General features: G+C 44.8%; 2 protein-coding genes across 3 annotated transcripts in view; one reads left to right on the plus strand and one right to left on the minus strand.

Annotated features, from left to right (window-relative positions):
- Nucleotides 1–23,567, plus strand: part of LOC119954407 (leucine-rich repeat-containing protein 46-like) — a 25,596-nt gene extending 2,029 nt beyond the window's left edge. The window contains exons 2-8 of the mRNA XM_038779604.1: nt 705–804; nt 3,308–3,416; nt 6,412–6,458; nt 11,537–11,646; nt 13,900–13,969; nt 17,980–18,185; nt 22,436–23,567. Coding sequence (XP_038635532.1) covers nt 705–804; nt 3,308–3,416; nt 6,412–6,458; nt 11,537–11,646; nt 13,900–13,969; nt 17,980–18,185; nt 22,436–22,668 — 875 coding nt within the window. The 3' untranslated portion in view covers nt 22,669–23,567. The remainder of the gene's footprint in view (nt 1–704; nt 805–3,307; nt 3,417–6,411; nt 6,459–11,536; nt 11,647–13,899; nt 13,970–17,979; nt 18,186–22,435) is intronic.
- A 27,347-nt stretch (nt 23,568–50,914) lies between these two features.
- On the minus strand, nt 50,915–120,417 carry wipf2b (WAS/WASL interacting protein family, member 2b). Of its 2 annotated transcripts, none has more exons than XM_038778598.1 (8): nt 120,132–120,417; nt 87,285–87,417; nt 86,856–86,988; nt 86,285–86,425; nt 78,412–79,068; nt 61,439–61,642; nt 58,914–59,015; nt 50,915–54,820 (listed from the first exon to the last, which is right to left on the minus strand). In XM_038778598.1, exons 2-8 carry the CDS (start codon nt 87,348–87,350, stop codon nt 54,780–54,782), a joined length of 1,344 nt encoding a protein of 447 aa, XP_038634526.1. In that variant the 5' UTR covers nt 87,351–87,417; nt 120,132–120,417; the 3' UTR covers nt 50,915–54,779. The 2 variants fall into 2 exon arrangements, with proteins under 2 accessions (XP_038634526.1, XP_038634525.1); XM_038778597.1 differs by having other exon boundaries at nt 58,867–59,015.
- Nucleotides 120,418–121,896: the final 1,479 nt, after the last annotated feature.

Raw genomic sequence — 121,896 nt, forward strand, 5'->3', positions numbered from 1 at the left:
GCTGTCAAGTGATCTAATCTGAATAAACCACTTGTCCCAGTGTTTATTCTTCATGTTGCAAAGGTACCAATTGTGTCTGGGCATCACTGCCTGTCTCTTTCAACTGAAAATGCATCATTATATTTTCCGCTCAGGAGTTGAAGGTATGGAGCTTGCAGTAGTGGGTGATTTGACTGAGGAACCTGGTTTGAGAAGAAACAGGCCTCCTGCTTCACCACTCACAGGTCAAATAATTACGGAGCCACCTGGGTTAAGCTGATGAGATGATTATTCAATAATAATCTTTGTCACAAGTAGACTTATATTAACACTGCAATGAAGTTACTAGGAAAGTCCCCTCATCACCACACTCCAACACCCTACACAGAGGGAGAATTCAGAATGTCCAAATTACCTAACAGCGTGTTTTTCGGGACCTGTGGGAGGAAACCGGAGCACCCGGAAGAAACCCACGCAGAATCCTCATAGACAGTGACACAAGCCGGGAATCGAACCTGGGACCCTGGCACTGTGAAGCAACAATGCTAATCACTGTGCTACCATGCCGGCCTCTATCTAGTGAGGGACTGTATCAGCTTGAACTTCATTCAAACCTTTGACCAGAGAGTTGCCAGTTTTTCTTTCCAATCCTGTTACATTTGGTATTATTAGTATAGTGGAATGTGTTGACTGTATTGACGAGGATGTGTTCATGGTATTTTCAGACAGCCTATGTGAATCAAAGAAGTTGGTGTACATTTCCAGTTCACTGATTGCCAAGCGAAATTTGCAACTCTCTGCAGATAAACAGACACCAGGCGACACGTGAGTAGCTGCAGCTCAGCAGTGGGAGTCCATAATAAACATCACTATCTGGATGGTTATACAGTTGCAGCAATGATGCACTCTAGGGCTTCCCTAATTAGTTGGTGTTAACAATCTCTCCTGTTGTGGCAGCGTTTCTATGGAGATCAGAAGATCCCTGCTCTGTCCTGTGATTGATTTTTCAATTCCTGACTGCTGTCCTGCAAACCCTTGTTAGCCACTGTGTGTGGCTAATCGTGAGGCCATTGATGATGCTCTATGTGTTAGAATAGTGTGCTAAATCTCACGCTAGGCTCACAGAATAGTGGGGTGCTGGAGGGCAGCCAGAACCTGTGGAATCAAATCCCAGCAAGGGGAATAATTTAAAATGTGGTGTTCTGCATTAAGCTTTCTATGTCTGTAAGCTATTTCAAGAGGGTGGGCAACTTTATAATGCTGTGATGTTTTCTGCACATATATAAAGTGGTTTAATTCTGATGGTTTATTGACAGCCTCCCCGGCGAGGTGCCGGAATGTGGCGACTAGGGGCTTTTCACAGTAACTTCATTGAAGCCTACTCGTGACAATAAGTGATTTTCATTTCATATGGTGATTTTTTTTAATACGCAAGATTTACAAGATGGGTGAGCTGTGAATTGAATGTGTAGGGTGCTGCGGTGGCACATTACTTTGGTGAACCTTTGTGCTGTGCCACACAATGCACAGGAGTACAAGAATTTCCCAGTTGACTTGGTTGCCAGAGGGATGTACTGAGCTGAGACTGGATGCTTCCACAGTATCAGTGAAATAGGGCAGCACAGTAGCATTGTGGATAGCACAATTGCTTCACAGCTCCAGGGTCCCAGGTTCGATTCCGGCTTGGGTCACTGTCTGTGCGGAGTCTGCACATCCTCCCCGTGTGTGCTTGGGTTTCCTCCGGGTGCTCCGGTTTCCTCCCACAGTCCAAAGGTGTGCAGGTTAGGTGGATTGGCCATGATAAATTGCCCTTAGTGTCCAAAATTGCCCTTATGTTGGGTGGGGTTACTGGGTTATGTGGATAGGGTGTTGACCTTGGGTAGGGTGCTCGTTCCAAGAGCCGGTGCGGACACAATGGGCTGAATGGCCTCCTTCTGCAGTGTAAATTCTATGATAAATCCCCCTGGGTTTCACTGTCGTATCTTCTGATGGCTGTAGGACGAATGCATGGCAGCAGAAAGTAATCTGTTATTTTCCGGATAGATGTCCATCATATCTTGGGACTATAATCAAGGCTGACACTCCCAGTACAGTACTGAGGGAGTGCTGCAGCATCAGAGGTGCTGCCTCTCAAATGTAACGTCAAACCAAGCCTCCATGTGGCACGGTGGTGCAGTGGTTAGCACTGCTACCAACGGCACTGAGGACCCGGGTTCGATCCCGGCTCTGGGTCATTATCTGCTTGGAGTTTGCACATTCTCCCCATATCTGCGTGGGTTTCACCCCCATGTGCTGGGTAGGTGAATTGGCCACTCTAAATTGCCCCTTAATTGGAAAAAAATAATAATTGGTTACTCAAAATTTATTTTGAAAAGAAAACAAAAACAAGGCACCAGTGTCCTCTGGGGTGGGCATAAAAGATCTTATGGGAGTATTTGAAGAAGAACAAGTGAGTGCTTCCTGTGACCTAACCAATCAATGTCAGTGAACAAGTGTCTAGTCATTATCACATTGCTGTGTGTGGGGTCTTGCTGTCACATTTCCTATATTACAACTTCAGAAGTATTTTGTTGGCTATGAAGTGCTTTAGGAGGTCTTGAGCTTGTGAAAGGTGTTGTATAAATGCAAGTTCTTTGCTGAGATGTAGGTGACCGTGTTCATGCACACAGATACAAAATAAATACTTTTAGAAAGTAATGTCACGGTGTTTTACAAATGCAGGCTTGAAGGAATTACTGAATCGGCATCCAATACACCTTGGGCACATAATTCAGGCTGATAATCCCAGTGCAGTACTGAGGCAGTGCTACAGTGAGTGAGGTTAGATCCTAATAATTCACATGGAGTTCAGATATAAGGCCCTCTGTCACAATACTTGCAGTTCCCTTAGCCTGATGTACAAGATAGCTTGTCCACTTTATTATATACAATCTATGATACATTGGCTTGTCTCCCAGTTGAGGGCACGATATTTGCAGAATGAAAAAAAACACATTTCTTTGCTGTGCCTCACTTTCAGTTCCTTCCCATACCCTAGTTTTGTTTCTTCAATTTCTAAATATTTCAAAATTACAATTTATTTTGTTAAAATAGGCACAAGCCTCCACCTAGTGGTTGCATTTAATACAACCTTCACAGATTCTCTAGAAGAAAGGAAAGAAAAATGGTCTCAGGTATAGAAAGGGTTGAAACCTTTTCCTGTGGCTTTGCTGGGTCCTGAATTGTGCGATTTATTCAACAATCTGACTCATTGACGCCTTATATTGGATCCTCTTTGGTAAAAATGAAACTCCTGTTGTTGACAAATTATTCCACGTTTTGCGTACAGAGCAGAAGCTGTGGCAAAGCTGTCGACTGTTCGATTGGACAGGGAGAATATTGGCGTCCTTGGAAATTTTGAGTGCGTGAAAAATGTCTACAGTCTTTATCTTCAGCAGGTAATTACCTACCTGTCTCCCACAGATGGTTTTGCTAAAATGGTAAACCCACCACATTGTAATGTTAAACATTATGGATTATAAAATTCCTAGTTTGCAAATAGTTTGTGAATTAATTTCAGGTAAAGTAGTGGTAGAATCAGAGTGGCACAGTGGTTAGCACTGCTGCCTCACGCTGCCAGGGACCCAGGCTCCATCCCGGCCCCGGGCAACTGTCCGTGTGGTCAAAAAGATGTGCAGGATAAGTGAATTGGCCAAGCTAAATTGCCCATTAATTGGAAAAAAAATTGGATACTCTAAATTTATTTTTAAAAAGAAAAAATGGGGGGGGGGGTGGAAAGTAGTGGTAGAACTATGCAATTGGCCTTAAGATCCTTGAAATAAAAGGCAAGAAAATCTCTTTTTGCTATTCTGCTGCTAGAAAATACCTTTCTGTATATCAGGTGACAAGGGATATACCCTGGCAACACTCTCTACCTGGAATTGGACACGAGTGGGACTAATTGGACTGCTGTTTGAAAGCGCTAGCAGAGATATGATGGATAGAATGGCCTCCTGTGCTGTAAGATTCTCTGAGGAGAAGCCATAATTCAACTTACTGAAAAACAACCAGTCCCTTTGGAACTGGACCTTGTTGTGAATCAAGAGCAGAGGGAAAAACTAAACATAAAGAGTGTTATTGGTATCTTTAACCTTTTAAACAATGAACATTTAATGGGGATTATTAAGACCATCAATGTGGAATGATTAAATTATCATGAGTAGAAAAACAGCTAGTTACTGAAGTACAAGTTAAAAGGGGAAATGTAGTGCTGGTGTGATTATGAAATGCAAGTTCAGGGGGAGATGAGGATGTTGTGGTAATGTCACTGAACTAGTAATCCAGAGATCCAGGCTGGGGACCTGGGTTAAAATTCCATCATCTTTTTAAAAATAGATTTAGAGTACTCAATTCTTTTTTTGTTCCAATTAAAGGGCAATTTAGCGTGGCCAATCAACCTACCTGCACAACTTTGGGTTGAGGGGATGAGGCCCACACAGTCACGGGGAGAATGTGCAAATTCCACACGGACAGTGACCCAGGGCCGGGATCAAACCTGGGTCCTCAGCGCCCTCATGCAGCAGTGCTAACCACTGCGCCACCGTGCTGCTCCTAAATCCCTCCATGGTTATTCAAAACATTCAATTGTTAAAATCTGGGAATTAAAGGGCAGAACGGTGGCGCAGTGTTTATCATTGTTGCCTCACGGGACCGAGGTCGCAGATTCGATCCCGGCTCTGGGTCACTGTCCATGTGGAGTTTGCACATTCTCCCCGTGTTTGCATGGATTTCGCCAACACAACCCAAAAACAATGTGCAGGGTAGGTCGATTGGCAACGCTAAATTGCCCCTTAATTGGAAAAAATTAATTGGATACTCTAAATTTAAGAAAAAAATGTTTTAAATCTGAGAATTAAAGTTGTTCTCAGTAATGGTGACCATGAAACTGTCATTGATTTTTATGACAATCTATCTGGGTCACTAATGTCCTTTAAGGAAATAAATCCTTACCTACATGTGACCCCCAGATCCACATGATGTGGTTAATTCTTCACTCTCCTCTGAAATGGCCTAATAAGCCAATCAGTTCAGGGGCAATTAGGGATGGGTAACAAATCTACTTACCACTGATGCCCACACCCAGTGAAAGATTTTTTAAAAACCTAAGCCTCCAGAAGATCCCAGTGTTGTTATTTTAATAAAACGAGTTTCATAAATGTTGCTGTATGTTCTATTCAGACATTTTGTTGCCCTATAACAATTCTATTTCTTAGGACAGATAACAAACAAATTCCTGTGACAAATTTAAAAAGAATCTCTTGGAAATTCCTCTCTGATTTCCTGACATAATCATGTAAGATTTGGAGAGCCCAGCTGATTGTGTGGCATCCATTGAGGATGAATATTTAGCAACATGTGTGCAACGTAAACATAGTAAGAAGCCTTACAACACCAGGTTAAAGTCCAACAAGTTTGTTTTGAATCACTAGCTTTTGGAGTGCAGGTCCTTTCAGGTGAATGAAGGAGCTGCACTCCGAAAGCTAGTGATTCAAAACAAACCTGTTGGACTTCAATCTGGGTTAGGTGGATTGGCCATGCTAAATTGCCCTTAGTGTCTTAATAAATAAGGTTAATTGGGGGGGTGGGGTTACTGGTATAGGGTGGATACGTTGGCTTGACTAGGGTGATCATTGCTCGGCACAACATCGAGGGCCGAAGGGCCTGTTCTGTGCTGTACTGTTCTATGTCTATGTCTATGGTGCTGTAAGACTTCTTCCTATACCCACCCCAGTCCAACGCCGGCATCTCCACATCATGGCTAACATAAACATAAGCATGGTTTTTTTCAGCCAAATGGCTTGTTCTTAGACTGTACATTCTTCATAATTAACATCCGTATCAATGCACCCTGTCAGTGAGAAAACAAAATAAAGCTACATTTTTCTCCCTAAGTCATACAAATGGGGAACAATCTATAAACTGATTGATAAAATACAAGCGTTAGGAAGTAAACACACCTGTGTTGTCTCACTGAGTTGTTTGTTCCTTTTAATGGACAGACAGAGAAGCCCTTAGAGTAGGTAGGAACTTTTATAAATAATTTTTCTTGATTGGAAAAAAGGTTCCAGAGGTTATTTAGATGTCAGTGATTATGACAGTACTTTATCCTGAAGTCCCCTGTAATTCACTTTTCCTCACAGTCATATCAAATAACACCAAGTTACAGGTAGATGTATTTGAAACCTGAAATGAAAACAAGCTACTGGCCAATCTTCATCAGAAACAGAAAGTTAGGTCAATGCTTTGGGTGGGACGCCTCATCGCATCTTGGTGGATTTTAGACCAGTTCAACAACACCAATAAAGTGATCATTCTACTCCAGAACATGAACAGTGAACCTCTTGATAGGAGTTTACAATATTCACTGTTTACATTTCTTCCTTTCAATCACAGAATCAGATAAAGAAAATAGAAAATTTAGAATTGCTTCACAATTTAAGGTGAGTGCTATTTTACACAACAACTAAGTTGATTGTTAAGATATGTTGGGTGGGATTTACCGAGAAACCTGCCTCTTGTTTTTCGGCAGCGGAGGAGACTCGTCAGTGGCATTTTCTGTTCCCTCCATTGTCAATGGGATCCTCGTTGACTGTACCCCTCGTCGCCGGGAAACCCGTGCGCCGTAGGTGGGACAGGAATATCCTGCCAGCGTGAATAACAGGTTAATTCCGGCTGTTGTCTCTAGTAAAGTAGTTTGGGGTTTGGGTCTCCCGAACCTGATGTATTATTATCACTATCTCATCACTAGTAGGAGAGGTGCATAATTTATGTTCCTTCAGTACAAGGGTTTATAGTCAGACTAGAAACAGCCAAGGAGCTTCAAATATTGGTGGGAATTGTTTATGGGCCACCAAACAGAAGTGGTAATGTAGAGCACGGTATAAATCAGGAAATTAGATGTGCGTAAAACAAGGATAACACCGTAATCATGGGGACTTAAATTTGCATATAGATTGGGTAAATCTAATTAACATTAATGTTATGGAGGGCACATTCTTGGAATGTATACAAGATGTTTCCTAGAGCAGTATGTTGAGGAGCCAACTAGAGAATGGGTTATTAGATTGAGCATTGTGTAATGAGAAAGGGCTAATTAATAATCTTGTTATAAAGAAGCCTTAGGGAAGAGTGATCATAATATGTGGAATTTTACATTCAGTTTGAAAGTGATGTAGTTCAATCCTAAACTAAGTCTTAAATCTAAACAAAGGAAACTACAAAGTTATGAGGGACAAATCAGCTGTGGTAGATTGGGAAACTACATTAAAGGGTATGATGGTACGCAGCCAATGGCTAACATTTAACTAATTAATATATGGTTTACAACAAATATATATTCCTTTAAGGCTCAAAAGCCCAACAGGAAAAGTGATCTGACCATGCCTAACAAGAGAAGTTAAAGATTGTATTAGATCAAATGGAGAGGCTTTTAAGTTGCCAAAAAATGTAGTAAGCCTGAGGATTGTGAGCATTCTACAATTCAGCAAAGGAGGACCAAGAAACTGATGAAGAAAGGGAATGAAAGTAAACTAGCTGGAAACATAAAAATGACTATAAAAGCTTCTAGAGTATAAAATGAACGCGTTGCCGCGATTTCTGTTTATTTTCCAATGCATGCCGATTTTCCTGCCAAAGGCATTTTTCAGAGAGATTGAAGGAATGATTACCTCGTTCATATGGGGAGGGAAGATGGCCAGAGTTAGAAAGGTGCTGCTACAGCAGGGGGTTTGGGTCTCCCGAACCTGATGTATTATTACTGGTTGGTGAATGTGGAGAAGGTGCGGAGCTGGGTCAGAGGGGTTGATTCCCAGTGGGTCAGAATGGAGGAGAGTTTGTATAGGAGGTCGGGATTGAAGGCGCTAGCAACAGCGCCACTACCGATGGCCCCTTTGAAATACTCAGTGAGTCTGGTAATAATAGCTTCATTGAGAATTTGGAGGCAGTTTCGCCAACACTTTGGGTTGGGGGCAGGGTCAAGGAAAATGCCGATTCGGGGGAATCACAGATTTGAGCCAGGGAAGTTGGACGGAAATTTTCAGAAATGGGAGGAGAAGGGGATTAAGACACTAAATTATTTGTTTCTTGGGGGTCGGTTTGCAGAATTGAAGGAGCTAGAAGCGAAGTATGGGCACGAGCATGGGGAAATGTTTAGATACATGCAGGTTGAGATTTTGCCAGGAAGGAGGTACAGAACTTCCCGGTGGAGCCGGCCTGGAGGAGGTGCTGACGACAGGGAACTGGAGAAACAGGTAGTGTCACGGTTTACAGGGCTATTTTGGAAGAGGAGAAGGCACCACTGGAAGAGAACAAAGCAAAGTGGGAGGAAGAGTTGGGAGAGGGTATGGAGGAGGGGTTCTGGTATGAAGTGCTCTGGAGAGTGAACGCTTCCACCTTGTGTGCGAGGTAGGGGCTGATACAGCTGAAGTGGTATATAGAGCACACCTCACAAGGGTGAGGATGAGCCGGCTCTTTGAGGAGGTAGAAGATGTGTGTGAACATTGCAGGGGGGCCCCGCAAATCACGTTCATATGTTTTGGTCCTGTCCAGAGCTGGAGGATTACTGGAAGGAGATTTTTGGGGTCATCTCTAAAGTGGTGCATGTGAAACTGGATCGGGAGGCTATGTTTGGGGTGTCGGACCAGCCAGGATTGGAAACGGGTGTGGAGGCAGATGTTGTAGCCTTCACCTCGTTGATCGCCTGAAGGCGGATCCTGTTGGGATAGAGATCACCCTCTCCACCCTGTTCCCTGGCGTGGCGGTGGGACATGTTGGAATTCTTGACTCTAGAGAAGGTTAAGTTTGAACTGAGGGGAAGGATGGAGGGGTTCTACAATTCATGGGCGTTATTCATTATGCACTTTCTTGAATCGGATAACATTGAACATTAGTGGGGATGAGGGTTAGGGGTTAGGAGGGTCGCGGGGAGGGAGACTGAACATTAGTGGGGATGGGAGTTAGGTGTTAGGAGGGTCGCGGGGAGGGAGACTGTATGTGTTAATGGTGACTATGGGTGACTCCTGATTCCCTTTTGTTTATGTTAACATGCAGGCAGTTGTTTGGGGGTTGGTGGGAGGATGGTGTTGTTGTTGATATGGGGATTGATATTATATTCATTACTGCTTATTGTTTATTGTTGGTGGGTGCAAAGTTGGGAAAAGTGAAAAAGGAGGAGAATAAAAATGTTTTTTTTAAATAAAGCTTCTGTAGTATATAAAAAGAAAAAGGTTAGAAAAGGTGAATGTGCGGAGACTTTATAATTGGGAATAAGGAAATGGCAGAGAAAGTAAACAAATACTTTTTGGGGGGTTCTTCTTTTGGGGTCAGAAAAGGTTGAGGGGGTCAGAGAATCGAGTAGTAGACTCAAAATGGCTTTTACGCCGGCAAGATCTCCCCTCGATTGTCCCCGTCCTCAGCCAATGACATAATGGGTGTTCCAACTTTAAAATAGGTGTGGTGATAAGTGGTGTGGATGAATCAGAGTCTACAGAGGGATATAGACAGGTTAAGTGAGTGGGTAAAAATTTGGCAGATGGAATATAATTTAGAAAAATGTGGAAAAAACATAGAAAAATACAGCACAGAACAGGCCCTTCGGCCCACGATGTTGTGCTGAACTTTTGTCCTAGATTAAGAACAAATTAATCTACACTCCATCATTCTACCGTAATCCATGTACCTATCCAATAGCCGCTTGGAGGTCCCTAATGTTTCCGACTCAACTACTTCCACAGGCAGTGCATTCCATGCAGATATGCACTTTGATAGGAAGAATAAAGGAGTTGAGTATTATAATAGAAAGATTGCAGGAAGCTTCAGCACAGTGGGATTTGGGGGTTCTGGTCTATAAATCACAAAGCTAGCAGGTAATAGGGAAGTCAACTGGAATGTTGGCCTTTATTTCAAAATAAATGGAATATAAAAATAAGGAAGTCTTGCTAAAACTATACAAGGCACTAGTTAGAGCACATCTGGAACACTGTGAACATTTTGGTCCCTTTATTTAAGGAAAGATACACTGACATTAGATTAGGTTATAATTGCCAACTAGGTTGATCCCGGTATGGAAGGATTTTCTTATGAGGAGAGGTTGAGTAGGTTGGGCCTGTACTCATTGGCGTTTAGAAGAACGAGAAGGGACCTTATTGAGACACATAGGAATCTTATAGAATTATTAGAGCTAGTCTCGCTCTAATGTGCAGATTCCCAAGGTACCTGAGGCTCTGGGATTCATCCCCTTCACCTCGGAGACCTCGGGCAAGTGCTGTTTGGCACTGGTCATCACAAACGGGGACCGGATGGACTGGCGCTCGTGGGAGTCTCTTAGGGCATCGGAGGCCCCCAGCTGCATGCCCTTTGGGCAGAGTGGTTCCCTAGTACTGCTGGTGCGACCTGGGCACCGTGGCAGTGCCACCGGTGTGCCAACCTGACACAGCCAAGGTGTCCAAGTGGCATTTCCACCTGGCATGGGCACTGCCAGGGTACCTGGCTGGCAGTGCCAAGCAGGAATATTTGTGCATGCGATCGGGCCAGGGGATGCCTTGCATGGGTGTTGGGGTGACCAGGGACCCTCCCATTGTGCGTTCGGGCTAGAGGGGTTGGGGGTCACTTCGGGAGCCTCGGAGATTGGGGCGCCACTTAAAAATGGCGTCCCGATCTTTAGCTACACTGGGGAGCTCCGGCGATCAGAGCCCCCCAGTGTATAAAACGTGTGCGGCCTTTGACCTGCATTCCCCACTGAGGCTCCTTATACAATGTGACAGTCATGTGTTTCCCGGGGCTGCGAGCGCTGGGAAACAGGAGGCTAAACGTGCTTGCTATGGGACTTTGTTCCCAATTAGTTGAATTGCGCCCGTAATGGTGGCCGTCATTGCAAGAGTGTTTGAGTACTGAAATATTTTGCTGCAGTCGTGCCTTGGTGAGACCGCACCTGCTGTATTGTGTACAGTTTTGGTCTCCTTATCTAAGGAATGATGTACTTGCCATAGAGGGAGTGCAAAAAAGCTTAACTGACTGATTCCTGTGATGGCAGGAAAGATTGAGGAGACGGGGCCTGTATTCTCTGAAGTTTGGAAGAATGAAATGTGTTTTCATTGGAACATACAAAATTCTTACAGAGCTCAGCAGGGTGGATGCAGGAAGGATGTTTCCCCTGGCTAAGAGAAGCTACAATCAGGGGACATAGTCTCAGAATAAGAGGTAGGCCATTTAGGATTGAGATGAATAGGAATTTCTTCACTCAGGAGATGATAAAGCCTTTGAATTCTCTACTGCAGGCTGTGGAGGCTCAGACATTGAGCATGTCCAAGACAGAGATTGATAAATTTCTAAATATTAAAGACATAAAGGGTTATGAGGATAGTGAGGGAAAATGGAGTTGAGGTAGGAAGTCAGACATAATTTAGTTGAATGGTGGAGCAGGCTTGAAGGGCCACAAGGCCTACTTCAGCTACTATTTCTTAGGTTCCAAGGATTTGAAAGGACAAACAAAATATAAAATCTCTCTAATTCTCTGTCACAGATTTTTGATGCTCGCTGCCAACAGAATCAAGGAAGTGGAAAACCTTACATCTTTGAAGAAACTAGGATTCTTAGATCTTTCAAATAATCAAATTGAACAACTTGCACCAGGTTGGTTTGCTCTAGGCATAATTTTACAGTTAAAGTAGATATTCTTGTGTGACTGGGATGCAACCAACATTTAATCCTTTGCCATTTCACTCCTGGAAGCAATTTGAATATTGGTCAGATCAATGGCATGCAGGTGGTCCTGTCGCTGATGGCTGTGGGCAATAACAAAATGGGTTGAAGCAGACTCGGCTTAGTTCAAAGTGAGACATAGTCCAGAAAAGGAAATCATCTATAATTCAGGACAAAATTATTATCAAAATTTCAGTGCGGGGAACAGAATCTTCTGGTGGTGCTGAGTCATGTTGTTCTGAGGGTGAAGGGACATTATTGCAGCAGGAGAGCTGGAGACTCTGACGTTCGATCTACCAGCTTGGGAGTATCATATTCACCATCACTGACTCCTCTCACCTTGTCAAGCACAAAATAAATCAACAAAATAAAGGTCTAAAAATATATATATTTTCTAATTAAATAAAATCACATAGCTCTCTCAGTTCATGTCTTAAGTGATGCAGATTTAGTCGGTCTCAACACTATTATAAAGAAACAGTGTGGAAGGTTTAGCACAAGGAGAAAGTCTACATTAGCAACACATTAAGTGCACATTATAGTACATGAATTATTTGAAAACTGATATTAATTATGAATGAGCCGTTCATCCATAAGTAAAGATTTGTACCCATCTCAAGTACAGATTTCAGGCTTTGGTACCTTGGTGTTTGTCTGCATTCCGGCAACATGATTGCATTGGGATTGTGCCACAAATAAAGGCTTTGGGAGCAATAAAAGAATGAATTAGCAATATTACAGCAATCCATAGAATGATATCAAATAAGGAAAGCAGGGGGTTGGGGTGTATTCATTAATCTGCATACTTGACACACAGTGCTAAAAATTCATGACAATAATGAATTATGGGCAAATTAACCCAGGCCAGTCTCCCTGCCAAACCTCCAGCGCTTATCGGTACATTCTCAAGCTGACCTAAAACACTATGTTATAGGTCCTGTGTTACAAACCAGGAGCTTTTCACAAGATGATGAGGTAAATGCGACTGACTGCTCATTCTGACCATTGCTCCAGACAAATCTACAATTCTCATTTCTGAATTCAACAGCTTCAGATGATTGTAGGACCTTTGTCTGCACTGCCCTATCTGTGCGTCCAACCCATGTGTTGATCACGCTTTGTCTAAAAAGCTTTGTGTAATCAGTTTTAAACTTGCCTTTTACTAGTTTGAACTTGTGACCCCATGTGCTACTGAGTGTGACTTTTATTACTATTGCAAATTTGTCTTCTATTCCGTGTGATATGTTCCAGGGTTTTCAGTCCAACAATTGTTTTTCCAAGAATAAATTTAGATTCCTTGTGCCCCAGAGCTGTCAAAACTGATTTGTATCACACTGCTGCAAACTTAATGCAGCATGCTTTGGAACTGGCTACAGCAGGGCTAAGAGATGAGTTCAAACCAGGATATGTCCCCTGCACATCATTCACATCCTCCTGGCCAAAGCCGATAGAATCAATTGCACAGAAGCAGTCCACTCAGCTCATGATGCATGTGCCAGCTCTTTGAAAGAGCAATGCAATTAACCTAGGAATTATACTGAAAGATGGGTGAGAAAGGACAAGTAGGCCCATAGTATCCAGTAAACACAGACATAGTTCATCCATCACCAGTTATTTTCAGGCAGAATTAAAAACTGCAGGGCGGCACGGTGACGGAGTGGTTAGCATTGCAGCCTATGGCACCGAGGTCCCAGGTTCGATCTCGGCTCTGGGTCACTGTCCGTGTGGAGTTTGCCCATTCTCCCCATGTCTGCAAAGATGTGCAGGTTAGGTGGATTGGCCACGCTAAATTGCCCCTTAATTGGAAAAAAAAATAATTGGATACTCTAAATTTATATTTTTTAAAAAACAAAAAATTGCAGCCACATCAGAAAAAACTATGGGAACTTCCTCTCCAATTTCCAGAAGCAGTTGAGTAAATTCTGGAAGACATGCGGTTGCTTGTGACTTGTCACGATGACAACTATCTGGGACGTGTTGAGGAAATGTGTGACCAAGAATCACATGAACAGGAACATAGTAGGAATAGACCATACAGCCCTTGAGCCTGCTTTAGGCAAGAACTATCCAACATACACAATATTTTAAATTTATAAAGATCTCCATGGCAGATGCACAGATGTTCATGTCTGATTGAGTTGCTTATCCCCTTATTCACAGTTATTTCTGTCTTTTTATACTAAGGTGAATTTCCAAAGTGTCTCATCATTCTGAATATGACAGGCAATAGCTGTACAAAACAGGAAGGATATAGGTGAGACAAGATCACTGATATCTTGCTTTAATAAGTTACATGCCAGATCTTGGTGAGAAGTGGGGGCAAACTGGAAGAGTAAAATGTCACGTGAGAGTACCTTTAATAAATGGGTGTTTAAGAAATGTACCTTTAAGAAATGGGTGTTTATCAGTGATGTCAGAGTATGGGTGGAGCTGGGCTGTCTGTCAGCTTTTTACTTTCATTTTAGGCTGTTTGCTGCAGGGTGTGTTTTAGTTTCGTTTTCAGTGTTGGCGCTGAAGTCAGACAGAGCAGGTGTACTGCTGTTCTCTCTGCCATGAAAAGACTATCTCTTGATCATTTGGTGAATTCAGAATTATAAATGTTCTCAGTAGTGAATGCAAACCTAATGTGCCTCTGTAAAACGATATTTATTTTGTCTTCCGGATGTTGTTTGGGAAGTTATTAAGGATTACTTAGTGTTGTATTCTTTGGGGGTTGTATTTGAATTAATGGTTGCGAAGATGTTCACTGTATGTTTTAAAAAGGTTAACTTGAGTTCATAGAATAAACATTGTTTTGCTTTAAAAAATACTTTTCCATTTCTGCTATACCACACCTGTAGAGTGGGCCATGTGCTCCCCATACCACAATCTATTAAAAGTTGTAGGTCAGGTGAACTCCATGATACACTTTGGGGTTCTCTAAACCCTGGCACATAACAAAAAGGTTTGACCAACAGTTGGTATGTACTCTTCACACTGTCGCATTAGCAATAGTTGATTGAAAGGAACAATGGTACAAAATGTTTATATAATTTGTTGACTAACTGCATAAGCAAAAAGAAGATTCTCAGTTTAATTTTAACATAACTTATTTGGCAGGTAAAGGTAAGGGGCGCGATTCTCCGACCCCCACGCCGGGTGGGAGAATCGCGGGAGTGCCGGGGGATTCACGCCATGCCGTCCTGGCACCCGCACGTGGCCACTCATTTCACGTGCCACCCTCTTTTATTTTGTATTGAAGTCAGCTAGAAATCTAGAGGGGTGTAAAACAGACATTGCCCTGCCAAATACATCACTCTGCCAATGTTCTGCCAAATGAAGGCCTGCCAAATGAAAACCCACCTTCTGAACCTTGCCTCTCACCTGCGGTGCGGTGATCAACAGGTTAAATCACCACGAGTCAGCAGTCCCCCTCATCTGGGATTATGCAACTTTATCTTGGGCGCGATTCTCTCAAAGGGAGACAAAGTGCCGACGCCGGAGTGAAAGCCGGAGTGTTTCACTCCGGCGTCAGAGGCTGCTCCTCGCCTCCTATTCTCCCACACCCAGGGGGCTAGGAGCTGCGGCTCGTCAATCTCGCGCGCCGGGCCTTGATGCCCGCAGGTGCCCCGCAAGATATGTTGCATTGATCTCGTGGGGCGGCGGAAGGAAAAGAGTGCGTCTTTCTGAGATGCCGGCCCGACGATCAGTGGGCACCGATCGTGGGCCAGACCTCTCCTGAGCACCCCGTGCTAATTTAGTGTGGCTAATTCACCTACCCTGCGCATCTTTGGGTTGTGGGGGTGAGACCCACGCAGACATGGGGAAAATGTGCAAACTCCACACAGACAGTAACCCGGGGCCAGGATTGAACCTGGGTCCTCAGTGCTGTGAGGCAGCAGAGCTAACCACTGCGCCACCCTATACTATAATATTGATAAACAAACTGACGGAACAGATGGTGAGCATGCTTGATCCATAAGACTATAAGATGTAGGAGCAGGCTCTGAATACTTCCTGCTGCAGAGAGGAACAAGGCAGGGCTGTCCCCTGTCCCCACTCTTGTTCGCGCTAGTGATCAAACCCCTGGCAATAGCCCTGCAGGACACGAAAAGCTGGGCGGGAATCCGGAGAGGAGACACAGCGCACAGAGTCTCACTCTATGCAGTTGACCTGCTCCTCTTTGTCTCGAAGCCACAGGAGGGACTGAAGGCAATACTGCAAATACTGAAAGAGTTTGGAACCTTCTCAGGCTACAAACTTAACCTGGGCAAAAGCGAGGCATTCCCAGTGAACCCAAACAGGGGAGGGAGAGAGCTGGAGTGCTCCCGTTCAAAACAGCTTTGAACAAATTCCACTACCTGGAGATCCAGATAGCCAGAGACAGGACACAGATCCACAAGTGGAACCTGACCAGCCTGGTGGAGGACGTAAGAAGAGACCTTCAAAGGTGGGGCTCACTCCCACTCTCCCTGGCGGGGAGAGTGCAGACGATCACGGTGAACGTACTGCCAAGGTTCCTCTTCCTGTTTAGATCCATTCCGATCTTCATCCCCAAGGCCTTTTCCAAAACGTAGACAGTCTAATCATGGCGTTTGTGTGGGGAGGTGTATGAACCCGAGAATTCCCAAACAGACACTGCAAAAAAGGAAAATCAAAGGGGGTTTGGCTTTACCAAACCTACAATACTACCACTGGGCAGCAACTGCAGAAAGAGTGAGGGGATGGGTACAAGAACCCGACACAGATTGGGTACAAATGGAGGAGGCATCCTGTAAAAGAACAACCCTCTGCGCCCTGGCCACAGCAGCACTCCCATCCTCCTCAACAAGGTACACAACGAGCCTAGTGGTAGCGGCCATGCTGAGAACGTGGACCCAGCTGAGACAACACTTTGGGATAACCAAAATGTCCCCCATGGCTCCCATATGCGGCAATCACAGATTCCCCCAGCCATGCTGGATACCACCGTCAAAAGATGGAGGCAGGTCGGGGGCACATTGACGGTTGGGGACTTCTACGTAGGGCACAGACTGGTGACGCTAGACGAACTGACGAGAAAGTGGAGGCTAGCAAAAGAACAGGAAATGAGACACCTCCAAATAAAACACTTCCTCCGCAAAGAGACGGTAGGGTACCCTGGGGTCCCAGAAACCACACTGCTAGAGGACCTGATAGGCACAAGCAACGAGAAGGGGGGGCTATGTGGGAAAATATACAGACAGCTACTGGACAGAGCCCGGACTCCACTGGACGAGACCAGGCAAAAATGGGAGGATGAACTGGGGACAGAGGTAGGATAGGGGTCTCTGGAGCGAAGCACTGAGCAGGGTGAGCTCCACCTCCTCCTGCGCAAGGCTAAGCCTAATGCAGCTCAAAGTGGTGCACAGAGCGCACCTGACCAGAACCCGAATGAGGAGGTTCTTCCCGGAGATGGAGGACAAATGTGAATGGTTCCAGAGGGGCCTGGCCAACCACACCCACATGTTTTGGGCTTGCCCTAAGCTTGTTGGGTTCTGGACGAAATGCACAGTTAAACGAAGGACAAACTAAACCTCTCTGTATAATGAAGGAAATTAGGACGGGCAAGAAAAAATATGATGTGCATACATACAACTGTTTATAAATATGGGAAATTCCAATAAAAAGATTTATAGAAAAAAAGATAAAAGATATAGGAGCAGAATTAGGCCATTGAGTCTGCTCCACCATTCAATCATGGCCGATGTGTTTCTCATTCCCAATCTCCTGTCTTCTCCCATAACCCCGGATCCTCTTATTAATCATGAATCTACCTATCTCTGTCTTAAAGACACTTGGTGACTTGGCCTCTGCAGCCTTCTCTGACAATGAGTTCCACAGATTCACCTCCCTCTGGCTGAAGAAATTCCTCCGGACCTGTTTTAAAAGATCGTCCCTTCAGTCTGAGGCTGTGCCCTTGGGTTCTAATTTCTCCTATTGGTGAAAATATCCTCTCCACGTCTACTCTATCTAGGCCTCTCTGTATTCTGTAAGTTTCAATTAGATCCCCCCTCATCCTTCTAAACTCCATCGAGTACAGACCCAGAGCCCTCAATCACTCCTCATATGACAAGTCCTTCATTCCTGTGAACCCCCTCTGCACCCTCTCTAAGGCCAGCACTTCCTCCCTTAGATACGGGGCCCAAAACTGCTCACAATACTCTAAATGGGGTCCACACTAAAATTACGTTCACTTTTGCTGATGGGGACTATGTAATGAGACACTTGTTCCATCTCCAGTTCATGGTTGCCTGTATTTTACAGGGAGAGGGTGATGGAGGCTCTCCCTGCCCTTCAGCAGCTTGATGGTAGCTCTGTCCAAAGGACGAAGGAACCACATGGAGCTGGTGAAGAAGATCAAGACACCAGTGATTCTGAAAGTGAGGAGGATACAGAAGAACAATATGACAGTCAGACTGAGAAGGCGGATTCACTGCCTGAGGTCTCGGCTTCACTGGGAAAAGTGAAAGGTATTTTACAGAGTATGATTTTTGGGTTTGTATATGTGATTCAATCCAAACTAATTGAGGTATTGTAGAAAGGATATTCATGTCAGCACTGAAAACAGAAGAACAGTCATTCAATTCTGCATGAGCAAATCACCATCCTTACCCCTAAATCCTGGCTGGCAGAATCACTGACACTTCCCACTTACCCTGTTCTCACTGAAAGATTCAGGTGCCATTTCCCTTCACCCAACCCACCACTTGTTGTACTCGCTTGTGTAAGGATAGAGTGCAATGATAGAAACATGAAGTGATTCTGCAACAACAGTCCAATCAACAAGAGGTGCATTTACTGTGCGAGGCTTAGTCTCATCCAATTTAAGGTGCTGCACCGGGCCCACATGTCCGGGACTAGGATGAGTAGGTTCTTTGGGTGTGAGGATAGGTGCACCAGATGTTCGGGGAGTCCAGCGAACCACGGCCACATGTTCTGGGCATGCCCAGCACTGGAAGAATTCTGGAAGGAGGTGGCGGGGACGGTGTCGAGTGTGGTTGGATCCAGGGTCAAACCAGGGTGGGGACTCGCGATTTTTGGAGTTGTGGTAGAGCCGGGAGTGCAGGAGGCAAAAGAGGCCGGTGTCCTGGCCTTTGCGTCCCTAGTAGCCCGTCGAAGGATTCTGCTACAGTGGAAGGATGCAAGGCCCCCAAGTGTGGAGACCTGGATCAGTGACATGGCGGGATTTATAAAACTGGAAAGGGTCAAATTTGCCCTGAGAGGATCAATACAAGGGTTCTATAAACGATGGCAGCCTTTTCTGGACTTCCTGGTGCAAAGATAGGTATCTTGGTCAATAGCAGCAGCAACCCGGGGGGGGGGTTCCTTATTGTAGTTTCTATTCTGTAACTTTATATTGTGTTAATTTGCGTTGTTGTTAAAATGCTGTGTTGTGCATGGGGGTGGGGTGAATGTTTATGATTGTTAATATTATTGTTATGTTTGGTGTTTGGTATTTTACTATGGTGCGTTATTGTATAAATTCAAAATTTTTCAATAAAAACTATTTAAAAAAAAAAGAGATGCATTTACTGTCTTGAAATTACACTGTAGAACCATAGAATCCCTACAGCAGAAGGAGGCCATTTGGCCCATCGAGTCTGCATGACCCTCTGAAAGAACACCCTACCTAGGCCCCTGCCCTATCCCCACAACCTCATAACCTACACATCTTTGGACACTGAGGGGTAATTTTAGCATGGCCCATTCACCTAAGCTCCGTATCTTTGGACTATGGAAGGATACCGGAGCACCCAGAGGAAACTCCCGTAGACACGGGGAGAAAGCGTAAACTCCACACAGGCATTCACCCAAGGCCAGAATTGAACCTAGGTCCCTGGTTAGTTATTTTGTAAGGTATAGTTTAACTTTGTGGTGTGGTTCCAGTCGTTGACCCTTGCCTTCCTGGAGGTGAGCACATGTGGATCCCAGTTTTGGGCAAGATTCAATTTGGTGCAAAGATCACGGCCAGGAATCTCCGTCTGGGAGACTATGTTCTCCTGCCGGAGCTGAATAGCACTCTTTTTACAAACCCCCAACCGCACGGCAACCCCTCACCCATGGATTGTTTAGGTGTCCTCCTTCCAAATATGGGGGTGACCCAACCAGCCCCCTGGGACCCCTGTAATAGCGGACCCCCCCCCCCCCCCCCCCCGGCGCCCGTCGCCAATCCCTTATTGCCCCAGCGCTCGATTCTCCGTCCCATTGGGGAAAGCATTCTGGGTATCCATTGGTCAGCACACTAGCCACTGACTACCCACTCATGTTTTAGAAATCAATCCATTTGTTGTCCTCAAGAGAAATTAAATGAATCAAAGCACTGGCTGCCTCCTGCCTGAGCTGTGAATAATTGCACAATATTCTGACACATTCCAGTATCTGGATATTTGCCATACTTTTCATTTCATTGTTGATTTTGGCTCTGTGCTGAAACAGAAATTCACAAATAACAGTGTTATTGATTTTACTGATATCATTCAAAGGCAAGTTGATAAAAAATGCTGCTTTTCAGGCAGTGTCTGCTTACAGCTGATTTGTTGCCGCAGTGTAAACGGCAAAACTTTAGCTATAATGGTGTATCGTCCTTCATTAATAAAATATCCTTTATTTAAGTTTGGAAATCAAACCACACTTTTTTTTCCCCTTATTTTTGTTGGATAATAGGTTTACTCCCCCCATTATTTCAATGGAGTACAACTTGAGCATGTTTTACTTTGCTTTTATTTTTAACACATTTTTGTTTTTCGCCCAACTCCCTGGCCAGTCCTCCCCATAAGCAACCACCAGGAGGCACCAGAAACCATCAGGTGTGACTCCTCCACTCTGCGCCCCATTTCTGTTCAGGTTGGGAAATGAGCAGAGCAGCATTCAAACCTGTCTATGGTTCTGTTCCCACTGCATGGTTCCCAGCTTGAACCTGTTAACTTTCACTGCTGCTTCACGCTTCAAAGCTACCGTTTGGCCCCCTTGCTTTTTTTCGCTCAGCCATCATATTTGCTGAAGCTCACAGCCAAGTGGTGGGCAGATCCGACTTAGAACTCTATCCATTTCACTCTGCAGCAGCCACTAAAATGCATTACCAGGAAATTACAGTGCCTCTCATTGTTTCCCCATCCTCACTAATGAAAAAGGAGCAACAGCCTTTGCTTGGCACTTTCCCACATCACAACCAATGACTTTGAAAATCTAGCACTGTGGTGCATACCCACATTGACCTGTACATAGGTCAGCCAGGTAATGCTGCAATGCAATGCCACTTAAATATTGACAAAAAAATTCATGTAACTAAAAAAATGTAAACGCATGACATTATATTTTTCATTTAAAATTGGAACAAAATGTAATCTTAAAATGTTACCTTCATGGCAGAAAATGTTCCTTAACTCAATTAAAATTCCAGTTTTGTGTGTCAGATTTCATTAAAGTATTAAGGAATGATTTTAAAAAGGTGTTTGAATTATTAAGGATGGGGCAGAGTAAACAGAACCAGTCTACTTCCAGTGGTTGAAGAGTCTGTGAACAAGAGGACATCGATAGAAGATTTGAAAACAGCTTGAGGACAGAGCGCAAGAACATTCTTTATATTGTGAGGCTATAGAATGTACTACCGAAGTGAGTGATTGAATCAGAGAGCCTGTCAACATTTTAAGAGTTAACGTGGATAGGTAGTTAAGGGAAAGGGGGAAGAAGGGATTCTGAGTGAGTTTAGCCTTACTGCTCATGTGGAAAATAAGTACCAACACTGATTGGTTGGGATGAATATCCTTCTCCATGTTGTAATTTCTATGTAATTTTTGATAAATTGTGGGCTGCTGCTGCTGCTTAATAGAAGACAGTATCTAAAGGCTGATAACAGCTGAATATTAAACAGAGGTAATAACAATCAGCTTTGACAAGATTACAAATTGAAACAGATGTGTCACCTGAGCAAGTCCAAAATGCAAGCAAATCAAATGAAGGCCAAAAATATCAACCGGCAGATAGGGCTAGTTTAGCACTTTCCTGTGAGCATATAATGCCTTTTATGATCGCATTTACTTTTGCAAAAGATTTATTTCAGCTGTGGTTCTAAAATGCTAGGTGAAAAATAGGCCCTGTGCTCTGGCTTTAAATCACCCCAGCATCTGCACACCGCAGACTTCAGAAGATAATTGATATTTATTGTAGGTGCAGGACGGATACAAAGTTTAGTAAAAGGCCTCATCGTGCTGCACTCAAGAAAATGAGGCTTTTGCCAGATACTTCTGCACAACACACTCTGACCTAGAAATTGCTGACAGCAATGTTACCGGAAAGGCACTTAATGTGTCAATTTGAAATTCCTCTGTCTGGGACTTTAATGCAGATTTTAACTTTTGTGCTTCCACTACAATGATGAACAAAGGATTGCCACATGGAAGTGTTAAGCATTCATTTGCTGATGATCCTAACAGTAATTTCAACACTGCCTTTTCTGGAACAGCTTATAGAAACAGCAAGGGTGTGACAGGTTTTATTGAAGAAAGATTAATATTGTTCAATACTTATCAGAGTTGGTTGTGTATCAGTAGCAAGGAAATCATACCAGTCTCTGCTGCACAAAATAATGAAATGTTGTATCTTTGGTGTGTATCTTGTCTGGAATATAAATTACCTTGGATTAAGTGCGCACTATGACTGTTTAAATAATTATAACCAGCCGCTGCTCTACTCACCGGACTCATTAATTTTGGTTTCACAGAATGCTTTGCTGAGATTCACAAAGCAATGGTTTATCGATCACAACAGCGAAGGAAGGAAACTGAAACTGACCATAAGTCAAGGATGAATGAACTGGAGAAGATTCGTAACCAGATAACTGAAAGAATGTATGAGCCGGTAAGAACGAAAAAGGATTGCAGTTACCAAGAAAGTGATCCGAAAGTTGGTTCGAGTGAAGGGGGAACGAGGGAAATGAAGATCAAGGAGCCATAGTTGAAGCTTTTGGCTGATTCCCCAGGGGAACAGATGCAGGGCTAGCTGGCAAATTACTTTCAAAGCAATCTGCCGACATCAGATGTTCCCATTCCATTCAGTTTTAGGCCAAAGAATGCTGACTGTTTTATTTACAAGACTCCATCAAGGACTAAGGAGTTGAGCCATTTTCCCATTGAAGAGATAATAGATCACATTTGGTTTTGTATAATAGAAAACCTTCCCTCACTAAGGCACTTTCTTCATTGACTTTATTTTGCAAACGTACCGACCAATGCGTAACGTAACCATACTGACGAGGAGGCCATACCAACGACGAGTTTCCAGGTTCATTCTCTAGTCTGTGCTGTTTCTTTGCTGTGTTGTAATTCTAATTGGATGTGTCATGTAGCACTGAGCTGTATGAATCAGGAAAGTTACAGGTTGGTTCTGTGGTCTGGTCTAAGCTGAATCAGTCTGGGCCAAGGCAGTGGTATTACAGTCCAGAGACAGGCATTCGAGCTCAACATGCCCATGCTGGTGGTTATGCCCTACATTTGCGTCCTCCTCTCCTCTTTCACAATAGCCCATCAGCATTAAATGTTTGTTCATTTCTCCTTCATGCTTTTGGAATCCCCCTTAAGAGCATCTATGCTGGTTGCTTAAGGTAGACTACATACATAATTTATAGGGGCTATATTACATTATGACCTTTTGCCATGACATGAAGTTAAACTGATGTTAGGGGATCTATTGCCTATTAGAATGGCTGCCTGGCCTTGCCATAGTGTAGTTGTAAGACTAAAAGTCGGCTTGGGTCACTGTCTGTGCGGAGTCTGCACATCCTCCCCGTGTGTGCGTGGGTTTCCTCCGGGTGCTCCGGTTTCCTCCCACAGTCCAAAGATGTGCAGGTTAGGTGGATTGGCCATGATAAGTTGCCCTTAGTGTCCAAAATTGCCCTTAGTGTTGGGTGGGGTTACTGGGTTATTGGGATAGGGTGGAGGTGTTGAACTTGGGTAGGGTGCTCTTTCCAAGAGCCGGTGCAGACTCGATGGGCCGAATGGCCTCCTTCTGCACTGTAAATTCTATGATCTATGAAAGAGAGATTTTCATTTTGAACCTGTAAAATGCTTATCTTAATGAGTTTTGAAAGATGCAAAGCATAAAGCGAACAGTCACATAAAATTTCAAATAAGGGTCACATGGTGCATTCTGGAGCTTTTGAAGTTGTGTGCACTGGGAACTTAATTGAACTCACCCAATATGTCATTCCTTGCGTGTTAGCCTAGACAGAGAAGCTCAGCAGGCTGTTTTACTGTCATCGTTATTTTGTCAGCAGACTATGTCCACGTGCACACATATGCTTTCCAGTAGAGTTTGCTGTACAGCATTCAGGAATATTGACTCCAGCTGATTTTTCCATTGCTTAAGCCAGGGACATTGAGCCAACTGGTGTATAGCATTACAGTAGTCAAATCGGGAAACTTCCTGGCCTGCTTAAGTCATTACCAAACATTGGAGCGGGAACCCATTTAAAAATAACTATTTAGAAACATATTTTATCATGAAGAAACTGCCTTCAGTCACTTATTTTCATAAAGCTAAAATATTTGTGATAACCAAATGAAATTCTGCTGTCCATACTGTTATATGTTTCTTTCACCAATTACCCCAATCCTCAATAATATCTCTTCACTTCCCATCCCGCAAAATGCCAACTTCAAACTCCTCATCCACATGTTCCTCCATGGCCTTTGCTCCTGCCCTACAGTAATGTTCATGTTGCATATCTTTTCAACCCGGGCTCCGGGAATACATAAAAGGCTGACTGATGGACAGAAGCAGTAGATCCTCCTCTAGGGGGGGGGGGGGGGGGGGGGGGGGGGGGATTCTTTTTGTGTTTTTTTGTCGGGAATGGAAGCGACTCTTGTCAAAGAAGACCGAAGGTCCAATAGACGTGTTTAAGATAATGATTTAATCTGGTGGAGTAATCCAGAACAAGGGAACCTAATTCTAAAAACTCAGGAGGTCCAAGAAGGTAAATCCAACAGAATTTTCATTTGACAACAGAAGCAAAGGCCGCACCGTGGCTTACAGTTCCACAGTCCCGATCGGGACAAATGTTTTCGACGGTCCCAGTCCAGCCCGGCTTTTATGAGACGATTTCTATGAGCCCCAGCTGATGAGCCTCCGCCCACTAGCGGGGTAGTTATTATTCCATGAGTCCCACAGGGAGATCAGTAGGGGTGTCCCCATGGGTCTCGTGAGGGTTATCATGAAAATTAGAGTTAGACCACTCGAGCAAAGTCAGAAAACACAAATCTAATAGACAGCTGTAACTCTCTCTTAACATGATTCTTGCTCAGTTGGAGCTTTCAGAACTGAAATGGATAGAGTTTTATAAGACAGGGATATCCAGGGATATGGAGCAAAAATAAGAAAATAGAGTTGAGTTACAAATCAGCCATGATCTAATTGGAGGAACAGACTCGATGGGCTGAATTACTCCCCTGCCAGGCTTCAGATAACAAACAGTAAATGTAAATCCCTTCCTGGCAACTTGAAAATATTCATTCATTTTTTTATATATCTCCCATCAGTAAAACTACAATGAAGCTGTTGGATTTATAAAAGCTCACTCGGCTCACTAATGTCCTTTAGAGATGGAAATCTGCCATATTTGCCCGGTCTGGCCTTTGAGTGACTTCAGTTGCACATCACCATTTTGACCCTTTACTGCCCTCGGAAGTGGCCACTCGGTTGCATCAAACCGCGACAAAGAACGCTCGCAGCTAACAGCATTGCGCAAGCATGAATTGTAGCTGTTTAAGAAAAAGGTCCATCATCATCTGCCCTTAGTAACTAGGGATGGACAATAAAGCCAACCTTGCCAGAACACCCCGCATCCAAAGAATTAATAAGGGTATGAAAATATTTCATTAAAACATCCACCACCTAAAACAAATCCAGGAATTTATGGTGAAAATCAGTCAAATACAATCTTATTGATTCCAACATATAAATAATACAAAACGGCTTGGGTTAAATCATTAAAGCTCCAAGCTGCTCAACACTATAGTCTAAAAATCCCACAATTCACCATATAATACATAACATGATAAAATAACCACAGGTAGGTGCTCTTTGTGGTAAAATAATTTGTAACAAAATAAATGATCACACAATTCATGCTGATTTTCTTTTAACTAGTTTAGTTTCAATAAATATATATTTTTTTCATTTTAGAGTATCCAATTATTTTTTTTCCAACTAAGGGGCTATTTAACGTGGCCAATCCACCTACCCTGCGCATTTTTTTGGGTTATGGGGGTGAGACCCACGCAGAAAAAGGGGGAAGGTGCAAACTCCACACGGACAGTGACCCGGGGTTGGGATCAGACCGAGGTCCTCAGTGCTGTGAGGCAGCAGTGCTAACCACTGCACCACTGTGCAGCCTCAGCTTTAATAAATGTTTGAAGCGGTTTATTAGCGGTCAGTGACATGCATCATTATTAATGTGCAAATTACCCAGCGAGATCATGGGATTAAGAGATACACAGAGTGTGAATCTCCAGATCTTGCTGGTCAATTTATGCCACTCTACTATTTGCTTTGCACAAGCAACATCTCACCCTTAGTCTCCCCATTATTTCTGAGAACTGGCAGTAGTGCATTACATGATCACTGTTAATGCCTGCTAGGCAACATTTCTAGCCCAGAAAGGGAATAATTGAAATTGTGGTGACCCAGAGCTGGAGAGGACGTACCAGTTACCGAAGGGAAATGGTTTTAGGTATCTGCAGAATAGGGACTTTACAAGGAAGGAGGTCCGTTGTTTCCAATGATGCCGCCCCTGGTGTTGCAGGATAAGCTTCTGTACGAGGATGAAAAAGGAGAGGACAGGATATGGAGTGAAGAGAGAGAGTGTTCCCATGGAGGAGGTTAGGCAAAAGTGGAAGGACGAGTTGGGTGGGCGTAGGGACTGGAGTATGGAGTGAAGCTCTGCGGAGAGCGAATATGTCCTTGTCATGTGCAACTTGCAGCCTTATACAATATAAGGTGGTGCACAGGGCCCACATGACATTGTCCAGGGTGAATCGGTTCTTTCCAGAATGGAGGATATGAGTGTGCAGGGTGGCCAGTGAATCATGTGCATATGTTATAAACGGGGGTTCTTTTTTTTAATTGGTTTGGGGGAGTGGAGTGAAAATCTGGCAAAGGAGGGGGTGGCAGTGGGGTGAGTGGGGCTGTTTGTTAAGGGAGGTGCAGGGGGGAGCAGTCTGTTTCCTGTTGGCTTTTGTACTTTTTGGTTATGTATATATTGAAAATACCGTCAATAAAATGTTTTTTAAAAAGAAGTTCTGGTGGCCCGTTACTTCAGTTACAGAATTATTAGAAATTTTAAAAATGTCAAATGTAATTTTTTTCCTAATTTTCCTTTCAGTTTTTTCTCTTAATTCAATCTTTCTTTCTCTCATTTAATATATTCTGAAGAAGTCTCACATTGGACTCAAAACATTAACTCTGGGTGCGATTTCCCAACCGCTTCGCATCCGGCGCCAATCTGGCATGCCGGGTGAATCGTGGGAGAGGCCCAAATCGAGATTCGTGCCGGGTGCAAAGTATTTTGCAATTGCTCCGATGGCTCAAGCCTGCTCCAATAGCGAGATCCGGATCTCACCCAGAAATGGTGAGAAGCTCATTCATTTCAATCTCAGTGAGTTTGAAATTGAATGCAGCAGTCTCCGGTGGGGGGGGGGGGGGGGGGGGGTTGGAGGGGTCCAGGGCGTTGGTTGCCCATGGGCTGGTGGTGGGAGGGGCTTTGCATCTGTCAGACCTTCAAACGATCTTTAAATATTGTGAAGACACATAACAGGGGCAACCGCAGCTGCAGCCTGTCTATCCTGTCAAACACCCCCCGAACAGAGCCACGCAGCAGCGTGTCTGTCCTACCAAACCCCCACAGGACAGAGCCACGCTGCAGCCTGTCTGTCCTACCAAACTCCCCCAGTAGAGAGCCACACTGCAGCCTCTCTGTCCTACCAAACTCCCCCAGGACAGAGCCACACTGCAGCCTCTCTGTCCTACCAAACCCCCCCCCGGGACAGAGCTATACTGCAGCCTGTCTGTCCTACCAAACTCCCCCAGGACAGAGCCACGCTGCAGCCTCTCTGTCCTACCAAACTCCCCCAGTAGAGAGCCACACTGCAGCCTCTCTGTCCTACCAAACTCCCCCAGGACAGAGCCACACTGCAGCCTGTCTGTCCTACCAAACTCCCCCAGAACAGAGCTATACTGCAGCCTCTCTGTCCAACCAAACTCCCCCGGGACAGAGCTTTACTGCAGTCTCTCTGTCCTACCAAACTCCCCCAGTACAGAGCCACACTGCAGCCTGTCTGTCCTGTCAAAGTCCCCCAGAACAGAGCCACGCTGCAGCCTCTCTGTCCTACCAAACTCCCCCAGAACAGAGCCACACTGCAGCCTGTCTGTCCTGCCAAACTCTCCCACAGAGCCACACTGCAGCCTGTCTGTCCTGTCAAAGTCCCCCAGAACAGAGCCACGCTGCAGCCTCTCTGTCCTGTCAAACTCCCCCAGAACAGAGCCACGCTGCAGCCTGTCTGTCCTGCCAAAGTCCCCCAGAACAGAGCCACGCTGCAGCCTCTCTGTCCTGTCAAACTCCCCCAGAACAGAGCCACGCTGCAGCCTGTCTGTCCTGCCAAACTCCCCCAGTACAGAGCCACGCTGCAGCCTGTCTGCCCTGCCAAACTCTCCCACAGAGCCACGCTGCAGCCTGTCTGTCCTACCAAACTCCCCCAGTACAGAGCCACGCTGCAGCCTGTCTGCCCTGCCAAACTCTCCCACAGAGCCCTGCTGCAGCTTCTCTCATGAAAATCAATTTCACCCCTTTGACTGTGACCAGCCTCTCGCTTCACAGCTGAAGGCTATTTCAAAGGAAGGATTTTCCTTGCTAAATTGTCCCAATATTTAGAAGCCTATATCCCTAAAATCCCTTATTTGCCACACCGCCTCTAGCCTGTGTTGGCCTTTTTGCCTTCTTTAGCATGGTACGCGCCTCGCCTGCAACAAGCACAGCGAGGGCTGCCTCCGAGACATCGACTTTGTTCTCCTGAACCCTCACCTGCCTCCTGTCTGAGAAGACGATTCGTGGACTGAATGTCCTGCAACCTTTGATGTCTGAACAGTGTGCCTGTACTCTGGACATGTCAGCACCATACAGGCAGCTGCCGACAATCAAACACTAAAGAGCAGGGCTTTATCACTGAGGACCCTCTCGAGGCCAAAGGGTAAGTGTGTGGATTAGCGGAGGGCAGCTGAACAAGACCTCCCTAATGTTGCTAGCAGAGGTCTGAGGTCTAGGGGTTCCTGATCTGGCCTGGAGTGAGTATGCAGAGTGAGGTTTGATAGCACAACTGGTTCGCTTGATGGCACTCTGAGAGAAAGTGGTGAAAATATCATGGTTAGGGAACAGGATGCTTGGGAGATGCAAGGGTGCCAGGATGGATGACCAAACTGGTTGTCTGTCTCTTATCCTTCTCCGATTCCTTCCAGATACAAGAATGTTTGCTGAGGTCGATCCCACGGGAGCTGTCCTGACTGTGCTTGTCGCAGCCGAGGTTGGAAAATGCCAGAGGGCAGCAGGGCTAATGTAGCCTAGAAGTGGTGTAAGGAATAGAAACTTTTATGAATATTGGCTTCTAAATATTGGGACAATTTAGGGTTAAAAGCCTGGGGTTATAGTGTGTTTGACTGCAGTGGTCATGGCTTTTAAAAGGATTTTATTTTGCTTCTCGGAAACATCAGGTGAAATTGACCAGATGAATGTAGCTTGACTGGAGAAGTCCCTGGGGAGTTAATGTGCTTTTGCAACCTGCAGAGATAGGGGAGATGAGGTAATTTCAGCTTGGGGAGATGAGGTAATTGCTGTGTGTAGTCTAGGAATGCTGGGAGGTAGTTTGTTTTGGAGATGCAGCTGAATTCTGATGTGCCTGACTTTGAGTCCACACTTCTCTCACTGGACAGTTATAAAAGAGTAATAATCTGTAAAGCAGAACAGGATTGTCCATGGACAATGAAGAAGCTGAAACACACCAAGTGAACCAATCCTTTGAAGACATTCAGCCGGAGCCTGAAGGGATTCCCACAGGAGCCAAATCTGTTTTATAAAGCAACGCTTACTCAAGGCCATGGTAAATTCTAAGATGAATTGAAGGCTGTATTTCATTTGTTGTTTAAAGGAAAATTGAGTAATAGTGTTAAGGGGTAATTGTAACCTGTTCTTTTCGGGTGTGAAGTTAAAAAGTTTAATGCTGTATTCATAATAAAGCTTTGTTTTAGAAATACAAATGCCCTATTTTTTCATGCAATCATTCCTGGAGTGAATCATTCTTTCTGCATAGTCTTACAAATAAACACATAATTGAGGTTTCAGTCCTGTATCCTAGCCATTGTTGGGGTCTGGTCTGGAATGTAATAGCGACACCGCAAGTGCAGGGGGCCATCATCGCACACCCTGAAGATCTGGCTGTCCATCAAGCTGAGGAGGGGGACAGAAGGCAAGGCCAGTGAGGTGCCATGATGTACAAGAGTCATTGGTCCTTCCCTTCCATGAGCTGACAGGCAGTATATGCCACAGAAGACTGTGTCTCAACAGAGAAAGATAGTGCGGCATTTGGGCCGCGTCCTCGTGGACATGGTACCCCATGGTGGAGGACACCTGCTCCCGGTGGCCGGGAAGATCACTGCAGCAATAAATCTCTATGCCACCGTGTCATTCCAGGGCTGTAGCGGGGACCCGTGCAGCATATCGTAATTTTCAGCCCAAGTGCATCCGCGAGGTGATGATGCTCTGTATGCCCGGACATCCGACCATATCACCTTTGACTTGGACCAGGCCCACCAAGATGCCTGGGCAACATGATTCGCTGCCATCACTGGGATGCCCCAGGTCCAGGGGGACATCGATGACACACATATCGCCCTACGAGCACCAGGCATCAGGGAGTGCACATATCCACTCCTTGAATGTTCAGAGCGTGTGTGGCCAGCACCTGAGGATCGTATATGTACGCTACCCTGGGAACGTGCATCACAGTTACATCCTGGGCCGCTCGGAGATCCCCGGTGTGTTTGTCAAGATGATGGGTTGGCTCGTGGGGGACAAGGGATACCCACTGACATCAATGGCATGATTCAACGAACAAAAGTTTTAAAAGTCCACTTTTGGGCAGTGCCCAGAATCACTCCGCTATTCAGCAGTACTTCATTGTTTTTTTTTACCTCGGGAAGTTTTTCCTGCCAATGTCCGCATCGTTATCGGCTCACTCTTACGGCAAGTCACGGCAAAAATATTTTTCAAGCTGAAGGGTACAGCATAAAGTCAATCTAATGGCCCACTCCATGAGAAGCCCTATTCCAGCTAGTTGCAGCAATACATCACGGAATAATATGCTTCCTCTTAGACTAATTTAACAACAGTATCTGGGGACCCACTGAGCAATTATAGAGAAGGGCGATCATTCTTAAACAGTGCAGACCTTATGCTAACTGTAATTACTATTATATTTACATTTCACAAAATGCTCAGAACTATTAGGTTGTCTTTTTTTTCCCAAATAGTTCACTCAGATTTTTGAATTATTGATGGAATTCCTTACCAGTAAAAATACTTATTTCTGCATGTGGAAGAAAAGTGGTAATGAGTCGGTAATCTGTTTTAGTGGTGTTGCCCAGGAGGACGACCCTGCCTTTCTTCAGATGATGCTGTGAGATCCTTTATGTGTATCTCAGAAGCCAACAGGGCCTCAAATTAACATCCTATCCTCAAGACAACATCTTCAGGTATGTGAATGAACAAAAGGAAAACTCAAGTTACATAGGCCTGGTTATATTACAATCATTTGGACACGTAAAACCTGGTATTAAATGGGGTGCAGATAGAAAACAATAGGAGCGAGTCGGTGTTTAAGCCAGGGGACCTGTAATGGGACAAAATAGACACAGGTAGGGTGGACTCGCCGTGATGCAAACTGCTGTTCAAGTTCAGAGACAGGTGACTGGAATTCTGAAGCTATCTGAAGTTTGGAATATCGGAGTACCGCTCATTAAAATGTTTTCCTGAGCATGAAGATCCAGGTGTGCAGAATCGGTTATGAGGCAAGGGGCAAGTTGGAAGTCACAATAAGATTTGCAAGCGGCAGAGAAACAGACATCAGCCCAGGCAAGTGAATCCCAGGAACAGACCGTATCTCAAGCTGAAAAACCAGTAGGACCAGTAGCGCAATCAAAGGCTTAGCAAGGAGCACCATTGTTGGGGGGGGGGGGGGGGGGGGGGGGGCTGCAAGCTAATCAAAGTTACTTCAAAATATAAGCAACGTAGCAGCAGATCAGAGATTACAAATAAGGTTCACACTGTAGTCTGGCAAAGAAGCGATGTCTTGATGTCCAGAGAAACCCAGGAATGCCAAATATGAGAAAAGATCCAGCTTTCTTTACGAGGCCTGGCCGGGCAATGGCAGTTGGCAGTTTAAACTAGTTAAGCCAGCTGTAAGAGTTGGCAACTTAAACAGTGGAAGTGATATGGTTGGGTTAAAGGACAAAGCATGACAATGGGTGGTCAAGGATGGAGGTGACCAGTGAGGAGCTCTTTGGACTTGTTTTCCCAGGAGCCATGGAGATCTGAACACCAGTATATATTATATTGCAAAATAATTGGTACCTTCAATTAATTATTTTCTTTATTCACAAATGTATTTATCAGTAGATGATTTTGCTGTTAGTGCAGAAAAATACTTTATGGGGAAACTGTGCACACAAGGGCAACAAAGCTTGCAGCTTCCCACTGACAATCCTTTTTTAAATTCATTTATGGGATGTGGGCTTTGCTGGTTGAGCCAGCATTTATTGCCCATCCCTAGTTGCCCTTCAGAAGGCAGGCCAGCAGCACGGTTCAATTCCCGTACCAGCCTCGCCGAACAGGTGCTGGAATGTGGCGACTAGGGGCTTTTCACAGTAACTTCATTGAAGTCTACTCGTGACAATAAGTGATTTTCATTTCATTTCATTTCTATTTCATGGGCCAGGGGTTAGAGAACGCCAAAGTGTATCATGGAGTTCACCTGACCTATAACTTTTAATAGATTGTGGTATGGGGAGCACACGGCCCACTCTACAGGTGTGGTACAGAGAAATGGAAACGTTTTTTTTTAAAGCAAAGCAATGTTTATTCAATGAACTCAAGTAAACCTTTTTAGAACATACAGTGAACATCTTAGCAACCATTAATTCAAATACAACCCCCAAAGAATACAACACGAAGTAATCCTTAAGCTGTCCTTTTAACATCCATATGACTTAAAAAATAACTTTTAACAGAAGCACATCTGGTTCAAGTCACTACTTGAGAGCAGTTATTAGTTTTAAATCACCAAAGGATAGATTTACAGTTTTTAGATTACAGAGACTCATACACCTTCTGGCTGTGACTTTTCATGGCAGAGAGAACAGCAGTACATCTGTTTTGTCTGGCTTCAGCTCCAACACTGAAAACAAAACTAAAACGCACCCTGCAGCAAACAGTCTAAAACAAAAGTAAAAAGCTGACAGCTCCACCCACTCTCTGACATCGCTGCAGTAATAAACACCCATTTCTTAAAGGTACTCTCACTACAGATATTTATATACACACACATTTATAAATACCCATTTCTTAAAGATACTCTCACATGACAACAGTGAAGGAACGGCGATATATTTCCAAGTCAGCAAGTAGCCACATTATTAATCTGGTGTCTTTAAAACAGCTCACACTGTTTCCACAGTGATTGTTTTTTTGACTATTTTCCATATTTATTCTGCTACAGGGACATCCATTTCTAAACATGGTGCCAATAAATCTCACCTTACAGTGGTGTTGTTCTGATGCAACTAAATACGTGTAGCTTTCTATATTGCCATCTCTGCTTTAACTCATTTTTTTTCAGCTGACGAAAGATATGTAATCTCGTCACAAATATACAATGCAGAGAGTGATCTGGAATAATCAGGCAGTCATTGCATCATTTGTTTTTTTTCATTCATGAGATGTGGACATCGCTGGCAAGGCCATCCATAATGCCATGAGAAGGTGATGGTATACTGTCTTCTTCAGCTCCTGTCATCTGTGTAGTGAAGGAGGAAGGGAGTTCCAGGATTTTGATCCAGCAATGATTAATGACATATTTCCAAGCCAGGACAAAGAATAATGACATATTTCCAAGCCAGGATGGCGTGTGACTTGGAGAAGAACTTGGTGATGGTGGGGGTGTTTCTGTGCATCTGCTTCCAGGTGGTAGAGGTTGCATGTTTGGAAGGTTCTGTTGAAGAACCCTTGACACGTTGCTGCAGTGCCACTTATAGATGGCACACTCTGCTGCCACTGTGGCGCCAGTGGTGAAGGGAAAGAATGTTTAGTGTAGTCAATGGGATGCCAATCAAGCCTTTGTCCTAAATGGTGTTGAGGTTCTTAGTTGTTGGAACTGCACCGATCCAGGATTGATCACAACCCTGGTGACTAGACTCTCCGTTTGGGGGACCTTGGGTGGGATTCACCTTAGGCTGATGCTGAAATCGCGAAACGCGATTGGGCGGCGAATAGCCTCCGATTCCAAAATCACGATAGTTGCGGGTTTGACGCTAAATCAGGATCCTCTGGCACCCCAAATATGGCGTAAATGCGTCGCTCACCGCACAGCATTTAAGCACCTTTGGCATATCATTAGTGGGCTTGACCCTCTATTCTCCGGGGCCTCCGCCATTCCCCGTGGCCGATGGGCCGAGTTCATGACCGCACGCTTCACTTGTGGCCCCAGCGATCGAGAACCCAGCGTGATGGCTGCGGAATGTGTCCAGCGCAACCACAGGCGGCCAGGAGCCTTGCTGCTGGCCAGGGGTGCTTCCGCGAGTACTGGGGGGCTGGTGGGGGGGTGACCAGGGGAGCAGTATTTGGCAGGCCGGACCCGCCCACGGCCGGCGCCATGGTTTATGATGAAACCGCTGCAGGTGATCGCCGTGCGCATGCGCGGCCACGGATCTGGCCATTCTGCAGCTGGCTTTGTCGTGGAAGCCGGGAGTTTTACTTGGCATAGCTGCAGCCCCCTCACCAATCCTGCGACCAGCGAGGGGCTAGCAGCCAATTTTTCCGTCGTTAAATGCCACAGCTCCCACGCCGGCATTTAACCTCCAAATCGGTGAATCCAGCCTTATGTTCTCCCACCAGAGCTGAATTTTACTAGTTTTATGATCCCCTTGCAGTTTTAAAGCGGGATGCAATTCAGTGTTCCACTTATGCAAATTTATGCATGGCGTGGAATACGAGGATTCCCAGGGAACCCCGCATCCCCGCACTGCAAACCGGCCCAGACTCCCCTCCCACTGCAAATCGATCCCTACCCCACCCCTCACTGTAAATCGGCACCAACCCCGGCCCATCGTACGGCAACCCGCCCACGCCCGGATTTCCGGTGTACCCCACTACTCCCAAATACGGGGGTGACCTGACCAGCCCCCCCAGGCACTCCAGTAATATGGGGCCATCCTAGGGCCCCTGTAGTAGAGGACAACCCACAGTGACCTTTGTAATAGGGGGACCCCCACAGGGATTCCTATTAAATGGGGGGGGGGTGGTCTCCGTTTCAGGGATCCCCTATTTCAGGGGCCCATGTCTAGGGGGTCTCCTTGTTACAGGGCTCCCTGTCTGGTCACCCCCGTGGTTTGGCAGGGGGCATTCAGGCAATTTAGGGATTGGGGGCTGCTGTGCAGTGCGGGGGTGGGAGGATTTGGTGCTGATTTGCGGTACAGGGGAGGGATAGCCTCGGGTCCTTCTTGTCTGGTTCACAATTGCTGAGACCACATGTGAACCTTGCCCACGTGATTCCCGGCCATGGGGACCCACGGGGGTGACCAGACAGGAGAATAACGGGGGGGGGGGGGGGGGGGCGGGGGGGGGCACTGTGCAGCCGCAATGGACAATCTAACTGGGGTGGGTGGGGGGGGGGGGGGGGGGGGGGGATGGAGGGGGGATCTTTCAGGCATAAAGACCTAATAATTAGGGCAGCATGGTAGCACAGTGGTTAGCACAGTGGTTAGCACAGTTGCTTCACAGCTCCAGTGTCTCAGGTTCGATTCCCCGCTGGGTCACTGCCTGTCCGAAGTCTACACGTTCTCCCCGTGTCTTCATGGGTTTCCTCCGGGTGCTCCGGTTTCCTCCCACAGTCCAAAGATGTGCAGGTTAGGTAGATTGGCTATGCTAAATTACCCTTAGTGTCGAAATAGGTTAGGTGGGGTTACGGAGATGGGGTGAGAGTGTGAGATTAGGTGGGGTGCTCTTTCCAAGGGCTGGTGCAGACTTAATGGGCCGAAAGGCCTCCTTCTGCACTATAAATTCTATGATTATTTTAAATATATCTAAATGGGACCATGGCAGATATCTATGGCGGGGGTGGGGACAGTGGGAATGAGAAATCCCACTGTCCTTAACTGTGTTTTTGGGACTCCTGTGGGATTTCCTGCTTTAGGGGCAGCACGGTAGCATGCCCTAATTATTAGGGGCAGCACGGCAGCATGGTGGTTAGCATAAATGCTTCACAGCTCCAGGGTCCCAGGTTCGATTCCCGGCTGGGTCACTGTCTGTGCGGAGTCTGCACGTCCTCCCAGTGTGTGCGTGGGTTTCCTCCGGGTGCTCCGGTTTCCTCCCACAGTCCAAAGATGTGTGGGTTAGGTGGATTGGCCATGATAAATTGCCCGTGGTGCCCTAAAAAAAAGTAAGGTTAAGGGGGGGTTGTTGGGTTACGGGTATAGGGTGGATACGTGGGTTTGAGTAGGGTGATCATTGTTCGGCACAACATCGAGGGCCGAAGGGCCTGTTCTGTGCTGTGCTGTACTGTTCTATGTTCTATGTTCTGACACCGTCCCCCGGAAACAGGAGCTCAAAACCTTCTTATATAATATATAATTCTTATCAGTTAAAAAGTGAACTCCATTTCAGCTGAAGAAGCTTAAAACGCCAATACCTTGGTTTAAACAAGCTTCAAAAGAACATGGCATCCATGAAAAAGAAAAATGAAATAAACAAAAGACAGTTAAAGTTCTGAGCAAGAAATTACTAAAAATTGTAAAAAAAAGAAAAAAACATTAAGTGGTATTAAAATAATAATAATGATAAATATGATAATAAAAGAGTATTCACAGGTAATAAAGAGAGAGAAAATTTCTATATTAGAATATTGAAATATTTGTGGATTGTCTCATACGAAAACAGCAAATAAAGTTTCAAAACATATAATAGAGAACTGAAATGTTATACAACACAAACTAATTTGAATGGAAGCTTTTTCGGTAATACTTCGATCATTTTAATTACTGTACAATAAAGTAAAGGTACCTATCAAATACCATTTGAGCTCACCTCAAGATAATTAGAATAAAGTTAGTGAGACCCTTGTGCTTCATGCCTGCTGCAAAGAGATTTTACATTTGGCACTAATTTAGTCAGCTTCAGTCTCAAATCTTCTCGTTTAGTGATATCCAGTCGATTTCTTTTCTTCAGTAGCAAATAATTTACAGCACTAAAACCACATTCAGCTAAATATGAAGATGGGAACGGTAACAACAGTTTTCTTGCAAACCTGGTTGAATTTGGGTATTTAGTTTCTGTCTCATCACAAAGCTATGCCATCGCTCCTTTTATGTTGAATAAAGTTTTAACTGACTCATCATTTTGTATTTCCGAGAGTTCTTCTTGGTACTGCATTGAAACATCAGATAGAATCTATTGCCCCCCTCAATTGCCCCCCTTAAAAATCAAATTGCCCCCCTGTGGGGCGTACGCCCCACGTTGGGAACCACTGGTTTAGTCAGAGTGTTGTTCACATATATTACGGAGGTGTGATCAAGTCAAGTAGCTTTGCCCTCTCTTAGTAATGCTTCATTGTGTCGACCACTGGTCAACGCTAGAAGTCTACACAAACACATGTAGAGAAACCCCCTTCTCTTGTGGATCAAAGCGATGACTCTGAATGTGTTTGGTCACTTCTTTGCCAAGCTGAGCAATCCATTGCTCACATTGTGTTGCATCCGGACTACGGGACTGAAACCAAAATAGCTTCTCTTCCTTCTCAGTCTAGGGCACAGAATTCTCTGAATTTTCCAGAAGGTAACCAACGAAAATAGGAAGTTCTGTCCCATAATTTCACTGCTGCTGCGTCCATGTTAATACCTGGGATTTTCAGAAAGGTCAAAGTAGGAGCTCATTTGACGTGTTTGTCTTGCAGAGAAGCAGACAGAGTTGTGTCAAAATCGTATAAAGTTCAGTAATAGTTGAATGTTCTCAAAACTATGGCCTCACCCCAGGGTTTGTTTCTTCTGAGGTGTAGCAAGGCATGTCAGACATTCCTATGACATTCCTCTGTGCTGCATTTACAAATTCCGTTTGGAATGGCCAGAGAACTATCCATCACCAAGTCTGTATAGCCTCCTCAAATCTTGATCTGTAATGATGTCTGGAGTTACGTGGCAGAGCTCCCCTGCACTTTCCATGTTTTTTTGTTCTCCTCAGTGGGTAGTGCACACTGCCAGGTAATAAATCCACCGGTCCCTTGCCCTTTTCTGGCTGATGAATGTTGTGGCTGGCCAGATTATATTGGCGTGCATTCCCTTCACATTCCAACAGTGATTGTACATCAAGAAAAAGGAACTTAATTTGTTTTACGCCTGAGGCTGTGGAAGGTGCTTCAGAATACGAGATTCATACCATTCAGAATCTGATACCCTTGACTTTCTGGCCAAGCTGATCAGCTAATTCAATATGAACGCTGCTCCCAGTTGAATTTTCCTATTCTGGAATCCGAGTCTGTGTAGGAGGAATTCCGTTAACTCGTCGGTGTCATAATATCCACTCATGTATATCATGAGATGCAGACAGGCAGTGATTGACGCACAGGATAACCAATGAACACACACGACACAGAACAACCAATCACCAGCATTATGGCTCTCCCTCTCTCACAGGACACGGCTGGGGAGATAGTCGCAGTGCACAGGCCAATGAACATCATCACCATGTGATAGAGAGCTAGTCTGGTCAAGACAGTAGGAGGTTATCAGTTAGGCTAATAGAGTGTCAACCCACAGCAGATTATGTACAGCAATCAACAGGTTCAATAAAACAGTGTTGGACCATCTCCTGTGTTGGAAGCCTGTTTCTCGTTTTACTGCATCCAGTTGCAGTCGATGTTAGACCAACACAGATAACACATCATGGTACCAGAGAGCTATTAACTCTATGGAACCTACCTTGAGTGAATCTGCAACGACCAGCACGCAGCGATCCAGCGGCATGGAAAAGATCCAACCTCCTCCGCAACACCAAATCTCCAGCAACCTCGGCGCCAACTGGAAAGTCTTCAAACAGAAGTTCCTCCTGTATATCGAGGCCTCCGATCTCAAGACCGCATCGGATGCCCGAAAGATCACGCTGTTCCTGTCGACTACGGGGGATCACACCATCCACATCTATAACTCGCTCACGTTTGCCAATGGCGAAGAAAAGACGAAGTTCAAGACGATTCTGCTGAAATTCGACAACCACTGCGAATGAGAGCTTTGAACGGTACATCTTCCAACAGAGGCTTCAGGGTAAGGATGAACCTTTTCAGTCCTTGACCCATCTCCGCATCCTTGCAGTCATGTAATTATGACTTAACGGCTGATTCCATGATCCGGGATCAGATCGTTTTCGGGGTCCAGTCCGACTCCCTGCAGGAGCAGCTCCTCAAAATCAAACAGTTGACCCTCTCCATCGCCATCGAAACGTGCGTTGTCCATGAGCATTCCAGGAATCGTTACTCCCGCATCGGGGCGGCAGAAAATGCTAAATTAGTTTCCCACAAGGCAGAAAGGGTGCAGGCCATCGCAAGAATGCAAGGCCTGAGCATCGAGGAGAGTGACTGTTTTGCGCGCTTTCCCGGGTCCCTACGCATGCGCGCTACGACCGGGTGGATGACGAGGCCAAAGACCTCGATGCGCATGTGCGAACGCCGGCCGACCGCACTGCATGCGCGATGGTGCACGGAACGCGCTGATGTCAGCGTCATGAAGTGTCCAAATTGTGGATCCGCCAATTTAAAGCGGCAATGTCCAGCCAAAGGAAGGCGATGTCTACACGGTGGAAAGCCTGGGCATTATGTGGCCTTATGCAGGTCCGCTCCACCGATCGACAGCCAGTGATCCCAGCTGCAGCGCAGACCTGTCCGATGCGTACAAGGCATGTAGAATTTGGATCCCGATAGCCCAACGGACCCCGATGCTGACTGCCTCGAGTCTCCATACTGGGTGGGCATAAGCACCACGCGCGAGCTGGCCTCCACCGTGCCTGCAAACCGCCTTTCAATCCTCACTGTGGATCCTGACGATGAGTGGTGTGCTGTAGTCACAGTTAACCAGCCTCGCATCCAATTTAAATTGGACACTGGCGCATCTGCAAACCTCATATCACAGTCGGACCTCGACAGCATCCGAGACCAACCTAGCATTCTTCCACCAGCCTGCCAGTTCCTTGACTACAATGGCAATGCCATAGCTGCCAGTGGATCGTGTCACCTAGGTGTATCTCACAAGGCAATCAAAGTGATGTTACGATTCGAGATCGTCCGGCCTGACAAGGCATCCCAGCTCGGTGCTCGTGCATGCAAACTCCTAAATCTGGTCCAGCGCGTCCATGCCATGTCCTCGACACCGGCGACTGCCTCGCCCAATGTAAATCTCCAGGCTGAGATAGAAAACATTCTCACGCAATACCACAACGTGTTTGATGGAATGGGCACGCTCCCATATCGTTACAAGGTATTGCTCAAACCGAATGCCATCCCAGTCATCCGGCTTCTCTCAAGGATCGTCTGAAAACGCAGCTACGAGAGCTCCAAGACCAGGGTATCATCTCAAAGGTCACAGAACCAACAGACTGCGTCAGCTCCATGGTCTACGTCAAGAAGCCCTCTGGTGAACTCCGCATTTGCATTGATCCCAAAAACCTGAATTCAACATCATGCGCGAGCACTACCCGATCCCAAAGCGTGAAGAGTTAACCTGTGAGATGGCTCATGCCAAATTCTTTATCAAGCTGGACGCCTCCCGTGGGTTCTGGCAGATAGAGATGGACGAGTCCAGTAGGAAGCTGTGCACGTTTAACACTCCGGCAGATATTGCTACAACCACATGCCTTTTGGTATCATAGCCTCCGAAGTATTTCATCGCATAATGGAGCAAATGATGGTGGGCATCGAGGGGGTGCAAGTCTATGTGGACGATGTGATCATGGACCCCCGAGGATCACATCGCTCGCCTCAAACAAGCTTTCCAGAGGATACATGAAAATGGCCTCCAGCTCAACAGGGCCAAATGCTCATTTGGTAGGTCCGCTATCAAGTTTCTGGGTGACCACATTTCACAGCAGGGTGTGCAACCTGATGCTGACAAGGTGCTGGCAATCAATGCCATGAAGACCCCAGAGGACAAAGAGGCGGTCCTCCGTTTCCTCGGGATGCTGAATTTTCTCGGGAAATTCATTCCCAACATGGCATCCCACACCACAGCCCTCCGGCATCTCGTAAAAAAGTCGACAGTGTTCCAGTGGCTTCCCGCACATCAAGCGGAGTGGCTTGAGCTGAAGGCGAAGCTCACCACAGCCCCAGTACTGGCATTCTTTGACCTAACCAAGGATACCAAAATATCCACAGACGCAAGCCAGGACGGCATTGGGGCAGTGCTCCTCCAGCGAGACGACTCCTCATCCTGGGCTCCAGTGGCATACGCCTCCAGCGCCATGACTCTGACCGAACAATGGTATGCCCAGATCGAAAAGGAATGCTTGCATCTCCTGACAAGAATAGTCAAGTTTCATGACTACGTTATACGGCCTGCCAAAGTTCATGGTGGAAACAGACCACAGGCCTTTCGTCCACATAATCCAAAAGGATTGAAATGACATGGCACCTCGGCTGCAGCGAATTCTTCTTTGGCTCCGTCGATATGACTGCGAACTCGTTCACACACTGGGCAAGGAGCTAATCGCACGGATGCCCTACCCCGATCCGTCACCATGCCACGTGAACAGGGTGACTTCATTTGCCACATTGAAGCACAGGTGCAGCTGTGTGCCAGCAACCTCCCAGCCACTGATGAATGAGTTATACAATTACGCGAAGAAACTGCCAAATATCCCCTACTGCAGCGCGTGATGAAGCACCTCGCCCATGGCTGGTAAAAGGGGCAGTGCCCCCAGTTCTTCAACGTTAAGGACGAGCTGATGGTTGTTGAGGGGATCCTTCTTAAACTAGATAGAATAGTCATTCCCAAAGCATGCAAAACATGGTGCTCAGGCAGATCCATGAGGGTCACCTGGGGGTTGAGAAATGTCGATGCAGAGCTCGGCAGGCGGTTTACTGGCTTGGCATCAGCCAGGACATTGCCAACACAGTCCTCAACTGCACAACATGCCAGAAGTTGCAACCAGCTCAGTCCAAGGAAACGCTGCAACAGCACGAGATTGTGACCTCTCCATGATCCAAGGTGAGGATAAACCTCTTTCGCGCCAATGGGTGTGATTACGTGCTCCTGGTCGACTACTTCTCCAGATACCCGGAAGTGGTGAAACTGTCGGACCTCACGTCCAAGTCCGTCATCAAAGCCCGCAAAGAGACGTTTGCCAGGCATGGGATACCACTCACGGTAATGAGTGACAACGGTCCATGTTTCAACAGCCAAGAGTGGTCCGACTTTGCACGATCCTACCACTTTAGTCACATCACATCCAGTCCCCATTACCCGCAATCAAACGGGAAGGCCGAGAAAGGGGTCCACATTGTCAAGCGGTTGCTGTGCAAGGCTGCAGACTCAGCCTTGGATTTCAACCTGGCACTATTGGCATACAGGGCAACCCCTCTGTTGACTGGTTCGTCTCCGGCACAGTTTCTCATGAACCGTAAGCTGAGGACGACTGTTCCAGCCATCCATGTTCCAGACCTTGACCACCTCACGGTGCTGCAGAAGGTGCAGCGATCCAGGGACCAGCAAACGATCACGTATGATGCTTATGCCACGGATCTGCCTGCGCTGGCTCCAGACGATGTTGTTTGCATTCAGCTGCCTGAGGGAGGTTGGTCAGCTCCAGCTGTTGTCGTCAGACAGGCTGCTCCCAGATCTTTCGTTGTCCAAATGGCTCAATTTTACGGCGCAACAGGAGGGAGCTGCTTAAAGTTCTCTGCCCATCAGCCGACAGCACTTCTCCGCATGTCATCATACCTACTCCGGACATCTTGCACCACGAGGTCACCGATCTGGCAGCGATCCCGTTCACAAGGCCACCGAGATAGCAGCCATCTCACCTGTCCAGGTGCCAGCGTCCTCCCCTCCACCTCTGCGGCGATCGATAAGAATTTGTCGCCCACCACAAAGACTGAATCTATAGACTTAAATCTTGTCAATTTTGTTCAGTTTGCTCTGTATCTGCACGATAGACACCTTCCCATGTACATATGTTCATTCATTCCCCACTTGCACATAATTATGCATGCATATACAGCCACGTTCCAAATTTTATTTTAAAAGGGGGAGATGTCAGCACAAATAACACATCAGTCGGGATGTGCTATTGGGCAAACTTCAAAGCAGCAAGGCAATTTATTTTGCCATTTCTCAAAAAAGAGATTGGAAGGCAGGTCCATTGCAATGTGGATTTATTTGTACAAGTTCATAAGCTCGTCCCCCAATTGTATCACCACTCACTTCATTATTCTCTATGGCACTGAGGGGAGCATGAAATCCAAAGATGTCATTGGATGTTTCCTGAAATATGGACAGGATTATTGGAAGAAACTTTGGTTGCTCATTCTCCAGTTTGCCAGAGGGTAGCAGATGGGTCTTTAATCTTTTATGATCAACCACCAGCTTTTTGGCCACCCATCGTCCTCCCGGTGTGCCCCGGTATCCCTGTAATAGGGACAGCCCCCACATGGGGCCCTGAAATAGGGGACCCCCCAGGGATCCTTGTAATAGGGGGACCCCCTATAACAGGGATCCCTGGGGGCCCCCCATTACAAGGGTCCCTGTGGGGGTCCCCCTATTACAGAGGGTCCCTGTGGGTGGAATCCCCCCATTCCAGGGCTTCCTCTGGGGGGGGGGGGGGGGGGGGGAAGACAAATTCAATTATTCACTTTTCCTTTTTTTAAATATAAATTTAGAGCACCCAAGTCATTTGTTTTTCCAATTAAGGGGCAATTTAAAGTGGTCAATCCACCTACCCTGCACATCTTTTGGATGTGGGGGCGAACCCCACGGAAACATGGGGTTAAATCCCAGAGCCGGGATTTAACCTTGGACCTCGGACCCGTGAGGCAACAGTGCTAACCACTGTGCCACCGTGCTGCCCTTAATTCAATGTCTTAAATTTTTTCTTTTAAAAAGCACAAAGTTGACTTGTCCTTCAATTAATGGTCCATTTAACTCAGTGCAATAAAATCTGATGGAAACAAGGAAGTTGCCATTGAGACACAATGGCAACACTGCTGCCTCAGAGTGCCAGGGGCTTGCGTTCGATTCAGGCTTTGAGTGACTGTGGGGTTTGCACGTTCTCCCCATGTTTGCTCAGTTTTCCTCCCACATTGTGAAGATGTGCAGGTTAGGTGGAGTTACAGAGATAGGGTGTGGTAGTGGGCTTAGGTAGGTTGCTCTTTCTGTCATGTAAGGATTCTATGGAAGTGTTGCTGGGGTTTTTATTTCAGCATTTTAGCCAAGAGGCTGCTGCGATGTTACTTATCAGAGGAATTGAAAGATGTGGAATTGTGGAGCAACTGCATGGTGAGCCTGAGATATCAGGCGAATTACACCCAGTTAGGACGGGAGTTCCAGGATTTTGACCCAGCGACAATAAAGGAAAGGCAATATATTTATAAATCAGGAATCTATGCTAACCACTGCGCCACCCTGCCGTCCAGTATTCTGCCAGGTATGACTCCCAACCAACAGAGAGTTTTCCCCCTGATTCTCATTGACTCATTTTGCTCGAGCTCCTTGATGTCAAGGGCAGTCATTCTCACCTCTGCCATTCAGCTCTTTTGCTCGTGTTTGCACCAAGGCTGTAATGAGGTCAGGAGCTGAGTGACCCTGGCAGAACCAAACTGAACGTCCTTGAGCAGATTATTGCTGAGTAAGTGCCGCTTGATAGCACTGTTGATGACTCCTTCCATCACTTTGCTGATGATGGAGAGTTGACTGATAGGGCGGTAAGTGGCTGGATTGGATTTGTCCTGTTTCTTGTGTACAGGACACCAAGGCAAATTTCCACATTGCCGGATAGATGCCAGTGTTGTAGCTGTACTGAAACAGCTTGGCTAGGTGTACGGCAAGTTCTGGAGCACAAGTCATCAGTACTATTGCCGGGAATACTGTCAGGGCCCATGGCTTTTGCAGTATCCAGTGCCTTCAGCTGTTTCTTGATATCACGTGGAGTGATTCGTATTAGTTGAAGACTGACATCTGCAAAGCTGGGGATCTCCAGAGACCGAGATGGATCATCCACTCGACACTTCTTGCTGAAGATCATTGCAAATGCTTCACCCTTTTCTTTTGCACGTACTGGGCTCCTCCATCATTGAGGATGGGGATATTTGTGGAGCCTCCTCCTCCAGTGAGTTGTTTTATTGTCCAACACTATTCACGACTGGATGTGGCAGGACTGCAGAGCTTCGATCTGATGTGTTTGTTGTGAAATCACCTAGCTCTAATTCTTGCTGCTTATGCCGTTTGGCACAAAAGTATCCCTGTGTTGTAGGTTCGCCGAGTTGACACCTCATTTTTCGGTACGCTTGGTGTTGCTCCTGGCATGCTCTCCTGCACTCGTCATTCAACCAGGGTTGACCCCCCTGGCTTGGTGGTAATGTAGAGTGGGGGATATGCGCCAGGCCTTGAGGTTGCAGATTGTGGTTGAATACAATTCTGCTGCTGGTGATGGATCCCAGTGCCTCATGGATGTCCAGTCTGAGTTGCTAGATCTGTTCGAAGTCTATCTCATTTAGCACGGTGGTAGTGCCACACATGATGGAGGGTCTCCACAAGGATGGTGCGGTGGTCACTTCTACCTATATTGTCATGGAAAGATGCATCTGCAGCAGGCAGATTGGTGAGGATGAGTGCGGTTTTCCTCCTGGTTGATTCCCTCACCACCTGCTGCAGTCTAGCAGCTGTGTCCTTTAGGACCTGGCCAGCTCAGTCTGTGGTGATACTACCAAGCCACTCTTGGTGATGGACATTGAAGTCCCCCACCCAGAGTATATTCTGCACCCTTGCCACCCTCAGTGTAAATAAAAGGGTGCTGGGACCACGTGGAGGCCTTCACATGCCAGCAAATTGCCTGAGAGTTCAGGTTCCAGCCTGGCCCCACCTGGTCGATTCTCATCAGGCTAATTGAGCACTGGGCTAAAAGGGGAAAGAAAACCGGTGAGGAAAAAGGTTAACCAAAAACAAAGACACAAACTCCAAGTGAAAGAAGTGTAAAAAAAAAACTTTTGAGGTTTCTTTGCTAGCACCAACACAAAAAGCACCGCCTGGTTGAAAACTGAGCCCTGCAGACCAGGAAGTTGATTTCTCGGTGTTGAGTTAGCTAATCTAATTTGCAACGACTGTTGGAGCAAATAATTGAACTTTGTACTCATCTATTGTTAATTCAGATAGTGCGCATGTGGACCTTGAGCAAGAGCAATTAGGAGCATTTGTAATTCTTCCCCATTGATAAATATGCTGCTGCCGCATAATGTCTGTCTTTCATAACATTATTGTTAACGTAGCAGCCGATTTTTGCATAGGGATACCATGAGGCTACTGGGCAGATCTATTTATCACAGCGTTAGGCAAGGAGGAAGTAGGCCTTGCCTAGAGGATGTGGGTGGCGTGCTAGCATAGTGCCTATCATTGCTGCCTCAGTGCCAGGACAGCATGGTAGCACAGTGGTTAGCACAGTTGCTTCACCGCCCCAGTGTCCCAGGTTCGATTCCCGGTTTGGGTCACTATGTCTGAAGTCTGCACGTTCTCCCTGTGTCCGTGTGGGTTTCCTCGGGGTGCTCCGGTTTCCTCCCACAGTCCAAAGATGTGCAGGTTAGGTATGATCAATGGGTTACAGGGATGGGGGAGTCAGCCGAGTTAGAGTGCTATCTCAGATGATGGGTAAAGGCTTGATGGGCTCAATGGCCTCATTCAGTACTGTCGGGATTCTATAGATTAAATGTTACCTTAGACAAAGCATTGTTCTCTCTGTACTGCATTGGCCCGGGCTATTTAAAGTCTTGGTTAGCACCTGGAACTCAAACTTGGGACACTGGATGTTTAAAGTGTTACTAAATGAGCTAAACCAATGCTCGTAGGCGTAGCAGCCAAGTACAACAAAAGGGAACATTTCAGAACATTGATGGGAGAGGAAGAGGGACTGGCTGTCCATGGAACTATATCTCATTGTGAGTGCGCCCAGTCAAGAAGTCAATTAATTTCTCCCCCGAATTATGCTACAGAACTTTAGCACTTATTTGTATAGTTAATATTCAAATTAAATGCAGATTATTTAGAAGTGAATTGCAAGAAATGCTGTTTTTAAAATTATCTAGACTCAATTAAAATCTCATTAGGAACTCAGTTCCGGTAGATATAAATCTGTATATATTTTGTAGTCAAACGGCCCTAAATCATAATGCTAATTCATTTGAAATAGTAGACTCATTTGATCACACTCAAGCTCAGGAATATTCATGTTCATTTTGTGCTTTGCAATAAAACATTTTGAAACCCATTTAAAGGATGATCATAATTCAAAGGTCTGCCTTGTTCAATGAGCCATAATTTTAAAAAGACATACATTTTGTGCACTCCTTCAATACAAGACTACCTCTTATTATCCACAAAGGCCTCAGCACTGGTTAATAAAGGAAAGATCACGTCCCAATAAATTGCCGATTTCAAACCTATCGCATAGCAGTAGATAAATCATTGATGCCTGGTGATTCACGGGCTGACAGAGTGGTTATTAATGAATGGTCAAAGTCCACATTCATTCAATAAACTGCTAGCACAGCTCTGCTATAATGACATGATTTTACTAATGGCTATTCTGAACCAGGGGACCTCAGCTTCTTTAATCCTATTACTATCTCAATGCAAGACATTCTAGAATATTTATTGTAGTCTCAATTGGCAGCCAAATGATCATTTGTAGCAGTACTTTATTAAGTGCCACGCTAGAAGCTTCAGTAGTTCTATACTAAAAATACATTTTAGAGGAGCTTGGAACAAGTAGTCGAATCAATGACAGTATCAAAGGGGCCTGTTCACGATAGAATGGCTTTGATAAAACAAGGTAACAGAAGGAGTCTGAATAGGGGGTATGACGCAGTTTATTAGATTTATAGAAAGAAGGATTTGCATTTATGGAGAATCATGCATGACCTCAGGCCATCCAAAGCACTTTATAGTCAATTTAGTAATAAAAGTGCAAGCACTCCTGTAATGTAGAAAATGTACTCTCAACATCCACACAAGCCTTTTCCAAGCCACTGGATATTAATCAGTATTGGGAGTCCTATTTTTCCCCTCTTAAAATTGGATTTTGTCCTAAACATAATTTACCCATAAAACTTTTACCAACTAAAGCATCAGCTATGAAGTGTTTGTAACCAATGGAATTATTGGCTTCTGATAATCCACACTAGATTCCCAAATGTGTTAGATATTTTTATGCAGTGACGTTCTTAATATTTATTTCTTCAGTAATTGTTTTGACCTCAAGTACACATTTTTCCCTTGGGTTCATGCTGAGGATTAGGACATTTATATATTTGCTGTGTGCGGCAATTATTCTTGGGTCAGGTAGAAACCACACTATTTTTCGACAGCTTATTCACAACTGCACTAATGTGACCTTCCCTTGAATGCTGCTCTCGTGGTCTCATTAAGTGTGCTGATTTGTAGGCAGTTATAACTAGTGCCCACTAAGGAGCTCTCCAAAAGGATGACTCAGGATAGAGGTAGCTGAGTGATTATGGGTACTGAACCAACAACCCAAATATTAAGTTTTTAAAAAAAATTTAGAGTGCCCAAATTATTTTTGTTTTCCAATTAAGGGGCAATTTAGTGTGGCCCAATCCGCCTAACCTGCACATCTTTTGGGTTGACCCAGGCAGACACAGGGAGAATATGCAAACTCTACACAGTGACCGGGTCTGGGATCGAACCAGAGTCCTCAGCGCCGTAGCCAACAGTGCTAACCACTGCACCACCATGCCGCCCAACCCAGAAATTAAGCACATTGAATAAATCTAGCAATTTGTTGACTGCCAGGTATTGGAGATTGTCAGAAAAATGCAACTGATTCATTAGTGTCCTTGAGGGAAGGGACCTGCCAAGTCAAATTTCACACTGCACGATTTTTTTTTTTTTTTTTTTTTTTAAATTTAGATTACCCAATTATTTTTTCCAATTAAGGGGCAATTTAGCGTGGCCAATCCACCTGCTCTGCACATTTTTGGGTTGTGGGGGCGAAACCCACGCAGACACGGGGAGAATGTGCAAACTCCACACGGACAGTGACCCAGAGCCGGGATCGAACCTGGGACCTCAGCGCCGTGAAGCGGTTGTGCTAACCACTAGGCCACCGTGCTGCCCTCACACTGCACGATTGACCCAACACTTCAATACAATCAGGGATGGAAGTAAATACTGCCTGGCTAGTGTCACCCACACCTAATTAATAAGAACATTTTTGAAAAGTACTTGCCAGACAGCAAATTAAACTTTTAACTTTATTTTTCTAGACTAAATTTTATGGGACCCACTTCATCATCCAGCCATCTTACAATAAAATTGAAATATTCATCTTAATTCACCAAATTACATGGGGCTGTATGCTCCCACACTGTTTATTATCTACAATTGATGTCACAAATCATGTTATTAATTTAATAAAGTGCAATGCTTTTCTCTATTAAGTTGCATATTTTGTGAAAGCTCAAAGCAAATAAGTTTGTAAAAGTTATCTTCAATGTCAAGTCTACTCAATCTGAAACAGCATCCCATTTTGAATGAATTTTTGATTCACCATTGATTTTTTTGAAATGACGGTTCATTATAATGACCGAATAGTCAGTGAAACAACCAATCACAATGGTGGTACCTTTAAACCCCATTCTCAGAAGTAAATCAGGATTCCTGCCCTGACACAGCAGGCAGCATGTTTTTTTTCTATCCACTCAACTGCTGCTATGGCCCTTGAAGTATTCGCTACTGTGAAACTTCCTCACATTTTCTAGAGAAGACATTCATCAGCTTGGAAATTCTGAATTCAAGTGCAAGGATAAAAATATTAGAATCAAGTGTTCTCCCCCCTCCCCACTTTGTTGAACTGCAGGAGTATATCCAATCACAAGCAAAGTTGTGACAGACTGCACATTGTGACAATCTCGCCCATCAGGCAAGATAAAAGAACGGAACAGGAATATGAGTTACTTCCACCTGCTTCACAGTGGGAGACTGCAACTTGGAGCAACTGAACAAGTAAATGCTATTTCATTGGATTGCAAGAACCTTCAGAGTCTAGACCCTTGATGTGCAGCAAAATAGTTCAATTTGGCAAAAGGCTCTCAGGAACGGGAGAGTTGAGAGAAATCTGCCTATTTTCCCCTCATGCTTTTGGTGAATGTATAGGGATCATGATATGGTAGTTCCTGTTAATTCAGAATGCACGGGAAAATAAGAACCATAAAATCCGTACATGCAGGATGAGGCCATTCGGCTCATTGAGTCTCACCTTTGAAAGTGCACCCTACCGAGGCTCACTCCTCCGCCCTATCTCCATAACCCCAACTAACCTGCACATCTTTGGACACCAAGGGGCAATTATGTAACATGGCCAATCCACCTAACCTGCATATCTTTGGACTGTGGGAAGACACCAGAGTACCCGGAGGAAACCCACGCAGGCACGGGGAGAACGTACAAACTTCACACAGTCACCCAAAGACGAAATTGATCCCGGGCCTCTGGGGCTGTGAGGCAGCAGTGCTAACCACTGTGCCATCGTGCTGCTCATAAAGCAGTTTACTGTAAAGCACACATGCCTAATGTTACAAGAAATGTATTGGAAACAATTGACTGAACAGTAAATCACACTTAACACTCAAGATAAGAAAAATTAAAGTGATTATTTTTATTTCAATTTTCTTGATAATTAACAGAGAACCAAGTCCAGCTGGCCTGCATGATACAGCAATAAACAAGGGAATTTAATGCTTTCGTTATTGCAATCTTCATATCTGAGTCCTTTTTGTCTTCTGTGTATTTCAATGCCACAGAAGAGGCTGCTGTACCATTTAAAGAAATGCGATTACAAAGTTTTGTTTTCATAATCAAGAATTGCATAGCAGGGGAAACTACAGCACACTCCAGATCCATAGTTAAGAGACTACCCCAACACCCTGCACAGATCAACCATAGGAGAGGAACAGGAAATCTATTAGATTACCGTGAAATGAAACATAAATCAAGACAATAAATTAATCCAGCTAAACAGAACTTTAATAATAATGAGGTTAATTTTGTTTTAAAATATTTTGAATGCAGAGTACCCACCATGTTGATGGAAAAGCTACTGGAGGAAAATAAAGAAAACCCACCACAGGCAGCCTCAGACGACAGACACATGGTAATATTCACAGGACTCAAAACAGGCAACATCTGATGGAAGGAAAAGTCCTTCAGTCCTATTTTTATGTGTACGCTCGCACGCACGCAAAAGAGAAAACAAAGCAACACAGAAACGCCTGTGCATTCTGTAAGGCACAATGTTCGTGGCAACTGCAAAGTGAGGAAAACAAAACAAAGAATTTTACTAATACTGGACCTGCACTGGACTGGCATATTACATACATCATACATTAGGGAGCTGGTGCTATGTGCACCAGCGATGAAGCTGGCATTATATGTAGAGGGTACTGGCATGGTATTACACATACAGGCACTGGCATTACTGTACATGTGTCGGCACCAGTGCCAATATTGCACATTTCAAACCTGTATTGCAATTCCAGATCTCAGTCTGGTAGCCTTGTATTGGGGACTACTGGCAAAACCACTATGACACCTGCAGTAAACACTGCAAATCTAATTTATTTTTAAAACACACAACGCCTGCTCATTGCCCATCTGTCAGTCAGCTTTCTGCACAGTTTATTCACTGTTTGTTTCTTCCTTTCTTGGTGTGTGCTGGATGATTATGAATACAAGTACCAGATTTTCAACAAGAAACGAAAGACGTCACCAGTACTGGACCAGACTATTCGGTGAAATAGTCATTAGAGTTATTCGTTCAAAAGATTATTATACAAGAACTGGTCATTTTCACTGACTACACTAGTGAAACCGCAGCCAGAAGCGAATGCAAACACATTGGATCCATTGAGACCAAGACCGAGACAAAAAAGCATGTTGTGCCAGTTCTGTAGTATATAAATTGCATGCACTTGTACAGTATAGAAAACCATCCTGATGACGCACTTAAACTGTAGGGTAAGCTTGAGTATTTTTGCAAGTGCAATTTCTACTTCACAAACCAGCGAGTCAAAATCTTATAAAATCGGCCCATGCACGATGAAACATATTTTAGTGTTAGTTTCATAGTACCTGCCAATGATCTTTCGCAAACATAAAATTGAATAAGTGTTATATACAGGTGTGAAAATATCTGCAAATCCACACTCTGTCCACACATGCACCAGGAGGTGGTGAAGCAGAGAGCTTCTCCTGTGTTCTATGGGCAGGTTTCAAGTTTTTAAAAAACGGCAGCCAGATTCTTGCTTTGTTGCATCTTTTACACATTCAAACCTTGATGCAGGTACAACCAAATATCGCTTTTCAGTAGCTGCATTGCTGGGTGCATTGTATTCATGAGGAACAACCTGATCCACTGACACCACTTGCGACAATGGGCTTTTCCAAATTCAACAAACAAACCCATCAATGCATCAATACAGACTGCTCTCTCTTATTAAGGTAGGTGCATTCAAACACCATTTATATGAATGTCAACACATTAGAAAAAATATATAAAAGATACATTTTTGGCTGCGTCAACTAATTATTCCAGCAGACAAGTTATCCTGCTGTAATGAGTCAAATTCTAGCAGCGTTGAGGATCAGTCCATCGTTTATCTAAGAAAGCGGTACACTACCGGCCTTGCATGAAGGTCAGGCACACAACACAACAAAGCCCATATAAGAATTCTGTCTTATTACTTCAATCAGTGTTCTGCAGGATCTGAATAACCCAATCGAGTAACAGTACAATATCGGGCTATATCTGTACTGATTGGCTCAAAAATAAACTGACTGATTAGTATTTAATATCAAAATAAAAGGAATTGATTAATTGGTCATGAATTGATTAATTGTTACAGCTCTATGGCCTCTGGCGATATCTCTCTCTCTCTCTGTCAGCATAGAATAGAACCATAGAATCCCTACAGCGCAGAAAGGCCATTTGGCTCACTTGAGTCTGCACCTACCCTCTGAAAGAGGCCCAATCCCCCACATAACATGTATATCTTTGGACACTAAGCGGCAATTTTAACGGTCAACCCACCTACTCCACACATCTTTGGACTGTGGGAGGGATCCAGAACACCCGGAGGAAACTTGCAAACTCCACACACTCACCCAAAGCCCAAAATGAACTCAGGTCCCTGGCACTTTATATATTTGCCAAAATATTTGTATGGAAAACTGCAAACTTACTATAGATTTTGCAGCATCTACTTCCAAGGTGTGAGAGGGAGAGGGAGAGAGAGAGAGAGAGAGAGAGAAAGAATGTTTTCCCATGGAAGAAATTACCGTTGTTCCTATATAGTGAGATTTAGACTCGCTGGGTACTGTCGCAATGCACATAAAGGCTGTTGGGGAAGTGTACAGGGGTCCCAGGAACAGTAAGAAAGTACCACATTACAGACAAACACACACACAAAAAAAAAACACTAAATTCAAAGTGCTTTGGCCTGAAGATACAGCTTTAAAAAAAATGCACAGTGCATTTCACATTGCTCATACCTAGCATGTACCAGGAGACGTCACCCTGACTTAGTGAATGCCAGACCGACACCTCTCATAACCAGCGCGTGCCAAGAAAAGACTTTACTTGTGCCTGGTAAATGACTCTCTCAGACAGCATCCCTCAACATGAGCTCGGCTGTTCCGGATTAAACAAAAGAAGAAACCTTTGCTGTGGATAGGATAAGCAATCAAAACAAGCGAGTCAGTCTATCATCTGAGAAAGTAGTGTCTTCCATCAAGTCCACCATTACCTAATTCACAAGCTCTGTACAATTACAAAGAAAGAATTATAACAATGATTACTATATCTCCTGTACTTGAGTAAATACATTATAATAAATCTGGTACCGACAACATGACATCGTGTATAAGGCAAGGACCAGCTAGATATTGGAATAAAAATTCAAAAAATACATGTAGTGTGGGAATTTTAGTCTTACCAACTGGTCTATGATTACCCAATAGTGTTCCATGATTCTACCATTCTACCAGAGGTCCAAGGATATTTTCAAATCAACATCCATTTACAAAGATTAAGTTTAACCACTTAATATAGACCGAAACAAAACCCACATTATTCCACATGTTTCAATTTTGTTTGTAGTGAAACTTGGACATACCATTCTTGGATCTCTGGTAGCTGTAAACATCTTACATCCCTCAACTTAAAAAATAAATCATCTTGACATTCCAGTCAACTTTCCATTTGCTCAGCCCAATTGCAGTGACAATTCCTGGAGCTGAAAGATGCGAAGGTCAAAGGTTGTGCAATCTGAAACTCAGGAATCTCAGATTAGAATGCATGCTCTAAGCAGATCTGAAGAGGTTTCGCCTCAACGAAGTGAAGTGGTTAAGGGTCTTGAGCTGTACACCAGGAAAAGAAAGGAAGGGAAACCATCAGTCTTCCAACAAGGAAGGTGGGGAATAGCCACACCCACAGTCACAGATCACCTGGCAACAGGCGGCAGAGGTGGCGCGCCTCGAACAGCTGCAAGAAATAAACACAAAATATCAGCAAATACAGTGAACAAATAGTAAAGAGAAAGGCCGGAGTTACTGATTAAGCAATGTTTAATCTAGTCACCCAAGGAGCTAGCATTATGGTGATGAACTGCAGTATTTCACCAAAGAAGCTTATGCACTAGATATACAGTTTATCACAACTGTCCTCTCCTTCCTCCTGAAGGCACTGACCTAGAGTGGGGAAATGGTTCCAACCCTCTGGTACCTTACCCAACTAGCCAGTCATCTGTGAGCCAAGAACACGAGTGTGGACAGATTATTTGACTGTGAGAAGACTAGCCAGCTCCCATCTTTAAAAAAAGGCACGCATAAACATTATTAAACTGGATAGATTGTGCTTTTGAGAACAAAGGGCACTTGGGTGAGGGGGGTGGTGGTGTGTGTGGAACAGATGGGTGATTGCAACAACCTTAAAAGCACTCCTGTGCCTCGTGACTTCAGAGTTGGGGTTATTTTAATAAATGCTCTGAACCTTGCCATTAGTCTTTAACTTGCTTAGGCTGCAACAGCCACTGGAGAATCCTTAGCCAAACAGCTCCCCCATGCTCAGTGTAAGCCAGTTTCTGTGAAGGGACCTTAAGCAGGCTTTTAACTGCCTTGAATGTGAAAATGAGGGGCCAGTTTTATGCAGCCTTCAGGAATGTCTGTAAAATGGCCCCAACCATTTTGAATCAGACTCTTTTCAGGCACCTTTGGGGCATGGGACTTTAGTCCTTGAAATAAGGCCAGTAAAATGGGTGCAACAAAGTTCAACTTCTACCCCGTATACTTAAAAAATTTTTTTTAGAGTACCCAATTAATTTTTTCCAATGAAGGGGCAATTTTAGCATGGCCAATCCACCTACCCTGCACATCTTTGGGTTCTGGGGGCGAAACCCACGCAAACACAGGGAGAATGTGCAAACTCCACACGGACAGTGACCTGGGGCCGGGATCGAACCTGGGACCTCAGTGCCGTGAGGCAGCAATGTTTTTTTTGGAAATGTTTTTTATTGAGTTTTCATATTTTATATCCAACAAATTACAAATTATTAGAAAAAAACACGCAAAAATTAACATGTATATTTACAGGTAAGCATCTTCATAATAACAACTGTGGCCGCCCCCTTTAACCGGCATACATATTTTACATTCACCAATATGGCTGAGGCACATGTTTATAGGCATTTATTTACAAATTGGTTTTAGACCATAAGACATAGGAGCGGAAGTAAGGCCATTCGGCCCATCGAGTCCACTCCACCATTCAATCATGGTTGATTTCAACTCCATTTACCCGCTCTCTCCCCATAGCCCTTAATTCCTCGAGAAATCAAGAATTTATCAATTTCTGTCTTAAAGACACTCAACGTCCCGGCCTCCACCGCCCTCTGTGGCAATGAATTCCACAGACCTACCACTCTCTGGCTGAAGAAATTTCTCCTCATCTCTGTTCTAAAGTGACTCCCTTTTATTCTAAGGCTGTGCCCCCGCGTCCTAGTCTCCCCTGCTAATGGAAACAACTTCCCTACGTCCATCCTATCCAAGCCATTCATTATCTTGTAAGTTTCTATTAGATCTCCCCTCAACCTCCTAAACTCCAATGAATATAATCCCACGATCCTCAGACGTTCATCATATGTTAGGCCTACCATTCCTGGGATCATCCGTGTGAATCTCCGCTGGACCCGCTCCAGTGCCAGTATGTCCTTCCTGAGGTGTGGGGCCCAAAATTGCTCACAGTATTCTAAATGGGGCCTAACTAGTGCTTTATAAAGCCTCAGAAGTACATCCCTGCTTTTATATTCCAAGCCTCTTGAGATAAATGACAACATTACATTTGCTTTCTTAATTACGGACTCAACCTGCAAGTTTACCTTTAGAGAATCCTGGACTAGGACTCCCAAGTCCCTTTGCACTTTAGCATTATGAATTTTGTCACCGTTTAGAAAATAGTCCGTGCCTCTATTCTTTATTCCAAAGTGCAAGATCTCGCACTTGCCCACGTTGAATTTCATCAGCCACTTCTTGGACCATTCTCCTAAACTGTCTAAATCTTTCTGGGCCTTAGCTTGCCATCAGACTGTCGCTTGCGGCTTTTTGTCCTTCCTTTTTTTTTTGGAATAATTTTTATTCAAGTTTTCAACAACAAATTTTATCACAACAGAGAAAAACAGTAACCCCTCCCATCCAATACAAAAACAATAAATTAAGAAAAAGAAATAAGCATAAAACCATGAGAACAAACCCCCATAATGAACCCGCAGCGCCGCCCCCCCCCCCCCCCCCCCACCAGCTACCTTCCCCCGATTCCCGTCCATTTTCCCCTGATTCTTGGCCACCCGACTATTCTTCCTCTTGTTCCTTGGCCACAAACAGGTCCCGGAACAATTGCATGAATGGCGCCCACGTTCTGTGGAAGCAGTCGTCTGACCCTCGGATGGCGAATTTGATTTTCTCCATTTGGAGAGATTCCGAGAGGTCGGACAGCCAGTCTGCAGCTCTGGGTGGTGCTGCTGACCGCCAGCCAAACATGTCCAAAGAGGCAGCAATGTTAACCACTGCACCACTGTGCTGCCCCTACCCCGTATACTTAAGGTTCACTGGATAGAAATCTACCTCCACCCTTCAGTGCACAGCCCAACTGTAGCACCTCAACCATTGCACTGGCTGACAAGAATCAACTCAGCCCAGTCAAGGATTTGAACTTGGTCACTGTGGCGCAGTACCACGCTGAGCACTGATAAAAAGGGTCACCCGAGGAGCTAGCATTGCCCAACACATTCAAAGGATGAAATTAAGTTGAGCACTAAGGTTAACACATATGGAATACTTTACGGTACAAAGTGCAATAGAGCATCATGTGCATTAGCCATTATGGTTTAAATCTGCCACATTCATGAACGGATTCAACTAGTTCCATTACCGTCTACCAGCTCCAGACGTTCATGGTTTCTAAATGTATTCTATTTCTCCAAATACACATGAACTTTGACTAGCACTGCCATCTGCTTTACTGCAGAATCTAGTGTACGTAGTCAATTTTTAGATTCTGGTCTATGATGTTACTGTCAGCATTGTGGGTTAATTTGTTTCTTTTATACTTAAGATGCAGATGTCACTGCAAAGTGAGGTTTATTGCCATCCATGCTGCTCTGTGACGATGGAAGTGGGCCTTCCTTTGCTAGCATTGCTGTCATCTCCACGACAACTCTGGGCAAGATTTTAATAGGCACACATGATAATTGATAGGCCTTCAAATTAGAATTGCTGAATAGTCATCCAAGGTGAACATTTTGGCTCCATGCCCTGTATGTTGTATATTTAATTTTCTACTGCACCTTATGTGATACAGAATGTTCCAGAATGTATTGATTGCAAAATTCTTTGATCTTTTGGCTTTTGTGGTGCTCAAGTTTTAAAATGTTGCTTTTCTAAAGCAGACATAAAAATGTGGCCAATTCCAATATATTCCACAGTGGGAAAATACATACCAGCATATAAATCTAATTTCTATCATTCACATTGATGCTTGCAATTTATATTAGTGTATTAAAAGATCAATTGTTTAAAGACACTATAATTGGTCACTAAAAGTTATGAGCTACAGTGCTAGCTCAAACCACGCGACAGACTAACCAGACACTATCAGTTTCTTCATAGCTGCTATTCAACCACTAGCTGCATGGATGGGATTTGGGGAGCCAGATAAACATGAAGGTTAAAGGATTAGAGGATATACAGATAGGGTTAGATGAAATGTGGTGAGGAGGCTCACATAAAACCCCAAAAATGCTAGCATTAACCAGTTGGACCGAATGGTCTATTGTGGTGCAGTAGGCTACGTAATTCTATGTAACCCAACATATAACCAGTTACACATTTGTAAGATCATCTTTCTAGTGTTGGTATTTACAGGACAGATGCCCTGAGAAATAATGAAGATTGATTCCCTTCATAAAAACCTATCCTGTATCAGTAGGGATGGTATGTTTGACAAATGACTGATGGGGGAGGGTGCTGGGTACTCACTTAAAATTGGAATCCTTGCATGCCGACGGCAAACTGGAGGGACTCACCTCTGTTCAGTTTACTTGGGTACATCTTTTGGAAATGATGATATTCCTCCGGTGCTGGGAAGTCTTCAATTGGATGAAATGAATATTTTGATTCAAAGTCATCTAGGGAAGGGAGAATTTTTTAAAATGTCATTTTGTTTTTACAACAGTTGCTGGTCATCCTGGGTGAATGAAGGAGTATGCCTAATCAGAAAACTCTGGCACTCTACAAACTGAACACACCGCCAGGGAACACACCGCCACATCTTATCGACACAGGTTGGGCTCAATTTATCAGGGTGGCTCAGTGGTTATCACTGCTGCCTCACGGCGCTGAGGAGCCGGGTTCAATCCGGGCCCTGGGTCACTGTCTGTGTGGAGTTTGCACATTCTCTCTGTGTCTGTGTGGGTGTCACCCCCACAACACAAATATGTGCCTCATAGGTGGAGTGGCCACGTTAATTGGAAAAAGAAAATTGGGCACTCTAAATTCATTTTAAAAAGGGTTCAATTTGATATAATGGGGTTCTATAAGATGACAGGATTTGGAGCAGTATTCCACATCCTGTAGGTCTCACCACAAGATATGATTGAATGCAGCTTCCCTTGGAATTGCCAGCTAAAATACAAAACTGGATAGAGCAAGGCATGTGGCATGAGCATGCCTGCAGTTCTTTGGTTACCAATGACCCTCAGTAACTCATGCCTCCATCTTAGAAAACAAGCAGACGTTATAAAAGTGCTTCTCGGAGTCAGATTTTCAGACCTGCCCAATCAAAAACTGAACAGGTGGCAACCCTATTATGTTAAAATGTCTCCAGTGAAATACAGCCTGACCATTACAATCAGCTCCCATGTACATGAGCCCACAGCAGTAATACCAGCTTGAATGATGAAAATCTAAATAAGCATGGGCTCATATCTGAATTCTCCATTTGGCGAGTTTGTTGGCAATGTGCTAGTGCCCACAGGCTCCTGTCTGTGCTGTCCATATGTTAAGTTACTGAAGTCAGCGGCCCATGTCAGTCATGGAGAGGATGAGAGCAGGGCGCAGCCACTTTCCATAATGGGGGAGGACAACATCGCGGAGGGCAATTCACTCTGGATGGCTCTCAACCGCTAGTTGGCTGGAGCGGCATTAGGTGAGGCATCTTTCTTCTCTCTCGGCCAGGATATGCCACACATCCAGAGAGGGTGAAAGAATTAAAGCTTTAAAATAAAACTAAATCCACTGACATAACTTTTCCTTTCATTCCATTACTCACTAATATTTTCTTCTGTTTTCTGTTTTTTTACTTCTGGAGAAAGAAAAATTAGCTCAAGCTCCCTATCCTGATCATTAATCAAGTGGTGCGAAGAAACTGCATGAATGGATATTTGGTGAAGACTTACTTTGTGATGCCCACCACAACGGATTAACTACTTAGCGCTCACTGTCTCGGATCACACGTGGAGAACAGATACGTGAGCAAGATAGAAGAAAGTTGAAGGCTCTCACTGATCTAAAACCCAGGAAAGAGTCAGCACGTTCAGGAAAGGAGGGAGTACCAGGCAGCACGGTGGCACAGTGGTTAGCATTGCTGCCTACGGCACTGAGGACCCGGGTTCGAATCCCGGCCCTGGGTCACTGTCCATGCGGAGTTTGCACGTTCTCCCCGCGCCTGCGTGGGTTTCGCCCCGACAACCCAAAGATGTGCAGGTTAGGTGGATTGGCCACGCTAAATTGCCTCTTAATTGGAATTTTTTTTTAAAAATTTTAAATTAAAAAATAATTGGGTACTCTAAATTTATTTATTTTTTTTTAAAAGGAAAGGAGGGAGTACCGAAAAGTAAATTGGCAAAAAAAAAAGCAAAACTTCTAATAGGGCCAGGCCTGCTTCAATATGTTAGTTCTTAAGTAAAGCTGACAGTTACAAGTTTCTGACCATTTGATGTCAATATCACACCGTTTGCATCTGCCAATATAGTGTTGGAAACAGCACAATTTTTAAATAGATTACACACGTGTGCATTAATCACCAATGGGAGAAGCCATATAACGGAGGATAAATATTACAAGTAAGGTCAGCAGGATACAGGAATGCCTGCCACAAAAATATCTCAAGATATCTTCATAAATAAAAGGAAATAAATTGATTTTGAGCCAATTTTCATCTGTTGGATGAAATACGCAAAAGAAAGTTATAAACAGCTTGAAAAAATCTTTTAAACACATCTAGTCAACAACCTGCAGTCAGAGACATTGCTGAGTTTAACACACTTCCATGCAATTTCTTATAGCCATTGCATCAATGATCAGGACAGGGAGAATTTAAAAACACAATTAGGGAGAGTGGGCCATTCATCCCTTTCAGTCTGCTCCGTCATTTGATAAAATCATGGCTGATCTGATTGTGGCCTCAAAGCACTTCCTGCTCCATCTTACACAACACTCAATTCCCCTGTCGATCAGCTGATTAGAGCGCTCCCTGATTTTTTGTTTCCTAGAGATAAATAATAAAGCAGATTTAAAAACAATAGCAATCTGGTACTCCCTCTCCTTTTACCTATAAATGATTTGGATGATGGTCCAACGGGGTCTCTATGTCCGTTCCTTATAGGTGGAGGAGGGGGTGCAGGAGTCCGCATTGGAGGTGGTGGTGGGGGCTTCCCCCGATTTGGTGGATCTGAAGAGGGTGTCCTGTACGGCGGTGGCGGGGGAGGGACCTCTCTAGCTCCATTCCGCATTGCCAGGGGAGGTGGTGGGGGAGCTGCACAGGAAAAAGTTAAGCATTTTTAAAAAAATCAAAATCTTATTGAGGTATTTTTTGGTTTTACAACAACAACAACAACAAAATAAACAATGTACATGAATTTATAAACATAGTGCAAAAGCCATCTTCCTTCCTTACAGGTCCCACCTTTATTAACCCCCCTACTCTAAGCTAAACTAATGCCACCCCCTTCTACTGATGATTAATTTTCCGCGAAGAAGTCGACGAACGGTTGCTACCTCCGAGCGAACCCTAATAGTGACCCTCTCAAGGTGAACTTGATTTTCTCCAAACAGAGAAAGCTAGCCATGTCAGATAGCCAGCTCTCCGACTTCAGGGGGCTTTGAGCCCCTCCAAGCTAATAGTATCCGTCTCCGGGCTACCAGGGAAGCAAAGGCCAGAACGTCTGCCTCTTTCTCCTCCTGGATTCCCGGATCTTCCGACACCCTGAAAATCGCCACCTCTGGACTCAGCACCACCCTTGTTTTTAACACTGTGGACATGACATCTGCAAACCCCTGCCAAAATCCCCTAAGCTTTGGACATGCCCAGAACATGTAGACATGGTTCGCTGGCCCTCCCGCACACTTGGCACACCTATCTTCTACCCCAAAGAACCTGCTCCTCTGGGCCACTGTCATATGAGCCCGGTGAACGACCTTGAATTGTATCAGGCTGAGCCTGGCACATGTTGTGGACGCGTTGACTCTGCTCAACGCGTCCGCCCATAGACCATCCTGCATCTCTCCTCCCAACTCCTCCTCCCACTTGTGCTTCAGCTCCTCGGTCTGCATCTCCCCTGACCCCATAAGTTCCTTGTAAATGTCAGAGACCCTCCCTTCACCCACCCAGCCTCTAGAAACTACCCTGTCCTGTATCCCTCTTGATGGTAGGAGCAGGAAGGTTGAAACCTGCCTACGTAGGAAGTCCCACACCTGCAGGTACCTCAATTAGTTTCCCCTCGCCAATCCAAATTTCTCCTCCAGCTCCCTCAAACTCAGAAAGCTCCCCTCTAGAAACATATCCCGCATCCTCTCAATCCCTGCTCTCTGCCATCTCCAAAACCCCCCATCCATCCTTCCCAGGGCAAACCAGTGATTATTACAGATTGGAGACCAAACCGAAGCTCCCTCTGCTCCCACATGTCTCCTCCATTGCCCCCAGACTCTCAGGGCCGCCATCACCACGGGGCTGGTGAAGTACCGTGCCGGCGGGAACGGCAGAGGTGCAGTTATCAACGCCCCCAAGCTGGTGCCCTTCATATGAAGCCGCCTCCATACGCTCCCATGCCGACCCTCCCCCCACCACCCACTTCCTGATCATGGCTATATTCGCCGCCCAATAGTAGTTACTGAAGTTTGGCAGCGCCAGCCCGCCCTCTCCCCGGTTCCACTCAATCATCCCCTTCTTTACTTGCGAGGTCTTGCCCGCCCATACAAAGCCAGTGATCACTTTATTGACCCGTTTAAAAAAGGATCGCGGAATGAAGATGGGGAGACAAGGAAACACAAACAGAAATCTTGGGAGGACCGTCATCTTCACCGTCTGCACCCTCTCAGCTAGTGACAACGGGAGCACGTCCCACCTCCAAAAATCAGCCTTCATTTGGTCTACTAGTCAGGCCAGATTTAGTTTGTGCAGCCGTGCCCATTCCCGCGCCACTTGGATGCCTAGATACCGAATGCTTCCCCCTACCATTCTAAACGGCAGTTTCCCCCAATCGCCTCTCCTGTCCCCTTGCCTGGATCGCAAACATCTCACTTTTCACCATATTTAGTTTATACCCCGAAAACCGGCCAAATTCCCCAGAATCCTCATGATTTCTTCCATCCCCTCTGCTAGGTCCGATACATACAGGAGCAGGTCATGCTTCTCCCCGCCCCGGACCAGCCCATGAGGCTCTCAGTGCAATTGCCAGCGGCTCCATGGCTCACGCAAACAACAGTGGGGAGAGGGGGCATCCCTGTCTCGTCCCCTGATGCAGCCTAAAACAGTCAGATGTTGTCCTATTTGTCCGTACGCTCGCCACAGGAGCCCGATACAGCAACCTGACCTAGTCAATAAAGCCCTGCCCAAATCCGAACCGTCCCAGTACCTCCCACAGATATTCCCATTCTACTTGATCAAAGGCCTTCTCTGCGTCAATTGCAACCACTACCTCCACCTCCCTACCTTCCAGGGGCATCGTGATCACGTTTAATAGCCTTCTTACATTGCCCACCATTTGCCTCCTTAACAAACCCCGTCTGGTCCTCCTCATTAACATCCGGAACACAATCCTCAATCCTAGAGGGCAAAACTTTAGCCAGCAGTTTGGCATCCACATTCAGTAGGGATATCGGCCTGTAGGACCCACACAGCTCCGGGTTCTTGTCCAGCTTCAGGATCAGTGAAATCGTGGCCGGTGACATCTTTGGGGGAAGCACCCCTCTCTTCCTTGCCTCATTGAATGTCCTCATCAACAACAGCCCCAATATCCCAGTGAACATTTTATAGAACTCCACTGGGTACCCGTCCAGCTCCTGGGCTTTACTCGACTGCATGGCCTTCAGACCCTCCACTATCTCTTCCATCCCGATCGGGGCCCCCGGCCCTTCTACCAGCTCCCTGTCCACCTTCAGGAAATTCAGACCCCGAGGAAGTGTCTCATCCCCTACGGCCCCGTTGGGGGTTCCGACCCATACTGCCTACTATAAAACTCCTTAAACACCTTATTCATCCCTGCTGAGTCTCCAACCAGGTTCCCATCTCCATCCTTTACTTTTCCTATCTCCCTGGCTGCCTCCCTCTTTCTAAGCTGCTGTGCAAGCATTCTGCTGGCCTTCTCTCCATCCTCATAGATCGCCCCCCTCGCCTTTCTCAGCTGCGCCACCGCCCTCCCTGTGGTTAACAAGCCGAACTCAGGGCAGCACGGTGGCCTAGTGGTTAGCACAACCGCCTCACGGCGCTGAGGTCCCAGGTTCGATCCCGGCTCTGGGTCACTGTCCGTGTGGAGTTTGCACGTTCTCCCCGTGTCTGCGTGGGTTTCGCCCCCACAACCCAAAAATGTGCAGAGTAGGTGGATTGGCCATGCTAAATTGCCCCTTAATTGGAAAATATAATTGGCTAATCTAAATTTATAAAAAAAAACAAGCCGAACTCCGCCTGGAGCCTCCGCCGTTCCCTTAAAAGCCCTGCCTCTGGGGTCTCCGCATACCTCCTGACAACCTGTAGTATCTCCCTTACCAGTCAGTCCATTTCTGCCCTGTCTACCTTCTCCCTGTGGGCCCGTATCGAGACCGGCTTCCCTCTAACCACCGCCTTCAATGCTTCCCAGACCACCGCTGCCGAAATTTCCCCCGTGTCGTTGACTTCCAGGTAGTTCTGAATACATTTTCCTCAGCCACCCACACACCTCTTTGTCAGCTAAAAGACCCACGTCCAACCTCCAGTGCGGGCGCTGGTTTCTGTCTTTACTAACCTGTCAGTCAACCCAGTGCGGGGCATGGTCTGAGATTGTGATCACCGAGTACCCTGTGTCCACCACCCCTGTCAGTAAAGCTCTGCTCAGAATAAAGAAATCAATCCAGGAGTACACTTTATGCTCTTGTGTATAGAAGGAGAACTCCTTCACCCTCCGCTGCCGAATCTCCATGGATCCCCCCCCATCTGCTCCATGAATCCTTTTAGCTCATTTGCCATTGCTGGCATCCTGCCCATTTTTGAGCTTGACCGGTCTAAACCAGGATCAATAACTGTGTTGAAGCCTCCTCCCATTACCAACTTATGCGAATCCAGGTCCGGCATCTTCCTCAGCATCCTCTTTATAAATTCCACATTGTCCCAATGGCGCATACACATTTACTAGTACCACCTGCATCCCCTCCAATTTCCCACTGACCATAATGTACCGGCCTCCCACATCCGAAACTATTCTTCCCGCCTCAAACACCACCCGCTTGTTGATCAGGATCACGACCCCTCTAGTCTTCGAGTCCAGTTCTGAATGAAAGACCTGTCCGACCCAATCTTTCCTTAAATCTAATCTGGTCAGCTAATCTAAGGTGCGTCTCCTGCAGTATTACCACGTCTGCCTTCAGTCCTCTCAAATGCACGAACACACGTGCCCTGTTGATCGGCCCATTTAGCCCTCGTATATTCCAGGTGATCAGCGGGGCGCAGGCTGGAGACTGGCCAAGAAAGGTGATGGCTCATCGCTCGCTCACCCCCCCAGCCTGCGCCCCGCGCCTCCACCGGCCTGCCCCAGGCAGCCTCTGCCCCAGATCTCCTCTGTCCCTCAGCAACAGTCCAACAGTCCCTCCCTCATCAGCAGAACATTTTCTCCACCTCCCCCCTAGTAACAGCACAATGTAAATCGACCACTATGATAAGCCTAACATCTGCTCACATTCCACTGCGCAGAAAATGTTAAACATTTAACAAGTTATGTCAAATGACACATGAGAAAATACTTTTACTATTAAATACAAGCAGTTTGGCATTGTAACTTAAAACTGCACAAAAACCAGAAGGAGCTAATTCTGCAAGAATTGATCATTATTGCTATAAACGAAAGGGGCGATTGATTTCAAAAATGAATTTAAGGCATCCATCAATCTGCATTCTTAAAGCTCATGCAAGTTAAATGATCACTTAGTACCATTATCCTATTTGTGTTTTACATTCTTCCTATGTACAGTCTCCTATGCAACAGCCAATATTTGTAGACACAAGCGATTTTCAAAAAGAGAAGCAAATACCTATTATGACTCAGACACCAATTATACTGCATTCTGCCTCTAATGTCACTTTCTACGTTTTGTTCTGAAGGATGTAACCATTTTAGGAATGTAACAGGACTTGTGATAAATTAGGATTATTACACTAATCTTGGGACACAAATGGAAAGAGCTTTTTTTTTTAAAAAAAACTTTCATGGGATGTGGGTGCCGCTGGCAAAGCCAGCATCTATTGCCCATCCCTCATTGCCCTTGACTTGCTAGAGCATTTCAGAGGGCACTTAAGAGGCAATCACATTGTTATGGGTCTGGAGTCACATATAGGCCAGACTGGATAACCAGGTGATTTCCTTACCTAACGGACATTAGTGAACCAGATGGTTTTCACGATAATTGATGATAGCTTCATATTCAACATTACTTAGACATGGCATCACCTCCCTCCCATTCCCCCATTCTATTGCACAAGACAATTTCAACGCCCTTAATAAGTTTGTGTTCCGAACCATCAAAAGAAAGACTCTAGTCTGATTTATCAGTTTTTATACAATTAAAGTAAAGATGTATTTTGGAATCAGCTACCACGGAAAGCCATCAAAATGTACAGTGCAAATGAAAACCAAAAATTAAAGGTACTGTGGCCTTTTGCTCTCAAATATTTGAGCGCAATTTCTAGTTTTGCATAGGAAGCCCTAATGTTCAAGTCCCTCTGTTTAGTGTTAAATTATTTCAGATTAAATTAAGTCTAATCACAACATTTTTACAGTGCAGGAGGCCATTTAGCCCATCTAGTCTGCACAAAGAGAAATGTTGGCTGTTGAAAGGTCTCCTTGTTCTAGCAAAAAGGGAAAGCAGAGTACATGCAAAGGGCACTGCAGGGAGGTTAAACATTAATAAAGACCGCTTCCTGGAGTTGCTGGGATGAAACATCTAACCCAGGGACTATATGGTTGATGTTGTATCTGTGATGACTGCCTACACACTGCACTCAAAGAGATAAGACATTTACTTGGAGGTGTTTACAAACTTGACCTGAACTCGTCCATCGGAAATTCAATGACCCAAGGATCAGAAAGATCAGCAATCAAATTTTATTTTGTGAAGTATACAAGACCATTTCATTTTGCTTGCATGGCATCATTTACTTTCACTCGCCCTGTACATCCAACAACCTTGATGGATCAACAAGGAAATAGTCAAGCCATACAGGTGATAAAGGTCATGGTTCAGTCTCAGAAAAGCAGGAAGAGAAAATTGGTCAGAGTTTCTGTGCCTGCTTGCTGGAATCAGGTGAGTATGGATCTATACAGGAACATGCTAGACTATCATCTTCCCCCACTTCCTCTCCCCCAAACAGTTTGGAATGCCAGCTAACACTGACCATCCCAAATAGTCAATGCCTGCAACAGAGGACAGAAACAAAGAAAATTGGCAAGTGTATTTAAAAAATTCTTTATAAATACACCTCGTCAGGGCAGCACGGTGGCCTAGTGGTTAGCACAACCGCCTCACGGCGCTGAGGTCCCAGGTTCGAACCCGGCTCTGGGTCACTGTCTGTGTGGAGTTTGCACATTCTCCCCGTGTCTGCGTGGGTTTCGCCCCCACAACCCAAAAATGTGCAGAGTAGGTGGATTGGCCACGCTAAATTGCCCCTTAATTGGAAAAATAATTGGGTAATCTAAATTTATAAAAAATAAATAAATACACCTTGTCCATGCTAAATAATAAGCCACGTTTATATAGCACCTTTAACATGGCAAAACCCTTGGCACATTTTACAGGAGCCACATAACTCAATCTTCAACCTGGTCACGGTTCCTTCAATTCTGAAGCACATTCGATACTGCCAATTCTGTAGTATGTCTGTGGTTCATGAACAAAGATTTGATGACAGGGTCATCATCTTCCCCCAGCCCAAAAAAGCTGACTCATTCTGATCTTTGAGTCAGTGAATGCCCAAAATTCTGGTCAAATTTGTGAACACTTCATATCCATTGTCAAATGTATTTGAGTGCAGTGTACTGGCAATCATCACAAATACAACATAGAGCACATAGCCCCTGGGTTGGGAGCTTCTATATTCTTTAACACACTTAATTGTTCTGAACATATTTATATACTAAACATATAAATTTAAAGGGGTCATAATTACAAATAGCGGGCAGCACGGTGGCGCAGTGGGTTAGCCCTGCTGCCTCACGGCGCCGAGATCCCAGGTTCGATCCCGGCTCTGGGTCACTGTCTGTGTGGACATTCTCCCAGTGTTTGCGTGGATTTCACCCCCACAACCCAAAGATGTGCAGGGTAGATGGATTGGCCATGCTAAATTTCAAAAAATGAATTGGGTACTCTAAATTTATATTTTTTTAAAATTACAAATAGTAACTTAATAAGTACAATCTAGACTGCATCTTAGAAGTAGGCGCAGCAGGAAACCACAGTTCACACAAATCTTGTGACGTGAAGCTGTGTCTGAAATTGAGGGAACACGATATCTAAGGAGTGGACCATCCTGGTATTTTTCTTAAGTTACAATGAGATTTATGCCCAAATGCTAAATTGGTTGGCACCATGTGATATTCTCCAACTGAAAGGGCTTTTTAAAGAGCAAATAAAATTAGGGTTACAGCTGGGAGACTCATACCGGTGGTGTGGAATCACAGAACACCATGGGCTTTTATTATAGCTCAGGTAGAGATAGGGGAGTTGAGGGGATAAAAACAAAATCACGGATGTCCATTAGTTTGTCTGTATCGACTATTTAGCAGGGTTTCTGTTAATTAAGAGGACTCGAGCTCTGGGGTTTGCAATGTAGATCTTGATTTGATTTATTGTCGCATGTACCAGAGTACAGTGAAAAGTATTTTTCTGCAGCCGAGGGAACGTACACAGTATGTACATAGTAGACAAAACGAATAATCAACAGACTACATTGACAAATGGTACATCAACGAACAGTGATTGGTTACAGTGCGGAACAAGGGGCCAAACAAAGCAAATACATGAGCAAGAGCAGCATAGGGCAGTGTGAATAGTTCTTAGAGGGAACAGATCAGTCCGAGGGGAAGTCATTGAGGAGCCTTGTAGCTGTTGGGAAGAAGCTGTTCCCATGTCTGACTGTGCAGGTCTTCAGACTTCTGTACCTTCTTCTTGATGGAAGGGTCTGGAAGGTGGCAATGCCTGGGTGGGAGGGGTCTCTGATAATGCTGTCTGCCTTCCTGAGGCAGCGGGAGGTGTAGACAGAATCAATGTGCGTGGCATGCTTGTGTGATGTGTTAGGCCGAGTTCACCACACTCTGCATGCAGTTTCTTGCGATCTTGGACCAAGAAGTTGTCATACCAAGCTGTGATGCAGACGGATAGGATGCTCTCTATGGCACATCTGTAGAAGTTTGTGAGAGCCGATGCAGACATGCTGAATTTCTTCAGCTTCCGTAGGAAGTAGAGACATTGTTGGGCTTTCTTGACTGCTGCATCAATGTGAGTGGACCAGGACAGACTGCTGGAGATGGTGACCCCCCCAGGAACTTAAAGCAATTGACCATCTCCACTTCGGAGCCATTGATGCAGACAGGAATGTGTGCGTGCTATGCTTCCTGAAGTCGATGATCAGTTCCTTGGAATTTCCGACATTTAGAGAGGTTGTTTTCGGTACACCATGCAAGCAAGTGATTTATCTCCCTTCTGTAGTCTGATTCATCGTTGTTTGAGATACAGCCCACCACAGTCGTATCAACCGCAAACTTGTAGATTGAGTTGGAGCTAAATCTTGCCACACAGATCTTTGACTGATCAACAGAGTCGTGGCACCAGAGATTCATCCAGATCTGTAAAGGTCCTTCTATTTTGTCTTTGAGACATGTAATTATTTTTTATTCTTGAAAATCTTTTGTGCCTCGCGAGAGAATGTAATTCAAATGTGGCAGACCAATTTTCAGTTACTCAATTTTTAGTAACTTGCAGAAATTGTAACCTTAATAGAAACCTATTTCTAAATTTCAGAGCATGTTAGTCTCATTTTTTTGAACCGTGATATTTTTCCAAAGCTTTCAGTGACTTTATAATTCAACATGACAGTTAATTCAGCATTCTTCAATAGATTACGGAATATGCTCATATTTTGGACATATGTCTTCATTATTTTTTTGTTGTAATGTTTATCTACTGCAGAAGTCAGAGTAAATGAGTGGTAATCGAGAATGTGGGCCCATTAAAGCCAGATGCAGATGTAACTATAATAGATTATCATGAAATGACAGATGGATTAAATGGCCATATTGTATCCATTTTCACACAGAACTTGCACCCCAGGGTATTAAAAGAAGTACGTGAAGAAATTGCAGGTTTGAGAACTGTCCATTTGAATTGGAAGATTGCAAATATTCTGTCCTGGTCCACCCACGTCGACGCTAAACCAAGAAAGCTCAGCAGTGCCTATGCTTCCGCAGGAAACTAAGGAAATTCGGCATGTCCACATTGACTCTTCCCAATTTTTAAGATGCACCATAGAAAACATCCTATCTGGCTGCATCACAGCCTGGTATGGCAACTACTCGGCCCAAGTTCAGAAGAAACTACAGAGAGCCGTGAATATAGCCCAGTCCATCACACAAAACCGCCTCCCATCCATTGACTTTGTCTACATCTCCCGCTGCCTTGGGAAAGTGGGCAGCATAATCAAAGACCCCTCCCTCCTGGGTTATTCTCTCTCCCAACTTCTTCCATCGGGCAGGAGGTACAAAAGTCTGAGAACTTGCACTAACAGGTTCAAAAACAGTTTCTTCCCCTCTGTTACCAAACTCTTGAATGGCCCGCTCATGGACTGGACTGATCTCTTTACACATCTTCTCTACTGAGTAGTAACTGAGTAGTACTACATTCCGTATGCTCACCCAATGTGCCTGTGCTAATGTATTTACATTGTGTATTTGTGCATGTCCTATGTTTTGTCATATACAGAACTGTCTGGACTGTACGCAGAACACCTTTCACTGTATCTTGGTACAGGTCATAATAAATCAAATACAATCCAATCCAAATTTTAATCCAATATTTAAGAAGGGAGGAAGAAACCAGGTAGTTACAGACCTCTAAGTTTCACGTTAGCTGTGAGGAAGTGACTGGAATCTATCCTCAGGGACAGTGAAGAACACTTGAAAACACGCAAGTTTTTTATAAATTTAAAGTACCCAATAATTTTTTCCCAATTAAGGGGCAATTAATTTAGCATGGCCAATCCACCTACCCTGCATATCTTTGGGTTGTGGGGTGAGACTTAAGCAGACACGGGGTGGGAAATGTGCAAATTCCACATGGACAGTGACCCAGGGCCGGGATCGAACCCAGGTCCTTGGCGCCGTGAGACAATAGCGTTAACCATTGCGCCACCGTGCCGCCTGAAAACATATAAGTTGATCGGAGAAAGTCAGCGTGGAGTTATGAAAGATAAGCCAAGTGTGCCTGATCTGGTGAATCTTTTGAGATCATTAACGTGGCAGATAAGGTGAATGTCATAAATGTGGTTTCCAGAAGGTATTCGATAAGGTTATAGACCATAAGACAATAAGACATAGGAGCGGAAGTAAGGCCATTCGGCCCATCGAGTCCACTCCACCATTCAATCATGGTTGATTTCAACTCCATTTACCCGCTCTCTCCCCATAGCCCTTAATTCCTCGAGAAATCAAGAATTTATCAATTTCTGTCTTAAAGACACTCAACGTCCCGGCCTCCACCGCCCTCTGTGGCAATGAATTCCACAGACCTACCACTCTCTGGCTGAAGAAATTTCTCCTCATCTCTGTTCTAAAGTGACTCCCTTTATTCTAAGGCTGTGCCCCGCGTCCTAGTCTCCCCTGCTAATGGAAACAACTTCCCTACGTCCATCCTATCCAAGCCATTCATTATCTTGTAAGTTTCTATTAGATCTCCCCTCAACCTCCTAAACGCCAATGAATATAATCCCACGATCCTCAGACGTTCATCGTATGTTAGGCCTACCATTCCTGGGATCATCCGTGTGAATCTCCGCTGGACCCGCTCCAGTGCCAGTATGTCCTTCCTGAGGTGTGGGGCCCAAAATTGCTCTCAGTATTCTAAATGGGGCCTAACTAGTGCTTTATAAAGCCTCAGAAGTACATCCCTGTTTTTATATTCCAAGCCTCTTGAGATAAATGACAACATTACATTTGCTTTCTTAATTACGGACTCAACCTGCAAGTTTACCTTGAGAGAATCCTGGACTAGGACTCCCAAGTCCCTTTGCACTTTAGCATTATGAATTTTGTCACCGTTTAGAAAATAGTCCATGCCTCTATTCTTTATTCCAAAGTGCAAGACCTCGCACTTGCCCACGTTGAATTTCATCAGCCACTTCTTGGACCATTCTCCTAAACTGTCTAAATCTTTCTGCAGCCTCCCCACCTCCTCAATACTACCTGCCCCTCCACCTATCTTTGTATCATCGGCAAACTTGGCCAGAATGCCCCCAGTCCCGTCATCTAGATCGTTAATATATAAAGAGAACAGCTGTGGCCCCAACACTGAACCCTGCGGGACACCACTTGTCACCGGTTGCCATTCCAAAAAAGAACCTTTTATCCCAACTCTCTGCCTTCTGTCTGACAGCCAATCGTCAATCCATGTTAGTACCTTGCCTCGAATACCATGGGCCCCTTATTTTACTCAGCAGTCTCCCGTGAGGCACCTTGTCAAAGGCCTTTTGGAAGTCAAGATAGATAACATCCATTGGCTCTCCTTGGTCTAACCTATTTGTTATCTCTTCAAAGAACTCTAACAGGTTTGTCAGGCACGACCTCCCCTTACTAAATCCATGCTGACTTGTCCTAATCCGACCCTGCACTTCCAAGAATTTAGAAATCTCATCCTTAACGATGGATTCTAGAATTTTGCCAACAACCGAGGTTAGGCTAATTGGCCTATAATTTTCCATCTTTTTTCTTGTTCCCTTCTTGAACAGGGGGGTTACAACAGCGATTTTCCAATCCTCTGGGACTTTCCCTGATTCCAGTGACTTTTGAAAGATCATAACTAACGCCTCCACTATTTCTTCAGCTATCTCCTTTAGAACTCTAGGATGTAGCCCATCTGGGCCCGGAGATTTATCAATTTTCAGACCTTTTAGTTTCTCTAGCACCTTCTCCTTTGTGATGGCAACCATATTCAACTCTGCCCCCTGACTTTCCTGAATTGTTGGGATATTACTCATGTCTTCTACTGTGAAGACTGACGCAAAATACTTAAGTTCCTCAGCTATTTCCTTGTCTCCCATCACTAGATTACCAGCGTCATTTTGGAGCGGCCCAATGTCTACTTTTGCCTCCCGTTTGTTTTTAATGTATTTAAAGAAACTTTTACTATCATTCCTAATGTTACTGGCTAGCCTACCTTCATATTTGATCCTCTCCTTCCTTATTTCTCTCTTTGTTATCCTCTGTTTGTTTTTGTAGCCTTCCCAATCTTCTGACTTCCCACTACTCTTTGCCACATTATAGGCTCTCTCTTTTGCCTTGATGCATTCCCTGACTTCCTTTGTCAGCCATGGCTGCCTAATCCTCCCTCTGATAACCTTTCTTTTCTTTGGGATGAACCTCTGCATTGTGTCCTCAATTACTCCCAGAAACTCCTGCCATTGCTGTTCTACTGTCTTTCCCACTAGGCTCTGCTTCCAGTCGATTTTCGTCAGTTCCTCCCTCATGCGCCTGTAATTACCTTTATTTAACTGTAAAACCTTTACATCTGATTCTACCTTCCTTCTTTCAAATTGCAGACTGAATTCTACCATATTATGATCACTGCTTCCTAAGTGTTCCCTTACTTTAAAATCTTTTATCAATTCTGGCTCATTACATAACACTAAGTCCAGAATAGCCTGTTCCCTCGTGGGCTCCATCACAAGCTGTTCCAAAAAGCCATCCTGTAAACATTCAATGAATTCCCTTTCTTTGGGTCCACTGGCAACATTATTTACCCAGTCCACCTGCATATTGAAGTCCCCCATGATCACTGTGACCTTGCCTTTCTGACATGCCCTTTCTATTTCGTGGTGCATTTTGTGCCCCTGGTCCTGACCACTGTCAGGAGGCCTGTACATAACTCCCATTATGGTTTTTTTGCCTTTGTGGTTCCTCAACTCTACCCACACAGACTCCACATCGTCTGACCCTATGTCGTTTAGTGCTATTGATTTAATTTCATTTCTAATTAACAAGGCAACCCCGCCCCCTCTACCCACCTCTCTGTCTTTTCGATAGGTTGTAAATCCCTGGATGTTTAACTGCCAGTCCTGAACCCCCTGCAACCATGTCTCTGTGATGCCTACCACATCATACCTGCCAGTCACAATCTGGGCCACAAGCTCATCTACCTTGTTCTATAGCTAAAGTTCTATCTAAAAAAACAAAAGTGGACAGAATTACATGTAACATTGTGGGGGATAGGTGATAGAGAATAGAGATAAATTAAGTATGCACTGATTTTCTGTTTCTTTATTCTTTCTAGGGATGTGAGCATCACTAACAAGTCCAGCATTTGTGCCCACCCCTAATTGCTACAACTCGGTGGCTAGTTGGGTCACTGCAGAGGACCCATTGCTGTGGGTCTGGAGTCACATTTAGGTCAGACCAGATTTCCCTCCCCAAGGGCATTAGCGAGCAGATGGGTTTTTAAAACAATTTAATTTTAATTCAAATTAGATCAGCTGCGGTGGTGGGATTTGAACCACTGCTCCCAGAGCATTAACCTGGGCCTCTGGATTACTCATTCAGTGATACTACCACCATCTGTGGCTAGTGATGTTCCTCAGGGATTTGCACTGTGATTTCAGCTTTTCACCATATGTATCAATGACCCAGATGAAGGAGCAGAGATTTATAATGCATCTAAATTTGTAGGTGACACTAAGTTAGTAAGCACATAAATTGTTTGGATGGAAGCATGAAGAGTGGCATAGGGTAGATTCAGTAAATTAACAAAGCTGTAACAGAGGTACCGCTGGATTCAAGAAAGACCATTAGACTATTTTCTTAATGGTGAGAAACTAAGAACTGAGGATAAGAAGAGATTCAGCTGTCCAGGCTCTCACTGGAAATTAGTGCGGAGGTACAAAATGTAATCTAAAATAATAATCTTTATAATAATCTTTATTAGCATCACAAGTAGGCTTACATTAACACTGCAATGAAGTTACTGTGAAAATCCTGTAGTCGCCAAACCCCGGCGCCTGTTCGGGTACACAGAGGGAGAATTCAGACTGTCCAATTCACCTAACAAGCACGTCGTTTGATAAATACAGAAGTCAAATTCCATTTTAGAATTATTAAAACAGGATCAGGCTATTTAGACCCCTGAGCCTATCTCATTATTCAAATATATCGTGGCTGATCTGTATCTGAACTCAACTTCCTGTCTTTTCTCCTTGTTGCTTAATACTAAAATAGAACTATCAATCTCAGTCCTGAAAATTTCATTTGACCCAGCAAACACAGTCTTTTGCAGAAGACAGCTGTAGTTTTCCCACTACCTTTTTGTGAAAAAGGGCTTGGTGACTGCACTGCTGAATGTCCCAGCTTTAAATGTTAAAATGATCTGAATTATCCCATAGCTGACTTCCCCACCCTGTACCTAACCTACCAAATTCCTGTATCATTTTACACAATCTATCCTCATTTTAACTCAGTCTTTCAGAATGACCATTATCATTAAGGGCAGCACGGTAGCATTGTGGATAGCACAATGGCTTCACAGCTCCAGGGGTCCCAGGTTCGATTCCGGCTTGGGTCACTGTCTGTGCGGAGTCTGCACATCCTCCCCTTATGTGCGTGGGTTTCCTCCGGGTGCCCCGGTTTCCTCCCACAGTCCAAAGATGCGCAGGTTAGGTGGATTGGCCATGATAAATTGCCCTTAGTGTCCAAAATTGCCCTTAGTGTTGGGTGGGGTTACTGGGATAGGGGAAGGTGTTGACCTTGGGTAGGGTGCTCTTTCCAAGAGCCGGTGCAGACTCGATGGGCCGAATGGCCTCCTTCTACACTGTAAATTCTATGATCTAAGATCCTCCTAGCAGCACAGGATACAGTGGTTTCCTAAATGATTCCAGAATTTCTGCATTCAGTGATCAACATGCAGGCCCATTCCATTTACTCTTCATGCAAGAATTAACTGCTGATATTTGTCCTAAATATCATGGATTCACATAATGCCTCAGCACAGAAACTGCTTGTGTGGCCCATTAAGCCCATGTCGGTGTTTTTATGTACATGAAGCCTCTAGTGAAATCTATTCTCAATTGCTCCCCATTCATCAAATGTCAAATTTCCCTTTGTCTAGTTTCCCTTTTAATGATTTATTTGTTTTTAAATTTTCTGTCCTCTTGGTTAGCCTCACCAACCAACAGAAACTTAATTTAACATTATTTATCTTATAATTCTTCATTACTTTGAAGACTTCCCTTGGGTTCATCTCTCAAATGAAAATAAAAATGCTATCAAATTCTTCAGTCTTTCCTCGTAACTGCAACCACTCATTCTGGTAACATCTTATGGAATCCACACTGCAGCCTCTCCATTTCTTCTTGCAATGGGGTGTCCAAATCTCTCACCATGACCGATTGCACCAGAGGTCTGCTGGTGCCCTCACAAGGATCATTTCACCAAAACAAAAACAAACATTCTCTTAAGTTGTATTTGGGGCAATTAAGAATTATCAGATTTTTGCATGGGAATTCCAGTGACGTAGTTACTCAAATGTCGTTACCATCCGATGTATTCTGCTTGGACAAAGAACAAAGATGCTATAACAGCTCCCCTCGAGCTGCCATCAGGAGCAACATTCTGATCCACAGCATGCTGCCATATGCCCAGCTCTAAAATTAAACACTTTCTCTGACGTGGTTGGCAAAAAAATGTAAACGTTTGTTTCTTGCAGCCATTCTCATCACCTTTGGCTTAAAAATAGAAATGTTCCCCATCACTCCTGAGATTACATTTATTAATTTGAAGTTCAGTGGCAATAGTTGAATTCTGGTCATAACACTAGAATTTGCAACCAAAGATATCTTTATGTATGTACTCAAAAATCAAAACTGGCTGCTTTGTTTCCAATCCCAACTCATCCTCTCAGACTGCAGAATCTTGGGAAACTCCTCATCTGCCTCGGTTTATCCATCTCCTTTCATATTAAGTTTTTATTTTAATTTAAGCTTGATGGTACCTAATCATTATTTCTTAATCATACTTTGTCCAAGTTTAGTGTCTTGAACAAGGGTCTTTAGTCAACGTTCGGCAGCACGGTGGCACAGTGGTTAACACCGCTGCCTCACAGCGCCAGGGATCAGGGTTCAATTGCGGCCTTGGATTCTGTGTGGAGTTTACTCGCTCTCCCCGTGTCTGCGTGGGTTTCCTCCGGGTGCTCTGGTTTCCTCCCACAGTCCAAAGATGGGCAGGTTAGGTGGATTGGCCATGCTAAAATTTCCCCTTAGTGTGGTTAGGTGAGATTACGCTGGTGGGGCAGGGGAGTGGGCCTGGGAGGTGTGCTCACTCAGAATGTTGGTGCGGACATTACTACATTGCGGCTGTTAACTGCCATGTTTATTTAATTATATGACAATAACATTTTCTAAAGTGCATAAAATAAATAGATACTTCAGTTCAATTTCCCCCACTTTAGTCAAGTCACTCATAGGCTGGTGTACAGTCCATTAACTGCCATCAATCTTGATGAGTGCTGGAAAACTATTTGACCAGGATAGGGGGGGGGGATGATTCCTGAGTTCCACAGCCCACCATGATGCTGCATCTATCCAATATCCATTTTTCATCAGGGATCAATGGATCAGCAACAGGAACCTCATTGGAAACCTCCACTCCCGAAACCCAGGGATAAAGCTTTAAGATTAATCCATTTTCAAATGGTTTTCTGCACACACAAGATAACATTTCTACTATTTCTAACAAAATGTGTTTCACTTCAGAGTTCCATCAGTCATCCACTATATTTTGATTTCTATTACACTCAATACACAAAAGCTCTTACCTGCACCTCGGTTTGGCGGATCTCTAGCAGGTGGTGGTGGTCGGTTTTGGGAGGGTGAAGGGGATGGAGGGGGAGGAGCAACTCCCCGCATCAGTCCTGTTGACTTGCGTGATAATGAGTTGTGTCTCTGCGGCAATTCTGGGGCAGCCTCATTCCCAGGACTCGAAGGGCCATTATGTACATGGGGCGGTTGCCTGTAAGGTGGGGGAGGGGGTGGCAAAGGTTGGCTCTGAATGTTACCAAGCCTAACATTGATTGGTGATGGGGGAGGCTTGACAGAAGGAGGGGTAGGAGCTACATCTCGATTGCCAGGAGTCCTTTGTCCTGGAGTAGGAGGCAAAGGCTTTTCTCTGTTGTATGGTCCACTGGAATGTGTTCTGCTGCTGTGCATAGGTGGCGGTGGTGCATTTGTACGTCTTCCAATTGGAGGAGGTGGCGGCGGTGCTGACGCGCTGTGCCTCACACCACCGGCACTACTGGGGCGGGATGTGCTGGATAGATCTGGTAACGAAGGTCGATGAACTCTTGGAAGCTCTGGTGGAGACGTTTTACTCTGTGAATCAGAATCATCGCTGTAACGGTTACTGCTGGACGGAGGTCGCGGAGCAGCAGGTCGTGTGCCGGGTGGATTTAGTGCTGTTTTACTAGATGTAGAATCTGAAATAAAAAGAATATACGGCTGAAATAAAAAGTGCTAAGGTTTAAAAACTTCATCTTAAGACTTCTTGATAGTTTAATGAGTTTTCCCCATGACTAGTGAATGATACTCAGATGTATATTCAGCTATCTAATCAGAAATAGAATAGCTTCCATTGGCCTGAGCATCCCAGAGTTTGAAGAACATTCAGATTCCACACTGCTGGCCCTGATTGGGAGTGCACAAATGAGAATGGCAACTGTAGATATACATGTAATCAATATCCCCGTCAACAGTCACTGTCAGGGCTTACTTGGAAACGGTGCTAGAGTGCCCATGAAACAATACTACAGCAAAAAGGTTAACACTGTCGGAAGAGGGAGGACTGACCATTCTTCCAACATGACTGGATGGCTAGCCCTGGCTGCCTATTCAAACACAAAGGCATCCTATTCAAGTGTAATTAACTATCCCATGCCTGAACACGTATACTTTCCAACTGGTGTCACTGCATAACAATTAGGAATGGAAATTCTTGATTTTCTCCATTATCATCATGAACTTTTGGGCATGGGAAAGTGTTAGGAAAAATTCAGTAAAATATTTACAATTGTCTTGTTTCAGTTTAAACATAATTGACTTTTTGTATCAGTAATCGCAGAAAATCAAAAGTACTTCAGCTGTATAATATGCTGCTGACTTTCACCTACTTCTAGATGGTGGCTGGCAGGAAAACTGCAGCCAACACAGGTTACTCCATTGCATCTAGTAGATCGTACACATGGTTGCTGCTGTGTGTTGGTGGTGGTGGGAACCTTCAAGTTGATGAATGGGATGCTGATCAAGCGCATGCTTTGCCCTGGATAAGCACAGTTAGAGTGTATTCATTCAGGTAAGTGGAGAAGTATTGCATAACGCGCCTGATTTGTGTCACTTAAATGGTAAGCAAGCTTTGGTGTCAGGTGGCGAATTAAACACCTCAGAATTCCCAGCTTCTGACCAGCTCTTGTAGCCGCACTATTTATATGGCAGGTCAAATTCAGTTTGTGGTCAATGTTTTAAAAAATTTATTCACAGGATGTAGGCATTGCTGGCTAGGCCAGCATTTATTCCCCACCCCTAACTGCCTTCGACAAGGTGATGGTGATGACCTTCTTTAACCACTGCAGTTCATGTGCTGCAGGAACACAAAGTGCTGAGGGGAAGGGAGTTCCAGGACGTCAGCCCAACAACGGTTAAAGAACGGTGATTATAGTTCCAAGTTAGGATGGTATGTGGCCTGGAAGGGAACTTGCAGGTAGTGGTGTTCCCATGTCTCTGCTGCCCTGTCCTTCTAGGTGGTAGAGGTCATGGGTTTGGACGGTGCTGTTGAAGGAACCTTAGGGAGCTGTTGCAGTGCATGGATGGTACACACAGCTGCCTTTGTGCGTTTGGTAGTGGAGGAATCAAATGTTTACGGTGGAGGATGAGATGCCAATTAAGCGGGCTGCTTTGTCCTTGATGGTGTTGAGCTTCTTACATGTTGTCGAAGCTGTACTCATCCAGGGAAGTGGAGAGTAAGCCATCACTGGACTTGTGGCTTGTCGATACTGAATAGGACTTGGACAGACAAAAGTGAATTACTTTGCACAAAATTCACAGCCTCTGACCTGCTTGAGCAGCCACAGTATTTCTGCCACTTTACCTCCCCCTCCTCACTGTCCAAGGGTCCAAACATTCCTTTCAGGTGAAGGAGTTTTCCACTTATACCTCCTTCAATTTGGTCTGCTGTATTCGCTGCACCTAAAGCAGTCTCTTCTACACTGGGGAGACGGAATGCAGACTGGGTGACTGCTTTGTGGAACACCCTCGCTCTGCCTGCGAGCATGACCCCAACCTTCTGGTTGCTTGCTATTTAAACTCAGCATCTTGCTCATGCCCATATGTCCATCCTTGGCATGTTGCAATGCTCAAGTGAAGCCCCACACAAATTGGGGGTACACTTTATCTTCCGGTTATGCAAGTTACACCCTTCTGGACTCAACATAGAATTCAACAACTTTAGCTGTTCACTTTCCCCTCCATCTTGACTCCTTTTTGTTTCCTTGCTTTGTCCCAATGCAAACAACACCCCCCTTAACTCACAGGGCCACCTGTCACTTGTTCTTCAGCTTTGCTTTCACCGAGCACTGAACTTTGTTCCCCTATTAACATATTCTACTATCTTACCTTTATGTCACCTTCTTAAGTCAATAATACTACCATTAGCAGACCCTTTGTCTCATGTCCATGACATCTTTGTCAATCTCTCCTTAGCTCAGACCTATCTTGGACTTCTATTCTGCCCACCTCCTCCACTCCCCTCTCCAACTATATAATCCATTACATTTCTACTCCTCTTCAGTTCTGAAGAGTCATACTGACTTGAAATATTAACTATGTTTCTCTCTCCACAGATGCTGACAAACCTGAGTTTGTGCAGCATTTTCTGTTTCTGATACCTTTCATCAAGCTGAAACGTTAATGCTATTTCTCTTTCCGTTTGCAGCATTTTTGCTTTAAATTTCAGATTTCCAGCATCCACAGTATTATGCTTTTGTAGTAATCAGGACTAGCTATAGAGTATAGCGAGACCTGGTGAAAACTGGCAGTATCATGCTAGGCTTTCTAAACAATGCTTAACTAGAATAATTATATATGCATAGCAAAGTACACGATGTAAGGAGCTCCCAAAGCACTATATAGCCAAAATCTATTCAATATTGCAATTTTAAAAAAAATACAGTAGCCAATTTGCACACAAGGCAATGTTCCACAAATAGCTATGAGACAAGTGACTAGATAATCTGTTTTTGTGATGTTGGTTGAGGAATAAATATTGATCAGGGCACCAGAAAGAACTCCAATCGAACAGTGCCATGAGATCTTTTACATCCCTGAGCGCGGAAAGATGGGGCCTTCTTTGGTGTCTCATCCAAAAGACGGAATTTCTGACAAGTACAATACTGAGTGAGGGGCTGTGCTCAGTGACAGTAGGGTCAAGCATAAGTACCCAGAATGGAATTGGATCATTCCTGGTATTTGTGGCTCAGTGATATGCTACACGGTGCCATGACACTGTTGGAGAGCTGAAATGATTACTTCCTTTTACATCTCATATTGCAGATCATCGGAACATCTTTACTGATAGCCAGTTATCTCAAATGCCAATCAGGTAGCGAGCCATCTCCTTCACATTGGAAAGGCATCGCTGGAGAAGGAGAATGGTAAACCAAATTCACAGCAAGTGAAGATCCTTCCATAGGCAGCACAATTTCAGATCTTGTTTGAACCCTTTACCACCCTGGAGTTGGACAAAGGTCTACAAACTCATCAAGGTAGGTATGACTGCTGATTATGATAACAGCCTCTCGACTTCCTAAAATCACCATGGCCCACGGGCCTAACTCTGGTTGGCTGAATTCTTTACAAGAGTCACATATAAGGGAAGACTGTCAAAATGCTGCCATACGTCTAAAATTATAGGTTTTCCGAATCAAGGCAAATGCTCAAAATTACAATCAAACTACTGGCCAATATCCCTGCCATCAGTGTGTTTCAAGGTAGTAGAGCACCTAATCCTACATCCGATCAAGTAGGAAGTGGAAAGGGCAGCACGGTGGCGCAGAGGGTTAGCCCTGATGCCCCACGGCACCGAGGTCACACGTTTGATCCCGGCTCTGGGTCACTATCCGTGTGGAGTTTGCACATTCTCCCTGTGTCTGCGTGGGTTTCGCCCCCACAACTCAAAGATGTGCAACTTGGGTGGATAAGCCACACTAAATTGCCCCTTAATTGGAAAAAATGAATTGGGTACTCTAAATTTATTTTTTAAAAAGCAGCAAGTGGAGGACATAGAAACGTAGGATTTAGAAGTAGGAGTAGGCCATTCCACCCGTAGAGCATATTCTGCCATTCAATAAAATTATGGCTGAACTGGTCATGGTCTCAACTCCACTACCCCACCTGACCTGTAACCATTGACCCCCTTTCTGACCCGTTTCCACTGATCCTCTTGTCTATCAAAAATCTATTTAACTCTGCCTTGAAAACATTCAATTGCCCAGAATACACTTCTTCCTGGGAAGAAAATTCCACGCACTAATCACCAGAGAGAGAAAAATCTTCTCACCTCGATCTTTTTTTAAAAAATTGTTTTTTAAAAATTTAAGTACCCAATTGTTTTTTTTCCCCCGATGAAGGGGCAATTTAGCGTGGCCAATAAAACTAACCTGCACATTTTTGGGTTGTGGGGGCGAAATCCACGCAGACACGAGGAGAATGTGCAAACTCCACATGAACAGTGACCCAGGGCCAGGATTCGAACACGGGTCCTCAGCGCCGTAGTCCCAGTGGTAACCACTGCGCCACCGTGCCGTCCTGAGATCTCTTATTCTTGAAGTGTGTCCCCTAGCTCTACCCTCTTCCACAAGGGGAAATATCCTCCTGGCATCTATCCTATCAAGTCCCTTCAGGATTTTATACTTTTCAAAAGCAATCTATACAGGCCCAGTCTCTTCAACTTTCCTCCTAAGATAAACCCTTCGTTCCAGGAATGAGTCAAGAGAACATTCTCTGAACGGTTTCTAACGCAATTATACCTTTTTTCAAATAAGAAAACCAAACTGTACTCAGTACTCCAAATGTAATCTCACCAAGGCCTTGTACATCTGCAGCAAAACTTCCCTAACTTTTATATTCCGCTCCCTTTGCAATAAACACCAACATTCCATTCATTTACCAGGATACCCAGATGCATCTGTATCAGCCAGTTCTGAAACCTCTCCCCAATATGCTGCTTTTTGAATCTGTCAAGTTCATAGTCCTACATTATACTCAAACTGTTAAATCTTTTGCTCACTTAACTGATCTATATTGCTTTGTAGATGCTTTACCTTCCCATGACAACCTATTTTACTAGGTATCTTGGTGTCATCTGCAAAAAAAATGTTTTAAAGTATCCAATTAATTTTTTCCAATTAAGGGACAATTTAGCATGGCCAATCCACCTACCCTGCACATCTTTGGGTTGTGGGGGCAAAACCCACGCAAACACTGGGAGAATGTGCAAACTCCACATGAACACAGTGACCCAGAGGCGGGATCGAACCTGGGATCTCAGTGCCATGAGACAGCAGTGCTAACCACTGCACCATCCCGCTGCCCAGCTACCATACATTCATTCCAGGTCATTGATATAAATTGTAAATAGTGGACGCCTCGTACGGATCCCTGCATATCCATTAGTTAGAGCTTGCTAACCTGAAAGACACCAATTATTCCTACTCTCTGCTTCCTGTTAGCCAATCAATCTTTTACCTGTGCTAATGATGCACCCTATACTATGTGCTTTTATTTTGTGTAGTAACTTTTGAAGTGACAGAAATGCCTTTTGAAAATTCAAGTACATCACATGTCTGTTACTTCCTCAAAGAACTCCAAGAGATTAAACACAATTTATCGTTCAGAAAGTCATGTCGACTCTGCCTGATCACATTGTGATTTTCTAAGTATCCTGCTATAACCTTAATAATGGATTCTAGCAATTTCCTATGACAGATGTTAAGCTAACTGGCCAATAGCTCCCTGCTTTCAGTCTCCCTCCTTTCTTGGACACAAGGAATTTTGGTAGATTATAATCAATGATTCTATAATCTCTACAGCCACTTCTTTTAAGACCCTAGGAGGCAGGTCATCTGATCCAGAGGACTTGTCAGCCTATAGGTCTGATTGTTTTTACAGCATCTTTTTCCCTGATGATGGTGATTATTTTAAGTTCCTCCCTCTCATGCTGATTGCAGACCAGGTAGGCTTTTGACAAAGAAGAAGGGCATGCGATCGGATGCATTAATGAGATCAGATCATTGAATTAACTGCTTTAATTAAAAATGGCTTTCAGAAGGAGCACATCACAGTGGTTAGCACTGCTGGCTCACGACACTGAGGTCCCAAGTTCGATCCCGGCTCTGGGTCACTATCCGTCTGGAGTTTGCGTGGGTTTTGCCCCCACAACCCAAAGATGTGCAGGTTAGGTGGATTGGCCAGACTGAATTGCCCCTTAATTGGAAACAATTAACTGGGTACTCTAAATTTTTTTTTAAGGCTTTCAAAGAAATCTTAAAACAGTGGTAATTTCCCTTGACCTCAACGCAGTACATGATACAGTGTGGCACATTGGCTTTTCTGTAAAAATATCAAGATTGCTCCTTTCCTGGGCTACTGACACCATGAACTGCCGCTCCAGGCCAGACAGTTCAGGATATATATGGGTGACATGACGAGCACCTGAGGAAACAGACAAAAGGGCTACAACAGGAGTCTGTTTTAGCCCCAACTGTTCACTTGTATGCCAACAGCCTTTCCTAAATCCTGTCCCTTGAGTTTATCTACGCTATAGCAAACTGGTTCGGACTTTCCCAGAGCTGGAAGGCGCATTAAAAGACAATATTGCAAAGCTGGCTGACTACTGCAAGACACGGTGCCTAAAACCGAGCACCAATAAAACAGTCTCTGGCACATTCCACCTTCACAGTGCCTGCGCTAAATTGAAACTGAACATCACCCTGAATGGCCAGAGTCTGAAGCAAAATACCCAACCTGTGTGATGAATGTGGAAATTATTAGATTATATTCTGTTGCAGTAATATTATTAAAAACCTGGTTTAAAGTACATACAGGCAGTATGTCTGCTAAAGCTATAATTAAGAAGTCACTCCAATCCAAGCCTGCCCTTATTCAAGGGCCTCCTCAGCCCACCAACAATATGCCTTCCCTCACAACACACAATATGGTTAAACCCACCACGCTGAGGAGCAACTCGGAGGACCTGTGGCAGGGGAACTGGCAAGTGAAAACATCAACCAGAGACCACTGCTCGTCCATTCAACTAAACACTCCCACAGCGACAGTGGGCCCTTTGGAACTGCTTCCAGACTAGCCACAGCCTTTGTGCCGCCCCCAACATTAGTGGGGTTTCCAATACCATCCAGGCTGCAACTATGGCGCAGTCTCAACAATAACTCACATTGCTGAGGAGTGTCCGCTGACTAAACTTGAAGGTAGGCTTAAAGAAATCCATCTTGCTACTTACAAGACTATTGCCTGGCTCTGTGATGATGCAAACGCTAAATAAAATAAAATAAATAATCTCAAAAAGTACAACGGTGCAGATTCCAACAATTACACAGTTGAACCAACTGAGGGGGCTTATTCAAGTACCTGAATTGTCTCTGTGTCCTACTGGACGAAGCTTAGGAACTCCACCCTGAAACAAACTACCCATTGATGTGACTCGTCCTCCAGAAAGAGGTCCTGCACCAAATCCTCCACCTCCACCACCACCCCCTCCTCCTTTAGCATCTGCAAATAAAGAAAAATATTAAATTTACACGTTGGTAATTAGCCTTCTGGTGGACTTCAGAGATTCCAAAGCATTTCATGTAGCACAAGCAGCAAAATTTCACTCCAGATGTAAATCAGCAAGCAATTTAAAGCAACATACGTAGCCAACTCACTGTTAGCAAGCTTATTTAACCAACGTGCATTTGAAAAAAATTGAACAAAGCCAATAAACATTCGTGTTGTGCATTATACTTCTTGTATGGTGCTTTTATTCATCATCTCAAAGTCGTCCTTTTAAACTGTTTCCAAGTATGACAAGACAATATTTGTAATTGTACTGTTTGCTTTTTCACAATTTAAGTGAACATTGGACACCACTATCATAAACCCACCATCATAGTTTACTGAAATCCTGGCAACATCACTGCTCTTTACTTTTGCCACTTACTTTCAAGAATTGGGGCACTTCTATCATTTGTATTGGTCACTTTTCGAAGTCTGGCTCCCTTTGTGATATCATTTAAGAGTGCTCCTCGATTACGCTGATCATCTCTGGTCATTTTGGGTGTAACTTCTTTTGACTGTTTAAAAAGATTAAAATGAACCACAAAGATGCATTTTAAAAACAATCTGCTACAAAGCCCTTGGCAAATTATAACTGAAGACTGTATCTTAAATGTTCAGGTGCAGTAAGTGTTTCCTGGCACACATCTGTTATGCAGTCCTGTATTGATATGCAACACACACATTTCATCTTCATTCAACTGACGCAACAATAGGCAATATGTGAAAGATCAAAGTCCCGTGTGCTAATTTTTAACCAAAATGATAATTGCGCAAACTATCGCAGACCATGCTCGCATGCCTTTCTTCTTACCTGACTAAAGGCCAGGGGTGGAGGTGGTGCAGCAGGTGGGGGTGGGGGCGGCGGAGGTATTGGCATATTTTCCCACTGCCTGCTGGCTCAGTCTCTATTGTATTTCACAGTGTGTTCTGGGTCATTCATAAACCTGAAAAATATGCAAATATTGCGCAATCAATCAGGGTACAGATTTATTCACGATCATCAATTGGTATTTCAAAATTCCCATCGCCTCAAAATGTCTCCACTCCTTTCCAGAAAGTATTGATTTATAATGGAGTGCTAATCCAGAGATGGCCAACAGTCCTCCAGCATTTCATTCACAGCCATTCATCAAGCATTAATCATGGCGGCATACATCTGCAGAAATCCAACTTTGACTAGTACATACTTTCCTTATCCTCACTCAACATTCACATAATGCACTTCCTTGCAGGATCATAGGATAGAAACCAGGAATAGGAACTCAGCAGTTCACTCAGAAAAATGGACAGAATTGCAGTATTCAATCCTGGAAGCAGAGGGTTAGCCATAGATAGAACTGTTTCACACAGTGTGTATGCTTTTCATTTCTGAATTATTCCCCTATTTTGATCCCTTTCTGAATACAAACAATTGTTTGAATGAGTGTTGATCAATCACAGTCATAATTAGATTATCATAGAGTATCCTCCTTTTTCCAATTCGGGCATATCCAGTTTCCTCAGTCATTTCCCAATATAAGATTCAAGAGTCATCCTGATGTTGCCCCCATGAGGGATGTATCATTTTCAGATGATGCACAGTTTGCACAGAACACTTCTGGGAAAGTTTGAATAATTTAAGGTGTGCAGCTATGCACTGGCCAAGGTTTCGATGTGATCTACCTAAAGGCAGGTCCCTCTTCTCATTTCTCCACACCTCGCAATATTGCACTTTTCTCGCAGCAGCCTCCCATTTCAATTCTAATGAGCAAAATGACCAGGGACAAGAATGGGGTGGTTCCTTGTTGTCATCTTCTTGTGAGCTTGAGGGAAACCTAAGTCCACTCCCTGAAGGGTCCTCCTCTGCCTGTAAGCAGCCGTTGTCCCTCGAGGTTCTAGTTCTTACACCATCACCATTGGAAACTCACCTGCGCCTGGGACAACTCACAAATTTATCCATAAAAACCTTAACCTTTCTTTCTCAGAAAGCCTATTACATAAACATAATTCATCACATCTTCGTTGTGGGATTTGGATTGTTGGATGAAATGTCTATTGTCCCTACATTAGACCCTACATTAGATGGGTTCCTCACACAGAACTCACCCATGTGAAATTAACTGGGCCATTCGCTCACATAGAGCACAGGATGGCTTGCATAATAAATTGAGCATTTCAGAGAGGTGTAGCACAGGAGCATCATTTCAACTGAGTTCAAATTCCACCATTTGTCGAGGTGGGATTCGAACCCAGGCCCGCAGAACATTACCGTGGGTCTCTGGTCCAAGTGTAAATATCACTGTGCCAACCCGTCCCCTAAATCTCTAGCTCTATAACCTCCCAGAGCACTATTAAATAATGCAGATAAGACACAATGCTGGAGTTCCAAAGTAGGTACCCCCACAAAGCAATGGACTCTGAATTACTTTAATGAATAGATAATTAACACTGTGCGAGATTGTCTCCAGCTACATGCATGAAACAACTTCATTAAATAAAGAATTAGAATGCAGGCAATTTCCTCAGGATATCAGACGTGGTTCTCACAGCCAATTAAATATTTTTCCAACTGTGGCATTGCTGTTTTGTACACAAATATAGCAGCTAACTTGCGCTTAAGAGACCCAAACAAGAAATGAAAAAAATCACTAATTAGTTTTGCCCCAGTTTGTGGAGGGGGGTGTTGGCCAGGACTGCAGCAGAATTTTCTGCTCTTCTTCAATAAGCTCATGGAAGCTTTTATGTCTGAAAGACTCGCAACAGTGCAGCATTCCAATAACACTGCAATGGAGTGCTCAAATCCCATAATGAAGCTTGAAAACCATGGCTACATTCTGTGCCATTTACAAGATGTCTGCAGTAACTTTCCAAGATTTCTTTGACAGCACCTCCCAAGCCCACCTCAAAACAAGCTCGCAGAAATACCACCACCTTCAGGCTCCCTCTCTCTCTCCCCCTCCCCCATTGTTGCGAGGTCAAAATATTGATCTTCCTCCCTAACTGCACTATGGGTGCACCTGTAGACTGTAGTGGTTCAAGGCGGCAGCTCACCAGGGCCTTCTCAAAGGCAATTAGAGATGGCCAATAAATGTTGTCTTGCCAGCGACACCCACATCCCATGAGCAAATGAAAGATGTCCGGCTCAAGAAATCAAAACGTTCCCAGTGAGTGAACATAGAACAGTATAGCACAGAACAGGACACGGTGAACGCAATCTAGGCTGACACTCTATTGTGTCATTAAGTAAAATTAATTGGAAGCAAAAGACAGACAAAAAAAGTGATATAAATCCGAAAGGCACACTGAACTTACAAAAGTTTTATCATCTCAAAGCTCTCATATACTTAAGAGGCAAGAGTTTGGTTTGTACCAATGTCTGTGAAACAAAATTTATTATTTCAATTTGGATTGTCAGAATGTTGCACTCGGCCTGGCTCATAGTCGCCTAGCAAACTAGAAAATCAATCAAGACCTTAATGTCCAAGCTGTGAAAAGATCAACAGAAACTTTTCACAAGTAAATCAAGCGTCAGTTAATTTAGACCTATTAATTTAGATTTCACATGGATCAGCAGACAACCTGGGTACCAGTTTCAGGCAGTCACGCACCTTCCCAAGAATGTTTTTTCCATTTTTCCAATTACGGAGCAATTTAACGTGGCCAATCCACCTACCCTTTATATTTTTGGGTTGTGGGGGTGAAACCCATGCAGATACAGGGGGAATGTGTAAACTCCACACGGACAGTGACCCAGAACAGAAATTGAACCAGGGTCCTCGGCGCCATGAGGCAGCAGTGCTAACACTGCGCCTCTGTTGCCGCCAGTTCATAAGAACTTTTCATATAATGAGGGAACCGTTTATGGCCACACCATTTGAACAGAAGCAAAAGCAACTATGTTTGAAGTGAGAACTACATTTGAGTATTACCAGACAGGAGCAATCCTATTTTAGGTAGCAGTTTAGAAATTCTCCTAAATTTCACTCAACTTAATCTAGTAAAAAGATTTTTAAAAATCAGCGTGTTTACGATTCAGAGGAAGAATTATCTCCAACTTGTCGTTGCAGAAGTAACGGCACATCTACAACACTCGCTAGTACTGCACGCAATGTGCTACATGTCTGGAGTGCGACTTGAACCTATGATCCGAATATTTATTATAGGTGTAAAGTTTTTTTTAAATTTGCATGAAGGCCATTTCCCCAACTATTGGATCCACTATCTAATATTTTAATACCTTAAGCAACAGCAGATTAAAGAATATGCAACCTTTTAAGCTGAATAGGGACCAGCCAGAAAACTGCATCAGCTTTAAACTGCACCCCCCCCTCCTCTCATGATTTCAACCAGCCTTTATCTCCTCACAAGCTGCTAGTTTCATGTACCCACTGTGTGGGATTAGTTGCTTTCGGGTGACAATGACCTTAACCAGTGTTCTTTCATAAGTGTGAAACACCCATAAAATCATCATCTCCACAGCTATTTGTACAGCAGGAATTTAACCAAGATGCCGTGGAACAGCCTTTTCATGAGTTTGTCTGGAATCTGACCAATCTGTTGACAGCTGCTGTTCCAATAGAATTTCGAGCTTAGCTAAAACAGGATCAAGATCAACAATCATGAAACTACAGTGCTCTACTTTAGCCATCTGAACACATCCTTACGGAGTCCTGGAAAAGGCATTTTTTGGGGGAGCCAGTATAGGTATTGCAGTCATGTTCAATCATTACTGATGCAGTTATTCTTGGGCTTTTCAATTGTTTTAGTCATGCAGGGTTAACATGCTGCTTGAAAACATTTCAGTAGGACAAACATAACAAATCACTAAACAATAATTCACTGGTGTGCATTATTGCTTTTAAAATTATGAATCATCACTTGTCTAGGCAATGAAAGAACGTCCACTCCCACTGAATAACTCGATACTTTTAAACTTTAACAGATTTAGCATCTGAACAACAAATTCTACAGTGTACAAAGTGCTACATGACTGGCAGCATTTTGATTTATTAATAAATTTCGAGTACCCAATTCTTTTTTCCAATTTAGCGTGGCCAATCCATCTACCCTGCACATCTTTGGGTTGTGCGGATGAGACCCACGTAGACATGGGAGAATATAGAAACTCCACATGGACAGTGACCCAGAGCGATCAAACCTGGGTCCTCAACGCTGTGAGGTAGCAATGCTAACCAATGGAGTATTTTTGACCGTTAAATGACTACTTCTAGAGTGCTTCAAACAATTGAAAAAGTTTTAACTGCTACAGTAATCGTTAAAAATATTTGTGCCATGATACGCATTGCACATCCAGAATGAGAAATGAAAGAGGGGATTTAAGCACTTGCTGCAAACCTACGATCACAAGACTGCTACAAATTGTTCAAATACGTGCAAGCATTGGTGGTCAAAAGTCATATTTAATACTGAGTGGGGATCATCCCCACGTATCCACCCTATACCCGTAACCCAACAACCCCCCCCCCCCCCCCCCCCCCCCCCCCCCCCCACACCTTACTTTTTAGGACACTACGGGCAATTTAGCATGGCCAATCCACCTAATCCACGCCAATCCACCTAACCCGCACATCTTTGGACTGTGGGAGGAAACCGGAGCTCCCGGAGGAAACCCACGCACACACGGGGAGGACGTGCAGACTCCGCACAGACAGCGACCCAGCCGGGAATCGAACCTGGGACCCTGGAGCTGTGAAGCATTTATGCTAACCACCATGCTACCGTGCTGCAGTACACACAAACAATGAAACCTTCTGAAATACTATATAAAAGAAAACAAAACTGAAGATTTGTGCTTCCCAATGCCTCAGCCAGTTCATCAGGTCAGTTGTTAAAGCTCACAGGCAAGAATTAGTACTTGGAACTATGATGTTGTTGCCATTACAGAGACCTGGTTGAGGGAAGGACAGGATTGGCAGCTAAACGTTCCAGGATTTAGATGTTTCAGGTGGGATAGAGGGGGATGTAAAAGGGGTGGCGGAGTTGCACTTCTGGTTAGGGAGAATATCACAGCTGTACTACGGGAGGACATCTCAGAGGGCAGTGAGGCTATATGGGTAGAGATCGGGAATAAGAAGGGTGCAGTCACAATGTTGGGGGTTTACTACAGCCAGCAGGAGATAGAGGAGCAGATAGGTAGACAGATTTTGGAAACAAGTAAAAGTAACAGGGTTGTTGTGATGGGAGACTTCAACTTCCCCAATATTGACTGGGACTCACTTAGTGCTAGGGGCCTGGACGGGGCAGAGTTTGTAAGGAGCATCCAGGAGGGCTTCTTAAAACAATATGTAGACAGTCCAACTAGGGAAGGGGCTGTACTGGACCTGGTATTGGGGAATGAGCCCGGCCAGGTGGTAGAAGTTTCAGTAGGGGAGCATTTCGGGAACAGTGACCACAATTCAGTAAGTTTTAAGTCACACAGGATCAGGGGTGTGCTGGCATGGTGGATACAGAACTGGCTAGGCCATAGAAGGCAGAGTAGCAGCAATGGAAGGGTGCTTTTCTAATTGGAGGGCTGTGACTAGTGGTGTTCCGCAGGGATCAGTGCTGGGACCTTTGCTGATCGTAGTATATATAAATGATTTGGAGGAAAATGTAACTGGTCTGATTAGTAAGTTTGCAGACGACACAAAGGTTGGTGGAATTGCGGATAGCGATGAGGACTGTCAGAGGATACAGCAGGATTTAGATCATTTGAAGACTTGGGCGGAGAGATGGCAGATGGAGTTTAATCCAGACAAATGTGTGAGGTAATGCGTTTTGGAAGGTCTGATTCAGGTAGGGAATATACAGTGAATGGTAGAACTCTCAAAAGTATTGAAAGTCAGAGAGGTCTAGGTGTACAGGTTCAAAGGTCACTGAAAGGGGCAACACAGGTGGAGAAGGTAGTCAAGAAGGCATACGGCATGCTTGCCTTCATTGGCCGGGCATTGAGTATAAAAATTGGCAAGTCATGTTGTAACTGTATAGAACCTTAGTAAGGCCACACTTGGAGTATAGTGTTCAATTCTGGTCGCCACACTGGTTTAGTGTGTGACTTCCCGTGTGACTTCACCTTTTGTACCAGTCTACCATGAGGGACCTTGTCAAAGGCCTTACTGAAGTCCATATCGACAACATCCACTGCCCTACCTGCATCAAGGGGCTGGTTTAGCTCACTCAGCTAAATCGCTGGCTTTTAAAGCAGACCAAGCAGGCCAGCAGCACGGTTCGATTCCCGTACCAGCCTCCCCGGACAGGCGCCGGAATGTGGCGACTAGGGGCTTTTCACAGTAACTTCATTGAAGCCTACTCGTGACAATAAGCGATTTATTTATTATTATTATTTATTTATTTATTTACCAGAAGGATGCGGAGGATTTAGAAAGGATGCAGAAGAGATTTACCAGAATATTGCCTGGTATGGAGGGCATTAGCTATGAGGAGCGGTTGAATAAACTCGTTTTGTTCTCACTGGAACGACGGAGGTTGAGGGGCGACCTGATAGAGGTCTACAAAATTATGAGGGGCATAGACAGAGTGGATCGTCAGAAGCTTTTCCCCAGCGTAGAGGGGTCAATTACTAGGGGGCATAGGTTTAAGGTGCGAGGGGCAAGGTTTAGAGTAGATGTACGAGGCAAGTTTTTTTTTTACACACAGAGGGTAGTGGGTGCCTGGAACTCGCTGCCGGAGGAGGTGGTGGAAGCAGGGACGATAGTGACATTTGAGGGGCATCTTGATAAATACATGAATAGGATGGGAATAGAGGGATACAGACCCAGGAAGTGTAGAAGATCGTAGTTTAGTCGGGCAGCATGGTCGGCACGGGCTTGGAGGGCCGAAGGGCCTGTTCCTGTACTGTACTTTTCTTTGTTCTTTGTTCTAAAACCAAGGCTTTGAGAAATACACATCACTTATAAAGGGGGAAGCAAATTAAAACATCTTTCTTTTTACGGTTGGGTGCTGAGTAGAAATCGGTGGTGTTTAAATTAAACCCCCCTCCCCTCCAGTCCAAAGCTGCCGAAGCTTAGTATTAAAAGTCCAGAGGTGTCTAAAAGTAGAATGTTTAACTCGTTGGGCACAAATACATGCCAATTAAAAAGTTATAACATTAAATACTGCAGGTGAAATTCCAAGCAGACCTTGATTACTAAACAAGGGCAATAAATATAATAGTCTGCAGGACAACAGTAGAAGCAAAACAGGAAAAGCACGTGGTAACATGCAGCCCAAAACCCGTGCTCAAATATATTTTTTAAATTACTAACATTTAATCCTGGGGAAACACTAGAATAATTACACTGGATTATCTGTATACTCTCATGAAAAAAACTCTCCCAGTTAATTCTGAGGCACAGGCCTGTTACCACAAACATATTCCTTTTGTGTAAGCTGCCCCTGTTTCATCCAAGATTTTGTACAGTCAAATTAAGCACCTAGCTCAAACTATCCAAACCACAACCTCAAATTATAGTATGCACACAGTGCTCATTTCTTACAAACTGAAATTTGAACTGAAGGATTTGTTTAAACAAACGGAAAGTTTGAAGTTGACTGAGCTGTGCCAACAACATGGTGCAGTGCATTTAAATGCTCCTTTAAAAGAAAGACAGGTAGACATGGGAGAGAACAAAAGGAAAACAGATAAAATCATGAACAAAACGGAGGTAAAATGCGCACAGCTAACTGACAAAAATTCAAGAGGGAGCAATCTGTTCAACTAACAATTAATTCACCAGTCTCAAAATCAACCTCTCCATTCTGGCACAGAATGGCTAAAGTGTGTAGCACCGACAGAATGTACTGCAGCAATGTCACGGCTACTTTGGAATTACCTTCAAAATCCAGTATGCCCACCCACCGAATAGGATGAAGTTCACCATGTTCTCCCCAAGTCTCAAAACCACTCTGACTCGGACATAGCCCACCGTTTTTTCATTGTCCCATGGCAACTCCATACTTAGAATTGCGGGAATAGCTTCAACACTCAACTGCACCCATTCTCTGAGCAGCGAGAGTCAAATATAAATTCCAACACCAGCACCATTAAGATAAGTTTCAAAACTTGAATTACTTACAAGATGGCATGAATAACTAGCAGAGAATGGTTTCGATCCACCGAACCTCTGGGTTATGGGCCCAGCACGCTTCCGCTGCGCCACTCTGCTCCTTACAAGATGGCATGAATAAGATGAGCAATATAAGAACATCATTTTAAAATCTAAAAATCAGTCAAATGGAATTAATGCAATGTCAATTATAATAATTATGGATTTCTCCAGATTACAATCAGAGCCAGAATTCCAAAGCTGATTTTAGCTCAACTGCACTCGAGATCGTTACAATTAATTTGCAATGTTACAGCTAAAAGAGAGATTAAATTAATAATAATCTAAATACAAATATCATTGTCTGCTGATGCATACAATGTGGAGGCACCAGAGATAAATTGGTCAAAAAAAAATTAAGTATTTAATGCACAAAGATCAGAAGCCTAGGACAGTTTATAGATCAGCTATGATCAAAAGAAATCCTACCGAGACAAACAAACAGTCATTCAAATTGGGATGTTAAACAAACACCCATCAGCTAGAAGGCACTAGAATCAGGATTCCTGATCCTGCTGCGAATCAGCAAGTCACTCAGTAAATCCTCAACAAGTACAGACCATTGCACAACCTTTACTCTAATATCAGAACAAAACCTTATCTGAGCAGAACCTATCTCCTCCTTACTGCTTTCATTGCTAAAGCTATTGGGCCACTGCTCTTACTTCTTTTTTTACACTTTCAAAATATTTTCACCTCAGTCTTTTCTAATTTTTTGCACTTTTCCCCTGGTCCAGCAGTTGCGACCATAACACAACAGGATGCTAGGATCGAGCAGCATACTCAACTATTTATCTTCCAAAAGAATGCACTGTTGCTCATTTGGTACTATATGTGTTCTACAATGCTTGCACTGAGCAAAGGGAAGGAAGTAATAGTCAAAACAATCTATTTAAAGGAGTTTATAGAAGCATTAAAAATTATGAGAATTTGACACAGTAAATTGGAAAAAACATTTTTGCTCCTTAGTGAATTTGTAACGAGAGGGCAAAATATGTTAAACATTGATCGAAAGAATGGAAGAGGAGATATTTACGCAAGCATTAAGATGTGGAATGCTTGATAAGAAATGGTTGAGGAAGCACAATCCATAATATATTTTAAAAGGCATATGGATAGATATCTAAAACGGAAAACAATTAAAAGTGTCTGGAGAGAGGGTGGGGGGGGGGGAAATCGGGGAGAGAGGGTGGGGGGGGGGGGATCGGGGAGAGAGGGTGGGGGGGGGATCGGGGAGAGAGGGTGGGGGGGGATCAATCGGGGAGAGAGGGTGGGGGGGATCAATGGGGGAGAGAGGGTGGGGGGGATCAATGGGGGAGAGAGGGTGGGGGGGATCAATGGGGGAGAGAGGGTGGGGGGGATCAATGGGGGAGAGAGGGTGGGGGGGATCAATGGGGGAGAGAGGGTGGGGGGGATCAATGGGGGAGAGAGGGTGGGGGGGATCGGGGAGAGAGGGTGGGGGGGGATCGGGGAGAGAGGGTGGGGGGGAGATCGGGGAGAGAGTGGGGGGGGGATCGGGGAGAGAGGGTGGGGGGATCGGGGAGAGAGGGTGGGGGGGATCGGGGAGAGAGGGTGGGGGGGGATCGGGGAGAGAGGGTGGGGGGGGATCGGGGAGAGAGGGTGGGGGGGGATCGGGGAGAGAGGGTGGGGGGGATCGGGGAGAGAGGGTGGGGGATCGGGGAGAGAGGGTGGGGGGGGATCGGGGAGAGGAGGGTGGGGGATCGGGGAGAGGAGGGTGGGGGATCGGGGAGAGGAGGGTGGGGGATCGGGGAGAGGAGGGTGGGGGATCGGGGAGAGGAGGGTGGGGGATCGGGGAGAGGAGGGTGGGGGATCGGGGAGAGAGGGTGGGGGATCGGGGAGAGAGGGTGGGGGATCGGGGAGAGAGGGTGGGGGATCGGGGAGAGAGGGTGGGGGATCGGGGAGAGAGGGTGGGGGATCGGGGAGAAAGGGTGGGGGATCGGGGAGAAAGGGTGGGGGATCGGGGAGAAAGGGTGGGGGATTGGGGAGAAAGGGTGGGGGATTGGGGAGAAAGGGTGGGGGATTGGGGAGAAAGGGTGGGGGATTGGGGAGAAAGGGTGGGGGATTGGGGAGAAAGGGTGGGGGATTGGGGAGAAAGGGTGGGGGATTGGGGAGAAAGGGTGGGGGATTGGGGAGAAAGGGTGGGGGATTGGGGAGAAAGGGTGGGGGATTGGGGAGAAAGGGTGGGGGATTGGTGAGAAAGGGTGGGGGATTGGTGAGAAAGGGTGGGGGGTTGGGGAGAAAGGGTGGGGGATTGGGGAGAAGGGGTGGGGGATTGGGGAGAAAGGGTGGGGGATTGGGGAGAAAGGGTGGGGGATTGGGGAGAAAGGGTGGGGGATTGGGGAGAAAGGGTGGGGATTGGGGAGGAAAGGGTGGGGGATTGGGGAGAAAGGGTGGGGGATTGGGGAGAAAGGGTGGGGGATTGGGGAGAAAGGGTGGGGGATTGGGGAGAAAGGGTGGGGGATTGGGGAGAAAGGGTGGGGGATTGGGGAGAAAGGGTGGGGGATTGGGGAGAAAGGGTGGGGGATTGGGGAGAAAGGGTGGGGGATTGGGGAGAAAGGGTGGGGGATTGGGGAGAAAGGGTGGGGGATTGGGGAGAAAGGGTGGGGGATTGGGGAGAAAGGGTGGGGGATTGGGGAGAAAGGGTGGGGGATTGGGGAGAAGGGGTGGGGGATTGGGGAGAAAGGGTGGGGGATTGGGGAGAAAGGGTGGGGGATTGGGGAGAAAGGGTGGGGGATTGGGGAGAAAGGGTGGGGGATTGGGGAGAAAGGGTGGGGGATTGGGGAGAAAGGGTGGGGGATTGGGGAGAAAGGGTGGGGGATTGGGGAGAAAGGGTGGGGGATTGGGGAGAAAGGGTGGGGGATTGGGGAGAAAGGGTGGGGGATTGGGGAGAAAGGGTGGGGGATTGGGGAGAAAGGGTGGGGGATTGGGGAGAAAGGGTGGGGGATTGGGGAGAAAGGGTGGGGGATTGGGGAGAAAGGGTGGGGGATTGGGGAGCGTATGGAGAAAGGGTGGGGGATTGGGGAGAAAGGGTGGGGGATCGGGGAGAAAGGGTGGGGGATTGGGGAGCGTATGGAGAAAGGGTGGGGATTGGGGAGAAAGGGTGGGGGATTGGGAAGTGTATGGCGAAAGGGTGGGGGATTGGGGAGAAAGGGTGGGGGAATGGAAAGAATGCTAAGTGCTATTGGGCTGAATACAGTAAAATATTACGTGTTCGGTATCTTAGGTGATTCAATGAACAGGCTTGTAAATATCCTTCTTTCCATATTATCTTTTAAATTTGCATTTCTTTTCAGCAAGACATCTGCAATGAAAAGTTGCTCTTTCAGCATTTTGTGTTGTTCTGCAACAAGTTTTTTCCTGCACATGTTAAATCCTGTCTTCAGCAAACATCACACCCTCCGAGCTGAAACGGGTTGAAACTTATGTTTATACACCTTACTGATTTCCTCATCCTGTGAACTGGAAGTACAGCCTTGTCAGATGTGGAGTTATGGAATGCCGCTCACCACAGTGTCCTGGCCAATGATTCAACCTCACCAATGTTAGAAAATACCAACATTAGGAAACTTACAGAAAAAGGCACAAAACTGTCAAACTATTTTTTTATATGGTAGGGGAGGGCAAGGGTGGTGGAGGAGGCTAATTACATGTAAATTTAGGGTTATGGTACTTTTCATTTCATTTTTTTTCACCGAATTTGCTAACCTAAAAATACAAGTCTGAAACTGGGACTGGAATGCTGGAATCCTCGACGGAGTTCGTCTGCAAGTGAGCAAATTTGTCTGCAGACAGCACAGGAAATAGCTGGAATGAAAGGCAGTCCTGAATGCAGCAGTTTGTTGAACCCAAGGGGCAGACCATCTCACTTACTCTGTTCTGTTCTATCATCATGCAGGAACAGCATTTGATTTGTATACTGCATCTCAAGCACCTATATGACAACATTGTTTCTATTGGCCATTTACAATGCTTCCTGAGATCCAATGAAATAATCAGAAACAACTACAGATTGCCATTACACTACTGCTTCATTACAAACCATAAATCAAGGCCATCAAGCGGCATCAGTAAAGCTTAATTGATCTGATGTAGTGGTGCGCCTGGAATGCAAACCCAGGTGCCTTTATAAATGCTGAATTTGTTAATGGGCATTTAGTAACTTTGTTTACTTTAACTTTGACCTCAAAATCTGTTTCTTTTATGGGTACCTTACTGAATGTAGGATTCTCAAGTGCAAAAATAACTACTAAATAGAGGGACTGTAAGCATTCAAGATGGTATAAATTTGTCTGTACATATTTAGACGGGTCTGAAATCTGATGGGGTGGCAAGAATACACATAACCTGATGCCAAACAAGTGCCCAGTTGGGTCAGGGAAAAGAGGCAAAAAAAGGTGAGATCCGACTGAATTTTCCATCTCCAAATTGGTAGGCAGCTTTATTTAGAGATGGGACTGAAACAATATGCATAATTTTCAACTTAAAAGTGGCAAATGAATGAAAAGGATACAATATGAATGTAACAAAATGAAAAACTCCTCAACAAAGCATCAGCAAAGCCTCTTCACGGACTGGAATAATAAGCTAATAGTTCTGGGATAAGGGGAAGAAATTTTAATTACCCATGAACCGTTATACTGTCAATCTTATAAAACTGTTCTTCACAACTCTCCTAGAGAAGTGGTTAGAAAATCAGGAGAGCATTCAATTGGCCAAACTAGAAGGTCCCATGCTCGTTATCATGGTTTTGTGAATTAATTGATCTGGTTAGGCCTTACAATTCAACCTCAACCAGGCTAGAGTCCCTTCAATCACTATGAAGTGGCCTGTATTGGATTTGCGCAAATAAACATGTTAGGAATGAAAAGGATCAATCTCATCAAAGCTGCAGATGGGCAAGCATGTCACCAATCACACACACAGAATGTGCCAAATGTCATATCATGTAACTATGGCCATGGTGACCATCCATGCACGATTGATCTGCAGCCTTTAACATAGTGGCTGAGCACACCAACCTTTTCCTCCGTCTCATTTCATTAGAAGCCAAAGACGGATAAATGGTCGATTTTTCTACGACAGTTCTTATAAATCACTGGCAATCAATTGTTGTTGCCATTACACCATTCACATGCCAGCGTGCGGCCAATTCTTTGTGCCTGGATATCAATAGCTCATGTAGACATACGATTCACTGTACTGATGCACAATACAATCACACAGAACCTCCAGCCTAGCACTTCTAAATAAGAACTTGCCCATCCTGAGTAAGTTTGACTTCTTACGAGCTAACATTGTACAAATGGTAAAGAATGGTGTGATCAAGAGGGGCAGTTCTACCAAGACCCCGATTCACAGTCGCGATATGTCCAGGGCTTAACATGTCCAAGATTCAGCTTCAGTTGTCCAGATATCTGCTGCTTTTGTTTTAATATTCAACCATCCGAGCAGGGATCTTTTTCTCAAAATATATTAAACCGGATTCTTTCCAGAAAAACATTTAATTACTTTTTTTTTCCTCCTGGCAGTTGCTGTGTGTTTTATTTTGAATTAGTTTCCTCAGACACCATAGGAACAGGAGACTATTTAACCCCTCAAGCTTGTCCATCAGTCAATGAGATCAAGGCTGATCTATGAATTAATTCCATATACTAGGTTTTGCCTGAAATGTCTTGATACTTTTGGATGACAAAAAACAGTCACTTAAAATTAACAATGAACCTGGCATCAATTGCCAGGAGGTCCAAACTTCTACGACTCTTTGTGTTTCCTAATTCCATTCTTTAAAAAGGTCTGGCTGTAATTTTTGGACTATGATCCATAGTCCTAGACTCTCCTAGCAGGAGAAATAGTTCCTCTATTCCGCTTGAAATCTTGGAATCATGGATCCAACCATTCCTTCTCCTTCTAAATTCCAAGGAATAGAACTCTAGTTTGTGTCTTCTCTCATTTTAACTTTGAAGGGTCAGGTATAATTCTAGTAAATCTACGCTACACTCCACCAAGGCCAATGCATCATCGTAAGACATTTCGTCCAAAATTGCTCTCATGCTCCATGAGCGGTCTAAACAGGGCATTATACAGCTGTGAAGCATGACTTCTACCCTCTTTTATTCTCCTCTAGAAATAAATGCCAGCATTCCATTAGCCTTTTGGATTATTTGCTGCACCGTAACATTTTAATGATCTATGTACCTGGACTCCCGAATATCTTTGGGCCTCAACTGTTTCTAGTTTTTCCACAATTTAGAAAATACCCCGTTTTATCTTTTTTTATATCCTAAGTAGATGGCCTCACATTTTCTCACGTTGAAATTCATTTGCCACAATTTTGCCCATTCACTTAATCGGTCAATATCTATTTGTAATTTTATGCTTCTACCCACATGGATTACAGTACCACTTACCTTTATGCTGTAGATATGTGGCTTTCTATTCCCTCATTTAAGTCATTAATAGGGTAAATAGTTGAGACCCCAACACAAATCCTTGTGGGACATTAGTCCACTAGAATGGAAAATTATTCACTGGATTTTTGTGTGGCGCTCAGATGTACAATTCTAAAGGCTTGATTAGTCAAGTAAAGAATTCTACACCGTAGGAAGGACATGAGGTTTCGGAAAAGATTTAGAAGAGATCACTAGTACGGTTCTACAGATGAAAGGATTACAGCTACGTTACTAGACTGGAGTGAAGCTGAATTGGTTTTCTCAAAGCAGCCAAGGTTAAGAGGAGATGTGATAGTGTGTTTAAAAAAATGAAGAGTTTAAATAGACTAAATAAAAAGAAATAGTTTTCAATATTTTAAAGGTCAATACCAGACAGCACAGATTTAACGTGATTGGCAAAAGAATCAAAAGTGATTAGAGGTAAAACTTTTTTTTAAATTTTTAAACACAAGTTGTTAGGGTTTGGAACGCAGTGCGCAATCGGACAGATACCAATGTAACAGTAGCCTTCCAAAGGGAATTAAATAAACTCTTGAGAAATAAATTACAGGGATATAAGGGGGGGAAAAGGGGGAGTGAGATTAACCGAATTGCTCTTTGAAAGAGCCAGTACATGTTCAATTTGTTAAGTAGCCTACTCCTCTGCCATTCGATGAAGAAAAAATCAGCACTTTACTCCCTTCATGGCTCACTTGGTTATGATTCTGTTGTGTAAAACGAAGCACAGAGCCAGGAGATCCCAGGTTTAGTAAGGCAATGTGTGCTAGTTGGCTCACGTCAACTGTTGCACTGCATTAGGCTCCAGTGTCCTTTCAGCTCGCGGAATGGAAAGATTGGCTACGGTTGCCACTCTTGACTGCTATCCTGTTACTCTTGTATGGGTATGAATGCTGAATAAGAGCAAGATAAAGTTGGGCTACGATTGCACCTCATTCGCCTCTTCTGCTTCCAAGGGGAAATAGTCTGCTGACATTCAGTGTGTTAACTCACCCATTTGCAAGATACCAGAAGGCACGTGTCAGTAATGGGTCTATACACCTATATGAGTCAGTGCCTTCAGTAGAGGACAAAAATTTGGAACAGGTGCAAAGGGTATTTTTTTTTTTAAATTGCTTAAGGCTCAAATTAGTGGATTAAAATTCCCCTCGAAACCTTGGTATTTTTAAAGTTTTATAGCAATTAACACAAGAACAAAGAGGATGAAAAATTATAAAATCTTTGTGAAATTTTAGAAGCAATAAACGAGATCCATCACTTTTGTGAATGGCAAAGAATTACGTGTCATTTTATGAATCCATTAATTTCTCAGCACAGGGACTTCCAGTGGTGACATGTAGGTGGAGGTCACACATTGGGTGGCTCCCGCTAGAGCTTTCATTTTTTGGCCCTTTTTGCTCAGTTTTGGGGGATAATTAGAGAATGTTGAAAGCCCAACAGAAGAATACAGGATGAAAAGGAACTCGTGCTAGTTCACCTGAGAGCTTGAGTTCAGTGCAGAGTACTGTGGAGGAAAGATGGTGGAAGCAAACTCGCTGGGTGGGGCTGCACCCATTATAGTGGACACGCTGACCGAGGTGATGTGGAGTTCGAGCGGCAGTTTGCTAAGCATTTTGAGCGGCATGGGAAGGAGATGGTGGGAATGCTCAAACAGTTTGTGGACGGTATGGTGACCCTGGTAAAGGAGCTGGTAAAAGACATTGATGGCGGTGCGGGAGCAAGGAGAAGTGTTGAAAGGGGTGGAGGAGGCATTGTCACAGCACAGCGATCAGCTCACCGCGATGGAAGAGGAGCTGTGGAAGGTGGAGAGAACAATAAAGGGCCAAGAGCCAAGGTGGAGGGACCGGTGGCAGCAGAATCTGTAATCTGTATTATTGTCACCAGTAGGCTTGCATTAACACTGCATTTAAGTTACTGTGAAAATCCCCTAGTCGCCACACTACAACTCCTGTTCGGGTACACCGAGGGAGAATTCAGAATGCCCAATTCACCTAACAGCACGCCTTTGAGGACTTGTGGGAGTAAACGGGAGCACCCGGAGGAAACCCACACAAACACAGGGAGAACGTGCAGACTCCACACAGATAGTGACCCAAGCCGGGAATCAAACCTGGGACCCTGGCACTAACAACTGTGCTACCATGCCGCCCACCATGGATCGTGAGACTACATGAGCGGCTGCAGGACTGGAGGCTGATGGGAGTGCTTCTCAGAGATGTTCGCTAAGTTATTGAGGGAGGAGAACACCTCCCTCTTTGAGCTGGATAGGCTCATCGGTCGCTACGGCCAAAGCCGAAGGCAAATGATCCACTTAGAATTGTGATATTCTGTTTTCACAGCTCAGATGAAGGAGAAAGTGCTGAGATGGGCCAAGCTGAATCTAGTGGTGCGGTGGGAAGGCAGTAGTATTCGTACATACCAAGACATCACGGTGGAGCTGGCAAGACGGTAGGAGGCCTTTAACAGGGCAAAGGCAGCACATTACAGTACAAGAGTAATGTGTGGTTTGGGGTGGTCTACCCGGCAAAGTTGAGAGTTATGCATAACTCCAAGGACTATTACTTTGAAATGACGGAGGAGGCGGAGCCATTCATGAGGACTGCAGGATTGGGACAGAATTGAGTTTGAACTTTGTTTTCTTAGGCTGTGGCTGGGAGGGGATGGTTTGGGGCCGTTGGAGTAATGTGTTAGGGTTATTCTCCCCTTTGTTTCTGTGAGGGGTTGCTTAGAAGGGCTGGGTGTGGAGGGTGGGTTCCTCTTGGTTTTAGTACAAGCCATATGGGGGGAGGGGCTCTTGTGGGGTAGCAAACTTAAGTTGGCTAGTGAACAGGAGCGAGGTGGTGGAGGGGCCACGATCGGCCTAGCCTTTGAGGAAAGGTTTCAATGGGCCTGAGAGATGCAAATGAGGGGGATTGGGAGTATGCAGAGAGGTGGTTTCGAGATGAAGTGGTTGGATGGTTTCTGGGAAGGGGAGTGGGGGTAGCTGGTTGACAGTGACTAGGGGCTGGGCCTGGTCCCCTCTCATGGGCCGTGGCCATGACTGATAGGAGGGAGGGAGAGGGGGCCTGAAAGACCCCCAGTCCGAATGGTAGCATGGAAGAGGGTTTGGTGGACCGGTGATGCGATCAAGAGTTTTCTCACATTTGAAGAGCACGCGTGGTGCTGTTGCAGGAGACCTATATGAGGGGTGAAGGTCCAGGTTAGACTTCTGAAGGTTTATGCGAGTCAGGTGTTCCATTCAAGCTTGGGTGTAAGTAGTGCTAGTGGGTGAGAGTTTGGTTTCAGATGGAGACGGTGATGGCAGATCAGGGGGGTAGACCCGTTATAGTGACGGGTGCTTTGGAGGGGAGGTTGGTTAGCGTGTATGCCTCAAATTGGTATGATGTAGGGGTTATGATGCGGATGTTGGCTGCCATACCAAGTCCGCATCAGTTAATTTTCGGTGGAGACTTCAACAATTGTGTTGCATCCAACAGTAGATCAGTCTAGGTTACGCTCATTGACTCCTTCGGGGGGGTGGGGGAAGGTGTTAGCAGGTTTTTATCAAGGAGATGGGGGGAGCGGACCTGTGGCGGTTCTTAAATCCAGGGGGTAGAGAATTCCTTTTACTCGCCAGTGAAAAATGTATATTCGAGGATTGATTTATTTATTATGGGAAGGCTGTTGTTGTCGGACGCGAGGAAAGCGGAATACTCGGCAATTGTCATTTCGGATCGTGCTCTGCATTTGGTGCATGTGGTCCTCAAAAAGGGGCCTGCACAGAGGCGGCATGGAGGTTGGATGTGCGGCCGCTCGCACATCCGAATTTTTGGGCAAGAATGGGGAAGGTGATTGGTGAGTTTGTGGGGTTCACTAAGAATGGAGAAGTCTGATCGTCGCTGGTTTGGGAGCGCTGAAGGCGGTGGTGAGGGGCGAGATCATCTCGATTAAGGCGCAGGTGCATAGGGAGGCAAGAGAGGAGCAGCAGTGGCTGGTGGATAAAATCTTTGAAGTTAATGGGAAGTATGCGGAAGATCCCACTCTGGGATTTTTGGTCAGAAAGAAACTGCTGGTACGGTTTTCCCTTTTGTCTACAGTGAAAGCAGTATGTCAGTTGAGGCGGGCAATGGGGTAGTATATGAATACGGGGATAAAGCCAGTCGCTTGTTGGCAGGACAGCTCCGCTGGCAGGCGGCCTCACGAGAGATTGTTCTGGTCTGGGATGGGGTGAAGGGGCTGGTGGTGGCGCTGAAGCAGATGAACAGGGCATTTGAGGAGTTTTATAAATAGGTTTTATAGGTTGGAGTTCCCGGAAGATGAGTTGGATATGAGGAACTTTTGGGGAGGAAGGGGAGGGGGGGTTTGGGGTCTGGAGTATCTTCGAGTTGGAGCGAGCAGGGTTGGAAGAGCCAGTGGGGATTGAGGAGCTTCAGGCGGCGATAGGGAAGTTTGGACGGCGCTACGGAAGAGGCAAACCGGTAAAGCACAGGGCCGGATGAGTTCCCGTGGAGTTCTTAAAAAGTTTCTGGATAGGTTGGCGCCAATGCTGGTGGTGATGTTGAGGGTGCGATGGCTAAGGGGGTGCTCCTGGAGATGACGGGACAGGCATCTATTTCGCTGTTGCTAAAAAAGGATAAGGACCTGGTGGAGTGTGGGTTGTATCGGCCAAATCTCTGCGAAACGTGGATGCCAAGATTCTTGCCAAGATATTGGCGCTTTGATTGGAAGAGTGTCTTTCACAGGTGATTGGGGAGGATTTGTAAAAGGTAGGGAGTTGTCCTCGGATGTGCAGCGTTCATTAAACTTGGTGCTTTCCCCATCTGAGGTGGTGGTGGTGGTGGGGGGGGGTTCTGCGGCAAAGAGTTCCACAGATTCACCACCCTCAGGATGAAGAAAATCCTCCTTATCTCTGTTTTAAAGGATTGTCCCTTTAGTCTGAGATGGTGTCCTCTGGTTTTCGTTTTTTCTACAAGTGGAAACATCCTCTCCACGTCCACACTATCTAGGCCTCGCAGTATCTTAAGTTTCAATAAGCTCCCCCATATCCTTCTAAACTCCAACGAGTACAGACCTCAAACGTTCCTCATACAATTTGTTTGCAGTGTTCGAGTGGGTTGGGCCTAGGTTTGTGGCATGGGTTAAGTTTTTATAGAAGGAGTCAGTGTGGAGTTTGCACATTCTCACCGTGTTTGCGTGAGTTTCGCCCCTAACTAAATTGACACTAAATTGCCCCTTAATTGGAATAAAAAAGTAATTGGGTACTCTAAATTTAAAAAAAACGTTAGATAAATAGTGCCCAGAACTCGCTCCCTAACAGCATAGTGGGTGCACCGACACATGAAGGACTGCATCGGTTCAAGAATGCAACTCGCCACCACCTTCTGAAGGGCAACTAGGGATGGGCAATAAATGCTGGCCTAACCATCGACGCCCAAATCCCGCAAGTGAAATCTGAGGTGAACACTAAGCTGCAGTCAGATTTTGAAGTTATTATGAAAGAGCTGCCAACTTGATAATCCTGCAATTGATTAAAACACAATAAATAATAAAAATCCAACTGTTTGGAAAAATATTAGGTGAAATAATATGGGACTATTGTGTAGGGCCCCTAAGAATGAAATTGAGACTGACCAAGCTCATTTTACATCGGATCTTTCATCCACCAACTATTGGATGAATGTTTTTTTTTATAAATTTAGAATACCCAATTCATTTTTCCAATTAAGGGGCAATTTAGTGCGGCCAATCCACCTACTCTGCACATCTTTGGGTTGTGGGGGCGAAACCCACGCAAACACGGGGAGAATGTGCAAACTCCACACAGACAGTGACCCAGAGCCGGGATTCGAACCTGGGACCTCGGCGCCATGAGGCAACAGGGCTAACCCACTGCGCCACCGTGCTGCCCATTGGATGAATGTTTGCACGGATTTCAGTTCTATACAGGCAGACTGAGTGCATTTATTTTGGATGTTTATTATCAGTGCTTTCACGCTGTTCTAAACCAAGCTAATAATAGAAGAGTCAGGGCCAACCTGCAAGGGATAATCCTGCATCCATTTATACTGCACTCCATGGTTTATAATCCGGTAGTGTCCAATTTTGCTTTGTGTCAAAAGAATTGTATTTGGAGAAGGTTAAGTTTGCTTTGAGTGGGCCATAGAGGGGTTCCACAAGAGATGGGGTCTGTTTATTCTACACTTTAAAGAGTTGGTTACTATCAGCTGCCATGGGGAGCGGGGTGGTGGGGGAGGGCGATTTCTTAGCATTATTGGGGCGTTTCTGTTGTTCTTGTTGTTTTTGCGTGTTTTTTATGTATAAAATGTTAAAATCCAAATTAAACATATATATTTTTTTAATTCTCCGCACCAGGGACCCAGGTTCGATTCCAGTCTCGGGTCACCATCTGTGTGAAGTTTGCACTTTCTCCCTGTGTCTGCATGGGTTTCGTCCGGGTGCTCCGGTTTCCTCCCACATGAAAGGTGGGTGGATTGGCCATGCTGAATTGCCCCTTAATGTCCAGGGATGTGTAGGTTAGATTATGGGAGTACGGGGATAGGGCGGGGTGGACACTCGTAAATGGATAGAGTGTTCATTTCAAGGGTCGGTGCAGACTCGATGGGCCAAATCCTCCTGCATTGTAGGGATTCTACGATTCTCCGTCAAATCCTCCAAACTCGCAAAACGCCCTTCCAAAAGGACCTTCATTTCCTAACATTCTGCTCCTCCCAATCCCGAAACCTAGCATCCAGCCTTGCTGGCTCAAACACATGATTCTCTTGGCATCAGCTTTGACCTGGAATCAAACTTAAAATGCTGTCAAAGCTGCTTCCATATTTTCAATGTGGCCACCACCACTGGACTACCCAAGTATTTCCCTGGGGCAAATGGGAGCAGCACCAGAGTCCGCAAACCCGACCTCCAACACGAGCTTGCCTCATCCTCGCCCACATTGCCTCTGGCTGACTACCCCAGCCCTGCACCTTCTTGGCATTCGCCTCCCAATAATAATACAACAGATTTAGCAGAGCCAAACCCCCGAATGTCGCTCTCTCTGAAACACCGTCTTCTGAAAGCAGAACTAGGGGACATAGCCTCAAAATAAGGGGAAGTAGATTTAGGACTGAGTTTAGGAGGAACTTCTTCACCCAAAGGGTTGTGAATCTATGGAATTCCTTGCCCAGTGAAGCAGTTGAGGCTCCTTCATTACATGTTTTTAAGGTAAAGATAGATCGTTTTTTGAGGAATAATGGGATTAAGGGTTATGGTGTTCGGGCCGGAAAGTGGAGCTGAGTCCACAAAAGATCAGCCATGATCTCATTGAATGGCGGAGCAGGCTCGAGGGGCCAGATGGCCTACTCCTGCTCCTAGTTCTTATGTTCTGAATCCTCGTTACCGTACCTGCCCAAACAAACGTCAACTGTTCCACCCCTCATACAAAATGCCTACGGCAAAAAGATCGATAAACCCTGGAATAGAAATAAAAACCATGGCAAGATATTCATCTTAAGAGTCTGCACCTGGCCCGCCAATGATAAGGGAAGGCTATCCCACCTCGACAAATCCCGCCTTATACTACCCACCAGGCTCGTAAAATTCAACTTGTGGAGTAGGGCCCAGTCCCGAGCCACCTGTGATCCCAAATACCTGAAGTGAGTATTCGCCACATGAAACTGCAATACTCCCCAAGTCAGCCCCGGCCCCTGGAGAAGAAACTAAAAAAAAACACTTCCCCTTTTCCAAATTTGTTTTTTATCACGAAAAAGCCCCAAAACTCTTGAGCAGCCTCATTATATCCCCCACCATGGAATCCTGGTTAGAAAAGTACAATAAAAGCCCATCGGTATACAAAGATCTATGCTGCACGGTAACATAGTGGTTAGCACTGTTGCTTCACAGTGCCAGGGACCCAGGTTCGATTCCTGGCTTGGGTCACTGTGCAGAGTCTGCACGCTCTCCCCATGTCTGCGTGCATTTCCTTCGGGTACTCCGGTTTCCTCCCACAAAAGGCCCGGAAGACGTGCTTGTTAGGCGAATTGAGTATTCTGAATTCTCCCTCTGTACCCGAACAGGCGGCTGTGGCGACGGGGGAATTTTCACAGTAACTTCATTGCAGTGTTAATGTTAGCCTACTTGTGACGCTAATAAAGATTATCATTATCCACACTAGCCCCCACCTCACTATCTCCACTTATCCGAACACCTCAGTGCAAAGGCCAAGGGCTCTATCGTCAGCACAGAGAAGTGGAAGGATATGGGACACCCGTCTCATTCCCCTCTGCTAACTGAAAATATCCCAAATTCACCTCATTCATATGAACATTCACTCAGCTCCTTATATAAAAACTTTTTAAAAAAATTTAGAGTACCCAATCCATTTTTTCCAATTAAGGCAATTTAGCGTGGCCAATCCACCTAGCCTGCACATCTTTGGGTTGTGGGGGTGAAACCCACACAGACATGGGGAGAATGTGCAAACTCCACACGGACAGTGGCCCGGGGCCGGGATTCGAACCTGGGTCCTCAGCTCCACAGTCCCAGTGCTAACCACTGTGCCACGTGCCGCCCATTTATCCTACAATAAATGAAAAATTAAATGACAACAGAGCATCCGGGAGACAGAGGTCAAAGCAGGCATCAGACAATAAAATCAGGCACCATGCAGTCAGCTCCATCATTCAAAAATCAATTGTTCCAACAATCAGCCTTGTAAAATGTCACACATTCATTCACCATCTCATTCACCATTTCAGATCGGAGCCTGGTAATAGCTGGGCCTTTTTTAAAACTAAATTTGGTGTACCCAAATTGTTTTTTCCAATTAAGGGGCAATTTAGTGTGGCCAATCCACCTACCCTGCACACCTTTTGGGTCGTGGGGGTGAAACCCACGCAAACACGGGGAGAACGTGCAAACTCTACACGGACAGTGACCCAGAGCCTGGGTATGGAACCTGGGACCTCGACGCCGTGAGGCAGCAATGCTAGCCACTGCGCCATCATGCTGCCAGCTGGCCCTTTTTTGATAGAAATTTGATCAGCAAGTGAAACAAATACATCTTCAGCAAAAACCTGTATACAAGATCGGTTGGCAAGATATCATGCTGTTGTTAAAATCAGGGTCTCAAAACTAAATGTCTACTTTTGGGCTCCTACATCCAATTTGAGTATTTGATTCAAGGAGCTAATGTAGAGGAAGTCACAACACAGCAATTACATCCCTGGCTGTCTGCCATGTTTTATCGCTTTTGCTAGAAATGCTTTGGATCATCTGTATTGCACATCAGCATTTCACAATCTTTTTTTTAATATATAGTCACCGTGCACTCAATTCAAGTTCAGGAGGAATGCACTCATGTCATTCCATTGCTGATCATTAGAATGTGCCTGAAAATAACTGTAACATTATGCGCATTCTCACAACAACATGACTGAAATTCATAATTTAACAGATGGGGAGCTTGAAGCTATCTCAGCACACCAAAACACATTATTTAGAAGCTCCAATTGCACATAATATTAAAAGTACTTTTGAGTTACTGGGCAAATGATGAGGTTCAGTGTTGCTCTCTAAAGATCTGTAGTCAATTGGCAACAAACATACCAAACCACCGCAAGTTGACATTTTTTGTTTAGATTAATACTGTAAAAATATTATGCACTATGGGATCGCAAAGAGGCACAACACCATCAAGGCAAATGCCAGGAAACCACAGCGTCTGAGTATCAGTTTCTCCCACATACTTAAAATAGGTTAAGTGGATGTCATTGCATATGGCCACAACATTTTGCAACAAAACCTCAAGAGTGGCTTAGTGACAAATAATTATCACTTCTTATTATAAAGTATCCTTGGTGAACATTACAAAGCACAATGAAGTGCTTGTTATAACGAGGGGTTTATTTGTTTTTACAGTATTGCAACTATTGCATTGTATGCATATACTGATTTTCTGTTACACAGTCAACTCAGTAAAGATTGGGAATCAAATCTGGGATTTTTACTGTGGGCTTAGTATAGTGGGTGGTGCCTTTTCTCATTGAGTCATCATGAATGTGCTATTACATAAAAGTTATTTGAGAAAATTTTCTGAATTTCTATCACATTTCTTTGGCAGGCTGGAATAAACTAACCAAACAGGAACAATACAAGTTTCTTGCTCCATTGTTCAAGCGGGTATTATAAAATGCCTTATGCAACTATCAAAACTTTGCCATCTTACAACCAATCCGCACTCAAGATTTTAAGTATCTCAAATTGTTGAACCATTTGTACAGGTGTTTCACATAATACTGATTCCAGCCAGTAAAAAAATTATCCTCAAGACCAGGAAACAAGACTAAAATACTCCATTAACAGTCTCTTGTGGCATAATGGCCCATACCTTTTGCAGAGTGGCGACCTCCGGCAGATTGCCAGCCCTACCTTGGCTGGGATTCTAAAGTCCCCATCTCGCCCAACCTTTCATACTCAGGCTGGGTGAGACAGGAGCAGCAAAGCTGGCCCCCACCAGAATTGTCATGGAGCCACATTTGTGTGCGGTGTCCCATGAGAGGCTGGGTCTGGGTGTTTAAATATTTACTCTGGAGGCCACAATCCAGCGCCTGTTCTGGTACACGGAGGGAGAATTCAGAATGTCCAAATTACCTAATAGCACGTCTTTCGGAACTTGTGGGAGGAAACCCACGCAGACATAGGGAGAACATGCAGACTCGGCACAGAGAGTGACCCAAGCTGGGAATCAAACCTGGGACCCCGGAACTGCGAAGCAACACTGCTAACCACTGCGCTACGGTGCCGCCCTTGGTTGGGGGGGGGGGGGGGGGGGGCAAGAGTTATATCCCTGTATCAGAAAAATAAATTGTGTTTTTGCTGCTTGTAAAATCATTCTGCACATCACTACAACTCAAAAGCATGCAGTATATAAACAGAATCCTGCCGTCAGACTACGTATGACACTGTACAACTGCATCCAGCAAGGATCAACATCTTGGGAGTTAGGGGAAGAGAACTGGGTCAAGAAAAGCCACTGTGATCATATGTTATCTGAAACACACACACAGAGGAAGCATATTTCAAAATAATTGTTTGTGTTATAGACAGACTGACCATCATTTAACTCCTCCAAGCTTATCCCTTATCAAACTGTCACACTTTCCAATTTTCTGCTCGAAGTACCAATACACCTAGACCCAAGAATCAATCCGTGAGCAGAGAAAATTTGAAAGGAAGGAAGAGAAAGTACTCCCACTTCAGTTAGAAACGCCAACGGTCTCCATGGTAAGTGTACTGTACATTTCAGGAAAAAGTTAAATATCTCTGTTTGCTTGCATCCCCCTTTTTCTATAGAGTCTATATTTTAGGCATATACTTTGGTTGATTTCCAATGTATTTTTGTTTATATTTTTTGTAGTAACAGTTTTTAAAAACTAATAACAGGTCAGAAACAGCAAGGGAGGCTTACAGAAGATTAAAAACAATGGTTTAATAGGTATAAGTTTCAACAAGATGTGTATTTGATCAGATTTATTCTTGGTCAGTCCCAAATTGGTAGATTCCAGTCAAATAGCCAATGCTGGCACTAGAATTGGCCTAAAAAAAAATCCGTGGAGTTGGGCTGACTACTACCATTCTGAAAATGTGTCATGACAACTGTTGTACACACTGACACGTGTCTACATATGCAATGGGAAATGTGAAAGATTACAGCTTTCTGGGTTGTACAAGCCTTAAAACTTAAAAAACTTTAAATGTAACCACTAGTCATTATCCAGTTTACAAATAATCATTCAGAAAACCACATTAAATGTCCTCAGCTAACACCAAACTAGGCAGAATAAGCCACTGAACCAGAACTGCATCCTCTCAAAAGATTCTGCTTTTCACTCCCATGATTTTTTTAAATAATGTAGATATTCTGAATTCTTCCCTTCCAGAAAAGTTGTATGGTTGTACGGACAATAGGGAAGCTCTTAATACCAAGTTTGGGCAGCCATTCTAAATGTCCAAAGCCAAATAATAAATCTTGGAATGTTTAACCGGGAGCAGGTGTAGGTCAAGGAACACAGCTGGTGGGTGAATGGGATTTGGTGCAATTTAGGACACAGGTAACATAGGATTTTGGTTGAACTCAGGATTATGTAGAGTAGAATGTGGGATGTACGCAAGGGGTGTGTTAGAAGAGTCAAGTCTTGAGGAGAACGTGACATATTAGTACCAAGCACAAGCAAGATTGACTCTCAAACTGGAGACAAAAAATCCCAAACCTAACCCACCATGTTATATTTTTAATTTCCCCCTCTCCTCTTCTTGCGATTTTTTCCCTCTTCATTTCACCTGTCCTGTATTCTTTGCAGCCACAAGGGGAAACAGACAGGGCTTCTCAGAGGCTACAAATACTCCTGTTGTCAGATGTAAGGGTGTGTGGGGAATGAATGTATTTCAGTTCAACATATTTATCTGCAGAACTTCAAATAATGTATAGCTGCCTCCCGGAGAGTGCACAGAAGACAGGACAGCTCCGCTCTATCTCCTTGTGCTTACTGCAGCACTGGGACTCTTACACTTGAATGAATACTTGTAACGCTTTGTTACCTGAAATATTGCTATCTCATTACTCCATTCAGCAGAGTATGATGAAGCCTAACAAATGACGGATTGCCCTTGGCACCAGTGGTTATGGCACTAAAATATTGCATGGCCAATATGACTAACTCCAATGATATTAAGGGAATCATGGAATGCGCAACATGGCACTCTGTTGTCCAGTAGCAACTGGTTTCCACTGTTCACATTCATTCAGTTGATAGCTGGCTAAAGCTGCTGTGTTTACCAACTGTGGCTGTTATGTTTGTTAAGCATGTTAAATAAATTGTATTCGGCCAGGTCCACTAAGCACAGTCATCCTTAAAATAACCTGCTGTGACTGGTATACAGTTTGGCCTCAGCCAACTTGCACTTAGGAGTGGGTTTAGATATTAATGCAAGAATGAACACTTTCTGTATCAGTGTATAACGTTTTCTCAGACATCAGCATCCTAAAGCTATGCTTTCCCCCATTTTCATGGGATCTGTGTTATTATTAGGGGCAGCACTGTAGCATAGTGGTTAGCATCAATGCTTCACAGCTCCAGGGTCCCAGGTTCGATTCCCGGCTGGGTCACTGTCTGTGTGGAGTCTGCACGTCCTCCCCGTGTGTGCGTGGGTTTCCTCCGGGTGCTCCGGTTTCCTCCCACAGTCCAAAGATGTGCGGGTTAGGTGGATTGGCCATGCTAAATTGCCCGTAGTGTCCTAAAAAGTAAGGTTAAGGGGGAGTTGTTGGGTTATGGGTATAGGGTGGATACGTGAGTTTGAGTAGGGTGATCATTGCTCGGCACAACATCGAGGGCCGAAGGGCCTGTTCTGTGCTGTACTGTTCTAAATTATCGGCAAATACTCTACCGTTCCATGACCTTGTTTGGAATGCAATATTTTCACCATGCAAATGTCGCCATGCAACGGTAGAGTGCTCTTTCAGCGGGTTGGCGCAGACTCAACAGGTCGAATGGCCTCCTAGTCGGGTTAATGAACCGAAATATGGAGCTTGGCAGCCTCTGGGATTGGAGAAGGATTTTACCAAATTATCTCACTCGAGGCTACTGTCTGTTTTTAATCAGCTCCCTCAGCAGGTCAATTAAACTCGAGAAAGGTTGATCAAACATAAAGTGATGGATTTTCTGAAGTGAAATGGAGTGCACAGTAACAAATTTTCAGTCTGAATTAATTAATCTTGGTTGGAATGTACTGACAGGTGAGGCAACTGCACTCAACCCCACCCAAGCAAGGGAGGTGAAAATGAAATCACTACAGGTCACTAGTCAGGAACTCATGTTGAATTTGCACATATGAATATTAAGGAAGAGCAAGATCAGGTTCAGCTGATCCCAATGTTCAAATGGTTTTGCAGCATTCACACTTTTGAGTTTAATGAAGCACAACCATTTGTATGAGGCATCAAAGGGTTGGCCTGTATGATCATTCTCCATAACAAGCCATGTGCAATTATGGGAGAAATTGAATATCAATGTCTCTGACATTGTTCTATAAAAAAAGGGGCAGCATGGTAGCATAGTGATTAGCAGTTGCTTCACAGCTCCTGGGTCCCAGGTTCGATTCACAGCTTGGGTCACTCTCTGTGCGGAGTCTGCACCATTTTCCCGTGTCTGCGTGGGTTTGCTCCGGTTTCCTCCCACAGTCCAAAGATGTGCAGGTTAGGTGGATTGGTCATGATAAATTGCCCTTAAGTGTCCAAAAAGGTTAGGTGGGTTTACTGGGTTATGGGGATAGGGTGGAGGTGTGGGCTTAAGTATGATGCTCTTTCCAAGAGCTGGTCCAGACTCAATGGGCCGAATAGTCTCCTTCTGCACTGTAAACTCTATGATCTTCTATGAACAAGGCAGTATCTTCATATGAGAAAGCTGAATAAAATGCTCCAATATTGCCCCATTTAACATATAGAAGTATTAGAATTGTTTTAGTGTAGTTTTTGGGCTCTTGATGCTAGTGCTGATGGTAATTATACAATGCATGTATTAGTAGTACTGCTTACCTTAGTCTGCCAGTTTTTATACAGAACGCATACCAGCACGAGTTAAGGATTGTGAAGTGGGTGTATTCGTACTGTAAAGTCACCGCAGAGGACTAACACACACTGTATAAACAAGGGAGTGAATTAACAGTGCAGTCCCAGGTTGCTCCCAGAAGTCAAATAGTATGCATCAAAATTCAGTCGTCCCCCACGTTGTGTACATACTGGAGTCAATCTATTATTTTGTACTGTACTGACAGGTTGGAGTTTGGTGGGGATGTTGCATAATCATGCTGTTGCTCCCTGTTCCTCTCTCCACAGGATTGTGATGTGAAATCACTTCCTATTCTTTCTGAATCTACAACATTAGTTTTATTCGTTAACTTCCTTCAGGCATTATTTTACACAGTGCCTCTGTTTCAGTCATAATTATTGTACTATATTACTTAATAGTCATAACCTTAGTTTCTCTGCTCTTCTTCTGAAAGATGTTGCGTGTCCACTGGATACTTCACCTTGCCAACCGTTTTTCATGTCCAATTTTGTGTTTATTTTCATCCAACTATCGTACATACCGTACTTTCCAACAGAGAGTACTGGTGAGACAACAGGAGCAGGAATCCTAGCTGAATTTCCTATCGCTAACCTAATTATAAGATCCTTATTGATATCCCAGTCATGAGTAGACCAAATACAGTCTAACAAGCCCAGTATATTAGTTTATATATTTCAGTTGTCTGCATCTTTAACAAGAGGGCAATCAGAAAGGAGGCTTAGGTTCTTAACTGACAACAGCTGTGGTCGAGCTTTGATTGTGGCAGAGATGCAATCCGTTTCTCATATCAGGCATGTGTTTTTATCAAAGTCCGTCACACGACAACATGGATGAAGCAGTTGATGATAAACCTGGTGTGCAACACTGGGCTTGAATGTTGAGATCAAAGTAGTTTGATGCATAGCAAACTGTGATTCCTGTGCCTTTTCATCATACTTAAGGCAGACATTATGTGATGCCAGGGAAATGCTGAGGAACCTCTTAGGCTTGACATGACAATTGCCAGGAGGCATTGCCTGGAAACTGATTATGGGCAGTTATCCACAATTCAGTGCCTATTGAGATTTGGTTACAGAGAGACCAGCATTTACTCCCAAGGATGTATAGCTCCAACTGGTGGAACCATGCTGCAGTATTATGTATGGTCATGCTGTAGGCAGGAAGAATAATGCACTCATATTTTATGGCAATTTGCACTCTGTGTGCCATGAGCTACTCTTATTATCTGTTGTCTGCCTCCAAATGTTGAAGTTTGAGCTTCACAGTTATCGAATGACTGCATAGCTTCTATCTATCCGAGGGTTTGGGATACACACAGTGCAAATCAGATCTCTTTGGTCCCAAGATGACACAACACTTCATGGAAGGCTGGAACCAAGTCACTTTCAATTGGCAAACTCTAGTCTATAATCCTAATCGGACACTTGAACCAGGCAGATCCACAATAATCCAGGGCACTGCTAACAACTGACTCATTAATGGAATTTAAGAGTGGCAGGTCTGAGAATTGTCCTTTCAGCCCCAGATAAAGCTGCAACTCAATTATCTCACACGTTCAGTGGGTAAGCGATCAAACGCTTACCAGTACGGCACAGTTTTAGTTAGTTAAAATACAGCACAACCTTTGCACACACTTGGGAATCTCTAAACTTTTAAGAATTTCAACCTGGTCACAACTCTCTATACACAGGCCACTGAATTTAACGCTATAGGAACAGAACTTGCATTTTATATTGTTAAAGAGATGTGACTTGGATTAATTTCTCTTGGTTCGGATAGTTACGCTTCCCAATTTTACCTTTGGTACTGGACTGCTTTTGCTAATTTTCAATACTTTGAAGATTTCAACTGTTTACTTTCCTGTCATAACTATGTACGATTATTAATTCAGCCCAATAGCAATTAAAACTTAAGCAGGATACACATAATTATATAGCAACTTTTATGTACTGCAATCCATTAATCAATTGGTGCCTTAGACTAATGGCGCAGTATACCCCAGACTGTAATCTACTCCCTGTGATTTCACTCTGACAACTGGTTTAATTGTGATAATACACAAATTCTCACATGTATCTGAGTTTTTAGTTTACAAGTTGGGTAACTGTTGAACAAAAAGGTTTAATCTAAACATGAGAATATTTAGCAGGATTCTTCTTTTCCCTTTCCCCAATTTAGCATGCAATTATCATACCAATACCGTTTCCTGGATTGTTAATACACCTACCTACATATTAAATACGTATTCCCACTCTCCACTCATTGTTAATCTGTTAGTTTTTTTTAATTAAATTTAACTCCATTAACATAGGACCCAAGCGAGTTAAATCAACAGTTCAACCTTCTGAAGTTAGCATCGAGGATATTTTTAATACCTCCAAAAGAAAAAATGTTAAGACAGTTCTCTAGTCACTCTCAGATTTCAAAACGGACCACAAGTGTCACACAAAGTTGCATGTATCACCCAAAGAAGAAACGTGGTGCTGATTGTGTTAGAATTGCAAGGCCTGGCACGGTAATGCAGTGATAAGCATTGCTGCCTCACAGTGCTCAGGACCCAGGTTCAATGTGTGGAGTTTTCACATTCGCCCCGTGTCTGAGTGGGCCTCACCCCCACAACCTAAAGATGTGCAAGGTAGGTGGATTGGCCATGCTAAGTTGCCCCTTATTAGGGGAAAAAAACAATGGGGTATTCTAAATTCATTTTTTTTAATTGCAAGGCCTAAATGGCACAGGTGAATGAACATGACACTTTCAAAGTCAAGATCACCATTGAGCCTATAATTAAAAAAATGTTCAGAAATCCAAACTGATTTTAGGAGGAATCCTTCATTCTATTCAGCTAAATTAGAAAGCAGAAATGTAAAAATAATCAACATGTGTCAAACCAACTGCGAAGAAGCCGGATACACGACAAATGGGTCAGAAAACAGCAGGTCTCGCCCCTAAAATCAATGATACGTTTGTTAAATCAGAGGCCTCGCGATTCAGATTTGCACCTCTTTCTCCCTCTCCTTCTTCCTGCAACTGCCCTTTCATCCCCTTTGCCCACACTGCAAAGAGCAAAGATCAGAAAACAATCCCTCTCACCGATTGTAGGAGTGCTATACAGGTACTGAGTTGCCACCCCCTCCCTGCAGAGGTGGTCTGAAACACACATTAATTATACACCTGCACCCCCCCATTTGAGAGGAGGGTCTTCTCCCCAAACACAGTGTGTGTGCCAGAGCCTGAGAATGGGGACCCTGTTGCTGAGGGCAATGCCTTCCTCAGCCCCCTGGTGACTAAAACGCCTTGCCCTCTGAATTCCGACGCACCTTCCACCTGGATCCAAGACGTTTTATCAACAGATGCACATTACAGAGGCTTGTCCTTTCAGGAATGTCAATACTGAAATGCAATCTCCCCCTCCCCCCTGCAACAGAAAGGTTCTGGATTCACCTCCTGGCGCCAGCACTAGGCCTCGAGTCCAGGGGCTGAGTTGCATGCCCTCTCCCGCTTGGCTTACCTTTCTCTGCCCCCCGGTCACATACCCTGGCGCCGGCTCGGGTTTGTTATTGATATTGTAGTGGTTGGAGGGGGGAGAGATGGAGCGGGAGGAGGGGGCTGTTAATTTGCTTTCCGATCGTTGCCCGCCACTTCCCGGCCGCCTTCCTTCCGAACTCTTCGATTGCTGAGGCCGCCGCTGCCAACTTTTTCCTCATCAACAAACCCGGAAATTTTCTCTCTCTCTCTCTCTCTCACACACACACACACCAGCGTCCCACAAAATGGCGGCCGGGGACGTCAGGCAAGGCGCGCACGCAGCGGGCGTGCATGCGTGCGAGTGCCCGCTGCCTTATGGGAGGGTGGGTGGGCAGCCAGCCGGCGTCGGCGTGCCTGCGTGCTCGTGAGCGCGGGCCGCCGTCTGGGCGGGCGGGCACGCGCGCGTCAGCCGCAGCGTCACCGCCCCCTAGCGCCCGGGAGGAGTCAATGAGAAAACGACGCACAAATCTGCCTTTCATCCACCCTCCCCCCTCCACAATTCCAGATAGGGTTGGCAAACTGGGACTGGGTATTCCTGGAGATCTCACCCTGTGGGGAGGCGGTGATGTACCCTCACTGGACTCGCCATCCCGGGACCTGGGTCAGGTTGGGTGGACTGGCCACGCTAAATTGCCCCTTCGTGCCCAAAGAGCTGCAGGCTAGGTGAAGGGGATAGGGCGAGCTGGACGGGGGAGTGGACCTGGGTAGGATGCGGTTTCGGAGGACTGGTTCAGGCTCGGTGGATCGAATGGCCTACTGCACTGTAGGGATTCTATGATACGTAGATACATACATAGAAGATAGGAGCAGGAGGAGGCCTTTTGGCCCATCAAGCCTGCTCCTCCATTCATCACGACCATGGCTGATCGTCCGACTCAATAGCCTAATCCTGCTTTCTCCCCTGCGGACAGGGGTTCAAATCCCACCCGGGCCATAAAAATCTGGAATTAAAAGTTGTCGATTGTTGTAAATTAATGTCCTTTAGGGAAGGGGAAGCAAATCTGCCATCCTTATTGTAATATCCCTCATTGGAAGCTACGGGGTGGGAATGTTTGTCTTCCCCATGCTCCTGGTGCAGTATGAGCTCCCCCACTAAGGGCGGGGTGTCATAATTAACCCATGTATCGCAGGTCGGCCAGTAAGGCACTCACAGGAAGGAACCCGGTAGGGATCTACCGGACAGGGTACATGTCATTAGTGTAACTAAAACTTTGTTTCTTATTTTACTGAGTGTGGGCTCCCCTTGTCCTTACTAAACCTACCTTGATGTGCTTGACAATGGAGGACAGTTAGGGATGGGTAATAACTGCTGGCCAGCCAATGATGCCAACATTCTGTGAATGAATAAAAAAGATGACCTGCCTCCACCTGCCCTCGTGATGCACCGCCTTCCTACCCAATTGGATGATGCTTGACTGGCATTTTCCACCCCATCTTCAAATTTTTATATACGGTAAAGAGGAATCTTCAAAGAAAATGGCAAAAAATATATTTTTTAATGTCCCTGTAATATTTCTCCAGGGTTCCACTCGGCAGTGTTCTGAAGATTGATCTTCAATTCCTGGGGTCTCAAGGCAAATCCTGGGTGGTTGACAGCCCTACTCCCAAAGGGCCTTACAACACGACAACTTAGATTAATGACTGGCAACCCTCCATTTGTGAGAGTTTTTAAAAATAAATTTAGAGTACCCAATTCATTTTTTTCAATTAAGGGGCAATTTAGCATGGCCAATCCATCTACCCTGCAC

This window comes from Scyliorhinus canicula, chromosome 19 (genome assembly GCF_902713615.1).
Source record: "Scyliorhinus canicula chromosome 19, sScyCan1.1, whole genome shotgun sequence".
NCBI lineage: Eukaryota > Metazoa > Chordata > Chondrichthyes > Carcharhiniformes > Scyliorhinidae > Scyliorhinus > Scyliorhinus canicula.

Coding starts and splice junctions, on each gene's coding strand:
- wipf2b (XM_038778597.1), bottom strand. CDS start 87,350: ATGCCAATACCTCCGCCGCCCCCACCCCCACCTGCTGCACCACCTCCA. Junction 86,989..87,284: donor CACCCCTGGCCTTTAGTCAG/GTAAGAAGAAAG, acceptor CTTTTTAAACAG/TCAAAAGAAGTTACACCCAA. Junction 61,643..78,411: donor TCCGCCAAACCGAGGTGCAG/GTAAGAGCTTTT, acceptor TTTCCTGTGCAG/CTCCCCCACCACCTCCCCTG.